General features: G+C 48.4%; 7 protein-coding genes and 2 pseudogenes across 9 annotated transcripts; 4 read left to right on the forward strand and 5 right to left on the reverse strand.

The window, feature by feature from the left end:
- Positions 1 to 1,469, reverse strand: part of LOC136497909 (phosphatidylinositol 4-kinase gamma 7-like) — a 2,755-nt pseudogene extending 1,286 nt beyond the window's left edge.
- A 15,896-nt stretch (positions 1,470 to 17,365) lies between these two features.
- On the forward strand, positions 17,366 to 21,566 carry LOC136497912 (uncharacterized protein At5g50100, chloroplastic-like). Of its 2 annotated transcripts, XM_066493807.1 has the most exons (8): positions 17,372 to 17,688; positions 18,081 to 18,208; positions 19,077 to 19,184; positions 19,787 to 19,843; positions 20,584 to 20,649; positions 20,829 to 20,889; positions 21,045 to 21,088; positions 21,212 to 21,566. In XM_066493807.1, exons 1-8 carry the CDS (start codon positions 17,559 to 17,561, stop codon positions 21,245 to 21,247), a joined length of 630 nt encoding a protein of 209 aa, XP_066349904.1. In that variant the 5' UTR covers positions 17,372 to 17,558; the 3' UTR covers positions 21,248 to 21,566. The 2 variants fall into 2 exon arrangements, with proteins under 2 accessions (XP_066349905.1, XP_066349904.1); XM_066493808.1 differs by lacking the exons at positions 21,045 to 21,088; positions 21,212 to 21,566 and having other exon boundaries at positions 17,366 to 17,688; positions 20,584 to 20,768.
- Positions 21,567 to 21,874: 308 nt separating this feature from the next.
- Positions 21,875 to 24,463, reverse strand: LOC136497910 (ubiquinol oxidase 4, chloroplastic/chromoplastic-like). Its single transcript, XM_066493806.1, has 9 exons — positions 24,175 to 24,463; positions 23,875 to 24,067; positions 23,665 to 23,758; positions 23,415 to 23,530; positions 23,117 to 23,225; positions 22,951 to 23,019; positions 22,549 to 22,620; positions 22,413 to 22,460; positions 21,875 to 22,138 (listed from the first exon to the last, which is right to left on the reverse strand). Exons 1-9 carry the CDS (start codon positions 24,318 to 24,320, stop codon positions 21,939 to 21,941), a joined length of 1,047 nt encoding a protein of 348 aa, XP_066349903.1. The 5' UTR covers positions 24,321 to 24,463; the 3' UTR covers positions 21,875 to 21,938.
- Positions 24,464 to 29,337: 4,874 nt separating this feature from the next.
- LOC136498223 (ubiquinol oxidase 4, chloroplastic/chromoplastic-like) lies at positions 29,338 to 37,836 on the reverse strand. Its single transcript, XM_066494169.1, has 10 exons — positions 37,487 to 37,836; positions 37,200 to 37,392; positions 36,995 to 37,088; positions 36,754 to 36,869; positions 31,553 to 31,661; positions 31,387 to 31,455; positions 30,885 to 30,956; positions 30,744 to 30,791; positions 30,327 to 30,488; positions 29,338 to 29,471 (listed from the first exon to the last, which is right to left on the reverse strand). The coding sequence occupies exons 1-10, from the start codon at positions 37,612 to 37,614 to the stop codon at positions 29,398 to 29,400; spliced, it is 1,065 nt and encodes a 354-aa protein (XP_066350266.1). The 5' UTR covers positions 37,615 to 37,836; the 3' UTR covers positions 29,338 to 29,397.
- A 366-nt stretch (positions 37,837 to 38,202) lies between these two features.
- LOC136497350 (uncharacterized) lies at positions 38,203 to 41,950 on the reverse strand. The gene is made up of 5 exons (XM_066493148.1): positions 41,698 to 41,950; positions 41,532 to 41,604; positions 40,816 to 40,880; positions 39,550 to 39,659; positions 38,203 to 38,795 (listed from the first exon to the last, which is right to left on the reverse strand). Exons 1-5 carry the CDS (start codon positions 41,809 to 41,811, stop codon positions 38,513 to 38,515), a joined length of 645 nt encoding a protein of 214 aa, XP_066349245.1. The 5' UTR covers positions 41,812 to 41,950; the 3' UTR covers positions 38,203 to 38,512.
- Positions 41,951 to 44,909: 2,959 nt separating this feature from the next.
- Positions 44,910 to 45,896, reverse strand: LOC136496943 (ethylene-responsive transcription factor 3-like). Its single transcript, XM_066492725.1, has one exon. The coding sequence runs from the start codon at positions 45,648 to 45,650 to the stop codon at positions 45,114 to 45,116; it is 537 nt and encodes a 178-aa protein (XP_066348822.1). The 5' UTR covers positions 45,651 to 45,896; the 3' UTR covers positions 44,910 to 45,113.
- A 4,163-nt stretch (positions 45,897 to 50,059) lies between these two features.
- On the forward strand, positions 50,060 to 54,343 carry LOC136496439 (EH domain-containing protein 1-like). 2 transcript variants are annotated; one of them, XM_066492108.1, is made up of 16 exons: positions 50,060 to 50,467; positions 50,564 to 50,643; positions 50,901 to 50,969; positions 51,075 to 51,132; positions 51,218 to 51,267; positions 51,366 to 51,405; positions 51,499 to 51,560; positions 51,689 to 51,802; positions 52,063 to 52,165; positions 52,252 to 52,301; positions 52,407 to 52,535; positions 52,626 to 52,877; positions 53,101 to 53,180; positions 53,294 to 53,420; positions 53,518 to 53,661; positions 53,734 to 54,343. In XM_066492108.1, exons 1-16 carry the CDS (start codon positions 50,383 to 50,385, stop codon positions 53,917 to 53,919), a joined length of 1,629 nt encoding a protein of 542 aa, XP_066348205.1. In that variant the 5' UTR covers positions 50,060 to 50,382; the 3' UTR covers positions 53,920 to 54,343. The 2 variants fall into 2 exon arrangements, with proteins under 2 accessions (XP_066348205.1, XP_066348206.1); XM_066492109.1 differs by lacking the exon at positions 50,060 to 50,467 and having other exon boundaries at positions 50,629 to 50,643; positions 51,218 to 51,250.
- Positions 54,344 to 86,923: 32,580 nt separating this feature from the next.
- Positions 86,924 to 88,399, forward strand: LOC136496940 (uncharacterized; annotated as a pseudogene).
- Positions 88,400 to 95,539: 7,140 nt separating this feature from the next.
- LOC136496233 (palmitoyl-acyl carrier protein thioesterase, chloroplastic-like) lies at positions 95,540 to 103,553 on the forward strand. Its single transcript, XM_066491907.1, has 5 exons — positions 95,540 to 96,069; positions 96,207 to 96,320; positions 96,395 to 96,563; positions 102,324 to 102,392; positions 103,093 to 103,553. Exons 1-5 carry the CDS (start codon positions 95,540 to 95,542, stop codon positions 103,411 to 103,413), a joined length of 1,203 nt encoding a protein of 400 aa, XP_066348004.1. The 3' UTR covers positions 103,414 to 103,553.
- Positions 103,554 to 115,573: the final 12,020 nt, after the last annotated feature.

The raw sequence follows: 115,573 nt of genomic DNA on the forward strand, positions 1-115,573 counted from the left end.
CCTGTCAGTGTTGAAAATCCGGATATCTAGTATGCCGATCCTATGAACAGCAGCAACAGGGAAGCTTGACGTGCCATGGTCGCTGGCGTCGAAGTCATGGGCGATGAACTGCTGGAATGAAGCAATCTTGCTGTTAACTTGCTGTTGCTGGTCATGAGCGGGTGCCAGATTTCCTCCATTTACCTGGACAATTTATGTTGAAGATGGAGTGTGTTATCTTCACCAGAGCTGTCGCAGGAACATTGGCAAAGTTATCATGGTCCAACAGGAACGCCGCGACCTCCCTAAACCCTGTCTCTCCTACTCGCACAGATTTCTTCAGGCCCGGCTGACCAAGCGCCCTCCCGACAAACCCCTTGGGATTGTTTGGTGCAAAGGGCTCCTCGTCCGTCGGCTTCACAATAGCAACCCTGTCGCCCAAGACATTCCTGAAGTAGTACGAGCCACCAAGGCCACTGCTAATGGGGACCGGATCCACGCCGCTCCTGATGGCAGTCACCACGTCGTCGACGAGGCGCTTCACCCGGGCGCAGCTGCTGGAGCAGCCAAGCATCTCAACCAGGCCACTGCAGTCCTTGTGCTCGAAGTCCTTGGAGACGGGGCAGAGGCACGGGGTGGAGCAGCTCCGGTTGATGCTGTTCCGGGTGAGCAGCAGCGGCGAGTCCGGGCGTATGAAGGAGAGGTCGTTCTCCAGGACGCGATCGCCGAAGGTGAGCGAGGTCTCGCCGGTGGGCACGTTGAGCGCGAGCTGCAGCCGGCGCTTGACGGTGTGCGCGTTGTCCCCGCGGTCCAGGTCCATGCCGAGCACGCAGCCGGTCTCCGTCTGCACGAACACCCGCCGCCTCCCCACCGGAGCCGGCGCCGGGGTCCGCTGGAGCTGCTTGGCCTCGTCCCGCCGGGACGCGCCGAAGAGCCGCCTCAGGAGCAGCGCCGGCACCTGGCTCTTGATGGCGCTGTCCAGGTTGGGGGACATGGCTTCCTCCTCTTCTTGGTGCGCGCGCCGTGCGGGGTGGACGACGCCGTCAGGGAGAGGGGAAGGCGCGCTCTTGTTGCTATCATCGGATCACGACGCCTGCAAACCAACCACCAAGAGGGGAAACAAAAAGGGCAAGAATTTGCACTGAATCCCTCATCCAAACACCTAAAATTCACGACTTTCCTAGGAATTCAACAGTCCGGAACATGAAAAAAGGCAAGAATTCAACCGATGCGAAGGAGAGACGGCAAGTCAAATCTCGGCGCTCACCATGCGGGGGTAAGGTGCCGGTGGAGAACGGGGTGTGGACCGGCCGTGGTGCGGAGATCGACGGCCGCGGCGGCGGCGGAGGGGACGGCGCGGTGCGGCGGCAGGCTAGCGGCGGAGCAGAGCCCGGTCGCTCATTCCATCTGCGCCTGGCTCCCCGAGTCCTGGCCTCTACTGCAACTCCGCACCCTGCTGCCCAACGAATTCGGCTGGGCTCCGCTTAGTTTTCTATCTCGCCCAGCAAAGCATTTTTTTCACTTGTCACAAAGCCCCCTCCACCTTCACACTATTAGAAAGCAGCTGCACCCGGGGGCGCTGGCTAGTGGCAAGCAATCAGAGGCCCGCTGACCTGAACCGAGAAACTGACGAGGGGCTATCCGTGAAAGGACAAATCTGGACGGGCACCATGGTGGCGGGTGGCCAGGTGGGCCGTGCTCGCCGCCGCGCGGGCACACGGGATTGGCGAGCCGTGCCCGGAACGTGCCCCGTCCGTCGGTCTCCGGACGGACGGCCCGGATGAGGGCGAAGGGTTTCCGGGGACGGTTTCCTGGGGCGCGCCTGGTGGACGGCCAGGCCGAGGGGAAACCCCGGACCGCGCGGAAACGTCTGGAAGGGCCGTGCCCGCCGTCGGATGGCGGATAGGGGAGGCAGCTGGGCCGTCGGAATCGCGAGGACGCCCGGCCCTCTGCCCTCTGGTCGACCGCGATCTGGATAAGAGCGATTGGGCCGGCGTGACTGGATGACGTGGGGACCGCCGCGTGGGCCCTGCCTGCGCCCGCCCCCGTATTGATATGCATATGCGGCTTTATTTGCTGTTTACGAGACGTTTATTTTCTTCTCTTTTTTCCGTCACAGAGATGGCACGTTCGTTTCGGAGGCAGAGAACTTGTGCGACTTCTCCTCGTGCCCCCATGCACGCACACGCGTAGGCGTAGGCGTACATGCAATTTGCATGCAAGGTGTGGAATGGATCAAGTTTGTCGTCCCCGTTCGGAATGATGAAACAGATGATCTTCTCGATCTGTATCTGAGCGTTTTCCTCCTTTCATCCTGTGTTGGTAGATGTAGAGGCTTAGCTGGTCTGTGTCTGTAAGCTTTCTTGTATGTTTTACAAAACCTTTTTTTTATTCTTATGTTTTACAAAACTTTAATACAGTCAGGTGTTATAAAAAAAACGGATGGCTACTTGTAAATTAAGTTAACGCATGGATCCTGTGGAATGGATTGAGCATCTCCAATAGTTTCCTAAATCCCTTTCTAATCATTGGTTTTTAACGATATGAGAAAAAAAAAACTTCTCTCCAACAACTCCCAATCCATCTTCCTAATCTTTTAGAAGTTAGAAAATGTCTTGTCGGCCAATCTAAAGGTGGAAAGGTGTGGAAAGAATAAAGAGCATGAAAAGATTTCTTATGCAAATGTACAAGAGAAAGAATATATAAAGGTAGTTAGGATAATTTAGAAATAGTATAGGATTCCTGGTGTACAATTATCTTCTATATTTTAGGAGTGGAATTATTAAAAACTCTCGGACATGGTCTTTTTTATTTCTTACCAGTATTTTTTAAGGAGTCGTAAAACTTGAAAATATTGGGTACTCCGGATATGCCTCAATCTGTATCCTATTACAGTTCCATTATGATTGCCGTCTGCAGTGACGTCCGTTAGTCTTTGTGCAGAAACTGAGACAAGGTCTTAAGTCTTTTTCTTTGATGATGAATGAAGGGTGTAAATGTCTCAGTCTACAGTATGAGTCCGACAAGCATGTTCTAACAAGCAATCATTAGGACAAGTGATGGTGGTGCATATACTTTATGATATACAGTTAACAACACCATACTCATGCCTTTATGGTATGTTTACAGGATGAATTAACTCCTAGTCGGGGACTAATACTAGGGTACCCGAAGAGGAGGAACTAATGACCATTAACATTGATTCATCCGAGCAGTCAAGAGCGCGACTATGACTCGAACCGACCCCCAGGCGCGCAAGCTTCGCCTCGTCCGACCTCTAGGGGCGAACTCCGCCTCGCCCGACCTCTAGGAGAGGGCTCCGCCTCGCCCGACCCCGAGGCCACGGGCTCCGCCTTGCCCGACTCTTGGGTTTGCGCTCTGCCTTGCCCGATCCAAGGCCGCGGGCTCCGCCTCGCCCGATCGTTGGGTTTGCGCTCCGTCTTACCCAACCTCGAGGCCGCGGGCTCCGCCTCGCCTGACCCTTGGGTTCGTGCTCTGCCTCGCCCGACCCCGAGGCCGCGGGCTCCGCCTCATCCGCCCTCTGGGGGCAGGCTCCGCCTCATCCGAACTCTGGGGACGGGCTCTGCTTCGCCCGACCTCTGGGGGTAGGCTCCGCCTCACCTGACCCTGAGACCACAGGCTCCGCCTCACCCAACCCCGAGGGTGCAGGCTCTGTCTCGCCCGATAGGGTTCCATACCGTCGCCAACCACTATAGGTCCAGCCGTATGGGCCTAGGTCTAAACTTTGACACCAGAGAAAAGACTGGCACACCTCGATGTAACCCGCGGCCACGACGGTCCATACCTGAGGATTCACATCAAGAATAGCGTCGAGCGTACCGGTACTGTTCTGCCTAACCCTCGTACGAACATTGATAGGCACGTCAGTTCACCACGACGTCCGCCAGGACGGAGTGGAGCGCCATGACCGGCAGACGATGCTTGCGCATGGCGCTAGTGACGGATAGGGCCACGACGTGGAGCTACCCCTGTTGACATCTACAGGGTTGGCGGTACCCGCATGAAGGAGAAGAAGGACCCGACGATCCTGAAGGACTTCTGCTCCCTCTCATTCTTCTCTTTTCCTCCGTTGTAACCCGTACTTTCCCTTAGCCTATAAAAGGGAAAGCAGAGTGTCCCATGAATGGCATCTGATCACCGATCGGATTCAAGCAAAAAAACCCATCGAACCCCGAACCGATCACACAACTAAGCAGCAACCGAGCTCTCAGCACCCGTTCACTCCTTTCACCAGAGACTTGGGACATGTTCCTCTCTCGTCTGTTTGTAACCCATACTACAAACTTTTGATGCTAGTAACACGAGCAGTAGCAACGAACTGGACGTAGAGACATTCTGCCTGAACTAGTATAAACCTTGTGTCCTCTAAGCATACCATCCAAGGCAGACGCGTAATATTAGAAATTTACTCGTCGGTGGTGACTCAAAACACCGACAGTTGGCACACCAGGTAGGGGCCTTTTGCGCGTCTTGACATCCACACCAGGCTTCGGATGGCTAGTCACAACGTCAGTTGGGTCCCGGGCGTGCATGTGCGCTTCAGGAAGTTGGACTTCATCATCACGATGGAGGGAGAGTTGGTGTGGACTCCCGTCGTCGTCCAACCTCTCCACTCCGCTGACCTCAACGTGATCGATGAGGCGCTGGAGGAACTACAGCTGCATGCACTGGAGGCCCACGCCCCCGGGAGCGACCAGCTCCTCGGCTTCGACTATGGGAGGTTATAGCGCTAGCTCGGTGCCTTCCTAAGACTCCGACCATCCTAGGAGAACCTGCGCCACCTCACCTTCTCGTTAGCTAACGTCATGACGTAGCTTACCGGAGGAGAGCCGCTCTCCCCAGAATACCTCATCCAAAATGCCCCAACATCGCTCCTATCCGGTCTCTGTAACGCCACGAAGACCGTTAGCCACCTTATGGTGCAACGCATGCCTCCATCCCCTACGAATGATGAGTTCGTAGGGATGACTGAATATGTCGCGGAGACTTTCCATGACCTCCTCGTAGGAGAATCGGAGTCACCCTCCAGCTCTAACTCCAGCAGGGGGAGCCATCACCCCTCTCCTGAGTGTTTCATGGCAGGTACCCCCAAGGGACATGTCAAAAGCATCCATGAAGAAGAGGCTACCCCAATGAATGACCTCGACGATGAGACTGAGGGGGATGCTAGGGCCCCACCCCATCTGCGGGTGGAGCAGCTGAAGGCCTAGCACCAAGAGCTCGAAGAAGCATGACTCCAGCAACGGCAAAGGTTTGGGCCTCACTCAGGGGCCAGCAAGAGTGTCTATTCAATAGACATTCTCTATGCTCAACCCCTTCTCATGTTAAAAACTGAAAGCAAGGTGTGCGGAAACAAACTCTAAGTAAAACTAGTCGGACCGCAAGAAACCTACGCCCTAGCGGCTATGGCGCTTTTGCTCACCAGCATGATTAGAGTTTTTGTCCCCGCACTCCGAGCTTTAGCCTCCGCCTTCCCAGGAAGGGTTTGGAGGGGCCCACCTATGGAATCTTCATCGAGGAGAGGCCAGTAGGTCGCCCAAGTTCTTTCGGATGGCTTGGTCCACTACCAAGAGACGGGTAAGGAGCAGGGGAATGCCCTATGCACACACCAACTCCATCACAAACGACGGACCCGGACCCCACACAGACATATCTGGTAAGAGCTCCCCAAAACCATCACTTGAGCCATCAAGATAACTTTATCAACCCCCACTTTACTTTTCTAATACGTGAACATTCATTCATCCATTCTAATGCATGCATTCATACATTCATCCATATATTCATCCCATACATCCAAGCATCGCATATGCAATTATTCCATCACAACGCTTCACATCGCATCACGAATCGGTAGTCGTCTCATTCGACATGAGCGGCGACTGCCTAAGGTTTGAAGGCCGGCCCTCGTAGGGCTCGAGGCCACCTCGCGTCAAACAGAGCCAGAGGAGAAAAATGTAGATGAGCCCTAGCGGCCCTTGCCCAACCCCGCTCAGAAGCGGACAGGGACATCTCGACCTTCTCATTCAATCCTAACCTCAAGCCAAGCCCACAGAATCTCCATCGAGGAGAGGCCAGCGGGCCACCTAAGTCGGTCTTCGGAACGACTTAGGCATCTACCGGAAGGCGGATTAAGGAGCAGTGGAATACCACATGAGGGCTATGCTAACCCCGTCAGTGAACGATAGACCCGGATTCCACTCGGACATGCCCGTTAGCGAGCTCACCGAGCACGTCACTCGAGCCATTGAGGCAAGTGATGTTAGCTCAACCCATCCGGTTGTGAAAACCACAGATGAGGCGCCGATCATAAAGATGAGCCGACCCTCGACCGGACCCCCACTATGCATGGGGGCTCGAGGAAAGTTGGACTCACAAGGAGACTAAATGTGCAGTCACGGAACGATGGCTCAGATCCTAGGGAGGGGGTGCGTACGAAAACAAGAGACGCCTCCTCCTACTAGTTTTGCTATCCTCTCCTTGATCTTTAGTGACACCCGACCCCATCAACGGCAAGGGGTCGGGTCTCACTCGAGGGCCAATAAGGGTATATATATACCCTTTCTGAAATAGTCGTCATGCCTGACCCCTTCCTCACATTAAAAAACCTAGTGGCAATGTTTGCGGAAACAAACGACTAAGTAAGGCTGGTCGAACTGCAAGAAACCTATGCCCTATCGGCTATGTCACTCTTGCTCACCAGCGTAATCAGAGTTTATTCACCCACACCCCGAGCCCTATGGTCTTGACAAATGGAATGGTCAGAACTCATTAACCCCTTTTCACACATAAAAAGGGAGAAAAAACAAATTTGTTCACACCGAAATAAAAGAATAGACTTGTTCAAACAAAACACAGGGGTCAGAACTTGTCCGATTATGACAAAAATGATCATCTGACCTATCTAACTAACTAGCCCCTTTGAGGGAGAACTATGTCTTCTATCCTGTTCACTAGGTCCTACGAAAGGGGAGCCACCGCTGCTTCCATCTCCTCCAGTTCGTGGACTTCATAGTCGGGCGCGTAGCCATGGCTCATCGTCTCTAGATCGATGTTGTCCCCATAATGAGAACGAGCAATTACGAAGGATTGATTGACCCTGGTGTGAAGGGCATTCCTCTTGAGCTGGCGCACCCGAGCCGTGATCTCAATGGCATGGGCCGCAAGCGAGCTGGTCCCCTCTGACCGTACCACCTCAAGGTCATCGTAGACCACTTCGAGGGCGGCACTCAGGATACCGAGCATGTCACTCTCTGCCTAAAGATTCCTCCTCACCTCAGCGAGATCCATAGCCAGCCCAACAAAAACGCTCTTGACCTCTAGTTTCTAGGTCGTCACGCTTTCGAGCTCGGCCTAGAGGGAGCCGACCTTCTGTTGCACATCATTGTGTTCTTGGTAGGCCTAGTCACCTCTCGGAAAGCCTGGTCACACTCCTTGCGAGCCATGCCACATTCCGAGTGGAGCCTCTCTGAGATTTGGAGCAGCTCATCTTGCTCCTTGCGTAGCCGAGCGACCACCGTAGCATCTAGGCTCGCCCTCTTCTCTAGGGCTATGAGCTTCTCCTCGGCCCCCAGCTTCAGATCCCTTTCCTTCTAAACCTCATTCAGAAGGTTAAGGATTTGCTGGCTGGTCTTGGTGTCCTTTTGGAGCAACTCATCTTGCTCCTTCCTGACCCTGGTGGCTTCTTCTTCATCCTTCCATGACCTCACCGACAAGACCTCGTCGACCATGCCGTGGGCGACAAAAGAAGGCCAAGGCCATCAGAGTCCTCCCATTTGGAAAAGCCTCTAAAGGAGTATTCTACTCCTCAGCAGGCTCAGAGGCTACTGTCGGGGATCAATACTAGGGTACCCAAAGAGGAGGAGCTAATGACCATCAACATTGATTTATCCGAGCAGTCAAGAGCGTGACTAGGGCTCGAACCGACCCCTAGGCATGCAAGCTCCGCCTTGCCCAACCTCTGGGGGTGAACTCCACCTTGCTCGACCTTTAGGGGAGGGCTTCACCTTGCCTGACACCGAGGCCATGGGCTCTGCCACGCCTGACCCTTAGGTTTGTGCTCCGCCACACCCGATCCTAAGGCCGCGGGCTCCGTCTCGCTCGACCGTTGGGTTTGCACCCTGCCTCACCCAACCCCTAGGGAAGGGCTCTGCCTTGCCCGACCTTGAGTCCACGGGCTCCGCCTCACTCGACCCCGAGGACGCGGGCTTCGCCTCATTCACCCTCTAGGGGCAGGCTCTGCCTCGCCCGACCCCGAGGCCACGGGCTAAGCCTCACCCGACCTCTAGGGGCAGGCTCCGCCTTGCCCAACCCCTCGGGTACGGGCTCTATCTCGCCCGATGGGGTTTCATACCGCCACCAACCACTTCAGGTCCAGACATATGGGCCTGGGTCAAAACTTTGACACTAGGAAAAATACTGGCATGCCTCGATGTAACCCACGGCCACGATGGTCCATACTTGAGGATTCACATCAAGAATAGCGTCGAGCGTACTAGTACTATTCTGCCTAACCCTTGTACGAACACTGACAAGCGTGTCGGTTCACCACGACATCCGCTAGGACAGAGTGGAGCGCCATGACCGGCAGACGATACCTGCGCATGGCGCTAGTGACGGACAGGGTCATGACGTGAAGCTACCCCTGTTGACATCTACAGGGTCGGCGGCACCCGCATGAAGGAGAAGAAGGACCTGGCGATCCTGAAGGACTTCTGCTTCCTCTTATTCTTCTCTTTTCCTCCACTGTAACCCGTACTTTCCCTTGGCCTACAAAAGGGAAAGCAGAGCGTCCCATGAAGGGCATCTGATCACCGATCGGATTCAAACAAAAAAAACTCATCGAACCTCGAACCGATCACACAGCTAAGCAACAATCGAGCTCTCAGCACCCGTTCACTCCTTTCACCAGAGACTTGGGACCTATCCCTCTCTCGCCCGTCTGTAACCCCTACTACAAACTTTTGGTGCTATTAACATGAACAGCAGCAACGAACTGGACGTAGGGACATTCTGTCTGAACCATTATAAAACTCGTGTCCTCTAAGCACACCATTCGAGCCAGACGCGCAATATTAGAAATTTACTCATCGGTGGTGACTCGAAACACCAACAACTCCTATTTTAAACCTAAATAAACATGTAACAATACCAACAAAGCTTTATCCCATCTCCAAACGTATTTTTAGGCCAAAAATGTAAAAGAAAAAAGGTCTCTAATCGACCACTCTATCTAGCGTTGTGTCCCCAGGCCAACCCCTTGATTTGAGATAAGGGCAAAATAATTCACATGTATCTCTCCCTACCCTCGAAGGATGAGTCAATGATTCAAGTGTCTCTGACTTATGTCAGACAGGCGAAGCTAGAGAAAATTAAAGGCGGAGTGTACTTGTCTTGCAGGTGTATAGACTTGTGTCATAGATGATGTATATATTGTAAAATTTTAGTCAAAATAACTATTTTTTATTTTGGGGGTGCATTTGCACCTCCTTATGACACTAGAGCTTTGCCCCTAATGTTAGAGGAACCAGATACACCCTTAGAAGGTAGCATAGAACTCGATTCCTTGTGTCAATCAGTCAATGTCTTGCTTTGTTCCTTACATTCTAGTCAAAAACATTGTCAACATTACAAATGACAAGTATAGGGACTCAAACATAAGGGGTACGATGGAATCCACTAAGAAGCATCGGGCAATCCAAAAATGAGGAGGGAAAGGGAGGTGTTATTTATGAAAATACGGGAGCCAAATCGAGGGTTCGTGTTGAAGTTTCTATAAACCGTTAGAGTAGAGGTCGTGAAAACAACATTATACTTATGTAAGGGATATTGCCTTGGGAACTTTTATATGTAATCTCACCTTTAAACTAAAAGAATGGTGAGGAAACAAATCCATATTCCTTTCCAAATACTTCTAAATAATCTTCAGTTTAACTTCAAAGACTTTTAGTTGTACTACACTCTTTTTTTTTTGTTATTTTACTTCCATGATGAAGTATGGATGATTTTAACTGCCCCCTATTTTTTTATTTCTTAATATAAAATCCACATAGTTGACTGGAAATTTATGTTCTCAGCTGTGAATCTCCATAGATTTGGTGATTGTTTGTATATATACACCTATGGTTCATCTCAAGGGCTATGAAAATAGTATTTGGAAATGTCTCATAGTAAACGTATAATCTACAATTTGACATAGTCAAAATAAAAAATAACTTACCTAAGTCTTACGTAATCAACGAATAAGTACAAATATAGCTGGGGGAAGACAAAATTTCAGTGAAAAATTAAATACCTTCTCGGTTTCAAATTATAAGTTATTTTAGGTTTCTAAATAGATAGTTTTTTTATGGATCTAGACATATACAGTATTATTTATTGCTATGTATCTAGAAAAGAAAAAAAATCTATACCTAATAATAAAAAGACAAAATTTTCGCAATAACTTTTTTCTGCCTCTCATAACTTTTTTCTGCCTCTTTTTCCACTCCGGTATGCTTGTATATATTTTTTCCTATTCTAGTCCGAGTTCTATTCGTATTATTTTTTCCCTGGATTCTTTTTTCCGTCCTCTAGTCTGCCCTTCTCAGAGTCCGTATCAAATTAGGATACGACTCAACTAATCGATAAATTATTTATCTCTACCTCTCTACTTTAAGTCCATACGGTAATAGCGTTGGGGCAAGGAGAAGGAAAGAAGAAATCGGCCAGACACCCAAATTGAATAAAAAAGAGCTCTAAATCAAATAAAAATGCAGCAGAGTTGGAGCCGACACAGGGGCAATAAATTCCTAAATCCATAACGTTAAACGTAAGAGAAGCAAATTGAGGCCACGGTCACGAGATAATAAGGCGATCATAGATACTCTGCTGCATTTTTAACGTTATGGATCACATGACGTTTCGACTCCAGCCACGACGAACTCCTCCTCGAAAAAGAAAGGATGCATGGCCGCAAGGAGACTTTGATCCGGCTATATGACAGAACAGTCTAATCTAATGCCTCACATGAGTATTTATCTTCTATTAGACACTAAGTATTTAAGATAGAACACTAAACTACACAGTTTCGTCGAGCACACCCCAAGAAAGAACTCGAAAATCCATATTTTTCCATCAGAATCATAAATGAGAGAATATAGCTTACAATATTTTTAAGTCATTTCTTACATCACTTTATTACCGCAACATAATATTACCTCAATTGATTATAACAGCGAAATATAACAATGTTATCAGAGTTACAGAGGAAACAAAGATTAATTTAATGACATGGTGGAACATTAACGTAGTGGACATTTATATACAAGAGATGCTAGCATATTTTATATATTTTCTTATAGAAACCTTTAGTAAGGGTTATAAATAAACACTACGGTCGTAGCGTGAAAGAATCCTCTCTGAGCCCACCAGGAGGTTTCCATACACAAGAGTCAACTCTAAGTATCCTCCGATCACCTGCAACAGAGGGAATAAAACCCTGAGTACTCGATTGTACTCAGCAAGATTTACCCGACAGGAGAAAAAAAAAGACTCCAAGGATATGCAAGACTTATTTGGCTTGTGGGTTATTGCATCTACGGAAGCATTACTAAACGTGCATCCTTATATTTAATTTTATTAGCAGTTATCATTAGTTCATTAACTAACCATTCTATGTAAGCACATATGCTACTTTTAAGCAGGTGGTAAGCAATCAGAACCATTTTATCACCTTTCAAGTTCTAGTTCTTACTACGGCACTAGACCATAGCCAAGTCGTACTGTCTCATGAAAACGGCTATTCGTGAACCAATGTATCCCAGCTAGGTATACCAAAACACACGGCCCATTTGTACCCCAGGGCACAAACAAGACCAACCCATTCCACTACTGTTGAGGGGTCCAAGTCCCCATCCAGACTTCAAGCCCCCACACTTGAGATCCGGTCTCAGCATGGTGCTTAGACCTCCACCTTTCTTCCCTCCAATCAGTCGGTTCGGAAAGAGCCGGAACCCACGACAAGAGCGTAACGAGCCTTTTCGCTCCTATAAGCAAGTATGTGCTCAGGATAATAAGTCTGTGACCTGACTACCATCCACAGTAACCGACGGTCCTCAATCGACACAGGCGGAACAAATACAATCCGAGCCTCGCTCGAATGCCTAACCAAGTTCAGATCTAAAGTATCATTCCGTTCGGTCTCCAATTATCTTTTATATATATTTCATGTGGTAGTAATATAATAATAATAATAATATCTTTCATATCTCTCACGGGTGATAGGTAATCACTCGACTTCTATCGGGTCCTATAGCAGAGCAATCTACACGATCCTGATATACTAATAGGACTCAAAGGATAAGGATATATATAAGCAAGTGGTCTCATTTGACTCCTTAAAACTTAATGCACAAACATAAAATAAAGTGTAAAATAATAGGGGTTATGCACCGGGGCTTACCTGGGTAAGATATAACTAAAAGTTAGTATTCCATCATGGTGACATGATCATCAAGGCACCATCCATTCCGCTACTCTGATCATCTCCACGATCCATCGTTGTTCCTATTCTGATATACATGGATGCAACGTAGAGACGTAAATAATCAACGGCAACCGAAACTCTTAGAAATACGATTACGTCTAGCAAACTAACGAGATAGCTCTAATAACTAACACGCTCGGCTATATATCCACGTTGTCGAATAAGGCGTTGTTTCCCAGAAAACATTCTAGTTTTAAAATTCCAAGGTGTTTCGACATTTTATTGATTAAATATATATTTTCGAATTATGACTCATTTAGCTACCTTAGCAAACTAATTATTATGGAGCTACAAAAATTACAGTGAGCACCTAATAATGTTAGGAATTTACTATGAAAGTTTCAGAGCCAACACTATCACCAATTTATCACAAAAATTTATACAAGTTTATATCTTATAATATTAAGCATCTTAAATTAATTAGATAACTCCTGAAAATATTATAAAACTATGTAAACAAAATATACTAGCAGATAGATCATAATTTTAGGAACCTAACAATATTGGCTTCACAATTTTCGGTTAACTACACAATTTTATATTGAATTTATAAGTTTACCTTAGAAACTAAATTAGAAAATACTTTAGAAAACAAAAATGGCCAGTGGCAAGCATTCGGCCCAGCAGCCTGGCTTGGCCCAACGCGGAACGCGGGCACGCGCAGCAACCCAGCCCAGCAAGCGGCCTAACGCGGGATCCCGCGCGCACGCTGGCTATTTTATAGAATAGACCTTGATCTATCAATTTATTACATGGCACTATACGCACTATTCCTATCGTCAGTAATCTTGGAACCAAACCCTCGGATGTTTTTACCTTTATCATGGGGAGGTCCCTGAAAACCCTGCACGTGCCGACCGACGGCATATGGCGGTTACGCCGGGCAAACTAGGCTCGCTACGACGGAAGAAAGGAGCCAACCACCATCTACAGCTGAATCACGCAAGGATGGGTGGCGGTTAGTGACTCGGAGGCGCACTATCACGAGCGGCAGCGACAAGCAGCTATCCGCTGCTGTGGTGCACCTATTCCGATGAACCTACGTACGCTCAACAAAGTAGAGGTGGCGGATATCAGTGGCTCACTGTTGTGCATGCCCTACTGGCAGTTGAAGCAGGGGAGCGCTGCGACGGTCTGGCCATGTGCGAGCCGCGAGGGCGGCGATGCTCTGGGATGGACACCCATGCGTCACCATGTCTCCGATAAGCGCCCTAGACAAATGACACGAGCACCAGATAGAGGAGGTCAAGGCGAGCTCATGGATACAAACAATTGAACCAATTCGGACCTACCCCAATTTCACTAGCACGGCGGCGCACCTGGCCAGTGGTGAGAAAAAAGCCAAATTGGCGGTCAGTAGTGCTCGGTTGCGCCAAGGTGAGGGTCAGGCTGCTAGCTGGCTTTGCTGTCTAACTTCTAAAATGCCGAATTAAGGTGTGGTGCCCTGAACCACACGTATTTGTCATGCGAAGCGGGGCGATTCTATTGGCGACAAGGGCAGGCGGGAGCGGCAGCTCTTCAAGGCTGTACCTGCTTTGGTCGAGTCTGTGATAATGAAGCGAGGCGTCCACACGGGGAAGACTCAGAGAGAGAGAGAGAAGCGTCATGGAGCGCCGTGATGGGACTACTCGACCATGGCGGGATGCGGGTGGCGGCAGTGAAGCAACGATTACGCGCGGGGCCGTCTCGCAGGGCCGGTGCAACAAAACGACGTGAGGAAGGGCAGTGACACCGTGACACGGCATTAGTGTGATGTGACCATGGAGGCAGGTAGCGGCTCAGCGAGTAGGTGATTCGAGCGACGGAATGAGTGCCACATTGGCTAGACGAAGGCTGCCGCGGCATCGGCTTGGCCGACAGCGAGGTAGGGCAGCAGCGCACCAGCCAGCAGCTACAGGGTGATGACAACGGCCCGCTAGGGTCGGCCATGGCCAACGCATGGCCAGGCATGCCGACCGGGCTCGGTTCCTCGGCGCGCGGAACGCGACCAGCCACGCGACGCCGAGCGGCCGCGCGAGGTGACCGTGCGCACGGGCCAGGCACATGACATGCACGAATTTTAAAGCGAAACAAAAACTACTAACTATCACAAGTGAGGCCCAGCTAATTCTCCTATCCTACAATCAACTTTACCAGCGACCTAGCAAAGCCATCACCATGGCCAGAGAGCAACCAGAGAGGGGGATAGGAGGATGCCAACCTGAGCTCATCGCGCTGAACGCTAGTTCACGAATAGAGCGCCAACAACATGGTTTACAGCGCGTTCCAACGAAGTTTGAGGAATTTTTACGAGAGCCACGTGACACCCAATATAACAACCACCTATGCCATGCTCAAGTACTTACTTTGATGCAATCAACAATACCAAAGCATGCAGCTAGTGTTTAAACATTTTAGCTAGGATTTTAAATGTCAAGATAGCATTGCCTTACTATTTTTCCCATACTTAGAAAAGTTAAGGTTCAATTCGAACTAACAGCCATTAACACTTTTGTTATAATTTTTAAAAGACCTAAACCCTATTAACTGCTACCAACAAGTATTTTATGCAATAGTCCATACTTGATACTAACCCATAGGAGCAAAATATTTAAGCACCATTTAACTATTTTGCTCAATATAATTCACCAAAAATAATATTTTACACAATAGTTCAAGTGTTTACCGACTTAATGAAAATGGCTTATCTTAACGTCAAATTTGATTTTTGAGCTCCAAAAGCACTAGTTAACACTGTTTATTTTAATTTTTTAACCATAAAAGTGAGTCACATATAATTGTTTATCATTTCATGTGCGTTATAAATTTTTAAAACCCAAAAACTTGTTTGGCTAATTCCTCTCGGACCTAAATCTCGGTACTAAGCAATCTCGTAACACAGGCTAACCGGCTATCAATCCACGCACCGGGCCGCTTGCGACCACCGGGATGCTTGAGCCCACTGTAGGGCGGCTCTCGCCCATGCGGCCACCAGGGACATGGGCCACGCGGCCGTCGGGGCACCCCGCTCGCGACCGCTAAGATGCCTAATTGCCACTGCAGGGCGGCTAGACGGAGCCACGCGCGGCCACCATTGCATGCGAGCTAGCATGGATCTGTGGGGCGTGAGGCCACCAGGGATGCGGGCCACGTAGCCGTTGGGACGCCTGGGCTCGCCGCTCACGGACGTCGGGACACCTGAGCGCCACTGCAGGACGGCTCGACGAAGCCGCCCGTGCAGCCACCAGGGACGCGGGCCACCGGCCATCGGAGCGTCACTGTAGGGCGGCTTGATGGGGCCACGCGCGGCCTCCGCTGCATGCGAGCTCCAGCGAGCGGCCTGGCGGCGGCGCGTCTCAGCCCGCCGTGCGGTCTCCCGCCGGCGACTCCACTCAGTCTGGCCCCACGCGTCCCGAAGCCGGCGACAACCACTCGCGCTGGTGCTCCTCTCTCTAGTGACTGGTGTTAGAAACATGAAGGGAGAAGGAAAGAAATGGGCTAGGGTAAGGATGGCAACGGGGATGTACCCGTCGGGTATCATCGGAACATTCGCTTCCCCGCTACGGAGAATTCATCCTATCCCCGTCTCTATTAACTGTCTCGGGTATAGATTCTTGCCCATCTCTGTACCCATCGGACATCAGTCGGGTAATAGATATTCGACGGGTACTGCATACTCGATAAACAAGGACACTTGGGGTCGCAGCTTTATAATCGGAGACGTTTCTTCTTCATCTGGGTATAAGTGTCGGAGTCTCGGAGATACTGAGGAGAAGGAGCGAGGTTGCGAGGAGGACGAGCAAAGATGGCAGAGAGACCGAACTGAGGAAGCGAGGGGCACGAGCGCTTGTGACGCAGACGTGCTTGTGCTGCTGACGGAGATGGTGAGGAAAAAATAAACTAGGGTTCCTAGAACAAACAAACTATATATATGATTGTTCAGATTTGGGCCAAAATACCTATGTTGAGCTTCTTTGGGCCTAATACTCGCATGGTAGCTCAAATAGTCGGGTTCCCCAACGGGTAACGGGGACAGGTAAACATGGAACGTTCCCGTACCCGCTATACCCGTTGGGGATGGATTCTTGCCCATTTAGATGTCCGCGGGTAAATATATGATCACGTCCCCATCCCCTAATGGATCAAATACCTGTTGAGTATCGGGTATCGGGGCCCCGTTGCCATCTTTAGGCTAGGGTTTGGGGGAGCCGAAGGTTTTGTTCCGCACAGGCGTATCCTCGACCGTCGGATGGGATTAGATGGCTCAGATTGAGCCAAGCCTTAGCAGGCCGGCGGGCCTACGTGGCCCAGTGCAGGTGCACAGCCCAGGCCCAGGTAACCATGCTTAATTAAAGGCCCCCGTGGTTGTTCAGAAGGCCGAAAGGCCATAAAGGGCCTCTTTATTTTCAAGATTCGGGTCAAAATAAGCAAACAATTAAGTCTCAGTTTAATTTATTTTCAGTGCTTATAATTTCCTATTTTATTTAAAGATTTGTTTAAGCACCGTTAAAGTAGCCTGTTCGACTGGTATTAAAGCCAGCTGATAAGCCGGCTGAAGCTATTTTGTTGTGAGAGAAAAATACTGTAGATTCTAGCTGCTAAGCCAACTGATAAGTTCAAGCAAACATGCCAATATTGTCCAGTATAAATTAAGTCATCTCCAAATTTAAGACCCTTCAATAAACTATGTGTCCCACGATTTCATTACAACGCACGGGTATTTTTGCTAGTATTACTTAAAATAGAGGGGGGTATTTTACGATTACATCACTTTGGGTTAATTTTACCTACCTTTTTCGAATTAAAAGTTGAGAAGGAAAAAAAAAACGAGCTTCTACTATACACAAATCGTTTGGCTACCCGGCAATCCACGAAGCTGGCCGCGGAGCCCGTGGGAGACGGGCGGCGCGGAAAGAGGCGGATGACGTCGTCGCGTCGCGGTGGAGCGAGGCCGACCAGGAGCCGACCCATTTGAACCGGAGGCCACCGCTGCGCCTCGAGGGCCTCCTCGCTCGCTCGCTCGCCACCCGCTCACGGAGACAAGGAGAGGCCGATGGCGAGCTCGCTGGCCCGCCTGGGAGCGGCGCTGCCACGCGCGCGCCCACGCGCCGCGGCCCGAGCCGTGCCACCGGGGCGGTGGGACGCCGCGGGGCTCGGCGCCTCCCGCCGCGCCGCGCTGAACGGTAAAGAGCAAGGCACTCACCAATTTCGCTGTTAGTGATGAGGGAGGGGGATCGGGTGGATCGTCGTGCTTACTCATGAATCCTCTTGTGATCAAGCCGGATGCATCGATGTTCGATCGGACCTAGTAGGTACAGGCTGTTGGTGTTGTTATGGCGATGGGGACCTAGGTTACTTGTGATTCTGCGTGCCTTTGATCTCACGAATTTCACTGCATTCTGTCTCATTAGGGGGATAATTCGTCTGCAGGTGCAGTGTAATATTGAGAATTTGAGATATGAACTCAGATTAGTAGCATTTTTTGGCTACCAAACTACCAGAAATGTTCTGTTAGGCTTGTGCTTTTATTATACAGTGTACAATCTCAGGTTATTAAGCACGAATTGTACATCAGCTTGCAGATGCCAAGTTCATTCCGACGTTAAAGTACCCCCTACATCCGACTTGAAGGATGGTAGCAAATCTGAAACTTGGAGGATCAAGATGCTCTACGATGGTGATTGCCCTCTCTGTATGCGTGAGGTATGTTGCGCTAGAACTCTACGATGCAGCTTCTGGAAGAACATGGCCTCATTTTCCAATAAGGCAATGATTAATGAGCACGTTGAACTAATGGGCACATGTCACTGGTTGATGGCATTGCTGATTGTATAACACAGGCAGTATGGGTAATTCATACTGCTTTCACTAGTTTTTTCTCACCAGGTTGTGGAAACTAGATCTTCTGCATCTATTTGGTATCCCAGGGGCACCATTCAATTACCTTTAATATTTTAAGTAATGATATGTTGATTCCTCTTTTATTAGTTCTTTGAGTTCCATTTCCAGCTAGCTGATCTTGATTCCTAATCAACAGCTGAGAGTAGGCAGCCATGAGGCTGTGACAAATGAAGAGTACGAATTATTGCCTGGATAAACCATCCCATACTGTAGATAAATTCTTGATGAACTCATGTGATATTCGTGTTCTGAAAAATGCTTTTGCTTTCTGTTTGTACGCCTGGGCAGATACTTCCCGATTAACTTTTCCCATGATATTCGATTTTTTCTCTCAGAAACCTTCACTAGCTATATACTTTACTTTATATATCTAAGACCTTCAGCTGAGACATCAGAACCCCATCTTTTCAGAGGCACTCGGTGCAGACCATGGAGTTCTCCACCATGAACTTTTACTATATATTTTAGGACCCCATACCAGTGCTAGCCATGTTAGAGCTCAATGTGCAGCACTATCTAATGAAAGGCACATGCCATTTGACTTGTATTTACTTATTCAAACTTGGATGGATTTTCTTAACTGATAATGTTGTTTATGGTTGAAACAATAGGTGACCATCATACGGATATCGCTGCAGCTAAATTTCCGTTTACTTTCATGTCTCTGCAGGTAAACATGCTAAGAGAAAGAAACAAATCCTATGGAGCAATAAAGTTTGTTGACATAAGCTCGAAAGATTACTCTCCAGATGACAATCAGGACCTTGATTATGAAACTGTGCGTATTATTTCAATTTTATTTCACTTTTCTTGTTCGCCCAGTTTCTGATTCCTCGTTAATGAAATTGGCAATGCCATGTTTTGTTTCCTAAAGGCTATTGTGTAAAAGTTACTTTTCATTAGTATAGTGGCACACAGATAACTCAAGTAATTTTTGGCATGCACGTTCCACTGAAAAAATATTGAATGATGACCTTTTTTTCCTTGCTTAAACATTCGGTTTTGAATATTTCATGGCTGTCATTTTGTACTGGGCACTGTTATTCTGATACTTCAGTTGCTTCCAGACGGTTCCTAGCTTGTTTGCATTCGTGCTTCTATGCTTTCTCAAAAAGTAAAAAAAAAACAAATATAAAACTCATCAAGAACCTGGTGTATGACCACCCTTCATTGCTAACAATGCTATTTGATTCCTCAGTTCCTGCCATTCATTTTCTGGGGGAATATAGAAGGACTTCTTATTAGTAATTTATTTACTGGGATCAGACTGAAAGTTAGCATTTTGTATTGCATACAGAGAGATTAATACAGGAAGAGCTAAAAGATCATATGCCTTTGTTTATTTAATTGCTAGTAAATAAATCTGCTTTCTATTTTCAGGTCATGGGGAGGATACATGCCATTCTTTCAGATGGAACTGTTGTCACAGATGTTGAGGTAGAACATTAACATCATGTCCTACCGAAGTCGTTTGGGATTTTTGCCCTATTCGCTTGGCTGATAAGTCATGGCTGAAAGTACCGTTGGCTGATTTGTTGTGAGAGAAAAATATTGTTTGTTGGCTGAAAAAGTACGGCTTATAAGCCAAGCGAACAGGGCGATAATGAGTGGGCTACTGGCTTAGTGCCAGATAAACTGTTGGATAGTTAAATCAGACTAGGCTGAGTGTCTGAACATTTTTGCAGCAAATGAAGGGAATGATCAATTGAGTTGCATGTTAATAATGAATGACTAGATGTTTCTTTTACATAATACTGTAATACATATGTTTTCCTTGTGGTCACTTAAGTCTGTGTAACTGTATTAATGCATAGATGAGTTTGTACAAGCAAAAAATAAGATTGTTCTCTTCTAGTGCCTAGCAAGCTTAGATACTAATGTTTTCTTGACAGGATTCAAGACACTGTTACATGCATAGCTTATGGTCACTAGACTGTTACAGTAGTGTTGCTAACCACAGTAAATCATCTTCTAAAGAACTTGATGTAGAATATCCTGATCTGTCAACAAAGTTAATTTGGCCAAGCTACAAAAGAATCATTCCAAAATGTAGTGCCAAACCTAACAAAGTATGAGTGTGGCACCAAGACAAATAAAATGTCTAGTCAGAATTTGATTCTTTTTAGTCTAAGCATCAGGTATGTTTCATGCTAATATTTGTTATGTTTTCATCGCAGGCATTTAGAAAACTGTACGAGGAAGTAGGACTTGGATGGGTTTATGCTGTTACTAAGTATGAGCCTGTAAGTCGCTACTTACAGAGAGCAAAACATAGGCTCAGCTTGGTCCATTCACTTCATAGGCTCACCATTCAGCCGCATGCATTTTATATAAGCAGAACATCTTACAGATGAGATTAAACGTAAGTTTTATCTTCTTACTGACACCTGTACTTCTTCATTCATCTTCTAATGCTCTGCAGGTAGCTACCATGGCAAATGCAGTATATGGTGTCTGGGCGAAATACCGTATGCAAATTACAGGTATAGCTGCTAAGTACTTTGCACATGGTTGACTTATGACAGTGTGCTTCCATTTGTTGTGGTAGTTGGATCAAAACTTTAATGACATTGAATGTATATGTTCATTGATACTGCATTGGGGGTGAACAAATCACTCTCTTTTCCTACTACGACAGGTCGACCTCCACTAGAAGAGATTATGGCATCCCGAAAAGCTGCAGTAAGTTGTTCTTCTGGTCATGAGCTCACTTCCTCTGCCTGAAGCTCTGTACTGATCATACTGGTTGCTTGTGAGTGAATATTTTAGTAGCTTCAGTTTACTGACTGCTTTGTCCTTCTGCAGGGCGAATGTAAAGATGACAAAGTATGCAAGATGTGAGCATAAAAAACCGCCGCTGCTGCCAACTGCCGCTGCTGTAACAGTGATTATCTGAGTGAAAAACAGCTCCAAGCTGCAACTGCAACCGCTGCTGCCGCGCTGTACCTAACACCCCCATTGGGCTACTGTGCTACATACCTCACCTCTATTCATGCCAAGATAGGCTCATATACATAGTTTTAACACTAAAATAACCGCAATGGTATTAAAAAAAGGTGAATAGCTTATGTAATGGTTTATCGAAGTAAATATATACATCTGTATGTACACTGTACTGGTTTGACGGCAAGACATTTTATTGGCGAAAACTTCCACGCAATGTTCTGTGTTTATCGTAAGCTCTGGCGACTGGCGAGGGATTGCACGGTGCCTCATGTCCTGATCATGGGATTTGTCTATAATGCCTTTTGGACACTGCGTTCGTGAGTTTACGATGCAACAAGAATGCAACGTTTTATAAATCACATTGACAGCCCGGCAAGCCATGTGGCAATGTTTCACAGCCTGAATTCTCATCTCTTCAATGTTAGATATTTGATTATGTTGCATAATTGTATCTACACTGACTTCTGTGATATATAACCCGGATTTCACTTAAAAAAAGTTACATAGAAAAAAGAGAGGATGTCATCAAAATTTTGTACTTTGTATACTATGATGCCTGAAAACACAAGAAAGAGGATTTTACATATTATTTACTTTGTAAGGGACTTTTGACACAGTCCACAATACCTTCACAATCCTCTTCAGGTATTACACGTTCCGAATCAGCTTCTAAGCAGTTCGGCATTGAGTGAGGAGAACGAATTCCATGTGTTTGACAGGCCTTCATTGTCTTACAGTGTTCTGCCTCGTCATCTCGTATATTGACGAATACATCATATAAGTTATCTGCATATGGGAATCAGTGAATCAGTGAGTACTTAGAATAGTCTTATCTCTTATGGCAGTGAAATAGAAAGGTCGACCACAAATGATTCACGTCAGTAGGCCAGAATCCAGTAAACAGGGAATCAAAATCGAGATTTTATGACTCCATGATGGAGCAGCCAATTAATTTCACAAGCACAGCTAACATGTTTAGTTCCAACCTTCTGAAAAAGTAAAAAATAAAACAAGGAATAGGCGGCTATTGAGAGGACAAAAGAGATAACACCAACTTTACCTATTTTAGGCCTCCTAGAACATGGAATTCTTGCTGACTGAAACTCATCTGAGGGGCAAAAAAGTTATGTAAGCAATTAGAATAGATATCAACTGTTGATGTATAGCATTAAGATTTAAGAAAGATAAGTGGATACCAAATAAGTAAAGGTCCTCGTTCAGGTAATAGTTTAATGCTGCCTCTGGAGCTGGTAGTCTTTTCAATTCCTCTGTTGAAAGGAAACAGAATATTTACATCATCGAAGTGGAAGTGCAGGTAAAACGAACTAGCATCTTCTGTAATCACAAGGTGGGTTTCAAAACTATTGACATAAAATGTTTGAATAAGAATTTATTGTAAGAAATGATTTTAGGGTTCTGGATGTTCATAAATCATAAGAACTAGAAACTGAAAATCTTGAAACATGATGGCATAAAATTAAAACGATTTGAGCCACACTGGCTGACTGCCTTACATCACATGGATAAAAATACTAAGCCAGGTTCAACAACCAGAAATCATATAAATAAACAATAGAAGCCCATTAAGTTAGCCTTACCTTCATGGAGCTTGAGAAACTTATCATAGGTCGAATACGCATGTTTCTCCACACATTCAGAAAAGTGATCTGTACTCCATTCGTGGGTGCAGGTATTATCATCACGAAAGAACATGGTAATAGAAAACAAGCATTTACTTCACAACCGGTACGTAAGAGTACTTACATGCCATTCGTGGGCTCACCATGTACATTGCAACAGTCATGAAGTAGTAAAAAAACGCCATAAACCGAGCAATGAAACGATCAATCCATAAAGCTTCGCCACCCAATTCCTGATATGAGCCATGGGCTGAATCCATAAGTAGGCTGAATTCATGTAAAGAAACGAACTGATAATTACTATGGAAAACAAATTAGGCAAAACAACAGACATAAAAGTAAGTCACGGTAGAACTTTGACATAACACTGAAAGGAAGATCTCGCACACATGGATTTTACTACTAAGTGGAAAGAGGCGTACTTCCATGATCAAGAGGTGATGGAACTCGTTCCAGCTCTGCGCAAAGTGAACCTTTAGATAATCGGCTCGTCTCCACCAACCAAAGGTTTCATACATGTGAAGCACCGATATGAACGCTGTTCATAACCAAACCAAGCAGTGTCAAAAACAGGCACCACAACGGCACGGCAGAAACCAACGCTGCAAAACTCAGTAGGGGCCTTTTTCACGCTACTGCAACTGCAAGCATATGACAAAACGAAGCCCTCACCGAAATACGGCACCCTGGCAACCGTCTCGAGCACAAAAAACCTGGCGTAGTTCCGATCACGGTACACGCCATCGAGTACCATAATCATCGATTCCTGCGGAAAGGAATAATAGCACATAAGACCATCGAGACGTATATGTGGGTACAGGATTTTGCAGGGGTGAAAAAATCGGGGCGAATTGTGCCGAGAATCTGGGGCTACTGAATCACCGTGGCGAAAATGTTGAACGACTGCTCGAGCCTGACCACCCAGCTCTCGTCCGAGGAAGGAACCATGGGGTCGTCGATTCCGACTCCGTCCAGGGGCGCGGCGGCGTCCCTGGCGGGGGCGGAATCCTCAACGGGCACCTCCGTCCGCTGCTTCTCCTGCTGCGTCCTGATCGCCTCCACGCGAAGCCTCCTCCTGCACAGGCTCGGGGTATTGCGGGAGAAGAACACAAGTACGGTATGGAGCCATGGGGGAGTCGGGGAGATAGAAGGAGAAGGCGGGCTAGAGTTGGCGCGTCGTACCAAGCGGCGACGGGGCGGAGGCGCGGTGCGCCGCAGCTGCGGGCGCGGAGAGCGAGGAACCCGGACGCGGGAGCGGGAGGCGAGGGGGCCGTGGCGGGCTTGGCGGACGGCGCTGCGGAGAGGGGCGAGGCTGAGGCCACCGCCATGACCGGTGGTGCCTGGTGGAGCGGAAGGGTGCCGGGATCCCGTGTGGGTTTTGGGCTTTTGGGAGGTGGAAATGGGGTGTGAGCAGCGCCGGCGCGCGAGTGAAGGTGGAGCGGAGGGCGCGGGAGACCGAGGGATTGAGGGGTATATTCGCAGTGCCGTGGCGGGTTGCCGTGCTTGTCGGTTGTCGCGGCCTACGCTACGGGACGACGGTTTGCGGCGTGTTTGTTTCGCGGCCTCTCAGGCAGCTGCGCATGCTATCCTGCCCCGGCCGACCAAAATTGGACGTCTGGAAGTACTGTCTGGGTCACACAGCTCCACCTAGAAGATAACCATTGCTGCGTGGATTTTGTCTTCTTGCTGACACCTGTACTTCTTCATTCATCTTCTAGTACTTTGTAGGTAGCTACGGTGGCAAATGCAGTATATGTTGTGTGGGCAAAATACCGTATGCAAATTACAGGTATAGCGGCTAAGAACTTGCACATATGATTGTGTGCTTGCATTAGTTGTCGTAGTTGGATCACAACTTTAATGAAATTTAAGGCAAATGTGAATTGAATATTCCGCATTAGGGTGAACATATTTTATCACTCTTTTTTACTCCTACGACAGGTCGACCTCCGGTAGAAGAGATTATGGCATCCAGAAAAGCTGCAGTAAAGTCCTGATCATGAGCTCACTTCCTATGCGACTATGCCTGAAGCTCTGTACTGATCATACTGTTTGCTTGTGAATGAACATTTCAGTAGCTTCAGTTTAGTGTCTGCTTTGTCCTTCCGCAGGGCGAATGTAAATATGACAGTATGCAAGATGTGAGCAAAAAAAAAAAAAAGGTAATGCTGTGGGTAGGACGTCCGTTTCGTCCGGACACGTGTTGGTGGGCCTCGACTTTCGAACGGCCAACAGGCAACATTGCCATTCGTATGGAAATAAAAATAAAAATCGCCGCTCTCACCTTCTTCTCGAATCACTGGTGTTTCCCCATCCGTTCTCGAACCAACTCTCCGTGCCTGCACTGTCGCCGCTGCATGCCAGAGCCCCGCCGCCTGCTTTCCTATCTCCCCACCGCCACTCACCACTCGCCACCGAGTTCTTCGAGGCGACGCGGCGTGGTCCACCGCGACTGCTCTGCGCGCGGCGTTCTTCACCACGCCCAGCCCGTTGCCTGTAGCCATCCTCCCTCTCCACTGCACTCAAGTGCCGCTTGTTGGCTATCATAGCTCCCCACCAGGTAGGCCATGGCTGCCGGCGGCGTCATGTTTTGTTTCAGGTGTGTTTCAGAAGTTGTTTTCAAGTGTTTTATCTGTATGTTGTGTATGTTGCAATAGCTATATACGTATGTTGCAAGTATATGTTTCAAGTGTTTATGTTTCACGCGTTTCATCTGTGTGTTTTGTGTGTTTCATCTGTATGTTTCATGTGTTTCATCTTGATGTTGCAAAAGGATCTGATGTTGCATATGTTGCAATGGCTACACATGTATGTTTTAAGTGTATGTTCCACATGTTTCATCTGTTTTAGACGTACGTTGCAAATGTATGTTCCAAATATTTTAGCCGTTTAAGATGCATGTTTCATGTGTTTCATCTAAATATTGCAATGACTATACAAGTATATTTTAATAGTATACTGTATATGTTGCAACGGTCGGATGGATGTTGCAGAGGAGATGGGACGTTAGGACGGGGGAAGAGGCGCGACGGAGGACGGGGGCGCGGCAGGGATGGCGCCGTGGCGAGGGGAGGAGCGCGGCGTGGCGGGGAAGGAACGCAGCGGGCTTGACGCTGGGGGTGCAACCGGGATGGAATCGAGTCGCGGATTGTTGGACACGGTCACTAGCGCGGGATCTGATGCGAGCGCGGGGGGCGTCCGATGCGAAGTGGTTGCAGGCGTCGGAGCTGCGTCCGGATGCGGGCCTGAGGCCGGATGTCCGGGCGCTAGCCCTGCCGCATAAAAAAATGTTGTTCTACTGTGCTACATACATCACCTCTATTCATGCTTAGATAGGCTTATATACATAGTTTTAACGCTAAAATAATCGCTGTGGTATTAAAAAAGGTGAATAGCTTATGTAATGGTTTATCGAAGTAAATATATACATTTGTATGTACACTGTACTGGTTTGATAGCAAGACATTTTTATGGTGTAAACTTCCACAGAATGCTCTGTTTTATCGTAAGCTCTAGTAGTGACCGGTGAGGGAATGCACGGTGCCTCTTACGTCCTGATCATGGGATTTGTCTGTAATGTCTTTTGGACACTAGGTTCCTATTTTTTAGAACTACACCATACAACGCAGACGCCCATAGCACGTCAAGTACAAAATATCCGCATGCCCGTGGGTAAGAGACCCGCTGGGCAAGGATACATGTGTATGAGTCTGCCCGCGGGCACGGATACGGGTACGTCTCAAAACCCGATGGATATAAGTTGACGGGCGAGAAAATATGCTACCCGCACCCACAAACCCACCATACCCGTTACCCCCAACGCTGGCAACCAACAGCCCACATTCTTGGTCACGGCCCATTGAAGCCCAGCACAAAAGTCGCATATAAAAGCAGCTAAACCTAACTGCTCAACATATCTCCACTCCCCACTCTCCCGTCTAGCCGCCGTCGCCGCCTGCTTAGCGAGTCGCGATTGCGCGTCGCACTTCCGCGGTCCCGTAGCATCACGCCCGCAGTCCCTCTTGCTCGCAAGTTCTAGATCGAGAGACGCATTCCCTTCTCTTGCAGTCATGCTCACGCATGCAGCATGCGTTCCAGATCGAGAGCCGCACTCCCTCTCTCTTGCAGTCACGCATTCAGCAGGCATGCATCCTTGAACACTCGTCCATGATTGGCTAAAGGAGAAAAGAAGCGTAGAACTGCTGGTCCTTCAACTCTGGTCCGTGATTGGCTAAAGCATGAGGATTGAAGTCTTGGAGGAAAGCAGCACAGCGCTGCTGTCCGCTTTGCATTTTTTTATTTGGATTTTTTGAGATAGGAACTACAATTGTTTCTACTTTACTTTCTCGATTGGAAATTTATTGTTGTATAGTCCTCGCCGCCCTGCAGTTGTCCTTGCCGTCACCGCCCTCCTCTAGATCTTGCGGGCACATGGGCATGCCCGCGGGCAAGGCATGCCGGCGGATAGCGGGCGCGGGCATGGGATGGTGCCCGTGGCGGGTGGCGGGCACGGGTACGGGCACGGAATTTTGGCCGTGGGCGCGGGCATGCAGCACCTGTATCCGCGGGCATTTTGCCCGTTGGATATGTACATTTACCCCTACGAACACACAGTGGCGAAGCTAGAGCCGAAACGAGGGGGGTGCATTACTTTGGTACTACATAACCTTATATGCACATATTTACAAGATAAAATTCGATTTTTTAAGAGTCAAATGCATCAACCGTCTTTGAATTGTCAAGAGCTGCTACATAGGTTCAAATGGTGCAATGCACATTCCTAAACTTGTAAAATAGTGCATCGTAGGTCCATTTCTGTACTATCCGACCACTGCGGTGCATCACTTAACAAGTTTAGAGATTTAGAAAATGTGTTTTTCAAAGTTTATGGACATGAGTGACATCTCTTGACAAGTTCAGGGGTCATTCGAACATTTTAACTTTTTTTTTTTCAAAGTTTGACCCAAGTAACATTCCTTGAAATGTGTGTAAAGTTTGTGTATAGAAAATTAGATGTTGACGATTATTTGCCACATAATCAAATGGCATTAGTGATCCAAATGGCATATTACCATGACCAACCCATTTAAAATAAACTTTTATTGAACTTAATAGTTTGACAAATCAAGGCTATAATATAATCGGAGCTCCTAATAATTATGAAATATTGAAAAATGAATCTCTACTTAGGGTCTGTTTGGATTCTATAGGTTAAGTGGCTAACAACTTCTAGCTAAAATTTTGCTCTAGTTCATCCAAATAGTAGGGCTAATTTTTAACAAGCCTTGACTAGTTGTTAGCCCATTAGCGAAGGATACAAACATGCACTGGCTAATAGTTAGATGGCTAATTTTTTAGCTAGCTTCTTAGCTCGGTTAATAATTAGTCTTAGCCGATCTGAATAAACCTCACTATTCTTTTGTGTACTTGGTATCGAGTCTATCTGTACCTCAAATGAAAAAAAAATCTCCACAATACAAATCTGATCACTGGTTTATATCTATTCCTATGATAGAGATAATCTGCAAACAAGCAATAATTACTTGTTTGGCATTGTTCGACTCAAGCTTTCATGCTACCATGTTGGCTCGTGGGGGGTGCATGAACCTTGATTGAGGGGGGTGCACACATGGTGAATATGAGATGGTTAGTACTAAATTTCGTTTTTGTTGTGGGTGCATTTGCACCCACTAATGGATACGTAGCTTCGCCCCTGTGAACACACATATATCAATCATACTCTTATGAGCACCTACGAAGGACTGAGTCAGCAGATCTCGAGATTCACGAAGTCATCATTGACGTTGTCGAAGGGAACGTCGCCTACCACTGAAAGTATAGCGCCGTTAAATCCTGGAATAAATTCAGAAAAATGTGAGCACCCGTGCCAAGTCGAGGACTATCCAGGTGGGTGGATGCCACCACAAAAAACCTAACCAACTGATTGAGGGGGAGACGCAAGTGTGGGCGTACAGCCTCGCGGGCAAGCACAAGCGCATCGAGGTCGTGGAGGTGCTCCCGACCGCCGGAGCTTGCAGTAGCAGCACCATTGTGAGCGGTGGTGGTCGCAGGACGGCAGGAGAGAGCAGCGCAGCGTTCCAGTGAACGTCCATTTAACGGAAATGGTAGAAGGCAACACCAAACCTATCTTTTGATACTAAATTTCTAAAGCTGAATCTTTGGATGCTATTTTTCTAAACTCTGGTTCTTTCAATGGTATAGATCCAATTTTCCCTTTTAAGAACTACACAGTACAACGCAGACGCCCATAGCACGTATGTACACTTACCCCTATGAACACACATACACAAATCCTACCCCTATGAGCACCTACGAAGGACTGAGTCAGCAGATCTCCTACCCCTATGAGCACCTACGAAGGACTGAGTCAGCAGATCTCGAGATTCACGAAGTCACCATTGACGTCTCGCTGTCAAAGGGGACGTCGCCTACCACTGAAAGCATAGCGCCGTTAAATCCTGGAATAAATTCAGGAAAATGTGAGCACCCGTGCCAAGTCGATGACTTGAACCCGGGTGGGTGGCACCACAAAAAACCTAACCAACTGATCTATGATCAGTTCGCGGACACTACGTTCCTAAGTTTACGATGCAACAAGAATACAAGTTTTATAAAGCACATTGAGCAAGCGATGTGGCAATGTTTCACAGCCTGAATTCTCATCTCTTCAATGTTACTCCCTACATCTCAAATGATAAGTCATTTCAATTTTTTTTTAGAATCAAAGCATCTCAAATTTGTTTGACCAAATTTCTACAATAAAATAATAATATTTATAAAAAATTTAATGATCTACCATATCATTAGATTTTTTATTAATTATCATAGTATACCTATTTAAGAAGGACAGGCCTGGTGCAGTGGTGAGAGCTCTCTCACTGAGTCACCAAGTCGTGGGTTCGAAGCAGGCTCTCCGTAGATTTTACGGAGGGAAGACTTGTCTAAGTTTTTCCCTTTCCCAGACCCCACTCATGTGGGAGCCTCCGGCACTGGGTCTGCCCCTGTTATAGTATATCTATTTGATGTCATAAATCTTTGTAATTTTCTCTATAATTTTGATCAAATTTGAGATCCTTTTAAACTCCAAGAAAGTTGAAATGTTGGAATGGAGGGAGCAGATATTTGATTCTGTTGCATAATTGTATCTAAACTGGCTTCTGTGATATATGACCCGGATTTTACTTAAAAAGGTACATAGAAAAAGAGAGGATATTATCAAAATTTTGTACTTTGTGTACTACGATGCCTGAAAACACACGAAAGAATATAGTCTATTTACTTTGTAAGGGACTTTTTGACACAGTCCACAATACCTTCACAATCGTTTTCAGGTATTACACATTCCGTATCATCTTCTAAGCAGTTCGGCGTTGAGTGAGGAGAACGAAGATTTCCATGTGTTTGACAGGCCTTCATTGTCTTGCAGTGCTCTGCCTCGTCATCTCGTATATTGACGAATACATCATATAAGTTATCTGCATATGGGAAACAGTGATTATTTACAAGTCCTACAGCAGAGAAATAGAAAGGTCGACTACAAATAATTTACATCAGGAGGCCAGAATCCAGTAAACAAGGAAACAGAATCGAGATTTTGTATGACTCCATCATGGAGCAGCCAATTAATTCCACAAGCACAGCTAACATGTTTAGTTCCAACCTTAAAAGTAAAAAATAAAACAAGTAATAGGTGGCTATTGAGGGCACAAAGATATAACAGCAAGTTTTACCTATTTTAGGCCTCCTAGAACCTGGACTTCTTGATGCCTGAAACTCATCTGAGGGGCAAAAAAGGTATGCAATCAATTAGAATAGATAAGCATGTTCGCTTGATGTATAGCTTTAAAGTTTTAAGGAACATAAGTGGGTACCGAATAAGTAAAGGTCTTCATTCAGGTAATAGTTTAATGCTGCCTCTGGAGCTGGTATTCTTTTCAATTCCTCTGTTGAAAGGAAACAGAAAATTTACATCATCGAAGTGGAAGTGCAGTTAAAATGAATTAGCAGCTTCTGTAATTACATGGTGGGTTTCAAAACTATTAAGACGTAAAATATTTGAATAGGAATTTATGGTAAGAAATGATTTTAGGGTTCTGGATGTTCGTAAGAACTAGAAACTGAAAATCTTGAAACATGATGACATAAAATTAAAACGATTTGACCCTCATTGGCTGTCTGGCTCACGTACTGCCTTACACGGTTAAAAATACTAAGGGCTCGTTCGTTTATTCTGGATTGGTTGCCCTGGAACTATTCCAACCGGAATGGTAGGCTTATTTGTATTAACATGTATTAGCTGGAATAGATCCACCCTCAAAACCAGACCAAACGAACGAGGCCTAAGGCAGGTTCAACAATCATTCCCAGCCTTACCTTCATGGAGCTTGAGGTACTCGTCATAGGTGGAATACGCATGTCTCTCCACACATTCAGAAAAGTGATCTGTACTCCATTCGTGGGTGCAAGCGTTATCATCACAAAAGAACATGATAATAGAAAACAAGCATTTACTTCACAATCAGTAAGTAAGAGTACTTACATGCCATTCGTGGGCTCAGCATGTACATGGCAACAGTCACGAAGTAGTAAAAAAACGCCATAAACCGAGCAAGGAAACAGTCAATCCATAAAGAGTTGCCACCCAATTCCTGATATGAAGCCAAGGCCCAAGGGATGAATCCATAAGTAGGTTGAATTCATGTAAAGAAACTGAAGTGAATTAATAAGGAAAACAAAATAGGCAAACCAACAGAATAGAATTAAGTCGTGGTAGAACTCTGACATAATAGCTGTTATGGTGGGCCGCGTCTACCAGCGCCGCAAGCGGAGCCGTGGCTAAGGATGCAGCGGAGCGGCGTGCGACGCGCATGACATGCATGCGGCTGCATGGTGACCACGGCCAGAGCGGCTTCAGTTCCTCAAGTCTAGGATCTCAGATTTGCATTTGTTAGTCAGCTAAAGTTTGTTAGTCAGTTAGTGAATTGTGGAACACTTGGCTATATAGCCTAAACATTTGTTTAATGAGAGGAGAGCTGGAGATTGATATCAATCTCTCCCGCTCTGTTAGCCTCAACCCTCTCCTCTGTTCTTGTGTTCGACGCCGGCCGCCAGCACGGCGTCGCACGCCCGCCGCCGAGGAGAGACCAAGCCTCGCCCTCCCACGTCACACGACTACAACCTCAGAGGAAGTAGCAGCGGTCCTAACAATCTGGTATCGGCAATGTCAGGTCCGATGACTGGCGTTCCCACCACCGCCCTTTCCTCCGTCGCCATTCCACCCATCCACCCAACGACCACCGCCGCAACCAGCACCACTGCCCCGCTCCTGCAAACCACCGCGCCTCCCACACCGGGAGATTCCTCCTCCCCAGACCCCCTCACCGCTGCCATACTTGGACTGCAACGCCAGATGGGGCAGTTCGCCACGCGCCTGTCCGCCCTGGAGGGGCGGGCCTCGTCGTCCGCCAGCGGTCCGTCCGTGAGCAGTCCACCCCCGGCCTCGTTTTCGTATGGCATGCCGGGTTACGGCAGCATTCCCGCGGCGCAAACAACCGGCTCCGTCGTGATTCACTCGGCGGTGTCAGCTGAACCCCAGGTACCTTCAGCACCGCTGCCCATCACCCAGATCCCATTTCCCCTTCTCCTTCGCCACCCCCTACCTTCAGCGCGCCACCTCCACCGCCGCCGAGCCACTACGACGGCCACTCTGAAGGCCACGGCGCCCCGGGACACTACGAGGGCCACGCAGACGCCCGCGGTGTGCCCCGTTTCCAGAAGCTGTCCTTCCCGACGTTCGACGGGACGGAAGTTCCCCTGGCGTGGATGAACAAATGCGAGCACTTCTTCCGGGCGCAGCGCACGCCGGAGGTGGACAAGGTCTGGCTCGCGTCGTTTCACATGAACGGCGTCGCCCAGCACTGGTACTACATGCTGGAGCGCGACGCGGGCGACGTCAGCAACATCTCCTGGCCCCTCTTCAAGGCGCTCTGCCACCAGCGCTTTGGGCCCCCGCTCGCCACCAACCACCTCTCCGACTTGGCGCGCCTGCCATTCCGGGGCACCGTGGCGGAGTACCAGGAGGCGTTCCAGGCCCGGATGGCGCACGCCGGCCCATTGTCTCCGCTCCAGCAAGTTCAACTCTTCACCGGTGGCCTACCGGACCCGATCCGCACCGACGTCGAACTCCAAGGGCCCACGGACCTGCAGCGCGCGATGGGCTTAGCTCGCGCCTACGAACGCCGCGCTGGCGTCCTGCCACCGGCGCCCGCGGCTTGTCCACCGCGCCCGCCGGCGCGCAACCCGCCGTTGGCTCTGCCTGCCGCGCCAGCCGTGACACCGACGACAGCACCTACGGGCCCTGCTCAGGCGGCCCTACCGGCGCCACCACGGCCGTTCCGTCGTCTGTCTCCCACCGAGATGGCGGAACGCCGTCGCCAAGGCTTATGCTACAACTGCGACGAACCGTACATCCGGGGGCACAAGTGCCAGCGCCTCTTCTACCTGGAGGTCACCGACTTCCACGAGTCCGAGCCGCAGCTTCCAGAGGAACCACCGGCCCAGGAGTCGTCGGTCCAGGACGGCCAGGCGGATGATCTGCCCCCACTCATCTCCTTGTACGCGATCGCGGGTATCCGCACAGCAGATACGATGCAGCTCCGCATCGCCATTGGCAACCACGAGCTCACCGCCCTCCTCGATTCCGGGTCCACGCACAACTTCATCAGCACGGAGGCTGCTCGCCGCGTCGGCCTCCACTTCCACGACAGCCAGGGCGCCCACGTGGTGGTCGCCAACGGTGACCACGTCGCGTGCCGCGGCCTCGCGCGCGACGTCGCCGTCCGCATCGCCGAGGAGCACTTCACCGTTGACTGCTACGCGATTCCGCTCGACTGCTACGACGTCGTCTTGGGCACCACGTACCTGCGCACCCTTGGTCCCATACTATGGGACTTCGACGACCTCTGCATGGCGTTCTGGCGCCACGGCCGGCGCATTCTCTGGAAAGGCATCGGCTCGACGCGCTGGGACATTCCCTCCACCAGCCGCCTCCACGCCCTGCGCAACTCCGAAACGGCCCTCCTCGACCGCCTCCTGGATTCCTACAGCGACGTTTTCGCCACGCCGATAGGGCTACCGCCGCCCCGCGCCTGCGATCACCGGATCCATCTACTTCCGAACACCGCGCCGGTGGCAGTCCGCCCGTACCGCTATCCGCAACTCCAGAAGGACGAGCTAGAGGCTCAGTGCGCGGCGATGCTTGAGCAGGGCATCATCCGGCCCAGCACCTCGCCCTTCTCCGCGCCCGTCCTCCTCGTCAAGAAGGCGGACGCGACATGGCGCTTCTGCGTCGACTACAGGGCGCTCAACGACAACACGGTGAAAGATAAATTCCCGATCCCGGTGGTGGAAGAGCTCATCGACGAGCTTCATGGCGCACGCTTCTTCACGAAATTGGACCTACGTGTCGGCTATCACGAAGTCCGCGTCCACCCGGACGACGTCGAGAAGACCGCGTAACGGACGCATCACGGGCACTTTGAGTTCCTCGTGATGCCTTTCGGCCTCACCAACGCGCCAGCCACGTTCCAAAGTCTGATGAACGCCGTGCTTCACCAATTCCTTCGTAAGTGCGTCCTCGTGTTTTTTGACGACATATTGATCTACAGCGCCTCTTGGTCCGAGCACCTGCAACACCTCCGCGCCGTCTTCGATGTCCTCCGTGCGCACCAGTTGTGTGTCAAGCGCTCGAAGTGCGCCTTTGGCACCACCTCGGTGGCATACCTGGGCCATGTGATCTCGGCTTCGGGCGTAGCCATGGACGGCGACAAAGTAGAGGCCGTGGCCTCCTGGCCGCAGCCCGCCTCGGCACGGGGTCTCCGCGGCTTCCTCGGACTCGCCAGGTACTACCGGCGATTCATAAAGGACTTCGGCACGGTGGCGGCTCCCCTGACCAAGCTGCTGCGCAAGGAAGGTTTCCACTGGACGGAGGAGGCGACGGCCGCCGTCACAGCGCTCAAGGAGGCGCTCTCGACTGCTCCCGTACTTCACCTGCCGGACTTCACCAAGCCTTTCGTTGTCGACTGCGACGCCTTCGGTACTGGCTTCGGCGCTGTGCTGCACCAAGGCGCGGGACCTCTCGCGTTCTACAGCAAGCCCTTCGCCGCCAGACACCTGAAGGTGGCGGCTTATGAGCGTGAGCTCATCGGCCTCGTACAGGCAGTGCGCCATTGGCGACCCTACCTCTGGGGCCGTCGCTTCGTCATCCGCATGGACCATTACGCGCTGAAATACATGCTCGACCAGCGCTCGGCCACCCGTACACGGCATCGTCGGTCGCCCGCGCCTTCTTCACCGACATCGTCAGGCTCCACGGCTTTCCGGCGTCGATCGTCAGCGATCGAGACCCCGTCCTCACCGGCCACGTCTGGAGGGATTTGTTCAAGATGGCAGGTGTGCAGCTGCGCATGAGCACCGCATTTCACCCTCAGACGGACGGACAATCCGAGGCTGTCAACAAGACGATCGCCATGTACCTGAGATGCATCACCGGCGACAGGCCTCGGGCGTGGCTGGAGTGGCTCCCGTGGGCCGAATACTGCTACAACACCAGCTTCCACTCCGCCTTGCGTACCACCCCGTTTCAGGTGGTGTACGGCCGCCCTCCTCCGCCGATGGTGCCCTATGAACCAGCGACGGCGCACACTGCTACGGTCGACACCATGCTCATGGACCGCGACGCTTTCCTCGCCGACGTACGTGACCGGCTGCTGCAAGCCCAGCACTACGCCAAGCGCAACTACGATGCTCATCACCGCCCTCTGGAGTTCAACATCGGCGATTGGGTCTGGCTCCGGCTCCTGCACAGCCCCGCCCAGTCGTTGGTTCCCGGCGCCCGCAGCAAGCTCAGCCCGCGCTACGCGGGACCCTTTCAGGTGATGGAGCGCGTGGGCGACGTCGCCTACCGCCTTCGACTGCCAGACGGCGCGCGCGTCCACGACGTCTTCCACGTTGGCGTTCTGAAGCCCTTCCATGGAGCCCCTCCGACAGCTACTCCGGCATTGCCACCCATGCGCCACGGTCGTCTGCTGGAAGCACCCGATCGCGCCCTGAGCTCGCAGCTGCGCCGTGGGGTCTGGCACGTGTTCATCCAGTGGGCCGGCCTGCCGGAGACCGACGCCACCTGGGAACCAGTCGACGACTTCCGCGCGGCCTACCCCGACTTTCAGCTCGAGGACGAGCTGTTTGTCGACGACGGGAGTGATGTTATGGTGGGCCGCGTCTACCAGCGCCGCAAGCGGAGCCGTGGCTAAGGATGCAACGGAGCGGCATGCGACGCGCGTGACATGCATGCGGCTGCATGGTGACCACGGCCAGAGCGGCTTCAGTTCCTCAAGTCTAGGATCTCAGATTTGCATTTGTTAGTCAGCTAAAGTTTGTTAGTCAGTTAGTGAATTGTGGAACACTTGGCTATATAGCCTAAACATTTGTTTAATGAGAGGAGAGCTGGAGATTGATATCAATCTCTCCCGCTCTGTTAGCCTCAACCCTCTCCTATGTTCTTGTGTTCGACGCCGGCCGCCAGCACGGCGTCGCACGCCCGCCGCCGAGGAGAGACCAAGCCTCGCCCTCCCACGTCACACGACTACAACCTCAGAGGAAGTAGCAGCGGTCCTAACAATAGCAGTGAAAGGTAGATGTCGCACACATGGATTTTACTGGAAAGGGAAGATGTAGACATACTTCCATGATCAAGAGGTGATGGAACTCGTTCCAGCTCTGCGCAAAGTGAACCTTTATATAATCAGCTCGTCTCCACCAGCCAAAGGTCGAATACAAGTGAAGCACCGATATGAACGCTGTTCATAACCAAGCAGAGTCAAAGCATGCACACCACAACGGCACGGCAGAAACCAACCGCTGCAAAACTCAGTAGGGACCTTTTTCAGGCTACTGCAAGCATATGACAAAACGGAGCACTCACCGAAATACGGCACCCTGGCAATCGTCTCCAGCGCAAAGAACCTGGCGTAGTACCGATCACCGTACACGCCCTTGAGTACCATTATCACCGAATCCTGCGGAAAGGGATAGCACATAGAGTAAGTAAGACCATCGAGACGTATGGGTACAGCCGTACAGGATTTTGCAGGGGTGAAGAAATCGAGACAAATTGTGCCGAGAATCACCGTAGCGAAAATGTTGAACGACTGCTCGAGTCTGACCACCCAGCTCTCGTCCGAGGAGGGAACCATGGGGTCGTCTGCTCCGACTCCGTCCAGGGGCGCGGCGGCGGCCCTGGCGGGGGCGGACTCCTCGACGGCCACCTCCGCCCCCTGCTTCTCCCTCTGCGTCCTGATCGCCTCCACGCGGAGCCTCCTCCTGCACAGCAGGCCCGGGTTACTGCGGGAGAACGACACGAGTACGGTATGAGGGAGATAGAAGGACCAGCCGGGCTAGAGTTGGCGCGTCGTACCACGCGGTGGCGCGGCAGAGGCGCGGGCCGCGGCGGGAGCTGAGAGCGAGGAGGCCGAATACGGGAGCGGGCGGCGGGCGGGCCGTGGCGGGCTTGGCGAACAGGGGCGACGTCGAGGCCACCGCCATGACGCTGGCTGGCGCCTGGTGGAGTGGAGGGGTGCCGGGGTTCCGTGTGGGTTTTGGGAGGTGGAAATATGGGTGTCAGCAGCGATGCGGGATGACGGCTTTTGCTGCGTGGGGGACTGGGGGGCGGCACCGGCGCACCGCGGCGAGCAGCTGCCGAGGTCCGGCTCGGCACGGCAGTGCTCGCGACCACGAGGAGAAAATTAACAGGATTGATTGATGGATGTGCCGGTGCCGACTGCAGCGCCTGATTGATCGCTAGCTAGTGCTGAGTTTCGAACCGTGGCGCGATGCGCTCCATTCCTTTTTCACTACTCAATCAACTCTAGTGGATGTCTTTTTCACTGCTCACTAGTGGATGTACTTTGCGACTTACAAGCACATGCCAGCTCGAAGCATGGTAGAGATGTGAGACATATGACCATCACCGTACCGTACCAACGGCCGTGGTAGCCATTGCCACAGCCCACAGGCGTGCGTGCGGCATTCAGATGAGAAGTTTGTAAACGCGATGTAAAATATGTTCCAGCTTCGAATGTAAAGGTCTACTCTCTAATGCACAGCAGCACAGGTACAAAGAAACAAAAGATGTAATGTGGCAATAGTAGTACAATGGGTAATTCAAACGATCTGGCACCACAAAGCTGTCTCAATTCTATAATAGCGTGCCATAAGGGAATTGTGCAACCCGAACACCACTAGCAGCAGACAGGTTCCCTGTCTATCGTCAGTCAACTGTTTCACGCATGTATTTGGGCGCATTATGACCTTAATACGCTACAAAAATGATCCACCACAGATCGAGCTGAGTACCTACAAGTCACATGATCTGTTCTAGCAAGACGTATGGACTACGCGCCCTCAAGTTCACATCCTTGTCCATGTAGTATGCATATATAGCTCATGCACTGCCCACTGCCGGCTGAGAAGCACCGCTAAGGTTCGCAGAGGCCCCGCTGCTTGAGGTTGAGGGAGCCTCGCTGCTTTGACCCACCGACGGATGGGTCTCGGCGCTCTTGTTCTTGGAGGCTAACCTGCTGTTCCTAAGCCTGTTTCGGAGTCTGTTGAAGGGCCGCCAGTGCCATCTGTTTTGTGACTTCATGTGACCCATCATCATCTTTTGTTGCTCTCTTATGAAGGCCCTTCGAGCGTACCAAGCACCGCCTCGCCATCCCAGCGTGTACCTGGAAATTCCACAAGATAACACACTTGGGTTGATGTGAATAGACAGGCTGTAATTTGTTACTCGTGTAAATTTTCACCAGATGATTGGAGCTTGGAATTATAAAAGATCCCCCAATGACAATGCATGAGCAAAGTGGAATTGCTTAGGTTGCAAGATACGATAGTGGTGGAAATTAAGTTGCCACCAGCAGCACATGTGGGAAATGGTTCCATATCCACCACTAATGGAAGCTGAAGCATGGCATGGCATGTGCAATTTAACATCAGACCAGTGAATTTCAAGTTTGACTATCACTATATACATGGCAACATCTTAGCTAAAATAAGATCTTTAAGTCCAAACTGGTCCAGTCCCAATGATGCCAAAGTCCAAAATGGTCAGCAGTGTGTACACTCAAGTCATAATACTTGATACTGTTCTGAGTAGTGGGAAAACGTTCAAAACTCAAAAGCAAGGCTGATAGTAAATGTACTCCTTCAACATCTACCCATCCTAAGCCAGTAACCACATAGATCGATGAATCAAGTACCAATTTGATGCATGATGGTCAATGTGGACCACGGTCATGTCAAGTATAGAACATATGCATGGATTTAAGCTTAAATTAAGCCTTAGGACATTATAGCCTTATCTAGAAAGTAAGTATCATGCCAGGTCATAAAACGAATTACATAAATTCAAAGAGCGGTACTATCAAAGTGGATAAGAGCGAAGTAGAAAACCAAGGTTGAATATCAACAGCAAGAACATACCCAACAACCATTGTGGTCATCGCTGTGGCTACACAGGCTGGAGCGCTAATATTGCTGGAAGTGACGATCTTTTTTATCTCTTCATGTTCAACTTCGTGGTTACCCTTCAGCTGGTAACAGATCAAGAAATGGTATAAATAAATATGTCTAGCAGTCAATACGCGAAAAAAGAACAAAAAGAAAATAGAAAGGGACAAGGAAAGCAGACGATCCAACCATTCGAAAACTTGTAGGCAACTTGGTACAATATAAAAACCTAAAGCATCATGTTTTTTTGGCTGGGTTAAGGAGTGTATCTCCAACGTCAGAGCGCACCATAAAAATGAAAATAAGCAACATATTGAAATAGATACAGATGAAGCGGACAGCGAGAGAACACTTTAATCTTGTTGTCAACAGCACAAGGTATGTTCTTTTGGAATACTAGGTGGTATTGTAATCTGTGGTAGTTCCCCTTCAGAGACAGTGTTTTGCTCTTCCTTTCTAGTATGGGAAATTTGTCTACAGGACATTTTTGCTCTTTCTTTCTAATATGGAAATTTTGTCTACAGGACAAGAACAAATGTGCCCTGCCTATAGGACACACGCAAAAACTTCTTGTCACTAGTGTCCTACAGACAAGGGGAAAATTAACAGCATCCTACTGCAGAAAATCAGAAGAAAAAAAAAGTCCCCCGAACCAATTTTCCTTGTAATATAATAGGCGGTTTTCCTGCATGTTTGTTTCAACCAAAAAAATGTTGCTCAGGAAACAAAATAGCACCACACACATGTTTTTAATCTCATATGCCCTCAAATTTTAAGCCCACAGTGGAACAGTCCAAACTTGATTTGCTGTCAGCTTTGCATATGTAGGTCAAACTGAGAAGTGAGAAATGAGAATGGCCCAAACAGAAACAGGTGTAAAGGATACAACTCTGTGTTCAAAGAGTAACTAAAAAAGCTTTGACAGTATTTCTTCTGTGTGGTGATCTTACTGTCTGTCTGGGGGTGTGCGTTTGTGTGTCAGTGCTTTTGTGTGAGAGTTTGTGTTTCGAAAGTGTGTGTTTTCAGACCAGTTATCTCTTTTTGACTAAAAGACACAACACTCCTGCATGTTTAAGAAAACCCGCATTTTTTTCCCTTTTTTTGTTGGAGGCTAAGAGATTACACTACAGCATCTTAATGCTCACACCACCTGCTGGGGTTACCAGATTATAAACAGAGCCCAAAGGAGAGAACAGCTCGCTTCATCAAAGAAAACAGTATTTCTTCTAAATTACTTACAGATGATTCAATTGACTCAAGCCTCCTTTCAATCCTTGATTGATGCACCTGGCGAAGCGAATAGCCTATAGTGAGAAAATTCACATTGTAAATATTGTGAATCCATCCGATGAAGATATTCTAAGAAACATAAGTAAACATTCAGTACATTACAAATGCTTAATTAAAAAATGGGCATTAGTCACATTATTCTCTGTTAATCCAAACTGTTGTACATGACGAGAAACTACCAGTTGGAAACCCAAGTGAATGTGACTTCAAATTTAACAAAATATAATTGGCCTGATCAACATGAGTTTAGAACAATCACTTCATGCAAATTAAATTGGGGAATCAGCAAACAATCGAACACCTAAGGTAAACTATGTTGTTCCAAAGCCTAACTCATATGGTCCTCAGAAAATGGGATACAAATTCCAAGCTTCCATCCCAGACACACTGGACACTGCAGAAACCATTGCTGTACAGTTCCAATCTAGTCATTCCTTAACCCCTATCAAAGTCAATCACTACGCGTAACAAATCTGTAGCAGCACATAAGCTGCACGGTTGCAGCAGTACCTCCCGCAACTACAGCCTAAAGTGACTGGGAAACCCAGCCTGATGAATCAGGCTGAACTTCCAGACCGTTGATTATTCACACATCACCCACCAAACCATGGTCAATACTGAAATCTAGAGCAACAGCTGATCTGCCAGAGCAGGGAGGAGCGTACCGGCCCAAGCCGTGAGGACGGAGGCGATGGAGGTGCCGACGGTGAAGACGATGCGGTGGTTCTCGAACACTTGCTGCGAGCCATCGGAAGAGCGCACGCGCACGCGTCAGCGAATCAAGCAAGATCGCACTGCATTAGGGAGGGGGGCTAGGTCGCCAGTCGTCACCTTGGTGGAGAAGAAGGTATCGCAGACGGCGGCCCAGGAGTTGGACGCCCGCCTCCGGATGTTGGGGAGCGTGAGCAGCGCGCGCCCCGCGCCGCCCAGCCGCCGCACCACCATCGGCCCCCGTCCCCCGACCTCGGGCGCTTCACGCCTTTTCCGGGGTGTTGCTTGGGTGGGGATTCGAGTATTTTCGGGGGGATTTGGGTGGGAGGCGAGCGGCCGAGCTGGCTTAACCGCTTGGCTCCTCTTCCTCCTCCGCTTTCCCCTCCCACGGCGGAGGGAGGGAGGCCGACCAACTTGCGGAATACGCAACAAACGGGCGCCGCCCCTTGAGGTGAGGAGGGCGAGGTCGAGCGAGGAGACTCTGGTTGGGAGCGCGATGGCCGATAGGGCCCATTGGCCAGGAGCGGAGCCTCGGGAAACGGGCAAACAAGATGGATCCGACGGAGTATACAAGAAAAAGAAGAGGAATTGGTATTTGAAATTTGAAATTTAAAACACCGTGCTCCAAAGTCCAAGGACATTTGCTCTTGGTCCTGATTCACTCCTGATGGACTGGATGTCGCTGAATTTGAATGTGAAGCTGTAGATTGCATATCTGGAAGAGTAGAAAGTCTATTCGCTTGAGGGCCAAACATAATTTGTGGGATTAACCTGTGGTTGATCTAGAATTTTTCCATGGGATATACTTATCATCCTAGTTTTTCATGTAAATTTTGAGAAAAAAACCACTTATGTATTTGATAAAATCATAAATTTTGGCACGTAATTTGATATATTTAATTACTAAATAGCATAATAACTCTGCCATCTGATAAAGAAGTCCATTGCTTGCATAACAAAACTACAACCAAATTATAATTTTCAAAAACAAAGATCGTCCAAACTGAACTTTGATTGCATCATTGTATTTCTTACCACAAAAACTTTAAAACAAAGACATATTTAGTGCCATAAATTTTATGTCAACTACAACAATGCACGACGCTTCCATGCCTAATACGCCATTCAAATTGTTCCTCGGCCATTGATGTCTTTTGTTTTTTGACAAAGTTGTTTGAAGTCTTATGCTTCACAACAAAAATAAATCTCCTTTTCGTTTGATTTACATTAGAATTTGTTTGATTTTCCATCATGATTTGTCATTGTGTTTTTTTTTTCTTATTGTATTTAATTTGTTTTGACTCCTACTGTGGCCCATGGATATAGATCTAATATGAGTACTAAATAATATAATAAATCTTCAGTCCAAAAGAGAAGTCTATTGCCTACATAATAAAATTATAAGCAAAAGAACATAATTCATGAATAATAAACCAAATAAATTCTTAATTCCTATTGCATTCATCTATATATTACATCAACCTATATGAGTATTTTGAAGTTACAAACTGATCTGTTTGTTACTATCACCATAATGTATAGGTCAGGGTTTAAATAGAGTACTTGGGTTGTTGCTCCTGCAGATCACACTTACCTCCACGGATTGCACTACTCGTTGCAACATGAAGAGAAGACAGGCACTAGAGCTTGGCGTCCTCCAAGCTGCTACTAGCCTACTGGAGGGATTAAGGGAGAGAGTTTAGGGAATAAGGATTAGGGAAAAACAAAACAAGTAAGAAAGAGCAAGCAAGAGAATGGACTCACTAGGATTTGGCCACGTGACCGGTGGGTATGACACTCTGCAGCTTACGGGTTCATCGGTTGGGAATGTAACACTAGCGGCCAACGACTGGTGCACTTATCCTCAGGAATGCAAGCAGTGCCATCACAGATGGGCGAGATAGGTTGATATTCGGATAGCAATTTTTTTAAGTAATATCTCCTTATTAGGTTAGGCCTAGGGTATACTCACTCGGTCTCCTTTTAACTGTCGTTCTTAATTTCCGAAAAAACAAACATACTCAACTTTTACTCTCTCTCTCTCTCTCTCTCTCTCTCTCTCTCTATATATATATATATATATATATATATATATATATATATATATATATATATATATATATATATATATATATATATATATATATAATATTAATATTCATGGTACATAATTAATATCATTAAATATATCATTGAATCTATTTTCATAATAAATTTATTTAGAGATACAAATATTGCTAATATTTTCTACATATATAGTTAATTTTTTTTTAAAAAAACTTGATCAACACGAATATCATATCATCGCTTAAAAGATGATGGAGGGAGTATGCCACACCAACCCCGTGCAGCCCACTAAATTAGTTTTTGGGACTGCTATACACCCTCGTGTTCAAAGAGATTGCATTGCCTTTTCTGGTCGAGACTCCTCCTTATGAAAATTGCCCATTTATGTTTGGGTTTTTAACCCAACACATGTACGCCTCTAGTGACATAGTTAGTCTGAATATGATGGTTTAGTTTGTCAACGATGTTCACATGCACAATTAAGATAAGTATATACGCTCAATCCTCTTAAAAACAAGGGATGACGCATACGTAATTACAGGGATGCACTATATGTTTTTGGAAAAAGAAAAGAAAAAAAAACTATTGCCGCTTTGCAGATTTTGAAATCTAAGGCTCCGTTCGCGTGCCTTTAAATTCGACTTGATCCGCTTCTTTTTTTTTCATCCGAAACAGTATTTTCCTACACCAAATTAAAAAAAAAAAAAGACTCCCGTGCTAACTGAGTAACGGGTTCCTCTCTGTAAGGCATGATTTTACGGCAATTAGGACTTGGCATATACTTGTAGCCAATCGAAATCTCAAAACATGGCCTAAACAACGGAGGAGCCTGTATGAAAACAGTTGATCTCATGTCTGACTTGTCCGGTTACAATGCATCCCGGCCCAGATTTTGTCGCTAGAACTTTTGAAAAAGAGTACGTTGTTGATACGTTGAATCCTTGGTCTCGTACACAGACAAGCAAGTATGAAAGCGAACAGGGCATGCATGAACTGACGAACCAAATCGCGTCTACCTCTACCCTTGGCAAGACAACAATAACAAGCAAAAATATACCTCAAAATTGCGGCAAAGATTCGTGTTAATTCGCGAACATCTCTCATTAGATGTTTTTTTGGTGTACAAAGTACAATACAAACATCTCTCTTAGATGTTTTTTTGGTGTACAAAGTACAAACAGAATGGCAGCAAGACGTAATATCAGATCCAAATACAAGAGACAGGGGAAAAAAAAACTGAAACTCTCGACGATCTGACTGACCTCTGAATGAATCTGCAGAGCGTTGCAGGAAAGGAATCATCATCCATTTCTATTGCCATTCGTATCGCGTAGTACAGGGCAGTACTGGTACAAGCTTTCTCACGAGCACGACAAGTCAAAGCAGAATCCGGTCAAGAAAAGAAGACCAAAGCAAAACCGCCTTCTCCCTTCGCCGCCGACGCTGGCCCCGTCTGCGGATCCGATCGCTCAGAGCCGCAGGTCCGTGCAGAGCCCAAGGTCGTGGCCATCGTCGACGTCGAGCGGCGCCGGGAGATTGAGGTCGAGCGTCGGGCGCGGGCACGAGAGCGACCGGACCGTGGAGGCGTCGTCGCCGTCGTCCACGACGGAGGCCGACGAGGCGCAGTCGCTGTGGCAGTCAGCGTCGGCGGGCGCGGCCTGCCGCGGGGACCGCGGCTTCGCAGCGGCACGCCTGCGATGCACCGCTGCCGCCGCCGCCCTGGACACCCCGGCGCGGGGCCCGCTGGAGGACTCGACGGTGGAGCTGGAGCTGCACGTGGGCGCGGGGATGTGGGCGGGGAAGTTGGTCCTGGCGAGCGGGCCGCGCAGGGCCCGCGCGGCCACGTCGTAGGCGCGCGCCGCGGCCTCGGCGGAGTCGAAGGTGCCGAGCCAGACGCGCGCGCGCTTCGCCGGGTCCCGGATCTCCGCTGCGAACCGGCCCCACGGCCGCTTCCGGACGCCCCTGTACCGCTGCGCCGCCGCCGCAGCCACCGCCACGTCGCACATCGCGCTGTTACCTACCGCTTGCTGTCGTCGTTATACAACACCGAAAGCAAAGCTCTCGTCGGCGCGCGGCTGCGGTCGCTGTCGCTGTCGATCGGCCGAGACACGGGCTCGAGGCTCGACCCGAGTCGACAGGGCGCCAAGGAGCGCGTGCGAGCGTGAGGTGGTGGGAGTCGGCTACGAACGAGGAGAGGGCGCTGCGCTGGTGTGGTCTGGGCGTCGGGAGGGGGCGGGGTGGGGGGGTAGAAGAAGACCTGGTGGTGGTGGGGAGACGCGGCTGGGGTAGCTTTGGCCTTTGGGCAGCCGCTTCCCACCTTCCCCACTGCCTCCCTCGTTCGTTCGCTGCCATTATACTTTTTCTTTTCCGGATTTGATTTCCCGTGCCGTCCCGTCGCCGAGTTCACTTTCGTTTCTCCCCGACCCCGCCCGCGGCCGCGTTTCGTTGCGGGGCAGCAATAACACGTTTCGGTTTATTTTTTTGCCCCGGTCTCGATCGGCCTTAGCTGCCGCCATCTACTCCTACTCGCGACGCGGGGGGATCGCTGTGTGCGCTGGCCACTACTACGTTACGTGGAACGGACTCCGGCCGCACTAAGATAGGGTCGCATTTACCTCGCCGCTGCTCTGCTGTACCCGCCGCCTCAAAGGCATGGACTGACGCAGGATCCGAATCCTATCTTTTCCGTGCCCTGGTTGAGGAGAAGGTTAAGCGGCGGTAAAAGACGCGACTCGATCTGTGGCTGAAGATCTCACGCTCAATTGGAATTTGAATTGGCAGAGATATGAGTTTTTTTTCCTATGAAGATCTCACGCTCAGTTAGAATTTGAATTGGCAGAGATATTAGGTACTAGGTTTCATGTAGAGAGAGATTAATTAACGGATCTATATAGCGACATTCAAATGAAGGACAAGAGGTGCGAGATGAAACAAATTCAAGGACATTGGATGAGATTGCTTGGTACCTCGATCCTTGGAGGCTCAAGGACATTGGTTCAAATTGCTCAATACCTTGATGCGCGCTGAGAATTAACCTTCAAAACTTTCTTTGATTGTATGCATGAAATGGTTATTAGTTTTTGAGACACGTACAATTTGAAGTTTAGAATTGAGTTTTTCTCGCATCCGACACATATAAAGGTGGAAAAGCTACATCTCGCGACCTGGCCAATTATCTCCTAGCATGGTCAAGTTTTGTGCAAGTTGAAAATCGATGAATTTGTTTTTTCTATCAATTTCAGACTTTTGGAGCAATCCCAAATCTCTTAACTAAATGTCAAAAAGATGGTTTAAACTGTTGCAACATAGAAGACGATGTCCCATTTGAAAATTCAAATAAACTGCTCACAGAATCCACTCCAAACAACTAGAAAAAAACTACCAACAAAAGGAGATTACATCAGAGTGCGATGAAGATTGTTCCTTGTTGTCTTTGTTTCCTCCATCCTAGAAGATTCGAAATGCTACAGTGTGGGACGTGCTTCCTAGGCCTGTGCATTACAAGCCAACTAGGCATGTTCCCCTTTACCTTCATTCTTTCACCGTTTCTTAAAATAATAAAAAAAAGACGACGACATTCCCAACTAGCACGGTCGTCGTGGCGTTCCCTACCACTCGTCTTCTCCAACGGCGACCACCTCCACTTTCTTCGCCCCGAGGCCATCCCTCGCCTCCGTGACGCCATGCTACGCTGTTGGAGTCGTGTCTGCCTCTGCCCTCATCGCCGGAGCCGGCGCCAGCGTCCTCCTCGTCACCTCCTCATGTGGCTGGAGATCGCGAGGGCGTCGCGGCTGTGCCGTACTTTGCGCTCACATCGAGGCTCCACGCGCCCCGGTGCCCCCAGTGGAAGATGCTTGCGGTAGCCAAGGGCGTGGTGCTCTTCGCTCCACCACCTCCCAGCCCTGATCTACCCATCGAGGCGGGTATCGAGTTCCTCGACACACCTGACATGATGGCCGCCTCCCACTAGAGTGTCGCGTCTGACATGTTGCAAGCGTATGTTTCAAGTGTTTCAGATGTTCCAGAGATATGTGGCAAGTGTTTCGTATGAATGTTGCAAAAGTACATCGAGATGTTGCATATATTGCAAAGTGGTCCAGAGGCATGTTGCAAGTTTTTTAGAGGCGTGTTGCAAGAGTTCGTTCAAAATGATTCATCTGTTTTTCAGACGTATGTTGCAAGCATGTATGATCTGGATGATGCATATGTTTCACACATAAGTTGTAAGAGTATGCTCGAAATATTTCAGTTGTTTTAGTCTTATGTTGCAATAAGTGTTTTCATGTTGCAAGTTGCAAGTGTTTTATCTGGATGTTGCATATGTTTCAAACACATGTTGCAAGTGTATGTTCCAAATGTTTCATTTGCTTCAGACTAATGTTGCATTCAAGTGTTTCATGTTGCAAGTGTTTCGTGTTTCATAGGTATGTTCAGAGAGTCATTGGGGCATGGCTTGAGCGTCGTGGGAAGGGGCGCGGCGAGCCAGGGCCAACGGATGGGGCGCGCGGTGCGCCTAGGGTTCTGTGGACGGGGCATGCTCATCCTCATCCCAGGTCTTGCCTGCGTGGAGAGAGAGATGAGGGGGTTAGGGAGAAGGAGTGACGGGCGCGGGACAGGGCGAGGCGGGGTACGCGTGCGGGGCGGGATGACCGGATGAGGCAGACTAGGAAGGACTGCAACGATATGGTGGAAGTGCGACGCGTTTCTAATGGACCGTTGGGTACTGTCCGATGGATTCTTTTCTCATCGAACATCCAGGCGCCAGCAATTCCCTACCATATTTCCCCGACTTGCAGCTTTGAATTGCCTTCTCCGTTACTTGACTCCGGTCAATATGTACCAATGGCTTGGTAGCCATGGCAATGTCTTTAGCATCTTCATAACCTCGTCTATTCTCTGTTTTATCAAAAATATCTCCTCCTGCAACACAACTAGCCAATTTCGAGCCATAGAAGCCACTTTGCACGTACTTATATGTCCACATCTCCATTAGTTTATCATAACCTGTTCTTCCCAACGTACACTTTAGTTGGCCACATAAAGCCTTTGAAGAAAGTTAGAAGTCCCACTTGTTATAGCTAAGATGTTTGGCCTATTTGTGTTATGCTTGAAATCAATTAAATCCTTCCGCATCGTGTCTGTGCCATTCGTATATACTCCTCGGTCCCTGAATAAATAGATTCCTAGCAACAAAATTTGTTTATAAATAAATCAATCTATAGGAGAAGGCCATGCTCGCTTCTCTTATAATCCGTCTTTTTCAGCTTGTTTTTTTAACCGGAACAGTATTTTCCTCTAACAACAAATCAGCTAGAACAGTGTTTCGGCTTATTTTTTTCAGCGAAACGAACGGGCCTAAATGGTCCACTAGCTCATTTATTTTTCCTCGAATCCTCTCATATTTACCGCGCCCCCCTCTTCTCACTCCTTTCTATCAAGCTTGAGTTTCTATGGTTAGATGTGTACAGTAAATGCTATAATTATTGATCAACGTGCAACTACTGTAATTAATAAATGATAGTATGGTCTTTTTTTAGTCAATACTAAACTGTTCTAAACTTGCTATCGAGGGGCAGAGGGAGAGGGAGTACATCTCTTGTAATCCCAGACGTATAAGTTTGCTTTTTTTCATACAAATTGAGGCCTTGTTTAGTTCTAAAAAGTTTTCTCAAAAAGTGTTACAATAGCCATCACATCGAATCTTGCGATATGTGCATGGAGCATTAAATGTAGACGAAAAAAAACTAATTGCACAGCTTGGTTGGAAATCGCGAGACGAACGTTTTGAGCCTAATTAGTCTATAATTAAATACTAATTGCCAAATAAAAACAAAAATACTACCATAGCTGAATTCCCAAATTTCATCCAACTAAACGAGCCCGGATGCCGGAGGGGGGAACCTGCGAGTTACCACACCGAGCTAGCTATACCGTGGCATACTAGCATGAGAATCAAATCAAATTAATACGTTGCCGCCTCTTCTGAATCCAAAGAGAGGATAATGTTGGACAGGACACGTGACCCACACACGATGACGGCGCATTGCAGTCCCAGTCTGCACTCCGCAGCCGCCTGCCGTGCCGGTGCCGTGGCCCCGGCTCCGAGTCCCAGTTGCAACCTGCAACTGGCGCCTGGTGGCGGCACCGTGGCCACACACCTCACCCGATAGGCCGGTCGATACGATGCCTGCCCGCTGACCCACCGCCACCCGAGACGTGGACGATGGGGCCCCGCAGATCGGCGCGAGTTCAGGGCCGCCCGCCGCCACCCACCCACGCGGCCGCGCGCCGGGCGCGGGGCCAGAGGGACGGCGCCGCGTGGTCTCGGTCACGCACGCACTCGCAAGTCCCGCCGCCCCAGACGCGCAGGGGCAGGGCACCACCGCCTTTTGATGCGACCCGACACGACGCGACGTGAGATCCTGCGGCTCGTGGTGGTTTGTGAGTTGAGCCCGGCGGGCCCCATTTCGGTTTGACCGCCCCCAAACGCGCCCGCGGGACCGGGTCTCGCGCGCGCGCCATCCGCGTGGGGCGTGGCGGTGCGAGCGGCTGGGTCGATGGGAGGCGCCGATCCCCGTACGTTAACCCGCGGGAAGACGCTGCCCGCGCGCGCCTCAGCGGTGGTGGCATTCCTCGAGGCGCGAGTTGCCTGCCCCTCCCGTCTCGTCCTCCCTCTCCTCGTCTCCTCGTCTCCTCCCCGGACTCCGGCAGGGAGGGAGGTGAACGGGCCGGGGAGAGATGGGGCCGGACTCGTCGCCCAAGAAGTGGAGCCTCAAGGAGCAGCGCGCCGCCTACCTCCAGTGGTTCGCCCTCGCCGACGAAGGTTTGCTCCAACGCGCCTCCTGTCGAATTACGCTCGCGTCTTGCGGATGAATGGACGTCGCTGAATTGTATTTGATTGCACCGGAACGGATCGAAGACGGAGATGGGCGCCTGACGGGGAACGATGCGCTCAGGTTCTTCGCCATGTCCAATCTCTCCAAGCCCGAGCTGAAGCAGGTGAATTGACGTGTTCGTACGTGCTGTCGTGCACCTTCAGTCGCACGATTCTGCATGCATGCGTGCATTGGGAAACACTATTTCTTGCATTATGCAGAAACAAGTGATGCGTTAGCAGCGTTACAGCTAGTTTTCATACGTAGCGCTTGCACGTGTTTTCTCCAATTCTTTCTCTTGGATTGGATTCTCAGTTTCCCAAAGATCAAAATGTTTCTTTTTTAAACCAACTCACCTAAACGTTTCCTTTGCATCTTCAGGTTTGGGCGATCGCTGATTCCAAACGCCAGGGATATCTTGGATTCTACGAGTTTATGACTGCCATGCAGGTTTGTACACTTATATATTTGATACATGTTCTTCTTCAGTCTGATCTCTGCCTATATGGACTTGTTTTTCTATTTGTGTATATTAAACCGGATAGCAATGTGCAGTTGGTTTCTCTTGCACAAGCAGGGAACGAAATCAGTCAAAACACCCTTTCAAATGCAGGTAAAGCACATTCAAAGGTTATTTAATTAGTAATGATATTTATCTGAAGAAAAGAAAATCCGCTGAATGTTTTCTTTTTCTTCAGACCTCGATAGGTTGCAGCCCCCCACAATGGAAGGTCTGGCTAAAAAACTAGTATGTCACGGTATCTTTCTCTTAACATGAATCAAAATGCAGAAACAGCATACAGCCTTATTTATATCTCCCCTGTTTTTCTTTTACGATTCTCAAAGAAAAAGAACTCTGGAAACAAGGGCGAGTCTGCTATTGTTGGTACGTGCTGTTACCTTCAAACCTAATGGAAGACCTAACTCTTTTGTCTGTTGAGTTTCTGAAACCTGACTGATATGCTTGCGCATTATGCAGCATGTCATCCATCAGAATCACCAATACCTGCCAGCTGGTTCAACTCCAAGTCAGGAAAGAAGGTACACCAATAACTAGATGCATGATAACGTATTACTCAAAGCTATTTTTTTTTCCGAACGTGTCCCCCGCATGCAATTACTCAAAGCTTTGAATGTTCTTAAAAGATTACGGCATCTTATTTTTACAGATTCCTTTGAAATCAGTCACTTCAATCATCGATGGGCTAAAGAAATCATACATTGAGAAGTTGAGGCCTTTGGAAAAAACTTATCAGTTCCATGACTTTGTCTCTCCCTTGCTGGTAATCATCACCCCTTTGTTTTCACTACAATTCTATTTGTTTTACAGCAAAGGTCGTACTGAAACAATAGATTTACAGATTCTTGTTAAAAGCTTTTGCAAATTATCCATTGTTCATTTCAACAACTTTGGTAGAAGTGTCGTATTGCAAAAATAATTTGTGATATCTGTTCTGTTCTACAATTTTTAGAGATTTCTAGATCATACTTCTTTAAGATATCATATTTGTAGGCTAGCATTAACTTTTTTTCCCTCGAACAGACTAGCAGTGATTTTGATGCGAAGCCAATGGTCATGCTGTTGGGTCAATACTCCACGGGGAAAACAACATTCATAAAGCATTTACTAAAGACAAGTTATCCAGGCGAGAAAGATGGATTACCCATTGTTGGTGTATCCCATCACTTCTTTGAATAAATTTTATCAATTTCTGCAATAATCCTTGTGCAGGTGCCCATATTGGACCAGAACCTACAACAGACAGATTTGTTGTCATCACTGTAAGTTCTCTTGAACTCCTATCATCCATTGAATCATTCAGTAATCAGTATGTATCTTCTCCATGCATCCTGTCATTCCTATGATACCTGCTTCCACCACCGCAGTCTGGACCGGATGAAAGATGCATTCCTGGAAACACCATTGCCGTTCAAGCTGACATGCCATACAGTGGCCTGTCATCTTTCGGAACAGCATTTTTATCAAAGTTTGAATGTTCTCAGATGCCACATCCAGTATGATCCTTATCTTGCACTGAATATCTACATCCACCTTGTTGTGCTCTTGTTGTGGGAGAAATTAACATTACCGGTTTCTTTGTGAAGTTATTAGAGCATGTAACCTTCGTGGATACTCCTGGAGTTTTATCAGGGGAGAAGCAGCGAACGCAGCGCAGCTATGATTTCACTGGAGTTACGTCATGGTTTGCGGCCAAGTGTGACCTTATTCTTCTCCTGTTTGACCCGCATAAACTTGACATCAGCGATGAGTTCAAGCGTGTGATCGGGTCACTCCGCGGGCATGATGACAAAATACGCATAGTTCTCAACAAGGCAGACCAAGTTGATGCACAACAGGCGAGTATTCTTGCTTATCGCCATAATGCCCTTTTCTCTATCCTTCTCAACATGTCGGCATATTCCATTTTCCTTGCTCCTATGTACGTGTACTCTTGAAATATGCAGCACCAGCAACATATCTTATCTTATCTTTCGAACCTTGATATCTCAACAGTTTAACCCTTCTAATAAGCAGTTGTCAGTCTCCTGACGCAAAAAAGAAAAAAAATATATTTTTCAGCTGATGAGGGTGTATGGAGCACTGCTATGGTCGCTCGGGAAAGTCCTGAACACACCAGAAGTCATGCGTGTCTACATAGGGTATGGCCATTCTCACTGGAGACCTTACATTTGGCAAACTGTCGATCAGATATTTCCATGGCTGCATCAGCGTCACTGAAGTAAAATACTGAACTAATTGCCTCCTCTTCTAGTTCATTCAACGACAAGCCCATCAGGGAGACAGCGGCTGGCCCACTGGGCATGGAGCTGTTCCAGAAAGAACAAGATGACTTGCTCTCGGACCTCAACGACATCCCCAAGAAGGCCTGCGATCGTCGGGTAAGAACACATCGCCATATACATTCAGTAATTATTTTGCCATTTTGATTTCACCGGTTCTACCTTCTGATGGATCTTTGGACACTTGGGACGTCAGATCAACGAGTTTGTGAAGCGCGCTCGGGCCGCCAAAGTCCACGCGCACATAATCAGCCATCTGAAGAAAGAGATGCCCGCACTGATGGGCAAGGCCAAGGCTCAGCAAAAGCTGCTTGACGGCCTGGATGAACACTTCGCCAAGGTTAGTTGGACTCACATGTATAGCCCATCCATGTACATATTCTGTCTCTGAATCCGAACCGCCCTCGTACAGGTCCAGAAGGAGCTGCACCTGCCGCCAGGTGACTTCCCGAGCGTGGAGGAGTACAGGGAGCTCCTGAGCGCCTACAACTTCGACCGGTTCGAGAAGCTGAGGCCCAAGATGGTTCAGGGCGTGGATGACATGCTGGCCTATGATATCCCGGACCTCCTGAAGAAGTTCAGGAACCCCTACGACTGAACGAGGACTTCTCTTGCCTCTTGCGGGTAGCAGAGCTGCAGCGGCTCGCCATGGCGACGGACAGACGAGGACGTGCCGGTGCAGATATGGTTCATCTGATCAGCGAAGAGGCTGCGCTTCACGAGTCCATCTCTCTCTTCTGGATGCTCAAGACTGCAGCGTAAATTCGCAGCTCCTGTAACCAACCAGTGGTGATCTGGAAAGCTGAAGCTTTTCTGAGCGTGTAGGTGTGTTGGTGGAACTTGGGCCTCCAAGATCTCACCTATCTGCACTGGGCCCAGCGCCAACCATCGTGTTTCCGCCATTGCGTCGCCGCGTATCATAACCTAGGCTCCGAGTGAACTCTGTCGCAAGTCACAACTACCACGTTTGGCGATTGCATGCTGCCCTGGGATCCTGGCAATCCCTGCATTATCCTGCACCAGCTCGTCTGCCACTGTCGCTATTGCATTATCTTGCACTAACTAACTTTCTCCAACCAAAGGATGCGGTGGGCATCCGAAACTGCGAAAGTGCGAAACCTGATGTCCATGGTGAACCACTGACCCTAATCTGGCCGGTGGGGACAATCCAACCCAGCCCTCGCTAGAGAAAAGAGGTGATTGGTGAAACCAAAAGCATGTATTTGCAATATACAATGGACTTCTATGAGGGATCTTTTTTTACTTTTGTGTTTATAGTTGATTTTTTGTTTGGTCGGAAGAATTCAGGGAAATAGAATGATACAGATTTTTAACAATATCAACAATTATTACTGCCATGTCTCACTTATCATCCATGAACACCACGTCCCCACCTATCACTCTTCCTTTAACTAGTGTGCCTAATCTTCTCCCCATGGTACGTGGACACTGCTCGACCATACCTCTCCTGTCACCGATACCATTGCTCGAGCGCACCTTCCAGCAAAGCCAGCTCGCATCTCCTTTACCAGTTACCACCCGCCTCATTGTGCCGCTAGTCCTCCCCACGTAGCCATCCTTCGCCTCCCATGTCGCCTTCCCATGCTGTCCGTCCACCTCAAGTCGTGGCCTACACATCCCCGTACTGGCAACCCCCGCGCCGCCTGTACAACTTTAGCCGACAATTGTCACTCTGCTGACGATCGCCACTCGCCTTCACGCTCGTGCAACTGGCGAAGAAGACGGACACCAGAGGGCATCCAAAAGAGGGACAAAACCATTACCTCATTTTCGTGGGACAACAGTGCTCCGCATCTCCTACATCCTACGAATAAGGCCCGTTTGGCCGGGCTCCGGCTCCCGCACTGTTCACCTATCGGCTCGTGGGCGGCCCAGGACGCTATACTGTTCACCGGAGCTGTTTTTCTCTCTCCTCCTTTCCTCTCTCACTGACATCACAGGAGCCGGAGAAGCTCGTTTTTCTGGCTCCCGTGGCTCCGGCTCCCGTTGGCACCTATCGGTTCGTGGGCGGCTGACATGACGCTACAGTGCAGGAGCCGAAGCCCGCGGGAGCCCAGCCAAACAGGCCCTAAAAAGAACAAACTAAGACTATTTTTTCGTGCGACTTTTTTGGGTCGCCTTTCCCTCCCGTCCATGCGACAATCGCTCCGTCGCTCCGCACCTCCCTTGCGATACCGCACGTAGGCAAACAAGATGTATATACTATGGTCCCTCCTCTCTCTCTCTCCCCCCCCATCGGTCTCTCCCTCTCCATCCCCACGCGAACAGCGGCGACGGCGGCTGCCCTCCTCCTCCTCCTCCTCCTCCGCCCTCCCTCGCCTGCCTCTCACCTCCGTTTCTCCCTCCCCTTCCTCTCTCTCTCCCCTTCCCTCCCGATGCTATGGCAGACGCGAGGCGGCGGCAGGTGCCAGGCGATGACGCCCCTGCGGGCGATGCGCCACCGCGGGAGGGGCTCGGCGGCCCCCTTCCTCTCCCCCATCCTCCATGCGGCTGCCTCAACGCCTCCTCCCGCTGGGGAGCTTGTGCTCCTTTGCTCGATGAAACCCTAGGTGCCTGTGCGGCGACAGCAGCGGCGGTGAAGCTCGGCGACTGGATTTGACGGTGACTCACCCTCTTCTTCTCCTCCTTCGTCCCATGGCTCCTCCCCCAGATCCTCTCTCCCTCGCGTTTTTTTTGGAGCGGCAGATCCTCACAATAATTTCTATGGCAATTGAGAATAGTAGATTCTAACGCTTTTGCTAATTTTATTCCCTTCAATATTTTATTTTCTATTACCTGAATTAAAATCTGCTGGTCTGTTCAAAATAATACCTCTAGGTTAGTAAAAATGGTTATATGTACAATCTTGATATATTACTGTGCATTGATTTGTCATCTCCTCGTAATGGATCGTGTCCATTCATTGAAAGAGCAGGAAGGCCAGTGACCTTTTTATGCCATTTTTTCCTTGTGTGATTTACGATACTGATTGGTTAGTGCATATGTCCATGCCCTCCTTCCTGGAGATTCCTGTTTAACTAAAACCAATGAGTTTCGAGAAAGAATGATGCTCTATTTTTAATGTCATGCCAGTTTTATCTCTAACTACACTGATGGACTCCATTTTCTTTGTTTCCTGATGTGCATACCATTTTTGATCCAGACATTTTTACTAAGTGTAGTTACCTAATACTTTAGTTTTGAAACCAATTTTATTTTTCATAATAGGGGGGTTCGCTACTTGCAAAGAATTTGTATGGCAAGAGTTTGATTTCCAACTGTGCAGTTTCTTATTTAACAAACTCTGAGATTGGAAACTGATGGCTGATTGAATCTCAGGACCATAAAAATTGGAAAATCATTCATGTCTAACTCTGATTAGTTTCACTTTAGAAGTGTGAGGAAGTTGCCTTAAGCTTCGTTGAAAAACAAAAACATTTTAAGAATTTACCATGTTCTGAACATTTTTGTTAGTCCAGAAATCTCATCCTCAGATGGGTTTTCTTTAATGATCTAGAGAGAACAATCAAATTAGTGCTGCGCATGTAGGACAACAACAACCATTCTTCATGAACCCTTTGTTTCTGTAATTTCGTTTTGAATGAAACTGTTGAACTTGCCTAAGTACAATCACCTGAATTTGCAATTTGATATTTTGAAGCCATTTGGTGCATAAGTAGAATTTCTATAGCATACAGTCTTCTTGCTCAGGTCTGAATTTTGAGTTGTATGCAAATGTGAAATACATAGTTGAAGTGAACTCACTGACTACTAATTACTCAAATACAGTGAATTAGAATGCTTGTGACATTCTCTAATCGTGTCTGCTTTTTTTTTTCTTGGAGTTCTACACATACAAGCAACACTTGAGTAATTATTAGTGTGTTACTGTACTGATAAGTTTCATGCACAAGTGCCGGCTGGCATGCAGCACCGGCCATTAGATCACTCATATAAATGCTGTCACATATCTCTTCTCTGAGCCCTCGAGAACTGTTTTATGGATTTTTTATTGTATCGTTAAGGCTATAAAAATGAATGCTTCCACTATGGTTTAATGGTCTAATTCTAATAAACCTGACCATGGGACAGGACTCCTGCTGCAGTTCCTAATGCATAATGTGGATACCTCTCTTTTGCTAGATCTTGCGATGTTATTTTGTTTTTCTTTTATTTACATGCTACACAAATTTGATGTCGACTACAGAGTTTCTCTCAAATTTTTTAACTACTGAAAGCCTCGGTTGCTTGAACTTGCTCCAATTTCGTTTTATGAATTACCCTGTTTACTTCTGTAATGTTGGATTGGGTGACATGGCTTATCTTCATGCGAATAACTTGATGCAGCTTAGAAATCTCAGATTGACCAATACAAAACAATCAAGATTACATAATTTATTAAATGCCAGTCTTTAGTAGGAAAAAAATGAAAAGGGCACAAAATGCTAACATGGTTGTTGTCAAATTTTTTAGCCTGCAAATCAGTGAGTACTCAAGTTCCAAGATAATGAGTTACTACATAGTACTTGCTTGTGCCACTACTGCAACTATAGGCCATTATTAGGCATTTGGATATCTACAGTGTTATCTCTGTCAGTACTGCCAACATCTTCCTTTTTTTTGTTATATCTCAGGGACCAACCTTGTTTGGGGTATACACCATCTGAATCCATGCACCAATCGTCGAGTGTTGGCATGCAACGATCATAAGAAGTAGAAACTAAAGCACGGTCTGCCCACAGCCAAGTAGTTAGGTATATGAAATAATGGTCATTCCCTGAATATTTTCAGGATTATAATTTTGTTGTTTAGTGATCATCATATCTTGGTTGATAACATGCATGAACCTGAACCTATGCATCCTACTATTAATCCTATATGAAACTGAGCTATCTTGGAAGGTGTCTCTTCGTCCAATTACTCCTAAAATTAATTGTACTTTCTTTTTGTTATTCAGCTTAATACCATTGTGATCATACAGATTACATATAATCATGTAGTTAACTGTCCATTGATATTTACAGCAAATTGGTCCTTGCTTGCTTATTGCGAGACTGCTTTAAATTGATAGAAACAATGGTTATGGCAGCTGGTTAAACACCAGCACCTGCATGTAGCAGACATTGGGGAAAGGAAGGTGTTGGCAGTTCTATGTACAGAATATAATATATTTATAGTGCCCCTCCTGATTTTTGTTGGGTTAGGCCGCGTTTAGTTCCGAAAATTTTTGGTTTTTGGCTACTGTAGCACTTTCGTTTGTATTTAGCAAAAATTGTTCAATTATGGACTATTTAGGCTTAAAAGATTCGTCTCGTCAATTACAGACAAACTGTGCAATTAGTTATTCTTTTTACCTACATTTAATGCTCCATGCATGTGCCGCAAGATTTGATGTGACGGGGAATCTTGAAATTTTTTTGTTTTTGGGTGGGATCTAAACAGGGCCTTAGTGTATCGTTCATTGTTTCGGAGTTTCAGGATCAGATATGATGCCTCATATCATGTGTTTTGCAATAATATGGGACATTGATGTGAAAAGAATTTGTTATCTGCACCCGATTCAAAAGGCGATCACTCTCTGTGTTGGAGAAGAGCTTCTATAGGTGAGTTATAGACTAATACCGACTAATGAGTCTATGAATTCCAGACTACTGCTCTAATGGGAATTTTGCAGCTGGCATATGTTCGGAATAGTTCTGCAACCGTGTCTCTATTGAACTGTGTTTGCCTCAAAGATGCCTACCTGACATGCCATACTGGAATCCTTTTACTGGATCTCTACACCATTGTTTATTGATGGTAAAGTATACTGCTCTCAGTAATGTTAAAAAGGGGTTAGGTTTCTAATCATTGTTCTCTCTTTTGTTGTCCTCTTCTCAGGTTCTTGGGTTAAGTGCACACTCTTAGTATGTTGATGTTATGCTGGTGCTTCATGGATTCATCTGCACATCTATGTGTCTTTGACAACAAATCTGAGATAAAAAGTAGTCAGTCCAGTTACAGAAACATATCTCTGTTGGTGATTAACTCTTTTATATCATTTCTCTGTACTCCGTCAAAATTAGTTTGTCTCTACTTTTACTTTATTTACTAAAAAAGATCGCCTCCACAGCTGCAGAGATTGTCTGTAGTCTGTCAAAACCATCTCTAAATATAGTTAACAATTTGGGCTTTCCAAACATTAAACTCTACAAACCTACGGGAGTTAGCGTCCTCTTAGCATGGCCATGTTAGCAAAATTTACTTGAGGATGCATGCTGGTACAATATATTCTCTCTCACATTGACATCCCTGAAAATTTGAGTGGCACAACTATCTGTTTTCCAGCAGTTCAGATATCCAAGTATTGACACTATCAATTGTGTTACTGAGATTTATTTAACTTTGGCATGGTTTCATGACCTAATGAGCACCCTCCAGATCACAAATATATCAATGCATCACCTTTTATTTGCTTACTCTGGACTTTGTACAATTTGTATGTAATTTCGCCAAAGTTTAGGCATCTGATCAGCAACCTGCTTGTGGATTATACGTGTGTTACTCCATTTGTGAATGTGCCATTCAACTTTTCTTCATATTTCACATATCTATTTTAGTGTATTCCCCATAGTTTAGGCATCTGATCAGCAACCTGCTTGTGGATTGATCTTTCATGTTTTTCCTTTTACAGATCAAGTAGTCCATGATGCTCCAGGGCAGAAACATAGTGATTCAGGTCTTGACGACCCTGTGTAGGTCTTGACTATCCATACATTCTCTAGTTTGGGTGATATGAAGATTCATCATATCTGCAACCAGCAATTTAGTGCACTTGGGAATTCTTGTGTTTTTGTTTTCCAATTAGCTATTCACAACCAGACCTGAGATGAAAAGATGCAAAAAAATAATTCAGTTATTGTTAGGCTTTTTTTTGCCTCATAGTGCCTGTTTCTGTTGATATGCTTAGATTAGGTTCTTATATATAAATTTTGAAAGCTTAATTTCAGGAACAACCGAAGGAATGACGCAAGATGCTGATGGGGTTTCGGATGCAGTTCAATAAATAAAAGGAAGACCAGACGTTGTATTAATTTCATGAACAACCTACGTCTCCGCGCCGCTGGCCGCCTCTACGCGAGTCCACATCGCTGGCCACCTTCTCTGCGAGTCCGCAACGCCGGTAGCCTGCAACATCCACTCCAGCAAGCAGGGCGAAGCTGCCTCCACGACGCCGGTGCATCTTGGGTTTCACGGCCGCACGTTGTTGGAGCCCTTCATGTGGACGTGAGGTACTGTTGCTCTCTCTCAATCTCAAATCTGGATAGTAGTGATGGAAATTAGTAGGTGTAATGCTGCTCTCTCAGGATTTGTAGGGGTGGAAATCAGTAGGTGTAAAGCTTTTGGTTTGATTTAGTGAATAAAAATCGATCTGCAGGAACTACAGTGACAGCATCGATTATTAGGCATTAGTGAAACCGATGATTTTTCAGTTTATTTAAAACGGATCTAACTGTTTTCTTACATTTCAGTCGGAACTATAGTGAGAACTTCGATTATTAGGCATTAGTGAAAACATTTGACTATTGCATTTGCTACGTCACAGAAACCAGAAAGGTAAGTTATCTCCATACACTTTTACAACTATCTACAGACTGGCCACTGTATAAGCTCCTATTTTTTCTTACTAGCTTTGCATCATCTTCAAAGAGAGTTCAATAGCTTCAGGATTGTGTAAGCAGTAGCTTTCAATATCGGATGTGTTCGGCTGGCTGGTTGATTTCTTTTTTCAGCCGAAACAGTATTTTTCTCTCACAACATTTTAGCATGAACAATGTTTTTCAGCGTGAACAGTACAAAAAACAGTCCAGCCGAACACTCTGATCATGCTTTGTTCTTGCAGCTCAAACCTCTTTCTTTTTTTCCCAATTAAATGTATAGCTACAACGTTATCATTTTATATAGCTGCATTGTCAGGTTTTGTGTATGCCATCATGGGTATTCATAGATTCTCCAGTTTGGTTGCTGTGATGATTCATATCAATTTTAGATAGCTGCACTGTCAGGTTTAGTGTATGCTATCATGACTATCCATATATTCTTCAGTTTGGGTGCTGTGAAGATTCATCATATCTGCAACCAGCAATTCAGTGCACTTGGGAATTCTTGTGTTTTTCTTTTCCAATTAGCCATTCACAACCTGACCTGAGATGAAAAGATGCAAAAAATAATTCAGTTATTGTTAGGTTTTTTTACCTCATAGTGCCTGTTTCTGTTGATATTCTTAGATTAGGTTCTTATATATAAATTTTGAATGCTTAATCTCAAGAACAACTAAAATTATGACGCAAGATGTTGATGGGGTTTCAGATGCAGTTCAATAAATAAAAGGAAAACTAGATGTCGGTGTAGAAAGTGACCTAAATATTTGTAGTTTTGTTGTATGTTGTGACCGAAGGTGGCCTAGCACACAATGACACAGGATTTATACTGGTTCAGCCAACGTGCCCTACATCCAGTCAGGGTCGGTCGGTGACTTTATTTCTGAGCCCAGGTGCTCAAAGTCTGTAGTGGGGGTACAAACAAGGAGAAAGAAGGTGGGATACAAGAGGTTCGGTTGGCTCCGACCGGAAGGGTCACGGTCGAAACTAGGTGGTCCTGCGGTTGGGAGTGTTGATGTCGATCTAGTGAGTCTGAGCTTGAAGAACTCGATCTCCCCTAGTTGGAGGGAGCGCATCCCCTTTTATAGATGAAGGGGATGGCTCTTACAGGTGAGAGGGGGAGAGTACAGATATTTCTAAGTCTTGCTGCCCACGGTGATGAAAACTGGATAATGGTTGAAGCCTCCCAATACTGTCGATGTCGCTGTAGGATGTCAGATGTGTACGGAAGGTCGAGCTATCTTCTTCAGAAAGGATGGACGCCGGTACCTGCAAATACTTCTGGATGCCTGGTGGCATGTGAGGAGCCACGCTATGTTCACTCAGTATGGCAGATCCTGGAGCTCATACCACAATCGGTGCCCAGAGACACTCGAAGGGGGCTTACCATATGGGAGTTTCTAGCGGCCCCTACAATACTTTGTGTCAGGGTGGCTGCAGAGCACTGCTTCGTGCAGGGTATGGTCCCTGGTACAGTGGTGTTGACTTGTGAGCCTTGCCTTGCCTTTCTCTGCACGTCTTCTGGTTCTTTTCGAGCGAGCGTCCCCGATCGAATGGTCCCCAGTCGGTTCTGGCGCGCCAGTCAGAGAAAAGGGTGAGCAGGCTTCCCGCAAGCCCCGGTCGCAGGGTCGGAGGCGGAGGCGGAGGCGGTCCTCGGGTCAGGCTTTCCGAGTGGAGGCCGTGCAGAGGCAGCCAAGGCCTAACGCTAGCGCTCCGATCGGAGAGGCCGTTCGGAGCTAGCCTGAGCCTGAGCTAGTGCGTCGGTCGGAGAGATGGGCCAAAGGCGGTCTGGGCCTAAAGCGAGTGCTCTGGTCTGTTGGTTTTAGACTTTTGGGTCGGTCCCGAGGAAAGGAAGGCTGTTTTTCTGGGCCGAGCCCTGGCGTGGAAGCCGATCCCCGAGGGACCCTAAGTTTATGAACCCGACAGGAACCCCCGAGCCTTTGGACAGAATCATCCGGGGGATTTTTGTCTAGTCGGTGTGTGCGCGCGAGCGCACCTACGGGTGAAGCCCTCGAGCTCTAGGCGGTTCGGGCCGAACCGGTTGGGGGTGTTGTCTCAGCAGGCGTGTATGCATGTTTTTTAGTTTGAGACGGAATTTTGTTTAACCATGGCGTCGTTGCGCAGCCGAGGTGTTTTTAAGCGCGGGGATTGGATTGAGACAGAGCTTAATGATCCCGGCGTCGATGCGCGCCGGGGATTAGACTGAGACAGAACTTAATGATCTCGGCGTCGGTGCGTGTCGGGGATCGGACGAGGAAGTTTTTTGTTTTTGAAACAAGCCCTGGTGTTGGTGCGTGCCGTGAACGGAAATAACTTAGTTTCGGATGCAACAGAGTTTGATCTTTGGCGTCGGTGCACGCCGTGGGATCGGGTAAGGTGGAGTCGCAAGTAGACCCAGGCGTCGGTGCTCACCGTGGATCGAAAGAGTTAGTTTTAGTTAGTGAAGCCGTCTAAAGCCGTTACGTGAGTTAAGGAGCCGCGAGTTAAGGAGTCGTGGACCCAAGCCATAGCCGGATGTCGCCTATCCCATCGACGCGAGTTAAGGAGTCACGGTCCCAAGCCATAGCCAGATGTCGCCATCCCGTCGACGCGAATTCAGAGTCGCGGTCCCATGGCGTTTAAACCCCTGAGCCTTCGTGGGGGCTGTGAGTCGTTTTTGCGCTACCCCATCTGGTTCCTCACAACCAGAGGGGCTGAGTTTTGTCGCCTGTCCTGATCGCTTGGGCTCAAAGACTAGCTCAGTGAGCTCACTAACGGGTGTGATCGAGTGGAATCTAAGTCCATCGTTCATGACAGGGTCAGCATAGCCCTCTTGTGACATTCCACTACTCCTTTACCTTCAGCTCGGCAGATGCCTAGGTCATTCCATAGAGCGACCCGGGTGGCCTGATGGCCTCCCCCTCGATGGAGATTTTGTGGGCCCAAGAGGTTCAGGATCGAACGAGAAGGTTGAGATGACCCGGTTTGCTAGACCGGGCAAAGGCCGCACGGTGCTCATCTACGATTTTCTCCTATGTCTCTGTTTGGTTGCCATGTCGAATGAGGCAAGCCACCGCTTCGTGGCGCAACACGGAGTGTTTTGGTGCATTTCACTGCACATGCGATGCTTAGTTCCCAAGCCCTCAGGCGGTTCATGCCCTAACTGTCTGGGGGGTTTGGGTGTATGAGATGAATGCGCGTATGGATGTATGAATGATTTGTAATGAAATAGAGGGACTTTGATGGTGTTTTAGCTTGAAGACTTGAGCGACGGGGTTTGAAGAGCTCTAGTCAGAAACATCCGTCCGGGACCTGCGCTTGTCAATCGTGGGTTAGCTCTCATGTGAACAGTTTTGTATTTAATGAACATATGCTTACCTTGATGACCTGAGAGACGGGGTTCGGAGAGCTTCAATCGAAAATGTTCGACCGGGACCCATGCTCGTCATTCGAGACGAAGTCGGCATGGCCCGCATGGGGCGCCCCTTCGCTTCCTACCTGTATCTCAGGTGCTTATCCTGAGTGAATCGATCGACTCAGGAGGCCGGTTGATCTCTCCTGGGTGACTCGATCGACCCAGGGAGGTTTGGTGGTCTCTTCTGGCGGAGATTCCTCGCTCTTCCTTCCTTCTTCTTTCTTACCGAGAGTGCCCGGAGCATGATGTCGGATTGGAGGTGAATGTCGCCCTGGTCTTAGGCGAGCCGGATGCCGCGTCGTTGGGAAGTGAGCAGCTCGAGCCTTCGTTGGTTGCATCGTCGGGTCGGCCCAGTAGCATGTAAAAATATAATAGTAGTTAGCAAATGTAGGAAGTTTTAAGTTCGTGGGGAAGCCCACATGTAAGATGTTTCGTGGTGTGTTTTAATGACTGCTGAAAGGATCAAGATGCCCAAGAGGGGGGGGGGTGAATTGGGCTAATTCTAAATTCTCTTGCAATAATCAAATCCTACGGATAGCCCAATTAACCCCTTGTGCCTAGAAAAGTGTTTATATCAAACTAATGCACAACAACCTCTCAACCTATGTTCCAAACTTACTCTAGCAAGCAATTCTATGGATGTAAAACAGGTATTGAATTGCTCAAAGTAAATACTCAAAGTAAGTGCTCAAAGTAAGTAGAGAGAGAAAGGAACGCGGCGATGTTTTGCCGAGGTATTGGAGAGTCACCACTCCCCACTAGTCCTCGTTGGAGCACCCGCGTAAGGGTGTAGCTCCCCCTTGATCCGCGCAAGGATCAAGTGCTCTCTACGGGTTGATTCTTCGACACTCCGTCGCGGCGAATCACCCAAAGCCGCTCACAACTTGAGTTGGGTCACCCACAAACTCCGCCGGGTGAACACCAAACTCCCAATCACCACCAAGCCGTCTAGGTGATGGCGATCACCAAGAGTAACAAGCACGAACTCTCACTTGACCACACGAAGCCTAATGAGAAGATGGATGCACACTTTGCTACTCTTGATTTGCTAGTGAGGCTACTCTCTTGGATTCTCAAATCACAAACACCTCACTAGGATCTTGCTCTTCTTGGCACTCACAAACGTGTTTCTCAGCTGTTGGAATGAGCAAAGGATGCTCCACTCACGAGTGGAGCTTCTATTTATAAGCCAGCCTGAAAAACGAACCGTTATGAGCTTCTGCGGGATGACCGGACGCTCCGGTCGTGATGACCGGATGCTCCGGTCAGTTCAACCCGCGAACCAGCATTCAAGTGATGATCGGACGCTGTCAGGGTCCGGTCAGTACCGACTGAACGCGTCCGGTCGCTCTTGGATGCTTACTGTAAACGGCCGGACGCAGGATACTCAGGGTCCGGTCATACTGACCGGACGCGTCCGGTCACACTTTTCCAAGTCTGGACCCTTACTGGAGTTGACCGGACGCTGGCCCTCAGCGTCCGGTCACATGACCTCCCAGCGTCCGGTCACACCAGACTTGATCTTCTCGGTCAAATGAACTGACCGGACCCTGCGGCCAGCGTCCGGTCGCACCGGAGCCAGCGTCCGGTCAGTATTTGACCCTCCATTCACTTCCAACTTCCGAACATATGTGAATGAAGTTTGCTCCAAAGGATCTTAGGCATTCATAGGAGCTACCTAGAGCTAGTTTTAACAAGTGTGCACCACACCTAACTTACTAGACTCAACTAGGTCAAGCTACCCATTCATACCCCCCTTCATAGTATGGCCAAAGGAAAAACAAAGTCCTAAACTACTCTAAGTGTCTCTCCAACTCCAATCGACACTTAGAACTAGTCATCCTTAACCTTGTCGTCCATCCTTTGAAAACCGAAACGATTTCCATCGTAGGGGCATGACAACCTTGATTGCCCAATCGATCTCCATTACCATGACCTAACTTAATTGCCTCTGCAAAACACACGTTAGTCATAGTAATCTTGTATTGACATTAATCACCGAAATCCAACTAGGGGCCTAGATGCTTTCAATCTCCCCCTTTTTGGTGATTGATGACAATACCACCTCGAGTATGTTATGGAGTGAGGTTTTTGACGGGCTTGGTTCATATAAGCTTTTGTCAATAAGAACAAAAGAGTTAGTCAAGCTTATATGACCCAAGCCAACACAATGTACTCAAAGGATATGAATTAAGCATGAGTACAAATAACAAAGCTCATTTGCTTCGAAGTAAAAACGCGGAAGTAAAAGCAAATGAGCATTCCACAAGTGATATGACATATAGATAAAGCAAAGTAGAAATCACACATGTCAAATATCACAATCATGTAGATAGCACTATCACATGTATATATAATAGTATGCATGAAAGAAAACACACGAATGCATGAGAAATAGTGTATCACACAAATAAAACTCCAAATGTATATAATAAGCTAATACTAGATAACTAGCTCCCCCTAAAACTCGCTCCCCCTAAGTCTACATACTCAAACCCTCTCCCCTTTTGGCGTCAAACACCAAAACCTAAGGGTCGGTCGGTGGGGCTACAGCGGATGAGTCGGGCGCTGAAGGACGTGGAGCAAGATGGAACTGGGCGCCATCATCATCTGACCCTGAGCTCTGAACTGACTGACCCTCTGAAGCAGGAAGAGTCGCTGAAGCGGTCTGGGTCTGAGCTGGTGCTGCCTGTGAAGCTGCAAGTATGTCTGTCGTAGGATCTGACGAGGCGACAGACGAGGGGAGCCTCTGAGTGGTCATGATAGCTGGAGCTGCTGTAGACGGACCGGCAGTATGCATGTGAGGCGGAGTAGGCATGCCGGTCAACTCGCTGAATGATGCTCCAAGACTCCTGGAGACTGACGACTCAGGCACGAATAGCGAGGAAGTCTGCTCTGGTGAGAAACCCGTGTGATAAGGAGTGAACTGCGGGGCTATACCAGGGGAAGCTAACCACTGGGACACCTATACAGGAGGTGAAGTAAACTGAGCTGGAGGCTGTCCCTGACTCTGAAGCCCGATGGACTGTACTGCTGGAGTCGTCGAAGTGGTAGGAGGATGTGCAAGCTGGGGCGAAGTCTGTGGCAGTGGAATCCCAATGGCTGTCACTACATGCTGCATGAATCCCATGAGCTGCTGCTGCATAAGTAACTGCTGGTGCTGAAGGAGCTGCTGCTGCCGCTGAAACTCATCCTGACGAGCCTGAAACTGAGCGAAGTTTGTAGCTGTCTCCTGTGCCTGTCGTGTCTGATCCTGCTGTATCCGCTCAAGAATAGCAATGAGAGCGGGGTCTGTCTATGGAGCAGGTGGAGCAGAACTGGAGCTACCGGCCTCTGCATCGTGTCTGCGTGGAGGCATCTGAGGTATAGGCTGGTAGTCGTTGTCAGAGCTGTCACTGTACTCACTCACTCCCTGCTGTGCCTCTAGCTCCTCCTCCTCAGTGGCTACAATCCCTCTAATGATCTCGTCCTGCTGAGCTGCAGACTCTGGCACATCGGGGCGATGGCTAGGCTGACTGGGTGCCTGAGGAGTGGCGTGTCTGATCCTCTGTGACAGGTTGTAAGCTGGGAACTCTGTAGTGGCACCTGTATACTCATCCATCATGCCAGGGGGCTTATCAATCACAACTCTGCGGATGAGGAACGTGATCCAGTGAGCATAGGGAAGCTGCCTGCGACCCTTGAATCCCTCAGCTATAGTATCCTCCATCTCTGAAAGAAGGAGGTCCCAGATGTCAAACACTGTCATCTGCATGATGGCATTGAGAAGCCAGAGCTGTAAGCGAGTCAGGCCCTCCCTGTATCCCAACCTGGGAAGCAGTGTCCTCCTGATGATGGCCTCTAGTATCCTCGCTGTAGGAGTCAAGTCACTGGGGTTCCTGCTCGACCCCTCACCAAACGGCTCCTTGAAGCAATGGCGCACTAAGTCTGTAGGGGGCACCAACCCTCCATGAGGACGCCTGGGAGGCTCCTGATGTCCATAGCAAACCTCATGCAACCTTACAGGCTACTCCTGTAGTCTCAGTATCTCTCTGGCCCTGCTACTCGTCACTCTATAGTCTTTGCCGTTGAAGGCAAAGTGAATGAATCTGTGATGAGGATCGATGTAGAGCGAGGCATAAAACCGACGAACCCAAGAAGGTACATATATCCCTGTCCGTCCAATCAGATCTGACAGTCCTGGCAGATATGACAAGTATTGCCGAATGCCCTCTCCGGCTGCTGCCACAATGGACTCTATCGGACAGACCCTCTATGATCTGAACACTGCTCCACTGTTTAGATATGCATTGTAGAAATCCTCCTGCAGTGGCGTGTAGAACCCCTCAGCTGCTCTCTCATCCCTCCTCAGAGGGAACCAAACCTCAAACTCAACAAACCGCAGCTGCTGAACCTGCTTGGCTGTAGCGGCCCTCAAGTCGAGGTGAACCACTGGAGGCGGACCCTGTGGTATGGGCGGAGGGCGTGAACCCCTACGCCGTGTAGCTGGCCTCGGTGGAACTGCAGCACTGGTACGACTCGAGTGGCGTAGCTGAGGTGCCGGCTCGGTCTCCTGACTCTCCTGAGTCTCCTGGGCTAGCTGAGGCTCTGCTGGTGGAGGCTGCTGCTGTGCTGACGGACCCTCCTCAATGGCAACCCGTCGTCCTGCAAACGTGGCAGTCCCTGCTAGACTACCATGACGACGCTCAACCTCCTCAATCGCAGCTCTGACTGCGGGTGAAACTGGCTGATCTGCAATGACAACTCCGCTGCGGGTGCCACCTCTCTCGGCACGCTCTGCGGCCTCTGCAACAGCTGCTGCTCTGGCTGTCTCTACATCGGGGTACTTCCGCTTCTTGGATGTTACTTGCTTGGTTGATTTGCCCTTGGATCCGGCTGGCTGACGAGGCGGTGGCCTTCGATCGTCATCACCTGGGCCACCACCAACATTCTTGGTGCGAGCCATCTGAGCTGACAAGATGGTGAACTGACGCTGATGAAGATGAACTGTCAAACTGTCGCTTTCAAGGCTTGGCCTCGATCCTTACTCGCGAGCTTGGCTCCGAGTTGACTGCCAACTGCCAATTGAACCACAACGGAACCGACTCGCTGCATGATAGAATAGATGGATATACAAATAAATACCATATGTCTAATAGATGCGAAGACCTAGCAGAGAAAGTAATGTAGATGCGAAATTGAATCGAATGGCTTTCTACCTGACGATCAGCGAACCGAGAAGAGGTAAGATGTCACGCGGGGGATCCTCAGAACCGGGCTAGGGTTAGGGTGAAAGTCCTGAATGTAATGGTGAATCAGAGACTACAAATTGATCTAGGTCACCATTGTATAGATCAAGATTGAAAAAAAATTTTGTACTAAACAAAGGAGATAGTAGGGCTAGGGCTCACAAATTGATGATCAACAGATCGGCGCAAGAGGCAACGATGGAGCGACGAGCTAGGGCGCGAGAAGCCTGGAGCACGGCGTGGAGGCGAGCAGGCACGGGGCTCGGTGACGTGCGAGGCCGGGGCGTGCAGCTCGGTAGCGGGCCCTGGGGCGCTGCAGAGGCGTGGCACTGAGCAGGCGCGGAGGCCCGCAGGACGGCGGCGCGGCTTGGCGAGGGGACCGAGCGCGGTGGCGCGAGGGACGGCGGCGACTCGGCGAGGCTGCGGCGGCGCGGCTGCTCGGGCTAGGGCACGACGGCGGCTTGGGCTAGGTCACGGTGGGTGACAGAGGACGCGGTTAAGTAACCCCCAAGAACATGACAGAAAAGGAAACGGGGAAAAGAGTCCTTAAGATGCGTGAGATCCACTGACCGGACGCTCCGGTGGTAGCGACTGGACGCTACCACCCAGCGTCCGGTCGATTCCAGAGAGGTCCAAATCCTCTGGAATCGCGACCGGACGCGTCTGGTGGTCCATGACCGGACGCAGGCAGGGTCCGGTCAGTTTAACTTTGTCATCCTCCGATCGACCGGACACTGAGCCCTTTCTGACCGGACGCACAGACGCAGCGTCCGGTCACTCTTTCAACAGCAGTTCACCTCCTGTGAACTGACCGGACGCTGGACTGCAGCGTTCGGTGCAGCGTCCGGTGCACCTTTTTCAGCAATCCTTCAACCTTCCTTTGCGCTGCCTGTTCCCAATCAAGTCCCAACTTGAATAAGATCCAAATAAACACCAATTGGGACTGATGTGAGTGACCTCTCTCAAACCCTCATATTTTTCAAAATATTTTGCCTTAGGCTATAATTCTTTTTAAGAAAATAGGCAACAAGAGGGCAAATGGAACAAAACGACAAACAAACATTCATGCATATGTAATGCTTGTAAGTAAATCTAGTTGCTTGTCAAGTTTGATCCAAGGTTAAGCTTCTTCACACGCTTTTCGGCGGTTATCTTAACCATGTTAGACAAGCCCTATATGCATTGCTACAAATTAAACATGTTGTATATTACAATGAATGCAAGGGACAACACAAGCTCAATTTTTAGTGAAGTTATTAAAATCAAGTACATTGAGCTCATTCTGCAATCTACAAAATGTGGCTTCATCTAACGGTTTAGTAAAGATATCCGCTAATTGATCTTCGAATCTTACACCCTCTAGTGATATATCATTTTTGGCTACATGATCTCTTAGAAAGTGATGGCGGATATCTATATGCTTGGTGCGAGAATGTTGAACCGGATTATTTGCAAGTTTTACCGCACTTTCATTGTCGCACAAAAGAGGTACTTTCTCTAGAACTACTCCATAGTCTAGTAAAGTTTGTTTCATGTATAATATTTGTGCACAACAAGCACCCGCGGCAATGTATTCCGCTTCGGCGGTGGACAAAGCCACACTATTTTATTTCTTGGAGGACCAAGACACAAGTGATCTACCAAGCAAATGGCACCCTCCGGATGTGCTCTTTCTATCAACTTTGCATCCGGCGTAATCCGAATCGGAATAGCCAATTAATTCAAATAAAGCTCCTTTGGGATACCAAAGGCCAATGCTTGGTGTGTGCTTAAGATACCTAAGGATTCTTTTTACGGCAATTAAATGAGTTTCCTTAGGACTAGCTTGAAATCTAGCACACATACACATACTAAACATGATGTCGGGCCTAGATGCGGTTAAATATAACAAGCTACCAATCATGGAACGGTAGAGAGTTTGATCAACCGAGTTACCTCCCTCATCTAGGTCGAGATGTCCATTGGTAGGCATTGGGGTCTTGATTGGCTTACATTCATCCATCTTGAATCTCTTGAGAAGATCTTTTGTGTATTTCTCTTAAGAGATGAATATGCCTTCTTTCATTTGCTTGACTTGAAAACCGAGAAAGAATGTAAGCTCACTAATCATTGACATCTCGAACTCCTTAGACATCAATTCACCAAATTCTTTGCATGAGTCTTCATTTGATGATCCAAAGATGATATCATCAACATATACTTGACAAATGAAGATATGCCCATCAAGCTTCTTGGTGAATAGTGTGGTATCGACCTTCCCAATGGTGAAGCCCTTCTCAATAAAAAAGTCCCGAAGGCGCTCATACCAAGCTCTTGGGGCTTGCTTAAGCCCATATAGTGCCTTGGACAACCTATAAACATGATTAGGATATCTAGGGTCTTCAAACCCGGGAGGTTGATCAACATAGACTAGTTCATTAATAAAGCCATTTAAGAATGCACTTTTCACATCCATTTGATATAGTTTCATTTCATGATGTGATGCATATGCAAGAAGGATACGGATGGCTTCTAATCTTGCAACCGGTGCAAAGGTTTCTCCAAAATCTAAACCTTCAACTTGAGAGAACCCCTTTGCCACTAGTCTTGCCTTGTTCCTCACAACAACACCTTGATCATCTTGCTTATTGCGGAACACCCACTTTGTTCCAATGACTCTTGCATCTTTTGGTCGCTCTTCAAGATTCCAGACTTCATTACGAGTGAAGTTGTTCAACTCTTCATGCATGGCATTGATCCAATCCGGATCTTTAAGAGCATCTTCTACCTTGGTAGGCTCATAGCAAGAGACAAAAGAGTGATGAGCAATAAATGAAGTAAGTTTTTGAGATCGAGTCATCACCCCCTTCGTTGGACTCCCTATGATGAGATCTTGAGGATGATCTTGTAGGAGAGGTGTATTTCTTCTATTGACCACTTGAGGAGGAGGTTGTGGGGCATCAACATCTTGTGCTTGTACCGCCATTTGCTCATGGGAGATATGAGTATCTTCATTTTCTACTCTCCCAACTTTTTCACCATCTTGTGGTATATTTGATGAAGAATGTTGGTTAATGACTTGTACATCATCTTCATTATCTTTTGGCTTGATGTCTCCCACCGGAATATTCTTCATAGCCTCCCTCAATGGTTCATTACCTACATCATCAAGATTCTCATGTGCTCCTTAGGAGCCGTTAGATTCATCAAATTCCACATCATATGTTTCTTCAACCAAGCCGGTGGCATGATTAAATACTCTATATGCTTTGGACTTCAATGAGTAAGCAACAAGAAAACCTATATCACAACGCCTTTGAAACTTCCCTAGGTGTTGCCGCTTCTTGTAGATGTAGCACTTGCAACCAAACACCCTAAAGAAGGAGACGTCCGGCTTCTTCCCATTGAGCAACTCATATGGTGTCTTGACAAGGAACTTTTGAAGAAATAGGCGGTTGGATGCATAACATGCGGTGTTGATTGCTTCCGCCCATAGAGCTTCGGGGGTGTTGTACTCATCTAGCATTGTCCTTGCAAGAGTGATTAAAGTCCGGTTCTTCCTCTCAACTACACCATTTTGTTGAGGAGTATAGGTTGCGGAGACTTCATGTTTGATTCCAACTTCATCACAATAAGCTTCTATATTTGTGTTGTCAAACTCTTTGCCATTGTCACTTCTTATCTTCTTGAGCTTCACTTCAAATTCATTTTGAGCTCTCTTGGCAAACTTCTTGAAGCAAGATGCAACTTCGGATTTGTCATGAAGGAAGAACACCCATGTATATCTTGAATAGTCATCCACAATCATAAGACAATAGAGATTTCCTCCCAAACTCTTGTATGTTGTTGGTCCAAATAAATCCATGTGTAGGAGTTCTAGCACTCTTGTGGTTGACATGAAAGCTTTGGTTGGATGAGTGTTTGCAACTTGCTTGCCGGCTTGACATGCACTACAAAGTTTGTCCTTCTCAAACTTCACATCCTTCAACCCTCTCACCAAATCATTCTTCATAAGCTTCTTGAGTGAGCTCATCCCAACATGAGCAAGCCTTCTATGCCATAGCCACCCAAGTGTTGTTTTGGTGAATAAGCAAGTCTTCAAGTTTGCATCTTTGGAGGTGAAGTCAACTAGATATAAGTTGTTGTATCTAAATCCATTGAATATCACTTGATTGTCATCGACCTTGGATACAACAACCTCCTTCTCGGTGAATAAGCATTGAAAGCCAAGATCACACAATTGCCCAACGGATAGCAAATTGAAGCTCAATGAAGCAACATAGAGCACATTGGAGATGGAGTGATCATTTGATATTGCCACTTTGCCCAATCCTTTAACCTTACCCTTTGAATTATCTCCAAATATTATTTTCTCTTGTCCATCTACCTCTTCATCTAGTGAGGTGAACATACAAGGGTCACCGGTCATATGTTGAGTGCAACCACTATCAATAACCCAATGACTTCCACCGGTCTTGTAGTTCACCTACACACAAGAGATTCAAGCTTTAGGGATCCAAGCTTGTTGAGGGCCCTTCACCTTCTCAACAAGTGACTTAGCCACCCAAATTTTCTTAGGCCTACTCTTGTTGGGGGGACCAAGAACATGACTTTCATCTTTCCACTCGAATCTTTTCTAAGCATGTAGTGAGCATTGAAAGCAAAGGGTCTAGCATACTTGGGCAAGGGTTGTGGCGGTGGAGTTTGACACTCATGAGCAAAGTGGCCTTCTTGTCCACATTCAAAACATCTCTTTGGCTTTGGCTTTGGCTTTGATTGCTGGTGTTGAGCTTGAGCCTTCTTCTTCTCTACACTTGCCATATATCCAATGCCACTTCTATCCATCTTCATGACGGTATTCATGAGTAGCTCACTTTGGAGATGCTTGCCTCTAGCAAACTTGCTCAATCCCACCTTGAGATGCTCTTTCTCCATCTTGAGCTTCTTGTTCTCTTCCTTGAGAAGATCATTGTTCTTCTCCTCCTTGAGTTTCTTGACTTCTTCTTTTAACTTCTCATTTTCAAGGATCACCTCTTTGTCATGATCAAGAGTTTCTAGCACAATGGTGTTGTGACTTTTCATTTCTTCAAGATCTTTCATGAGCTTCTCATTGTTACTCTTGAGCTTGACATACTCATCATAGTTATTGCACTCAACCACTTGCTTGCCCTTGCTACTAGATCCATGCTCAATGCTTTCATCAATTAAATCATCACATGAGGTAGCTATATCAATCTTAACAACATGGTTAGTAGCATCATGTGGCTCATTTGGTAAGAATTCTTGTGCAATAATAAGGGCATCATAATTAATCTTTAGAGTTGCATATTCATCTTTTAGCTTATTGTGACTAGTGATAAGCTTATTGTGCACCCACTCAAGTTTATCATTTTTATCTTTAAGCTCTTTCTTAGAAGATTTGAGCTCCTTGAGTTTGGATGATATAGAATCATTTGTTTCTTTGAGCTCATCATTAGCCTTTTCTAATGTGTCACATTTAGCTAAGAGTGAGTCATTTTTAGCATCAAGTTTTTCATTTGTAGCTCTACTCTTTCTAATGATCTTAGTATATTTTCTTAGTATTTTGACAAGATCATCATAGGTAGGTGAGTCATCATCATCGCTATCACTATCATCATCACTAGCATGTTCATCATCACTACTATCATCACTCTTAGTTACCTTGCGTTCACCTTTGGCCATAAGACATAGGTGTGTAGAGGATGATGGCGATGGTGGTGGTGAAGATGCAAGATCAATAGCAATGGCGGCCACCTTTTCATCGTCACTATCATCATTGGATGATCCACTTGATGAATCAATGTCCGTGAGCCAATCACCGACAATATAGGCCTTGCCACTCTTCTTCTTCTTGTAGAACTCCCTCTTTTTGCCATCTCTCTTCTTGTATGGCTTGTTCTTCTTCTTTTCATCTTCATCACTTGAATCATCTTTCTTGCCCTTGTTCTTGAACTTGTCTTTCTTGGGCTTTGTGCATTGATGAGCTAGATGACCAAGTTCGCCACAATTGTAGCAATCCATCTCGGAGATTGGCTTTCTTCTTGAGCTTGTGAAGAACTTCTTCTTCTTGCCGTCGAACTTGATCCCACTCTTGTTTAGCCTTTTTAGCATCTTTGTGGTCTTCTTCACCATAAGGGCAAGGCTTTCTTCATCATCTTCATCACTTGAGCTCTCATACTCAAGTCTTGCTTTGCCCTTGTCTTGGCTAGCTTTGAATGCTAAGTCCTTCTCTTTCTTCTTTGTAGAGGATGAGCCATCTTGTGGTGTAATGTGCATGTACATCTCATGAGCATTGATCTTTCCCAAGATTTGTATCGGTGTAGCGGTGGAAAGATCACCTTGATGTAGCACGGTCACAATGTGTCCATATTTATCAATGGGGAGGACGCTCAAGATTTTTCTCACAATATCGGATGGTGACATTTGAGTAAGTCCAAGCCCATTGACTTCCTCTACAAGAACATTTAATCGAGAATACATCTCATTAGCACTTTCTTTGGGAAACATCTCAAAAGAATTTAGCTTTTTAATCACAAGATGATAGCGCTCCTCACGCTCACTCTTGGTTCCCTCATGGAGCGCACAAACGTCCGACCATAGAGCATGGGCGTCTTTGTGGTTCCTTACACGATTGAACACCTCTTTGCAAAGGCCTCTAAAAATGGTGTTGCGAGCCTTTGCATTCCATTTCTCATAATTCACTTCATCGCCTTGAAGTTGTGCGGCATTCCTAGGTGCGGGGAACCCTTGAGAGGCGGCTCTAAGAATTCCAACATCTAGAGCTTCTAAGTATGCCTCCATGCAGATTTTCCAATATGGAAAATCATCTCCCTCAAAGATAGGAGGAGGTCCATCCCCGTGAGACATCTTGCTCTAAGCGATTAAGCTTAAAAAGTGAGCACGAGGCTCTGATACCAATTGAAAGGATCAAGATGCCCAAGAGGGAAGGGTGAATTGGGCTAATTCTAAATTCTCTTGCAATAATCAAATCCTACGGATAGCCCAATTAACCCCTTGTGCCTAGAAAAGTGTTTATATCAAACTAATGCACAACAACCTCTCAACCTATGTTCCAAACTTACTCTAGCAAGCAATTCTATGGATGTAAAACAGGTATTGAATTGCTCAAAGTAAATACTCAAAGTAAGTGCTCAAAGTAAGTAGAGAGAGAAAGGAACGCGGCGATGTTTTGTCGAGGTATCGGAGAGTCGCCACTCCCCACTAGTCCTCGTTGGAGCACCCGCGCAAGGGTGTAGCTCCCCCTTGATCCGTGCAAGGATCAAGTGCTCTCTACGGGTTAATTCTTCGACACTCCGTCGCGGCGAATCACCCAAAGCCGCTCACAACTTGAGTTGGGTCACCCACAAACTCCGCTGGGTGAACACCAAACTCCCAATCACCACCAAGCCGTCTAGGTGATGGCGATCACTAAGAGTAACAAGCACGAACTCTCACTTGACCACGCGAAGCCTAATGAGAAGATGGATGCACACTTTGCTACTCTTGATTTGCTAGTGAGGCTACTCTCTTGGATTCTCAAATCACAAACACCTCACTAGGATCTTGCTCTTCTTGGCACTCACAAACGTGTTTCTCAGCTGTTGGAATGAGCAAAGGATGCTCCACTCACGAGTGGAGCTTCTATTTATAAGCCAGCCTGAAAAACGAACCGTTATGAGCTTCTGCGGGATGACCGGACGCTCCGGTCAGTTCAACCCGCGAACCAGCATTCAAGTGATGACCGGACGCTGTCAGGGTCCGGTCAGTACCGACCGGACGCGTCCGGTCACTCTTGGATGCTTACTGTAAACGACCGGACGCAGGATACTCAGGGTCCGGTCATACTGACCGGACATGTCCGGTCACACTTTTCCAAGTCTGGACCCTTACTGGAGTTGACCGGACGCTGGCCCTCAGCGTCCGGTCACATGACCTCCCAGCGTCCGGTCACACTAGACTTGATCTTCTCGGTCAAATGAACTGACCGGACCCTGCGGCCAGCGTCCGGTCGCACCAGAGCCAGCGTCCGGTCAGTATTTGACCCTCCATTCACTTCCAACTTCCGAACATATGTGAATGAAGTTTGCTCCAAAGGATCTTAGGCATTCATAGGAGCTACCTAGAGCTAGTTTTAACAAGTGTGCACCACACCTAACTTACTAGACTCAACTAGGTCAAGCTACCCGTTCATACCCCCCTTCATAGTACGGCCAAAGGAAAAACAAAGTCCTAAACTACTCTAAGTGTCTCTCTAACTCCAATCGACACTTAGAACTAGTCATCCTTAACCTTGTCGTCCATCCTTTGAAAACCAAAACGATTTCCATCGTAGGGGCATGACAACCTTGATTGCCCAATCGATCTCCATTACCATGACCTAACTTAATTGCCTCTGCAAAACACACGTTAGTCATAATAATCTTGTATTGACATTAATCACCGAAATCCAACTAGGGGCCTAGATGCTTTCAACTGCAATCGGTTTTTGTTTTTGTGATGGAGTTGCTCCGTTCGAGAAAGCTTGTTCCCTTTCATTCCTTAGTTATCCCTTAGCATAATTTTGTTTAAAATTTCTTTCTACCTCGTACCTACCCGTTTGTTCCATAGGCTGCAACTTTACAAGCTCGGGGCGTGGCCCACGAGGCTCGGCCGGTCGTAGCTGTAGGAAAAGGTGGGGTGCGATCAGTCGAAATGTTCTAAAGCAAAGTTACGTAAGGTAAAACAAAGGAACGAACTATCCTTTTACTTAGGTAGGAAGGAGTTTCTTCATACAAAACCAAAAGAGTACTTAGGGTAAAAACAAAAATAAAGGGGTAGCAGAGCCCCCTAGTGGAGTCCCCCGAGCGCCCCGAGCCAAAAAGTGTTCGGGCCGGGGTGCTCTTGTAGGAGCGTTCACTAAGTAAGGTAAGACTGAAACTTAGGAAAAAAAGAAAAGACATAGCTGTTCTAAGGTCGTCAGAGAGAGCGTCATCGTTGTTGTCCTTCAGTCGGTAGGCTTCCGGTCGGATCACCTCGGTCATCTGGATCCTTGTCCGCTGCGCCCCCTTCTTCGTTCGATGCCTCCCCGTCTTCCTCCTCCTCTGGCCTGCCAGCCTACCTCAGCAGGCGCCTGAGGAGCTAGCAGTCCTTGTAGAGATGGTTGATGGGATAGTTGTGGTTAGGGCATGGACCATCCATGAGTTTATTGAAGTGGTTAGGCAGTCCCTGTTGGGGCTGCCTGGTTGCGCGATCAGCTGTGGCAATCAACGCGGTGTCGTTCGTCCGGCGTTGACCCTCCCTGTTCTTTTTGCCTCTCTAAGTGGAGGGACCTTTGTCTGGATCCACGCGCTTGGGCTTGCCTTTGTCCTAACCTTCGCTGAAGACTGCTCCGACTGCCTCCTCGCCAGAGGCGTGGTTGGTGGCGACATTGAGTAGATCGCAGGTGGTGCGAGGTTTTAGGCAGCCAAGCTTATGGACCAGGGACTCACAGTTCGTCTCGGAGAGGAAAGCGCTGATGACGTCTGCGTCGATGATATCAGGGAGGGAGTTACAACGTTGGGAAAACCTGCGGATGTAATCCCGTAGGGATTCGCTGGGCTCCTGCTGGCAGCTCTTGAGGTCCCAGGAGTTTCTCGGGCGGACGTACGTCCCCTGGGAATTCCCAATGAAGACCCTCTTGAGGTCTGCCTAGTCGCGGATACTATCGTGTGGAAGGAATTCGAGCCATGCCCGAACATGCTCCCCTACGCAAACGGGAAGATATTGGATGATGAAAAAGTCATCATCCACTCCTCTGGCTCGATAGGCGAGCCGGAAGTCTTCAAGCCAAATGCTTGGGTTTGTCTCCCCGGTGTATATGGTGATGTTGGTGGGAGGCCAGAAACGCTGCGGAAACGACGCTCTCCGGATGCGCCGACTGAAGGCCCGTGGCCCTGGGCCCTCAGGGCTAGGGCTCCGGTCATCTGGGCGACGATCATGCCTGGGGCGCGTTTCTCTGCTTCCCTCAATGATTCGGCCAGGGTCCATGTCGCCTGCTGCCGTATGGCGGACGTCGTTACCATGTTGGGCTCGACGATGGTTGCTAGCGATGCTACGAGCGTCCTGGTGTGGTCGGTGTGGAGCAGGCGCCTAGTTAGACCATGGCGCGGCTGCCACTCCCCGAACCGAGCCTACCGGCTGCGGCGGCGAGCGAACGGATCGATCCGACTGGTGTGTCCCCGTCCCCCCGGTGGGGAGAGAGGGCGAGGGTCAGAGTCGCGATGCAGAGCTTTCTGCCTATTGGACGGCGACAGCCTCTACTAGAACCTAGAGGTTCCGGTAGAGTGCCCGCTCCTGAGGGTTGACGGGCTCGAGAACACCGCGTAGAAGCATTGCTGCAGCAGCGATATTCTGGCCGGCCCGGGTGAATTGTGGGACATCGTTCCCTTCGCTCACGATGTCGTGTTGAACCTAACGAGCGCGACCCCAGGCGCCACCCGCTAGGCCAGGCGCGTGGGGCGCAACGTGCTGTACCGACGACGCTGGTGCAGACGGCGGCTGATTCTGCCATCGTTGTCTTAATTCCTCAGCGTGTGCTTGCGCAGACGCGAGGGCTCCCTCACGTGGGTCCAGAGGGGTGTGAGTCCACGCAGACTCTGCAACCACGTGCGGTTGTCGCGGAGCGTCTGCCATAGCGCACTCCTAGGACGGACAGTGGTGGGGTGCCACGTCACTGATGCTTGAATCGTCGCTCTCGCCATCATCATCTAGAAGTTTGTGAGGAATGGTAGGAACAAAGCCCACTACTCCCACAAACTCGAACGTGAGGGAGACGGTGCCAGCATCCTTCGGAATGCCCGAGCGTAGGCGTCCGTGGAGGACGCAAGGTCGTAGGGGAACCGATCGTATGGTGTTTGTGGTGTGGGCGGTATATTTCCTCTGGGTAACTGGTGAGAGATAGTAAATAAAGAGTGAGTAGCACGCATATTACTTACAGTGGGGTTTGAGCAGAGAGTTTGCTCGAAATGAAGCGCAGATGCCGCACCTTTGAAGTCGCGTGTCCCGGAGTCGATGGAGGACGTTCCTCCGACGGGTGCCGGGTCGCAAGCCTCCTCGTGGAGGTGGAGTACGCCGAGCCGGTCGGCGACGAAATCCAGGCTCCCGAAGCGGAAGGCCTGGAATGGCTCGAAGACGGGTGGAACCCACATCCCGGCGGGCGAGACTATGGGGAACTCCAGCGAGCCAAAACGAATCGTATCGTCGGAGCCCGCCACGGCGGGGGTGGCAGAAAAATGGGCCATCCGATGACCAAAAGAGTGTTGAACGTACAGCGTCTTCCCCACGGACGGCGCCAACTGTCGATGCAGAAAGTGACCAACTAGTAAATATTTATAGTTTTGTTGTACGTTGTGATCGAAGGTGGCCTAGCACACAATGACACAGGATTTATACTAGTTCAGGCAACGTGCCCTACATCCAGTCAGGGTCGGTCGGTGACTTTATTCCTGGGCCTAGGTGCTCAAAGTCTGTAGTGGGGGTACAAACGAGAAGGAGGAAGAAGGTGGGATACAAGAGGTTCGGTTGGCTCCGACCAGAAGGGTCACGGTCGGAACTGGGTGGTCCTACGGTTGGGAGTGTTGATGTCGATCTAGTGAGTCTGAGCTTGAAAAACTCGATCTCCCCTGGTTGGAGGGAGCGCATCCCCTTTTATAGATGAAGGGGATGGCTCTTACATGTGAGAGGGGGAGAGTACATATATTTCTAAGTCTTGCTGCCTACGGTGATAAAAACTGAATAATTGTTGAAGCCTCCTAATACTGTCGATGTCGCTGTAGGATGTCAGATGTGTATGAAAGGTCGAGCTATTTTTCTTCACAAAGGATGGACGTCGGTACCTGCAAATACTTCTGGATGCCTGGTGGCATGTGAGGAGCCGCGCTATGTTCACTCGGTATGGCAGATCCTGGAGCCCATACCGCAATCGGTGCCCAGAGACACTCGGAGGGGGCTTACCATATGAGAGTTTCTAGCGGCCCCTACAATACTTTGTGTCAGGGTGGCTGGAGAGCACTGCTTCGTGCAGGGTATGGTCCCTGGTACAGTGGTGTTGACTTGTGAGCCATGCCTTGCCTTTCTCCGCACGCCTTCTGGTTCTTTCCGAGCGGGCGTCCCTGATCGGATGGTCCCCAGTCGGTTCTGGCGCGCCAGTCAGAGAAGAGCGGTGAGTGGGCTTCCCGCGAGCCCCGGTCGCGGGGTCGGAGTCGGAGGCAGTCCTCGGGTCAGGCTTTCCGAGTGGAGGCCGTGCGGAGGCAGCCAAGGTCTGACGCTAGCGCTCCGATCGGAGAGGCCGTTCGGAGCTGGTCTGAGCCTGAGCTAGTGCTCCGGTCGGAGAGATAGGCCAAAGGTGGCCTGGGCCTGAAGCAAGTGCTCCGGTCTATTGGTTTTAGACTTTCAGGTCGGTCCAGAGGAAAGGAAGGCCGTTTTTCTGGACCGAGCCCTGGCGTGGAAGCCGGTCCCCGAGGGACCCGGGTTTATGAACCCGACACTAGACGTCGTTATTGGAACCAGTTTCACATCACGTCGCTACAGAGTACAGACAAGGTGGAAGATGAGATGAGCTACCTCCTTTCATGACCTACAAATTTTTCGATGAGGTTGTCTGTACATACGTTTTTTTTTCAAAACTGATGTTGATTTGCATCAAAATCTGACCTCGGTATATTTCTGCACCACGCAGGAATTTTATCTCCGGATGCAGTTTGCACAACCATAACAATTCAAGGCACTTTGTTCGTTGCATCCATAACAATTCAAGATATTCTGTTCGCTTTTCTCCCCTTGCTTTCTATTATACATGTATTGTTTCTTATAATATTTCTATTGGGCCTCTTGTTTCCTCTCTCTTCTCCAAGATCATTTACGGTGATTCTTCGTTCATTAGCTTCTTCCTAGTGTTCCTGTGTTCTGGAAGAAGCTTATGAGTGTATTAGCTTTATTTTCTTTTCCAATAGTTTTGTCCTAGATAAAGGCACCCTGGTGGATTCACATGTTAGGCCCCCTTCGCGTGCCCTTAGATTCGGCTTGATTCGCTTCTTTTTTTTATTCGAAACAGTGTTTTTCTCTCACAAATTTCTCTAGATTCATCCAGATTCCTCCAGAATTCCTCCAAGCGAACGAGGCCTGTCAAGATACTGAGTTTGATTTATACATGTTACCTATGCTGGCATTCAGAATGGTGTCCCTACATAATTGTTGAAATCCATTTATTTATGTTTACTACACTCTACGATGGAATTGTCTGATTGATGATTCAGAGTCTTTGCTGGGAACAAGCAGTACCTGTCATTATCATGTTCTGTGGGATGTGAACACATTTGCCGCTGTGCCGCTGATAGTGGTTAAAAAATTGAAGCAATTTTTGTTTGCAAGTTGCAGTTAATTTTCAGCAGCTGTGATCCTCTTAATTCCTTTTGAACTGTCTTTGAGTGTGGCTGCAATTACTTGGCTAGAGATCAATTTTAAATTTATATTTCTTCAGGAACTGTGCATTCATTGTTGCTACCTGAATGGCAATTAATATGGTGACTTAAATTTTCTGGCACAAACAATGGCACCACCGTCATGGAAACTTTTACTAACATTCTCCTTTCAACTTGTAATTTGAACTGCAACTTTTTTCCTGTGGTTGGTGGTTGCAGTGACGGCTTGGCAACAGGAAGGGTAGCCTATGTCACATTCAAAGACATGCACTCATATAAGGAATATACATTTTTTTTGATAAAGGTCACTCTGGCCTTGTTCTAATTGGAGTTTGACACAAAATCTGAGTTCTGATCCACCCTATTATGGACAACTGTGATATATGGCAATAGAAAAATTGTCAGTTCAATATGGATGAACTACATCTCATCAAAGAAATTTAATTTCATTTTTTTGAGCGGAAATGGCATGATGTGCCTTCCTCCGAGGGCCCCTCAGCCATGTCGATGATCTTTGGCATCCACTTTTAGGTGTGGACTGTCATGAGGAGGAGCTCTGGATTGATAGCTGGTTGGATGGCATGATGCGCCTTCAGATGCAGATAGGTTTGGAGACCTATCATCATCTCAGGCAAGCCTTCACTTCTAACAACCTATGTTGCATATGTCTATATATTATTAGTATTGTATTATATATGTTGTCAGCAACAAGGGTGTTGTTCTCCACTAATACTTGTATCAAAAGAGGTTTATCAAACAACATAAGGTTCTGTTAAAAAAACTAATGTAGCACACTTTCTTTATGATGCCTAAAATAAGATGGGCATTATGTAGATATGTGTCGATATATACATAAGTTCTTCTGTTAGAATATGATAATGCACCATGTATATTTTTTCTTCGTTTTCTTGATCCAACATTTGGTCAATTTAGTCAAAATAATTTTAGAGGTTAGTATTGTTGGATCAAGAAAACGAAGTCAATTATATATGTAGTTGTATGGTAATTAGTGGAGTTGCAATGTAATTATCCATAAAGGAAACCATTGGAACCTAATTTAAGGGAGTACCAGTTTTTGATATCTTTCGGTGGTTCTAATTTGCACACCCGAATGTTGCCGTAGCGTTAGCACGGGCACGCTACTATATAAATAAATATACAGCGTACTATAGGCTGGTCAAACCGATTACACACTGATTATAGGTTAATCTTAATTACTGATTGATCGTGCCATTCTCCTTGATTGAATATTGCCTGCCATGTGATAGAGGAATCACGGTAAAATATGAAGTAGAAAATTATTGTGCTATCCATATACACATTGCATGTTTGCATGCACCAGCATACATGGCAACGAGCAAAAGTAAAGAGAATTAACACAGAAGGAAAGAGAATGAAGACAAAAAGAAACCTCTTTGCATTTATGGGAACCTTGCCAAATTTGCATATATTTAATTACTTTCCCTCTTTGCATTTGCAAAAGGGACAACTTTTTCCTCCTTTCATTTGGTTTCACGCTCACGTGTTCCATCTCCTTGCTTGTTGTTTCTTGCTGAAATTGCCCTTGGGTCTATTCATTTTGAATCCTTTCCCCATATCCCCGTTCCCCAATCCATGGTCCATCGCGACAGTAGACACCAGAAACCATTTCTTGCGTGAACCATAATTGATGTCATCTGTCTTCCATGGCTCAGCCTCTCAATCCCAAGAGAAGGTCCCTACCTCTCCCTGACTGGAGATTCGGCCTGCTAGAGGATCTCATCGAGTCCATCGGGCAGCGTCTCACGTCAGGCCATGACGCGGTGTCCTTCCGATCCGCTTGCTCCCCATGGCATGCCGCCGTCTCATTCGCGACCTTCGGGCCGCTCCTGCTGCTCCCATTCGACCCCGACTCGGACCGCGTTGGCTTGTACTACATCCCAGAGAAGAAGGTCTTGTCCAAGACGTTGCCCGACGTGCGCGGTAAGGTGGCGTGCGGCTCCTCATGTGGGTGGCTGACGCTCATGGACGAGGTGGCGTCCGTGACGCTGCTGAATCCATTCGCCGGTACCCGTGTCCCCCACGTTGAGCTCCCGCCAGTGGGCGAACATGTCGCGGCGGCGTCCTCATCGGAATGCGTGTCTAGGGTCCACGACTGGTGGGTCCTCCATCCCACCAACAACTATTGGGACGCGGATGCCGCAGGCAGAGCCATCAAGCTAAAAGACATGAGGGATGTGTTCTTCCGTGAGATCGTGCTCTCGGCGTCGTCTGACGCCGCCGCCGCGAGTGCGTGGCCATGGCCATGCTTGGGTGCTCCATGGAGGTTACGTTCTGCCGGGTTGGAGTCGACAGCGCATGGACGCTGCTCGACACCAAACTTTGAGTTCTCCGTGGGGTCCATCGTCCACTGCCAAGATAAGTTCTTGACGATCGACTGCACTGGAGAAATCTCCGTCTACAGCAGCAACGTCGCCGGCGCTACTCCAACCGCGACGCTGCTGCCATCGCTGTCGCCACCTGTGGGGTTCTGCCACCGTAGCTACCTGGAATCAAACAGTGAGCTGCACATTGTGGGTGCCATGGTGAGCAGGTTCCACGAGACACAGAGTTCACCTACAACAGCGCGATCTACAAGTGCAACCTCTACGACTGTATGCCGGAGTGATCTAGGGTGAGGGACATCGGTGATCAGACACTGTTCGTATCTAAACATTTCAATGAAAGCTTCAGTGGAACAAGTGTACTCAAGTACAAGGAGAACAAAATCTACATGTCTGAGCCATTGTATGGAGATCCATACGACTTGGTTCATCGATTGGAGATCGTTGATATTGCTACCGGCGTATCCGAAGTGAAACCCGTCTAGGAAAGATGCAGGGTTCCGAGGCTCTAGGTTGAATTCGATCCAATATCTGGAAGGATCATTGCAAGGCATCAATCATCTCATAGCTTCGGACAATATCGCAAAGCTACTAAAAACCGTAACCATGCCCTCACCTCAAACATTGTCCAGATAAATGGATTACAATGAAAAAAATGGATATCGAAGATTTCTTCCTGCCAATATAAAATATTATCTTAGCCGCATCACGGAAATATCTATAAAGTAGAGTTTGTGAGCCTGCGACGCTGCGCACTCCGTGACTATGCTAAATTCATAAACTTTGCGTTTTGGATTAAATGTCACTTTAACGTTGGTATTTAATTTTTACAGTATTATTATCTTATTGTACGATCTGTATGTTTTAAGTATAAATTATTAGTTATCTCGTAGCAATACACGGACACGCTACATAGTATTAGGGTAATAGAGGGAGTATTCCCCTCATTAACCACCCTTGCGCGATCCTCATTTATCTGACTTATTCCTCATCGTCCCCCAGCCAAGCACTCGCTGTGGGTATGAGCTCACGGTACTTTTTATAGAAATTCGTATGCTAGCAATTTCATAAGAAATCAATTTAGTTTTATAAAAACTCGTTACATAAAAAATACCGTGTTCCAAACCGTGCCTCATGCTGCCTGTGGTCTTCCTATTCAACTCCTAAAAAGGCCCTCGGTGTACTTTGAAAAAGATGCAAAAGTAGGAGAAGAAAAGGTGGTGCGGTGACCGTGAGGTCTGAACATGCGTAGCCCATGGCGGCCGTGCACACACACGGCACAACAGCACAGGCACAACCGTACTGTATGCCGTATGCCGAATGCCGCCGCTGTCTGTCGCGTCCGGACCTCAGACCAGGACCGTCTAGGCGTCTTACGTTTACGTGGTCATACCAAAGATTACTCCCGTCGCCGACGCCGTCGCCACCACACAAATCCAAGGCCAGGCCAAGCCAGCCGGGGGCCTCTCTCCGTCCCATCAGATTCCCTCCCCCCGCGTCCTCCTCCTCCGTCCCCGCCCCCGCCCCATCCCTCTCCCACCCAGTAGTGGAGGAGTAGAGGCTCTAGGCAGCAAGCAGCTCGCAGTTCCCACCCACCAAACCAACCTCCACAACCTCCCCCATCCTCTTCTTGGCTTCTCCTTGTGCCTTGTTCGTCCCCAAAAGGGCAAGAGCCGACGCGAGCAAAAACCCTCGGGCTCGGTAGGGAAGGGAAGCAGTACCAGCACGAGCTGCGCGGCTGCCATCCCGCAGCTACTCCAAACAGCTACGTCCTAGCCGACGAGAGCCTCCGCCACCTACTCACCAACTCCCGCCCGTCGCCTCCGCTTGGCTTTTCGTCGAGCAGTTGGTGGGCACCTAACCCCAGTCTGCGGGCGGCTAAGGCGGGCGGGGAAGCCAGCGACAGCGAGCGACCGAGCGGGAGAGTGAGCCACTGAGCAGGGTCGATGAAGAAGCTGTACCAGGGCGGCAAGGGTCGGCGGGTGCACCCGGCGCCGGCGGACGCGGCGGCGGCCGTGGCGCTGCCGGTCGCCGTGCTGGGCCTGGCATCCGCGCTGACGGCCGAGGAGCAGGAGGTGCTGGCCTACCTCCTGTCCTGCGGCGGCGCGGCGGCGGGCGGCCGCCCGCGCCGCCGCCGCGGGCCCCACCCGCCGGAGATGGGCTGCGCCTGCTTCGGCTGCTACAAGAGCTTCTGGGCGCGCTGGGACGCGTCGCCCAACCTCCACCTCATCCACCGCATCATCGACGCCGTCGAGGAGGGAGGATGCGGGCTAGGTGGTGGGCCCCCGCGCCGTCCCTCCCCGGCGCCGGCGCCGCGGTGGCCGCCGCGGCGGCGACGGCGACGCTGCCGACGACGACGCCGCGGAGTCGGGCCCTGCCGTGGACCACCTCCAGGGCTGCGACGGTGGCGCAGGGATGGGCGTGGGCATGGACCACCACGGCGAATACGAGTGCGACGGCGACGAGGACGAGGAGGAGGAAGAGGGGGGCAGCAGCATGGACGGCGACGGCTACGGGGACGGGGACGCCGCCTCGGTGGTCAGCGAGGGCGACTGCAGCATCGGCGACGGTCTCGGTGGTGGCGCCGAGAAGAGCACGGTGGGGAGGCTGGTGCGCTTCATCGGGGAGAAGGTGTGGGGCGCCTGGAACTGATCGGGCTGCCCCACCTCCGCCGCCGCTCGCCGGTTCTTGTAGAATAGGGGCAAGGAAGGAGACCACCAACAAGGAGGTGGAGGTCTCGTCAAGGTCAGTACCAGTAGTAGCTGTTTTGATCAGGGAGCGCCTCTGCTCCACGCCCTTTTCATCTTCTTGCTTTTGTTTAATGATGAATTTCTTGCACTCTGATGAGCATGTGAGGATTGGAGGGTGGGGGCAAAAGATTGGGCATTATCCCATCCAATTTCACCTCTCTTCTCACCCCTCCATCCTCCTCTGTACCATATTTTTGCTCCTTTGGTTCGGTTCAGTTCAACAATGAACTTCTTGCAAGAGAACTAGTGGTATCCCTCTTTCCCTTTTCTGCATGATGTCGACTGTTTCTGTTGTGTACTGTGCTTGTGATTCATATGTGCGTTGAATGTCGTCAGTATTTGATTCTTCCTACCATGAGGATCGAGTAGGAGGATGTTTGTTTAGCGAAACTTTGCATAAAGCTTGGCAATGGATGTTCTGCAATTGGTTGGGGGTGGCACCAAGTTATGCCTGCCTCGTTGTCCACTTCTCCCCAGCCTCTGCTGCCTGTGCCAAGGAAAGGGTAGCATAGCATCGGTGCAAAGGCATTAATTTTTTCTTTTCTTTTCTTTCCTTCGTTCCGCACGAGCTCGTTGTTAAGCAAGCGTGTTGCTTGCATGCGTTAGTGGGGTTCCATCTCATCTCCCTGAATAATGCAAAAATCATGCAGCTTTGATATCGTCACTCCGAACAGATTGTGTTGTGTTGTGTTGTGTCGTGCGTCTCTGCTCTCCTCCCCCGCCAACGGACTTCCTGATTTAAGTAAATATATAAATAAATTAAAATCGTGATCTGCTCCTATTTATTCTATTCACTTAAATTGTTAAATTACCCATGGAGGTGTAAACTGATGCAAGAGCCATTTCGATCAAGACTTGTGTTTTTCTTCGTGTCGAACGAAAGGCTGAAACGGAACAGCACGTTTCGTGCTGTTTTTCTTGGCACCAAAAGGAGTGGTTTTGCCCTTTTCTTTCCTTTTTTGCCATCCCCCCGTGGCAGTTTTCAGCAACTCGGCTTTTGAAACGGCGGTGCCGCCTTTGGTTGGAGGAGCCCCTTCCCTGAATGAACGGGCTGCTCTGTTCCATTGGAAGGCGCGAAAGGAAGCGTTGGAGCTTCACTCCCGCGCCGCGGTGCCCGTGGCCATTGGAACTCACTACTCCTGTTGGGAGCAGAGCAAATGCGAGAAAAGAGGAAGCGAGCCGTCGTATACTTGTCTTTCAGTCTCCAATCTACTCACACTTGCCATTGCCAAGGCTCCCACGGACGTGTACTCCATGAAGCTGCTTCCTTTTCGCAAATAGCCAAAACACATTGCATTGCAGAGTTGGTGCAACCTTTTTTTTTGTTTAGGAATCTAATTGATTCGTGCAAAAAACTTTCATGGAGGGATTTCCCTCTCTGGGCCTTTAGCTATAGAAGAGGAGACGAGCAGTAGTAAGGTCATGTTTGGTTCACACCTCCTAAAATTTTTAGGAGCTAAAAGTTTTAGGAGCTTTTAGCAGCTATGTAAAACCTCCTAAAAATATATTTGATTCCACCTATTAAAAGTGACTAAAAGCAATAAGTACTGTTGAACAAAGACACTTTTGCCCTTCTTCCTCCTACCCCTGCGCTCTTCCTCTCACCTCCGTCGCGATGGCCCTCGGCGGCGCGGCGCCCGGCGCCTCCCGCTCCGACGAGGCCGGCTCCACCGCAGGCGCGCGCCCCTCCGCCCGCTGCACCACTAGCCGCTTGGGCGAATCTCGGGCCAGAGGAGGAACAACCCCCTGGGCGAATCGGCGATGGCGACCCACCTGGCCTCCCCGACCGCCGGCGCCAACTGGGGCTCCATCCTGGTCTCCATCGACGACGAGCCCGACGCCGGCATCGCCTTCACCTCCACCAAGGCGCAGGACCTCGCGCAGCCGCTCGTCGTCGCGCAGATCCCCTTCAAGATCCAGCCCGGGCGTCGGGGGAGCGGGAGGGCGGCCTAGGGCTGGGGGTGGCGGATCCGGCAGCAGGAGCCTCGGCGCTTCGGCAGGTCCAGCAGCTGGAGCCTCAGCGCCGTCGCTGCCTCCGTCGGGTTTAGGCGCGAAGGGGTGGCATATCCGGCGGGGGGGAGGGCGCGGACCGGAGGCGCGAGGGAGCGAGGGCGGTGCGAGGGGGAGTGGAGGAGGGAGGGAGCGGCGGCGGGGTTGGGGGGGAGCGGGGGCGGCTCGAGGGGCGGGCCCGTGCGGCGGCAGTGGGGGGAGGGAGGGTGGGAGAGAGAGAGTGGGGTAGCGAGGGTTCAGATGGACTTTAGGAGGTTTTAGGAGGGGTTGGAGCTTCTAAAGGTTTTGGCCCCTTCTAAAGTTTTTAGGAGATTTTAGAAGGAGGTGTTTGGTTCTTTAAGCAAATTCTATCTAGATTTTAGCTCCTAAAACTTTTAGGAGAAGCAAATTCTATCTAGATTTTAGCTCCTAAAACTTTTAGGAGGAATAACCAAATAGGACTTAAATGTGAACTACTAGCACTGTAGTAGGAGCAGTGCGTAAGCAGGTGCGCGTCCATTGGCCAGGAAAGCTGGGTGTCACTGTAGCGCCCGTCCGGCTCGGGTCCAGGTCACTGCGGTTGTTGTTGCGCTTGGAAAGGCGAAGCGTAGTTTAGTTGGCGATTTTTTTAATTTTTTTGTAAAATTTTGGAAACTAAACCGGCACAAAGAAGCAGGTCGAGTGATGACACGCACAGCACGGAATTGATGGGCACATCCAATGCTCAGCGCAGTCAGTACTACGGCGGCACGGCTGCTGCTCCCCTGCTCCACTCCGGGGGCCGGTGGAGGAGGACCTGACGAGGCAATAACGGAGGCGACGCATGCACACCCACGCACAGACGCTGACTCTGTCAGAAGCTGCAATAACAGGTGCTGAGTGCTGACTAAGGGTGCGTTTAGATCAAAAAAAAAAAAAAAAATTAGATTTTGGCTTACTGTAGCATTTCGTTTGTATTTGGTAATTAGTGTTTAATTATGGACTAATTAGGTTCAAAAGTTTCGTCTCACGATTTCTAGATCAACTGTGTAAATAGTTTTTTTTTTCCGTCTACCTGACAGTTACTATGTATAGTTTTTTTGACAATTAAACGGGGCCTAATTAGTTTCGGACTTTATTTTGGTATACTAGTAGAGTACAGACAGGCATGAAAGCGAGCTGCAGGGAATGAGCTGCCGCAGCGCTTTATGACGCAGGCGGGCCGATGCGGACGCAAAATGCAAGCGCGACGCGGCGCAAATGGCTCCGGGCATTCATCGGTGCCCCGGCCGCCAGCTCCCCAGGCCCTCCTCCGTTATTGCAGCCGCCGACGCGAGGCTCGTTTGTTACTGCCACTGCGATTTGGTTTCGGGGATATTCATATTTGTTGAGCTTCTGCGATTTTTTATTTATATTTAATATTTTATGCATGTGTCCAAAAATTTGATGTGACGAAGCATCTTGAAAAATTTAGCGTTCGGAAGGAAACTAAACATGCCCTCGGCCACGAGGGACGGGCCACGGACGGCATGGGCCCTGCTGCCCCTGCCCCTGCCTCTGCCCGGGGAGTGGGGCTGGAGTAGATGCGAGTAGTCGCTCTCGCTGCGGCGCGGGCCCCTCCTCCCCGGTTCATGTCGTGCCCAGTCAGCAGCGACAGCGACAATACGGACGGACACGGACGCAGGTCGGTCGCAGAGGGGAGAAAACCAACACGCCACACAAAAAAAGGCCGGGGAACCGGTCGTGACCTGCGACGAGCAACGGCTGCAACGCAACGCTGTCTGTATAGCTACTGTAGAGTCTACTGATCGTCGACAGCTAGAAACGCTTTAGTTCTCAATAGAAACTAGAATCGCCATCAAACGCTACAAAGATAGGAAACATTTCATGAGAAATTGTTTGAACCCGATTCTTTTCTTTGTGTCACATTAGAATTTCTAGTTTTCTAGTAGGAGTCGGCTGTGGCCTTGGTGATGATTGCCGGGGCCATGTACCCGAGCAGAGCCATATCATCATCGGTCAAATACTACTAGAGAGTAGCGTGATACACTTTTACTCCCTACGTCCTCAATAAAAAGCAATTATGAAACAGTGTCACGTTTTAGTATATCAAGTTTGATCAGTTAAAGATTAAAAAATATGAATATTTATAATATAAAATAAATATCAGTTAGATTAATTACGAAATGTATTTTTATAATAAATTAATTTAGGACTATAAATGTAAATATTATTTACAAGAAGTTTGGTCATGAATTACTTTAACCCGTACGGAACCCATAGTTGGGTTGGGTCAGGGACAGAGGTAGTACTACCTTGGGAGATTGGTCACGAAGACACGCACCTTTACTGCCCTTTTCACGTCACTATTGTATGGAGTAGTATACGCCTAGCACCAGTGGTCACTACTAGCACTTGTACAGTATAGTTACCTAGAAGTAGTCGTGGAGACAGCGAAAGGTAAGAAGGATTCGTGAATGGTAAAAAAAGAAAAGAAAAGAAAAAACAGGGTGGAGAGACCGCAACAAAAGCCGTAGACGTGGTAAAGAAGAATATGAGACTGAGCGAGGGTGCAGACTGCAGAGGCGATGCGTTGCGGGCGGCGAGCACGAGGACCGGGACTCCGGACTTTGGCCTTTGTTCGCGTTGGAATCCTCGAAAGGCTGCGTCTGGGATGCGTCGCCTTCCTCTACGGCCCTCTGCGCGCGTTCCCTTTGTTTTCCGTCCCCAAGGCTGCATCCGTTGCTCCAACCGCGCCGCGCCGCACCGCAGCTGTCGGAGTTAGGGCCCGTTTGGATGGCACATTTGTGCCTGAGAGCAAACACCTACCTGCCTGAAGATTGCATGCACTGCGTTTACTTTGAACCCTGAAAACACGCCTGGACCGGGCAAGGGCGGCCACAGCCAGGCCATGAAAACTGAGCGCCTGGGTACAGGACCAGGTTGCCTGGTGATAATTAATACGGTGACGTCTCTTCCGTCTTTCTTTCTTTTTCTTTTGTCTTTTTTTTTTCTTTACCTTCTCGGTGAAATTATGCCATTTACGTTTTGTTCTTTTTCCTGTCTTCTGTTACTCAACATCGCTTATTACGGTGCCTTTGCTATGTTTAATTTCTATTTGTTTCATAGTTATCTGCACGAATTGTTAATAAATAAAATATTAAAAATAATTACATTTTTATGCATATTATTTATACACAAAAATCATTGATTCCTGTCTTCCCCCACATGTTGTTCGTTGCCACCCTATGTCTGCCCATGAACAGATCTGGCCTCCCCGCGGATCCCCTCCTCTCTCTTCCCTCGACCAAGCTCGTCTTCCTGCCGACTCCACTTCCCAACCGTCGATCGAGTCCCCTCTCACACTCAAAGGTCCACATGTCATATATACGCACAAGAATGTAGAGGTTCTTGTGTTTGTTAGGGGGTGTTTGGTTCCACGGACTAAATTTTAGTCCATGTCACATCGGACGTTCGGATGTTAATTAGGAGGACTAAACATGAGTTAATTATAAAACTAATTACACAGATGGAGACTAATTTACGAGACGAATTTATTAAGCCTAATTAGCTCATCATTAGCACATATTTACTGTAGCACCACATTGTCAAATCATGGACTAATTCGGCTTCAAAAATTCGTCTCGCAAATTAGTCGCAATCTATGTAATTAGTTATTTTTAATCTACATTTAATACTCCATGCATGTATCAAACATCCGATAGAACAAGAACTAAAATTCGGTCGAAGGAACCAAACAAGCTTTTAGTACCGTTGAAGATAACAACAGAAACTAGCCCTCCATCAAATAGCGAGAGCCCTACTCAGGCAAGTAGGGGTTTATTTTATATAGCAGTGCTGAAGATGCTCTTGTTACCTCCATGCGAAGAAGGAAAAATATATATAATTCTTGTTTTATTAAAAAGTTTATAGAAAATAGTTTCACATTTATGACACTAAATATATAAATACTATGAAAATATATTCATGATGGATCTAATGATACTTATTGATATTATTTTTTTATTTAATGTCAATCAAACTCAAGGTCGTTTAAGTGGTATTGTGTTAGAATTGCATTCCTTTTCGAATGGATTGAGTACTCTAACAGCTAAAAAAAAAATGTGCGGTCCTCGAACTTACCATGGACGTCATCTTCGAACCAATAACTTAAGAAAATACCTTTTTTTTTTGTCTTAGACCCTTCAGAAAATAACTCATATCACTGCGCCTCTCTCTCTCTCTCTCTCTCTCTCTCTCTCTCTCTCTCTCTCTCTCTCTCTCCCCTCCCCAATTTGATCGTGGCCAAGCTCCACTCGATCATGGCTGAGCTCCTCCACTGTGGTAATGTGTCGAAGTCGAACTGACAGAGCTCCATGAGTGGCTTTCTCTTCTACCCTCTCTCCACTTCCCATTCTGGCAGGAGGTGTGTATTCACCCACCAAATCTAGAGGCTAGGACGGGTGGCGACGCATATTTGAGCTGGTGCATGGTTGATGGTGCTCCATGGCCAACGTGGAGGTGAAGGAGATCACGACGATGAGAAAAATAAGGAGGTGCGTTAGCACCGTGAACAATGCAAGAAAAAGAGATGGGAAAGAAAGCAGAGAGGTGGTCTAACATTCAACCACACATGAATGGTCAATGAGACCTGTTTGGACTCATTACCCAAACACGAGTTTAGGGACCTGATAATAAAATTTTGTGAGTTATAGGTTCTAAATGACACCTCGTACTCAATTTAGGTATGTGGAAATAATATATTATTGTATATAAATTGAGGAAGTCTGATGACGTTCTTAAGGATCGTCACCTGTGAATCCTCTCGTAAGCACGGGCGCATTCAGGTATGCTGGGCTGCTGGAGACCCCCAGTACTGGCTACGGAAAGAACAATGTGGCTTGCAGCATAGGCATCAGAATTGCTGGCCGCCGCATTAGCCGCAGCACACGAAACATAGCTCAGACGACTCCAAAAACCAAGTGCCCCTGCGCCCACCATTCTTGTCCACATTTGCGCCTGAGAGCGCCTCCTATTTGTCCACCGTTCTAGTTTATGCCACTCCCAAGCGTCAAAAGCAGCCTCGGCACTCCCTTGCTGCCTTGCTTATTTCGGTGGCGTGCTACAAAGTACAAGAACGTTGCTCTCGGCCTCCTTGTCGTGTGGAGCGCCGGCCAAACAATGCCGCTATTGGCACGTCCGCCGCTGCAAGCTTTTATACGAGCCGCCGTGGCGCCTCAACGATCGCCGTGTTATGTTCCAGCTCCCCGGCGTTCCAACATGCATTGGCGACGCCGGTGACAATAATCGATCTCGGATTCGCCGTCACTAATCTCCGATCGTCCTGGTAGACTCCGATCAACGGCGAGGAACGAAGTGCGGCGTCGGCCGGCCGTCAAGGAGTGTGCAACTGCAAGTTATTGGTAGGTACGTAGCTGCATGGCGTGGACCGTCTCCTGCTCGCGCGTCTTCGTCGTCAGGTGCTCGGCCTCCTCCTCCGGAGGAGGCGGCGGCAATGCCGTGAGGGTGAACGGTGCGGCGCACCACGCGCCGCTGCAGGTGGGTGCGGCGCTGGAGACGTCCATCAACAGGTCGCTGGCCGAGCTGAGCGCGCCGGTGCTACCGCTTCTGCCAGCCACCGGGGGCGACGGCGACATCGGCGGCGAGGAGCGCAGCCGGCAGAACATCCCGACGGAGAAGCAGACGGTGGACCCGTTCCGGCAGGCGCTCATCGTGGAGGGCGGCGTGCGGTACCAGCAGACGCTGGTGGTCCGGTCGTACGAAGTCGGCCCCGACAAGACGGCCACCCTGGAGACCGTGCTCAACCTTCTCCAGGAGACCGCGCTGAACCATGTCTGGATGTCGGGGCTGCTCGGCGACGGCTTCGGCGCCACGCACGGGATGATCAGGAACAACCTCATCTGGGTCGTCTCCAGGATGCACGTCCAAGTCGATCAGTACCCGATCTGGTAAATTCACGGATCCATTGCATCTCGTCGTCCGATCCTGTTCGCCGGAGACGAGCGAGAGACCGGCCGGCCGGCCGCGCACCCACGTCTGCTCATGACACAGGCTTTAATTTTGTCCACCTGCCCCGTTGTTCCAGGGGAGAGGTGCTGGACATCGACACCTGGGTGGGCTCGTCGGGGAAGAACGGCATGCGGCGGGACTGGCTCATCCGTGGCCGCAACTCTGGCGACGTCTTCGTCCGAGCAACAAGGCAAGCCCGGGTCATAGAGGCATCGCCGGCCAGTGCTGAGGCAAAGGTTTTCTGATCTCCGATGATCCTTGCAGTACGTGGGTGATGATGAACAAGGTGACGAGGAGGCTGTCCAAGATGCCGGAGGAGGTCCGGGGCGAGATCGCGCCGTGGTTCATCGACCGCCATGCCATCCAGGATGAAGCCACGGAGAAGATCGTCAAGCTCGACAGCAACGCCATGTACGTCGACTCCGACCTTAAGGTTAGCTCACCTTTGCTTACTTCGCTAGGTATGGAACTTGTCTTGCTCTTAACGAAGTTTTTAGTGATCTAGCGCTATCTTAGTTTCCTAGGCCAAAGTTGGACCAACGAGTCATAATTTAATGCAAGTGGCTTTGTTTTATTCATATATATAATTGTCTCGCACGTAGAACCAATAGAATTCATATCAACCGCTGTTATAAACGATAGGCAATATAAACGACGAAGAACAGTAGATCAAACACAGGAGACACGAGATTTTAACGTGGAAAACCCTCCCAAGGTGGAAGAGAAAAACCGCGGGCACCAGCCAGCAAATCTTCACTATATCGGATGAGGTTACAAACGCCGGAGATTTACAACTTGGGGATACCCTAACCTAGGGGCCTTCCCGTATACAAGTCTATGATGCCTATGAGGGAGGTGGTCCGTATATATATAGAGAAAAAACCCCACACCCTTGTCTATTAGCAATACGGAACTAATAGATGGTGTAGTCCCTCTTAACGCTAATGGGCCACTTTGCTTCGGCCCAAACTTGAATTTGGATCATAGCTCAACAAACTCCACCTTGAGACAAATTCCTTCTTGTAGCATAAAACGAACCTTCACTCTGAAACAACAAAGAAATACTTCCGGTGCCAAATAGCCTCTTGGACTAAACAGTTATACCAACTAAGCTTGAGCAAAGCTCAAACTTAGCAACAGGAACTGGCTTTGTCAACATATCAGCAGGATTATCATGTGTGCTTATCTTGCATACCTTCAGCTTACCTTGCGCGACCACATCGCGAACATAATGGTATTTGACATCAATGTGCTTCGTTCTCTCATGCAACATCTGATCTTTAGTGAGACATATAGCACTTTGACTGTCACAAAATAAATTAATGCAAGAATCATCTCTACAAAGCTCAGCAAACAAACCTTTCAACCAAATTAATTCTTTACATGCTTCAGCAATAGCCATGTATTCTACTTCAGTGGTAAACATGGCAACAACATGCTGCAATGTTGCCCTCCAACTCACAGCACAACCACCAATAGTGAACATATAACCTGTGAGAGATCTCCTCTTATCCAAATCAGCAGCAAAATCTAAATCTACGTAGCCAGTGAGTCCCTTATCAGTCCTGCCAAACTTCAAACAGGCATTTGTTGTACCACGAAGGTACCTGAAAATCCACTGAACAGCCTTTCAATGTTCTTTACTAGGATTAGCCATGTATCTACTAACCAAACTCATAGCATATGATAAATCAGGACGAGAGCAAACCATGGCATACATCAAAGAACCAACAGTACTAGAATATGGAACTCTTGACATGTACTCAAAATCCTCATCCGTACTAGCACATTGTAAAACTGATAATTTGAAATGAGAAGCAATAGGAGTACTAACAGACTTTGCATCATGCATGTTGAAACGATGAAAAACTTTCTTAATGTAACTTTGCTGACTAAGAAATAACAAACCAGAATTTCTGTCTCTTGTAATTTCCATACTAGAATCTTCTTAGCAGCACCAAGATCCTTCATCTCAAACTCACTACTCAACAGTTTCTTCAACATAGTGATTTCTTTCTTGCTTTTGGCAGCAATTAACATATCATCAACATATAACAGCAAGTATATAGGTGATCTCTCAACAAATTTAATGTACACACAGCTATCAAATTCAGACCTCTTAAAACCATATGACATCATAAAAGAATCAAACCTTTTATACCATTGACGAGGAGACTGTTTTAAACCATATAAGGACCTCTTTAATTTGCAAACATGATCCTCCTTACCAGGTACTATGAACCCTTCTGGCTGGTCCATGTATATCTCCTCCTCTAGCTCTCCATGAAGAAATGTAGTCTTTACATCTAACTGCTCAAGCTCAAGATCTCGCATAGCAATAATACCGAAAAATGTACGAATTAAACTATGCTTTACAACTGGAGAGAACACATCATTATAATTAACACCAGGAATCTGACTGAAACCTTTTGCTACTAACCTTGCCTTAAATCTTGGAGGCTCACTAGGAGACAAACCTTTCTTTCTCTTGAAGATCCATTTGCAACGAACGGCCTTCTTATGTTTAGGCAAGTGCACAACATCCCATGTGCCATTTTTCTCAAGTGACTGCATCTCTTCTTGCATAGCGGAAATCCACTTCTCGCGGTCACCAGAAACAACAGCTTTAGTGTACGTAGCCGGCTCATGAATGTTCTCAACCTGTTCAGCACAACTAAAGGCATAATGAACAATATCACATTCCTCAATTAAACGTGGACGAGGTCCACAACTCATCTTTGTTCTACGATCTGCAATAGACTGATTTTGAGGCTGCAAAACAGGAGGTGAGTGCTGAACAATATCATGAACATTGTTATCAATAATTTCAGTTTCCTGATCATCTACGTGCTCCACCTGCACGCTAACATGTTCCTGCTCCTCATCAGAACCAACTGGTAAAACATCTGTGGACAAGCTGTCATTAAACATCGAAAACAACGCTCCTGCTTATGAAAGTTTTTTTAGTTTCAGGATTCCATAACTTATATCCTTTAACTCCAGAACCATAACCAAGAAACAGACACTTAATGGCTCTAGGTTCTAGCTTTTCATTATCAACATCAGCATAAGCAGTGCAACCGAAAACTCTCAACTATGAATAATCAGCAGGCATACCAGACCATACCTCAATGGGAGTTTTCTTATTAAGTGGGATAGAAGGTGACCGGTTGATCAAGTAACAGGCAGTGTTAGCAGCCTCAGCCCAAAAATGCCTGTTCATACGAGCATTGGATAACATGCAACGAGCCCTCGAGATGATTGTTCGGTTCATGCGCTCAGCCACACCATTCTGCTGAGGAGTGTACGGAATGGTGTGGTGCCTAACAATGCCTTCTTCCCTGCAGTAATCATTAAAAGCATCCGAACAGAATTCACCACCATTGTCAGTACGAAGCAATTTTATCTTCTTTTTAGTTTGCCTTTCTATCATAACCTTCCACTCTTTAAAAGCAGCAAAAGTATCATCTTTACTTTTCAGAAAATAAGGCCACACTTTTCTAGAGTAATCATCAATAATGGTAAACATGTAACGAGCACCACCATAAGAGGGCTTACGAGACGGCCCCCACAAATCAGCATGTACATAATCAAGTGTACCTTTGGTGGTATGAACAGATGCATTGAATTTTACCCTCTTGTGCTTACCAAAAACACAGTGCTCACAGAACTTCATCTTACCCACAGTGCAGCCATCCAGCAGGTCTCTCTTGATCAATTCTGCCATACCAAGTTCACTCATATGCCTAAGACGCATATGCCAGAGATTAGTTTTACTTGGTTCATCATTAGAAACAGCAGCAGCAGTGACGGAACCATGTAAAGTACTTCCTCTAAGAACATATAACTTTGCAGAGTTCATATCACCTATCATATAAATGAGAGAGCCTTTTGATACCTTACACACTCCACCTGAACCGGAGTGTCTGTATCCCTCAGCATCAAGTGTGTTGAGGAAGATGAGATTTCTGGCCATCCCTGGTATGTGTCTCACATCTTTCAGTGTGCGTATCATGCCATCATGCATCTTGATCTGAACGGAGCCAATGCCCACAATCTCATGGGGGTTGTTATCTCCCATACGCACGACATCTCCACTCTGCATAGACTCGTAAGAACTGAACCAATCTCTGTTAGAGCATATATGAAACGAGCATGCAGAATCAAGTATCCATTCATCACGACCAGCAACACAACCAGCAAAAACAACCAGAACATCTCCTGAATCAGAATTATCAACAGCGGAGACAACAGAGGCCTTACCATCACCATCGGATTTATTTTTCGGTTTATACGTACCGTTTCTTTTCTCCTTATTCTGCAGCTTCCAACAATCCTCAATGACATGAGTATCTTTCTTACAATACCTGCAGAACTTATCCCTGCCTCTGGACTTCGAACAACCTTTACCATTCTTGCTCTTGTCTCGATTATTGTTGTTGTTGTTGTAGGTTTTCTGCTCGGGCCTGCCTCTAACCTGCAACACTTTGCCCTTGGAGGACGACACATCAGACTGAACCATACCTTTCATCTTCTCCCTCGTCTGGAGGGCCTCATATACTTCCGCAAGAGTTAGTTCATCACGGCTTAATAGTATGGTGTCTCGAAAATTTACAAATGAAGTAGGCAGTGAGCATAATAGTAGAAGAGCTAAATCTTCATCATCATATTTTACCTCCATCGACACTAGGTCGGCAACGATCTCCTTAAAGATCGATAAGTGGTTCATCACCGAACCACCTTCTTGCAGCTTTTGCGTGAACAACTTCATCTTCACGTGCATCTTACTGTATAGATCCTTGGACATACAGATCGATTCTAGCTTGAGCCAAAGTTCTACGGCAGTTTTCTCCTGCAGCACTTCTTGCAAAATATCATTATGTAGATGAAGTTGAATCAGAGACAGAGCCTTACGATCCTTCCGCTTCTCTTCAGCGGTCCATGACTTCTGCCCTTTTCCTCCGAAACCGTCCAGCGCCTCATCAAGATCCGAAGATTATGCCAGAATCGCCCGCATCTTGACTTGCCACAGTGCAAATCTCGTCTTGTAATCCAGCAACGGTAGATCAAACTTCATCGATGCCATCGCGAAAACCCTAAGGTCAAACCAAGCTCTGGTACCACTTGTTATAAACGATAGGCAATATAAACGACGAAGAATAGTAGATCAAACACAGGAGACACGAGATTTTAACGTGGAAAACCCTCCCAAGGTGGAAGGGAAAAACCACGGGCACCAGCCAGCAAATCTTCACTATATCGGATGAGGTTACAAACGCCGGAGATTTACAACTTGGGGATACCCTAACCTAGGGGCCTTCCCGTATACAAGTCTACGATGCCTATGAGGGAGGTGGTCCGTATATATAGGGAGAAAAAACCCCACACCCTCGTCTATTAGCAATACGGAACTAATAGATGGTGTAGTCCCTCTTAACGCTAATGGGCCGCTTTACTTCGGCCCAAACTTGAATTTGGATCATAGCTCAACATCTTCTAATCGTTCTTTTACTTCCCACAATCCTTATGCCCCTCCCTGTCCCATATGTTATTTGGAGTTACGACATGCATGTGATGTTATTTGGAGTTACGACATGCATGTGCTCACACGAGCTAGAGCTAGCCACGCACGTCCAACTGACGGTACAGAGTCTGACATCAAGACAGTGTCCAATTACGGTATAGAGTCGGATTCCAAGATATATTAGAACAGATGATGTGGTCATTGAATAAATCTTCGGAGACATAAATCATCCATCATGTAACCACACAACAAATTGTATGTTCTGATGTAATGCATGGGCTCATTTGCTAGACACTGTATGGTGTCCGTTCCAAATGCATCCATATTGATCGACATTTAAATAAACACATGAGCCACACATTATCTAGGTGACTGCACAATAAGTTGTACGTTCTTTCACAAAACACGGGCACATTTGTTAGCAGAGCAGAACAATCACAACCTACGGCGGCAGTGGATCAGGGCCAGCATTTACAAGTTCGTTCCAAATAAGTGTATTGTCAAAACATATTTTATGGAGAATTTAACTAAATTAATCTGATGTTTTAAATGTTGATACATCTTTCTATAAAGTTGGTTAAAATTAGAGAAGTTTGAGTTAGAACAAAACTAAAGTGACCTATAAATTGATATGGAGGCTGTACTTATGTTATTGAACATTATTTGTAGCCCAAGCGAAGTGATCTGGATATGAACCACCACGTCAACAATGTCAAATACGTGAGGTGGATGCTTGAGGTAAAGAAAATCGATTAATTTTCTACTGTGCCATAACATTGCCTTCACGTATTACTTCTGGTATAACAGCTGTGCCGGTGAGAAAAAGAGGCATCTTATAGTTACCTCAGTATAGAAACGGTCGTTCTCCTTTTATGTAGGCTATAAGAGCAACTCTATAAGGGATTTAGATTTCTTATATTGCAACTCCTATAAATTGTTTTAGAAGAGTACCTAAAATCAATTTAGAATATAAGAGAGCATTGTTTTAGCAAATTACCTAAAACTTGTCTCCTTTATTTTGGAGGAAGGAGATTGTTTTTAGGATATCTCTTAAAAATTATAGGTACATTGAGATGAGATAGGCTGTACATCACTTTCACCTCATAAGTTGCTAGTTTTTAGGTAAGCGGGCATCACGTGTAGTAGCATGTTAGGTATGTCTGTTGTTTCTTCGAAAACATAAGGTGTTTTTGTTTTGTTCTAATCTATTTTTTTCTCTAATCTTTAGAAAAAATATTAGCATGTGCAATACCAAATAATACACTACCAAGACATGTATCATTATGGTCATTAATATATTTTTCTATAAATATGGTCGAAGTTAGAGAAGATTGGCAGTGAGTGAGTGTGTGCGCGCGCGCGCGTGTGTGAGAGAGAGTATGGCTCAAGCACAAGCACAAGAATATCTATAATTACATACCTCTTTTGTGTTATGCAGACTCTTCCTGATCACTTCCTGCAGCAGAACCAGCTTAGCAGCATCACCCTGGAGTACAGGAAGGAATGTGGGAGCTCAGATGTTGTGCAATCCATTTGTCAACCTGATGAAGACTCAATTCCACCACAAGAAAATGTCAGTATGGTCATTGGACCTTCACTTTCGCCGGAAATCATCAGTGGCCACCACAGTTTGGCAGGTGCACTCCAACAGAGTCCAATGAAGTACACGCATCTTCTGCAACTGAAAGCAGGTGACAAGTACGAGGAGATCGTGCGAGGGAGAACTACGTGGAAGAAAAAAACATATAAAGCTCCCTGATGTGTGTCTCTTGGAAACATGCTTTCTATACTGTGAAAAACAAAAGGTTGGATTCCACTACTATTTCGTAGTTAGTCATACCTTCTTGGTCTCAATTACTCTGCAATCAACTGCAGAGAAGCCTCAGGAGTCTTCCTGGTGATATCAACCATACAAAAATGATGTTTTTAAATCATCCTCCATGTGATTTTCCTTGTATAAAGCAATTAGCAATCTACCAATTGTGTATGAGGGCCAGTTGCTGCCTTCACTTTTATCTCTAACTACACGTTCGCCCCATTAAAGCCTCATTCGACGGAGCTCAGACTCATCCGCGTACTGTAATAGGACGCCGTTTTTGTCTATTTTATCAGAATGAGTTAGGGGCTGATAAAGCCACTATTCTTTTGCATCACCATTGTGCACGGTATGCACTGATGTTTTGTCATGTTTGCCTTAATTTAAATTTGTTGTTAATATGAACATTGTCTTTGCCCCTGTGTGTTAAATTTGGATACTTTATTATAAGCATACGTATACATTTGCCTTAAAATGTAATCCCTTCGTCCTGAAATAAAATGTGTCATAGAGATTTTAAGAGAGATTAAGTGAGAGCATAAAAGGCACATGTATCTTGACTTTATTTCCCAATAAAGATGTGTCCGCATGATTAAAGGTGGATTGCTTTATAAATGATGGGTAACAATACGATAATGATAGGACACCGACGTCTAAGGCTGGACGAAAAACTCAAAGCTCGTTAGCTCGCTCGGCTCGTGGCTGGCTCGACTCGGCTCGGCTCGCCTCGTTAAGATAACGAGCCGAGCCGAGCCAAGATTTTAGCTCGTTAGCTATAACGAGCCAACTCGAGCCAGCTCGTGAGCCGCTCGCGAGCTAAACGAGCCAAGCTTCCAGAAAAAAAGTATCATTTAAGATAGTTAGATGCATGAATACTATAGTATTTTATTATACTTATTAGCGCGTATTAATTTTTTTGTTCGATTTAAGGTTGTTAGATTCATTTCTTTTGTGTTATTATTATTCTCAAACTTTAGATAAATGCAAATATTATATTTTATATATTTTTTATACTTGGCTCGCGAGCTTAACGAGCCAGCTCGAGCTTTTAATGAGCCGAGCCGAGCTGGCTTTCTGGCTCGTTAGGATAACGAGCCGAGCCGAGCTAGCTTGTTATCTTAACGAGCCAGAACGAGCCGAGCCGAAACGAGCCGAGCCGGCTCGTTATCCAGCCTTACCGACGTCCGTCCGTCCGGACGTCGCGTGCCCACTCTGCCTCGTTGTTGCCGCGCTGCTCGCTCCTCGCCCCCGCCCGTCGCATGCCCCACCCGCGCCTCTCACTCCGGGCTTGCCCCTGCTCCCTCTAGTGCGCGCCTTGACCGGGCAGCCGCCGGGCTGGCCGTGCCGCGCCACGCCTGGGCTGGCCTGGATGGCCGCCGCTGCCGCCTCCACCACGGGTGCCGCTCACCGGGGACAGCGCAGCTGCTCACTGGGGGGGGGGAGCTGCGTAGCAGCCCGACTGCTGCCATCCTCCTCCACCGTGACCTAGCATCGGATCACGTTGTGCAATGCTCCGCCCACCCACCCGCCTGCCAGTTTTTTTTCTGAAAGCGTATGTTTCAAGTGTTTCGGATGTTTTAGAGGTATGTTGCAAGTGTTTCATATGGATGTTGCAAAAGTAGATCGAGATGTTGCATATGTTGCAAGCTTTTGATCCAAATATTTTATCTGTTTTTTAACTTATCTTGTAAGTGTGTTTATTTGGATGTTGCATGTGTTTCACATATATGTTGCAAGTGTTTTATCTGGACGTTGCATATGTTTTGCAATGCTTTTTTCAAGTGTTTTAAGGTGTATTTGCAAATGTTTCAGACGCGTGTTTTAAGTGTTTCATCTGTCTTCAGACGTATGTTGCAAATGTTTCATCTGGATGTTTCAAAAGTAGATCCAGCGTTGCAAATGTTGCAATGGCGCCGGTGGCTGGTGGACAGCGGCCTACCGCACCTACCTCGTGCGGCGCGCCTTGCCGTGTCCTCTCCTCTCCCTCCCCTCCCTTCCATTCCCTCCATCTCGTCGGGGCAGTTCGAGCTCAACCTGGATGCAGAGTTTAGCGGCGATGGAGCGGGATGGGACACAGGGCAGGGGCGTGGTGCGATGCAGGCGACAGTGCTGCGTACGGGATGCGGGGCGCTGGCACGGGATGGACTCGAGAGGTGCGTTCGGACGCGTCGTCCGTCCGGGCTCTAGCCCTTCCGGTAACAATAATGTTCCTATATAATGCAAAGTTGTCCATTTGTCTCCCAACCCTTTGTACCCGTCCATTTCAAATTATAAGTCATTCCGACATTCTTGCAGAGTCAAAGCATCTCAAGTTTGATCAAAATCATAGAGAGAATTACAAAGATTTGTGACATCAATAGATATATTATAAAAATATAATTAATAAAAAATCTAATTATACTTACTTGGTATCATAAATCTTATTATTTTATTATATAAATTTAGTTAAATTTAAGATGCTTTTACATTACAAGAAAGTTGGAATGATTTATAATTTGGGATGACGAAACATAATTTTTGAATGCTTATACAGGAGGAAGCACGTTCGTAAAACTGCTATTTACTATGCTTATATAGGAGTGGGTTTTTTTTTTACGAATTACACAAGTAGAGACGTAGACGCTCAACCAAAGGTAATAGTAAAGTTATGTTTTGGGGACTGGTGATATAAAAAACATTTACTTCTACTTGTGACCTGAGGAAATGCTAATCTCCATCTGTTTGAACAGTCACAAAACTTTTCCACTAGAAGCAGTCAGTTTCCGAGGTCCAAACAGAGGCTTCTATGAAATTTCAGTAAAGGATCCTACCCGCCCGATAGTCCCGGACACATGTTCATGCTACTGAACTTTTGAGACTCTGTTTTGGAGCTTTGCATTCCTACGCATTGAGGGGGGAAAAGACCAATGGACGATGCATCCACACACAGCTCAGCACCACAGACCAACGGAGGTCGCTTTTCCTGAGAAATCCGGAAGGCAACAAAGACAAGATCTCAGCTGCTGACAACTCCATGTCTCCATCAGAGGTCAGCACTCAGCACCCAGCGGAGTCCAAGTGTGCTGCAATAATAGATCACTGCTCGTTGAGCGCCTTGAAATGGTCAGTGGTCAGCATGAGGAAATGGTCACCTGCTAGACTTTTGTGGTTAGTAGCCGGTAAAACTGGTGTTCCTTTCCTTCTCGATCTTTCAAATGGACATGCTAATCCAAAGGCAAAGACAGTTTAGTTGACCAGGCGATTCAGGCTTATCGACTACTCTTTGTCAAAAAAAAAGTGTACATCTCGCTTTTCGATGTATCAACTTTGTATCTCCAAAATATGTTTAATATGAAAACTCACGTATACGTTCTACCTGACAGGGTCCAATGACACTGAGCTAGCACTGAGAGAAACTAATAATAAGATGGACCAGCTCTATTACACTATGCCAAAAGAGCTAGTTAACCAAATGAGATTAGTATGCCAGTTCATGAAGACAAGCTAGAGCTGCAGCCCTTTGTATGTGAGACACCAGGGACAGGGATATCACAAGTGCATTCAGAACATCCATGGCCAGCAAAAGATCCCGGTACCTAGCTATTCCATGTGCCCTTTCTCAAAGCGTGGAGCACCCGATAACGATAATCGATCGGAAATGAATGGAAGTGGGCCAAAAATGGGAGACACTGATTGATGGTATCAATACATAAAGTAAATTAGAGGAACATGGAGTATTTATTTTACTGTTTTACTCAAGTATACCACAACGTGCAAACACAACAAATTCCAGGACCAGTAGCTGAGTACTCCCAAGTCCCAAGTCCCATCCAGGGGCCTAGTCCCATCGGTCCATCTGTCCGTTGCCAAATTGATCTGTGTCTCGTATAATAAAAGACTAAACACAATTTAAGCATGATGGCATCAGTTAACCGTCCTTCTCTCGAGAGGCATTTAGACTACTCTTGAACCATGACTCAAGATAAAGTAGCTCTTCTTTGGAAAGGGAATGACCCAGATCTGGATATGCCTGTAAAAATGCACACGATAACTTCAGATCTTGGGTACTGAATATTCAGAGCTCAAATAGACATTGAAGGTCCTTTGAAGTGAGAGAAAAGGGTGCATTATAGAAATCTACCTTGAATTCACAGTTAGCACCCGCACTTTGCAAAAATGGTGGACCGGCTTGACCAGCTTCAACAAATACTACTTTGTCAGTCATTCCATGTGACCAAAGAAATGGGGTTTGAAATGTTGAAAGAATGAGAAGAATAGTCAAATAAACTAATGATCATATCAAAAATTCAAATTTGTTTTCAAACTTATATTCCTACAGCAAAGAGTTCATTTAAGCTTCTTCAAAGCTGACTGAGTGCAAGGTAAGTGCATCTGTCAATGGCCAAAATCTGTTTGCTACTTTTTTCAAGTCAATCAACCAAAATCTGTTTGCTAGTTTTTTTCAAGTCAAGGTCTGCAATCTGCCTGATTTCATCCAAAAAAAAATCATTATGAAAAACTTCCTGACGAGATCCTTAGATGTGTAATATGCAAATATAAAATCAGATGTGTAATTTAATTTCCATCATGCAATGTTTGATCCTTCTTTCAGGGGGAACAGAAGGGGAAGGCCCTACTGAATATATATAACTATATATACAATAATCATAACTCCCAGGGTAAATAAGAGTACAGGACCAAGGATTGCAAGCTCCATAAGAATAGCAAAGACAAAATAAGCATAGATGTCTTCAGAACCACCTTTAGCAAGTGATCAATTAATTAGCTATTCTGAATCTAAATAAGCATATATTCTCTGAAATCCTCTCCAGCAAGATCCTGTTCTCCTCTTCCAATGTTCGATTTATTATAGTTGCCATTATAAATAACCTTTTTCCCCTATCTTAATTCATATCACCAAAGTCCTAAGATGGGGCATATATTCCTTCCCCTCAACTTGAGCCTACTTGCATCAGACTTGATATGTAAGGTTCGTCCATATTACATATATTGAACTAAAACCATACAACACTGATCAGTAGCCGGTGCTATACGTACATGCAATGTGCTTCTGCAATCAAACTAAGACTGGAAAGAATCTTTAAATACATGACTGTTCCTGGGGGTGGCCACACCAGCATAGGTACAACGTACATGTGAGTTAGTTCAAACAAAAGGTAACGGTAAGGTACCAAAGGTCAAGCATCACCAGTCTTGTCATTCAGCAAAGTTACCAACCTATATATATCTAAGCACCTTGCACCTTATTGCACACTAAACTAAAATGAAGATACAAAGGGATGAAAGTATTGATTACCTTCCTTGCTTCAGGTGAAATCTTCTCCGTGACTGATGAGCTGAAAGGCACCCACCCACTGAACACTGCTCCTCCACCTAACTTCTTCGGATAAAGCAAAACGCTAGCTAATGTTAGAGCACCTGCAGAGCAACATTCTACCACTTAATTTACAACACTTCCAAAGTTTTATCTTTTAAATAAAACTACCAATTTGATGTATCAATGCTCTTCTTACCTCCTTGACTAAATCCACAAACAAATATGTTCTCAGGGTGGATGCCATCGGCTACTTCCCTGTCTATCATGGCGTGCACCTTTTCCACAGCCTTGAGAACCCCAGCCTCATCTTGTGACGCCGGGGACTCCTCGCTCCTCGGTGCCCGGACATCTCCTCGCTCCTCGATGCTCAGTCATCGCCAGCGACGCCGGGGACTCAACGCTCCGTGGTGCTCGGACATCGCCAGCGACGCCGTGGACTCCTCGCTCCTCGGTGCTCGGTCATCGCCAGCGACGCCGGGGACTCCTCACTCCTCGGTGCTCGGATATCGCCAGCGACGCCGGGGACTCCTCGCTCCTCGGTGCTCGGACATCACCAGCAACGCCGGGGACTCCTCGCTCCTCGGAGCTCGGTCATCGCCAGCGACGCCGGGGACTCCTCGCTCCTCGGTGCTCGGTCATCGACAGCGACGCCGGGGACTCCTCGGTCCTCGGTGCTCGGACATCACCAACGACGCCGGGGACTCCTCGCTCCTCGATGCTCGGACATCGCCGCCTACGCCGGGGACTCCTCGCTCCTCGGTGCTCGGTCATCGCCAGCGACGCCGGGAACTCCTCGCTCCTCGGTGCTCGGTCATCGCCAGTGACGCCGGGGACTCAACTCTCCTCGGTGCTCGGACATCGCCAGCGACACCGGGGACTCCTCGCTCCTCGGTGCTCGGTCATCGCCAGCGACGCCGGGGACTCCTCGCTCCTCGGTGCTCGGACATCGCCATCGATGCCGGGGACTCCTCGCTCCTCGGTGCTCGGTCATCGCCAGCGACGCCGGGGACTCAACGCTCCTCGGTGCTCGGACATCGCCAGCGACGTCAGGGACTCCTCGCTCCTCGATGCTCGGTCATCGCCAGCGACGTCGGGACTCCTCGCTCCTCGGCGCTTGGACCTCGCCAGCTTCGCCGGGGACTCCTCGGTGCTCGGACATCGCCGCCTACACCGGGGACTCCTCGGTGCTCGAACATCACCAGCGATGCCGGGGCTCCTCGCTCCTCGGTGCTCGAACATCACCAGCGATGCCGGGGCTCCTCGCTCCTCGGTGCTCGGTCATCGCCAGCGACGCCGGGGACTCCTCGCTCCTTGGTGCTCGGTCATCGCCAACGACGCTGGGGACTCCTCGCTCCTTGGTGCTCGGTCATCACCAGCGACGCCGGGGACTCCTCGGTGCTCCCTTGGTGGTCGGATCTTGCTACGTCACGTCGATGTGCTATCAAGCTACTCCATGCTGTTCGGATCAGGGTGCTGATCTTGGGCAGCACGTCTGGGGTCTTGATACACGCATGTCAGACGATGTCAGCAAGCTTTCAGACTTCTTTTTCTTTGACCCTGCTACAAGATTCATTCTTCATCTTCCAGCAGGCTCGAGGACTAAGTGGGCACACTTCACCTTGCGGTGAATGTGCTTGTTCTCATCTCGAGGCTATGCCCGGGGACTGACTGTCTGCTCGGCTGGTCTTCTACTTTCTGACCCTAGCACCACGCGACTACGTCACCTACTGTCAGGCTCGGGGACTAGCTGTGGGGGTATGACCCCCGGTATCTACAAGACAAGACATAGGCCGCACCATCAGAGGTGGCCCGGCCCACAAGGTCAAGGCATGCGCGGCGCTACTCGGCGTGCACCGCAAGCTATTGTATAGTATCAAATAGGATACTTTACTTGTAACCCTGTCCCTCCAGACTATATAAGGAGAGGCAGGGGTTCCCTAGCTGACAAGATACATCAAGATCTATCTACTACATCTCAATACAATACACCAAAGACACAGGACATAGGGTATTATGTCGATCAGACAGCCTGAACCTGTCTAAATCGTTGTCTCTGCGCCTTGTGTCACCATCCGGTTCCTGATTACGCGTACCCCCACCGACAAATCTACCATCGCGGGATACCCCTCGGTGGACTGCTGATGATATTTTGTCGACAGTTGGCGCGCTAGGTAGGGGCCTACGTGCTGATCCCATGGCGAGCCAGATGGGAATTTTCTTCATCAACGTCATCCGCGCGGTGGTGCTCGTTGCTTGTTGGATCATCGCGACTACACGTCGAGCTTCATGATGCCCCGAAGGCCCGATCAGAGAGCCAAGCGTCGCATCTAGATGTTGCACGGGGACCCTCCACGGCGCAGGTGATGTGCACACCCTAGTTGGACGGACAGCCTTAATGTCTACAGGTCTGGCTTTGGAGTCATCGCCGGACAGCACGAGGTAGCACGTATCTGCGCATCTTGCAAGCAAATACGGATCTTGCATGTATACACAAGGCGTGCATATGCATGTAAAGATCGGCTCATCTACTTCTTGTGGCCCTACTCCAGCGCGAGTTCAACTAATTCGGTTCCACATCAAAAAGCTAAGTCAAGCTATTTGTTCAATCTAGCAATTTTATTGTGTATGTCTCCATATACGTGTATTTGTCTTCATGACTATTGATGATAGGATTTGACTGCGTGTCTGGTCGACCCGTGGCGGTGCTCGCTACTCGTGGTGGCATCTAGCGGCGCTCAGCACCCGGCGTCCAGCGTCCAATCGTCATACATGAAAATACAGGATCAACCCCAGGCACGCACCCGCCGTCAAAGCTCGATACAACTCCGTCAAGCTACAAGCGAGTCATCCAAGCTAGATACAACTTCGTCAATCGAGCCGAGCTGACTCGGATTCCGTTCTGCCGAGTCCGACTACGCCTGTTAAACTACGACTCCGCGTGCCCGTCTGACTCCAACTCGAGATCAACTTCGTTCCAGCCATCAAGCGAGCCGCTAAGCGAGCTGTCCGCGTCGCTGACCAGATAACGCCATACGCCGCCGACCAGATTTTCTGCCTAAAGCTAAGTCACGCTTTAATATTCTTTTAAATATTCTCCAATCTTCGTTAATCGCCATAATGTTTCTCCGAGTTGTTTTCTCCATATTTGCTCTCAAAACGATTTTCCGAACCCTCGAACAGTCATGTTGATGCTCGGACGCCTCCAGAAACGGCCCTGTCTTCGGCTCCTCCCTACACGTACACGAGCGTCTGCCCTCTGCGTTATGGGTGGTCGGCAACGGCTCCTTAGCGACGCATGTTCCTCCTACACGTGCACGGGCTCCGCGCTCGACGTTATGCACTATGGGCTAGCTAGGGCTGGAGACTCAGCTACACACTAACTGTTCGGGCGGTTTATATTAAACATAAATATATTTTCACGCCAACTGATCGCTAAGCTACATACGCTATTTCATCACCATTGCTGATTTTTCTCCAGAGTTCATTTATCTTTACATCATGTACTACCCGTTCTACATGTTTGTATTGCAGGATCATCGTCCAGGTGATCGGACCACCTGGTGATCGGACTTCTCCACCGATCAACTGACTGTTCGTCGCTCGTGCTTCATCTCCAGCTACGCCGGTTACTCCTCGGCGCTCGGATTCTTCATGCTCGAGGACTAAGTGGGCACACTTCACCGCACGGATGTCGTCAGCTACGTCGGTGCTCGGACCTCGCCGCCACGCCGGAGACTCCTCGGTGCTCGGACATGGCCGCCTACGTCGGAGACTCCTCGGTGCTCGGTCATCGCCGGGGACTCCTCCCTCCTCGGTGCTTGGTCATCCCCAACGACGCCGGGGACTCCTCGCTCCTCAGTGCTCGGTCATCGCCAGCGACGCCGGGGATTCCTCGCACCTCGGTACTCGGACATCGCCAGCGACGCCGGGAACTGCTCGCTCCTCGGTGCTTGGACATCGCCAGCGACGCCGGGGACTCCTCGATCCTCGGCGCTCGGATATCGCCAGGTTCGCCGGGAACTCCTCGATGCTCGGACATCGCCGCCTACGCCGGGGACTCCTCGGTGCTCGGCCATCGCCAGCGACGCTGGGGACTCCTCGCTCCTCGGTGCTCGAACATCACCAGCGACGCCGGGGACTCCTCGCTCCTCGGTGCTCGGACATCGCCGCCTACGTCAGGAACTCCTTGCTCCTCGGTACTCGGTCATCGCCAGCGACGCCGGGGACTCCTCGCTCCTCGGTGCTCGGTCATCGCCAGCGACACCGGGGGCTCAACGCTCCTCGGTGCTCGGACATCGCCCGTGACGCCGGAGACTCCTCGCTCCTCGGTGCTCGGTCATCGCCAGCGACGCCGGGGACTCCTCGCTCCTCGGTGCTCGCACATCGCAAGCGACGCTGGGGACTCCTCGCTCCTCGGTGCTCGATCATCGCCAGCGACGCCGGGGACTCAACCCTCCTCGGTGCTCGGTCATCGCCAGCGACGCCGGGGACTCCTCGCTCCTCGGTGCTCGGTCATCGCCAGCGACGCCGGGGACTCCTTGCTCCTCGGTGCTCGAACATCACCTGCGACGCCGGGCTCCTCGCTGCTCGGTGCTCGGACATCGCCGCCTACGCCGGGGACTCCTCGCTCCTCGGTACTCGGTCATCGACAGCGACGCCGAGGACTCCTCGCTCCTCGGTGCTCGGTCATCGCCAGCGACGCTGGGGACTCAACCCTCCTCGGTGCTCGGTCATCGCCAGCGACACCGGGGACTCCTCGCTCCTCGGTGCTCGGTCATCGCCAGCGACGCCGGGGACTCCTCGCTCCTCGGTGCTCGAACATCGCCAGCGACGCCGGGGACTCCTCGCTCCTCGGTGCTCGGACATCGCCGCCTACGTCGGGGACTCCTCGCTCCTCGGTACTCGGTCATCGCCAGCGACGCCGGGGACTCCTCGCTCCTTGGTGCTCGGACATCGCCAGCGACGCCGGGGACTCCTCGCTCCTCATTGCTCGGTCATCGCCAGCGACGCCGGGACTCCTCGCTCCTCGGTGCTCGGACATCGCCAGCGACGCCGGGGACTCCTCGCTCCTCGGTGCTCGGTCATCGCCAGCGACGCTAGGGACTCAACGCTCCTCGGTGCTCGGACATCGCCAGCGACGCCGGGGACTCCTCGCTCCTCGGTCATCGCCAGCGACGTCGGGACTCCTCGCTCCTCGGCGCTCGTACCTCGCCAGCTTCGCCGGGGACTCCTCGGTGCTCGGACATCGCCGCCTACACCGAGGACTCCTCGGTGCTCGAACATCACCAGCGACGCCGGGGGCTCCTCGGTGCTCGGTCATCGGCAGCAACGCCGGGGACTCCTCGCTCCTTAGTACTCGATCATCGCCAGCGACGCCGGGGACTCCTCGCTCCTTGGTGCTCGGTCATCGCCAGCGACGCCGGGGACTCCTCGGTGCTTCCTTGGTGGTCGGATCTTGCTACGTCTCGTTGGTGTGCTATCAAGTTGCTCCGTGCTGTTCGGATTAGGGTGCTGATCTTGGGCAGCACTTCTGGGGTCTTGATACGCGCATGTCAGACGACGTCAGCAAGCTTTCAGACTTCTTTTTCTTTGACCCTGCTACAAGATTCATTCTTCATCTTCCAGCAGGCTCGAGGACTAAGTGGGCACACTTCACCTTGCGGTGAATGTGCTTGTTCTCATCTTGAGGCTATGCCCGGGGACTGGCTACCTACTCGGCTGGTCTTCTACTTTCTGACCCTGGCACCACGCGACTACGTCACCTACTGTCAGGCTCGGGGACTAGCTGTGGGGGTATGGCCCCCGGTATCCACAAGACAAGACATGGGCCGCACCATCAGAGGTGGCCCGGCCCATAAGGTCAAGGCGTGCATGGCGCTGTACGGCGTGCACCGCAAGCTATTGTATAGTACCAAATATGATACTTTACTTGTAACCCTGTCCCTCCAGACTATATAAGGAGAGGCAGGGGTTCCCTAGCTGACAAGATACATCAAAATCTATCTACTACATCTCAATACAATACACCAAAGACACAGGACGTAGGGTATTACGTCGATCAAACGGCCCAAACCTGTCTAAATCGCTGTCTCTGCGCCTTGTGTCACCATCCGGTTCATGATTACACATACCCCCACCGACAAATTTACCATCGCGGGATACCCCTCGGTGGACTGCCGACGATATTCTGTCAACAAAGACCTAAAGAATAGGAGGCGGAGGAGGAAGCTCACTGTTGCAGGAGACGGGGGCGCGGCGTCACACCCTTGGCCGCCGGCGATCACTGTCAACGTGAGCATGAAAGAGAAAATCGATTACGAGGATGCCAACAGGGCAAACCCCTCTGCCTTGGCGATTTCTGATTACGATGTAATGTCTGAATCTCCCCACAAGATACGGGTGCGGCACTTATGTGCGCTTACAGAGTCTGGCCATCAGGGCCCACAAGACAGTGCAACAACTAGAAAACGTAATTAGGCACATACGCCAACTAAGTAGATGACACGACTTTCTTCAATCGCCACCAGCTCACTGTATGTCGTCCGGCACGACATCTCCCCCCCTTGAGGTGCCGCTTGTCCCCATGCCGACGCATCTGGGAATCTCTTCTTGAGCACATTATAACCTTCCCAAGTCGCAGCTGATTGTGGAAGGCCGGTCCATGTGACCTTGACTTGAGGAATCGCCGTGTTGCCTTTCTTGACCAACCGGCGCTCTAGGATTGCTTCAGGTTTGGCCGCTGCAGCTTCCAAGTCAGTAGTGACTGGAAGGGTATCATATATAGGA

This window comes from Miscanthus floridulus, chromosome 12 (assembly GCF_019320115.1).
Source record: "Miscanthus floridulus cultivar M001 chromosome 12, ASM1932011v1, whole genome shotgun sequence".
Lineage (NCBI taxonomy): Eukaryota > Viridiplantae > Streptophyta > Magnoliopsida > Poales > Poaceae > Miscanthus > Miscanthus floridulus.

Coding starts and splice junctions, on each gene's coding strand:
- LOC136497910 (XM_066493806.1), bottom strand. CDS start 24,320: ATGGCGGTGGCCTCAGCCTCGCCCCTCTCCGCAGCGCCGTCCGCCAAG. Junction 23,759..23,874: donor CGTTCAACATTTTCGCCACG/GTGATTCAGTAG, acceptor TCCTTTCCGCAG/GAATCGATGATTATGGTACT. Junction 22,139..22,412: donor TTCTAGGAGGCCTAAAATAG/GTAAAGTTGGTG, acceptor TCCCATATGCAG/ATAACTTATATGATGTATTC.
- LOC136496233 (XM_066491907.1), top strand. CDS start 95,540: ATGGCGTGGACCGTCTCCTGCTCGCGCGTCTTCGTCGTCAGGTGCTCG. Junction 96,070..96,206: donor GTCGATCAGTACCCGATCTG/GTAAATTCACGG, acceptor CCGTTGTTCCAG/GGGAGAGGTGCTGGACATCG. Junction 102,393..103,092: donor ACGTGAGGTGGATGCTTGAG/GTAAAGAAAATC, acceptor TGTGTTATGCAG/ACTCTTCCTGATCACTTCCT.
- LOC136496439 (XM_066492108.1), top strand. CDS start 50,383: ATGGGGCCGGACTCGTCGCCCAAGAAGTGGAGCCTCAAGGAGCAGCGC. Junction 51,406..51,498: donor GGGCGAGTCTGCTATTGTTG/GTACGTGCTGTT, acceptor CGCATTATGCAG/CATGTCATCCATCAGAATCA. Junction 52,536..52,625: donor GTTCTCAGATGCCACATCCA/GTATGATCCTTA, acceptor TTCTTTGTGAAG/TTATTAGAGCATGTAACCTT.
- LOC136498223 (XM_066494169.1), bottom strand. CDS start 37,614: ATGGCGGTGGCCTCGACGTCGCCCCTGTTCGCCAAGCCCGCCACGGCC. Junction 37,393..37,486: donor CTCTGCCGCGCCACCGCGTG/GTACGACGCGCC, acceptor CCTGCTGTGCAG/GAGGAGGCTCCGCGTGGAGG. Junction 31,456..31,552: donor GCTGAGCCCACGAATGGCAT/GTAAGTACTCTT, acceptor AATGGAGTACAG/ATCACTTTTCTGAATGTGTG.
- LOC136496943 (XM_066492725.1), bottom strand. CDS start 45,650: ATGTGCGACGTGGCGGTGGCTGCGGCGGCGGCGCAGCGGTACAGGGGC.
- LOC136497350 (XM_066493148.1), bottom strand. CDS start 41,811: ATGGTGGTGCGGCGGCTGGGCGGCGCGGGGCGCGCGCTGCTCACGCTC. Junction 41,605..41,697: donor ATACCTTCTTCTCCACCAAG/GTGACGACTGGC, acceptor GATGGCTCGCAG/CAAGTGTTCGAGAACCACCG. Junction 38,796..39,549: donor ATGACCACAATGGTTGTTGG/GTATGTTCTTGC, acceptor TGGAATTTCCAG/GTACACGCTGGGATGGCGAG.
- LOC136497912 (XM_066493807.1), top strand. CDS start 17,559: ATGGCGAGCTCGCTGGCCCGCCTGGGAGCGGCGCTGCCACGCGCGCGC. Junction 18,209..19,076: donor GCCCTCTCTGTATGCGTGAG/GTATGTTGCGCT, acceptor ATGTCTCTGCAG/GTAAACATGCTAAGAGAAAG. Junction 20,650..20,828: donor CTGTTACTAAGTATGAGCCT/GTAAGTCGCTAC, acceptor AATGCTCTGCAG/GTAGCTACCATGGCAAATGC.